General features: G+C 40.7%; 1 protein-coding gene across 6 annotated transcripts; it reads right to left on the bottom strand.

Annotated features, from left to right (window-relative positions):
- Nucleotides 1–1713: 1713 nt before the first annotated feature.
- Nucleotides 1714–63485, bottom strand: Zfr (zinc finger RNA binding protein). Of its 6 annotated transcripts, XM_085676620.2 has the most exons (21): nucleotides 63327–63485; nucleotides 62938–63037; nucleotides 46915–46938; nucleotides 45497–45779; nucleotides 44479–44623; nucleotides 42147–42365; nucleotides 36018–36265; nucleotides 32748–32939; nucleotides 31987–32275; nucleotides 29389–29585; nucleotides 27832–27951; nucleotides 26156–26301; nucleotides 24723–24885; nucleotides 23441–23646; nucleotides 22101–22251; nucleotides 17975–18116; nucleotides 13424–13521; nucleotides 12477–12572; nucleotides 4173–4284; nucleotides 3955–4052; nucleotides 1714–3224 (listed from the first exon to the last, which is right to left on the bottom strand). In XM_085676620.2, the coding sequence occupies exons 1-21, from the start codon at nucleotides 63361–63363 to the stop codon at nucleotides 3045–3047; spliced, it is 3246 nt and encodes a 1081-aa protein (XP_085532746.2). In that variant the 5' UTR covers nucleotides 63364–63485; the 3' UTR covers nucleotides 1714–3044. The 6 variants fall into 6 exon arrangements, with proteins under 6 accessions (XP_085532746.2, XP_085532748.2, XP_085532747.2 ...); XM_085676622.2 differs by lacking the exon at nucleotides 32748–32939; XM_085676621.2 differs by lacking the exon at nucleotides 46915–46938.
- Between the last annotated feature and the right edge of the window lie 58411 nt (nucleotides 63486–121896).

Here is a 121896-nt window from a genome sequence, read left to right as displayed (position 1 = left end):
CAAAGGTCCTGAGTTCAATTCCCAGCAATCACACGCTGGCTCACAACTGCCTATAGTGAGATCTGGTGCCCTCTTCTGGTGTGCATTCAGAACATTATATACATAATACATTTTTAAAAAGACTTATATATACAGTGTTCTGCCTGCATGTATGTCTGCAGGCCAGAAGAGGGCACCAGATCTCACTACAGAAAGTTGAGAGCATTTGGTTGCTGGGAATTGAACTCAGGACCTCTGGAAGAGCAGTCAGTGATCTTAAACTCTGAGCCATCTCTCCAGCCCCAGAGATTTTTGTTTGTTTAGTTTTTTGTTTAGTTTCTGTCTTGACAGACAGCTCTTGCTGTCCTGCCTGCAACTTGCTTTGCAGATCAGGATGGCCTCTAACTCAAAGATCCACCTGCCTCTGCCTCATTGCTGGGATTAAAGGCATGAGCCACGAACCACCTGGATGGAGAGATTTTTCTTTTTTTAGTTTTAATTTTTTTGGGCAGGGGAGGTTACAAGGGTGGAGAGCAGACGTGAAAGGGCTGGGAAATGAGTGGTTTGGGGTGTACAATCTGAAATTCCCGAAGAATCGATAAAAATTAATTTTTCTTAAAAATATTCATTTAAAGGAAAAGAGCTCAGAGTATATCTGGGGTGACCTGGTAAAAAAAAAGTTGCCTAAGTGTCTGCCCAAATTCAGCTGAAATAAGGTTCTAGAGAGTCACTGACACTAGGCAATATTTAGCTGAGTCTGAGTCCCTACTCCTGAGTGGGCTGTGCCTGAAGCAGTGAAGGTGAAAAACAAGTTGCAGTGGAGACTCTAGGGTTCGTGATGCCAAAATGTGGGAAGGTCACTGAGAAAAGCTGTCTGCACTTAAGGGGGATGGACAAGAGAAGCCATGTGGACTATGAATGACAAGATGCTAAGACAGGACTGCCCAGTCTGCTGGAGCTCTCTTCACGACATATATGACGACTTGGACAGAGTCAGGAATAGAACGCTGTACCTGCCCCCTCCCCCAACCCAGATATGTGTTTGAACATTTGGTTCCTAACTAGTGGCACTGTTGTGGGAGGTTATGAAACTCTTAAGAGGCTAGGGTCTAGGGTGAAAAGTCTTGTCCTATCTGTGTTTCTTGTCTGACCAGTATGTGGAGTTACAGCTTCACCTTTCCTATAATGAACCCACCTGCTGCCATACCTTCCCAACCAAATTTGTCACTCTCTCAAACTTTGAGGTAAAACACTTCTTAAAAAAAAAAAAAAAAAAGTCTGGACACTCAAAAGCCCATAGCAAAAATATAAACATAAACACATGCTGAAGTCACAGAGATAGTATTAGACAGCTCTACAAGAACACCCAGAATCTTCTATTCTATTGTCTGGGGGAAGGTTCGAACCTTAGAAAAATGAACCAATATGTTGGTGAAACATAAAAACTTTCAAAATTACATGAGCAGCCAACATACACCTGGTAGGAGTAACACACACACACACATAGTATATAAGAATTTTTTTGTAGCTCTCGAGCCTATCCTGGAACTTGCTCTTGTAGACCAGGCTGGCCTTGAACTCACAGAGATCACCTGCCTCTGTCTCCCGAGTGCTGGGATTAAAGGCGTGTGCCACCTCTGTCAGGCCATGAATATGGTTTTACTGAAGCATAAGTAGTATCAAGCAAAAGTCATCTTCACCAAGCCCACCACATAATACAAGGAAGTCATCATATGAATTTAAGCTTTTATTTCCGTATCTCACTGTAGTGCTGTGACAACACAACAACACCTGTGGACCAGAGCATACGCACATCAACAGTAAGATGCAACTTCGCGTTACACCACTGCTGGGGGATTAGCATTTTATATGAGACATAAGCATGTAAGATGGCCACACCAAATAATTTTCTTTTTTTTTCATTAGATAATCTTATTTTTTAAATCAGTAATACTTTATCAATCTCACTGTTAATAGACCTATAAATGATCAGGATGATAGGATGTGTGGGATCATTCAACTGTGTTACACTGTAAGAGCTGTTAAGAGTAATTGCACACACATTAATAAGGAACTGTCACCATAATTAAGGGCTAGTTATTGTTAGTTGCACAATGATAAAGTTCTTTTGGAAACAATAACCCACTTATATGTGAAAAATGCCCTTTCCACTTGTACAGAAGAAAAAGTACTCAGAAAGTTATTTTTGGCCTTGCTATGTCAAAAAGTCAACTGTACAAAGACCTACGTGTTAAACCTAAAATTATAATTTTAAAAGTCTATCAAAAACAAAAATGTCATGCATTTTATTATTAATTATGCAGAGGCTTTAAATCTGTTGCAAGACCATATAGTATATATTAGCTTTTATACTGCTAATGCACAACTAACAGCAAACTTGATTAGATTAACGAATTTGTCTTAATTACACCTTTATATATCACACTAGATAGACAAATGCCACAAGATCTGCAGAAACACCCAGTTCTGAGCACTCAAATGGCAGGATAGGTTCTTATATTGTAATCCTTCACATACAGAATAACGAAAGGAAAAAGAATCCTGCAGCTTCACGTTACAAAAAAACGTACTGCTGTAAAATATTAAGAGGTAAAGGATGCTGTAAAATATTAAGAGGTAAAGGATATCTATAACACAAAGTAACTTACAACTAGTGTCAAAGCAAACTTCTAAGTAAAAATATCAAAATACATGGAGCAACTGAAGCACAAATCCTGTATTAAATACAGTAGAGATTTAATAGCACAATGCATTAGTTAATAAAAGACACAAAAATACAGGGACCAAGGGCAACCAGTAAATAAAAATCAAAATATGGGGGGGGGGTGGAACCACTATTTTTGCCCTAGTTGAATTTGTTTTTCGGTGTCTTTCCATCCATATAATACCTAACACTGTACATTGTTTTTTAATGCCATAGAAAAACACGGTTCTTCCACGGAACTTTATATTCTTGATAAACTTTTTAAAGTAGACATTATTATGAATGGAAAACAGCCAATAAACCGGCACCTATTTTAACACTGAAGATTTACAGAAACTTTTTAAAAGTTATCATAATCCTTTTTGTCTTTTTTCCCTTCAGCTTCAAATCCGTCTACTCCATCACTATCCCTTCGTCGTTTCCTGTTGTTGTGGATGTTAAAACGCTGATTCATTTGTGGTAATGGATCCATTCCTAGAACTTTGTGTATCTGACGGAATGCAAGGAGTCTCAATGCAAACTGCAAATAGAGTTAGAATATAGAATTAATTTTAAAACTCTAAATAATTAAGCTAAAAACGCCAATCCTTAAATAAATTTAGTCTATTCATAAAGGGGTGGTGGTGGAGATGGGTCAGTGATTAAAGCACTTTTGCTCTGGCAGGGGATCCAGGCTCAATTCAATACCACATGGTGGTTCACAATCATCTGGAATTCATTATGATGACAAAGTTGGCATAAAATACAGGGAAGTCTGACTCTACAGTCCATAGTAATCCTCGATATGGAACAGTGCTAGGAAAGGCAAAACTTTGATAATATCTAAAAGCATAGTTCACTCCTGCATAACCAGAGACTTCTTGATAAAACTGATAAAAACCTAATAACGAAGTGTTTAATGTTGAATTCTTTTCCTGGTATATATAAGATACACAGACAAAATTATACAATAATCAGATTCATTCATATATTAAAAATCTTATCAGTGAAATCTAGTTTAAGGTAAATCCTTTTTTATTTTTTAGAGACAGGGTTTCACTGTATAGTCCTGGTATGCCTTGGTCTACTGGGAGTTGGGATTGTATGAGTCTGCCCTATCACCTTAGGTAAGGTACATCCTTTAATATTCTCTTTAAGACTCACTTACTAATTACATATTATAATAACTATTATATAATTATTTCATGTAAAGAAACATTTATAAAAAACCCTAAACCTTAAGAACAGTAATCCAACAAGAATTCAATTACCTGTGCACTGGATGTAATGTCTTCACGCTGTTGGTCAGTCATTGTTGCCAAAGTGTCAAAGGGATCCTTTTCACAAGGATCCAGAAGTCCAGGGCTGCCTATAATGATCATTTTGTGAAGAAATAAAAGCATTCTTAGCATTATCTACTTGGGAAAATGGGCCTCTTATTCAATAAAGAAATAAACTTAATTTTACTTAATAAGAATACTAAACTTACCTTTGAGAATAATCCCTGAAGAAATGCACTCAAATACTCTTCTCAGGGCATCTCCAGGGCTTTGAGGACTGGAAGCACTACTAATTGCTTTCTCTACCAGCAACTCCATAGCCTAAGATTAAAAACATAAAAGACATTCAACAGTATAAAGACCACTTTCAAACACCATCAGAATTATAGACACTTGACATTCTCAAGGGTCATTAAAGATTTTGAAGATTAGGGAAGTTATGATAAGGTAATGAGCAAGAGATGGCTCAATGTGTAAAAGGCACTTGTGATGACCCTGATACAACCTTCATGGTAGAGAACTTTTCAAGGGGCCCTGACAGACAGACACACCCCTGATGAAACCTTAAAGGTATAAAGAACTGACGTCTCCAAGTTGTTCCAACACACACATAAATGTAAAATAATAATATAAAAATATTCAAAATAGCGGCAGGAGAGATGGCTCAGCGGTTAAGAAGCAGTTGCCTGCTTAACTCAGTTGTCCTGAGTTCAATTCCCAGCAACCATATGGTGGCTCACAACCATCTGTAATGAGGTCGGGTGGCCCTCTTCTGGCCTGCAGGCATACATGCAGACAGAATATTATATACATAATAAATAAATAAATATTTAAAAAGTATTCAAAATAAAAGCCTCCCGCACCATCTGTTCGAAGGTTGAAGTGGCATTATTTGGGCAACAGAGTGCAACCTCAATTAAAAAAAAACAAAACAAAAAAAACCTAGCTGGGCCCTAGGGGCAGAGTCAGGAGAATCTCTGTAAATTCAATCTTACTTTCCCCCCAAGGCTAACCTAGAAGTCGCCATATAGCTCATGCAATCTTTGATCTCACCAGTTCTTTGTCTCAGTCTCCTGTGTACTGGACTACAGGTATGAACCTTCACTTCTGACCTACTCCTAATTCTGAAACACGTCTCACTTAGCAGTCCTGAGATCCATCTTCCTACTTAAGCTTACTTGAATGCTGAGATTACACAGGCCTGAGTTTGCCCCATCTGGTCTTGTTTTTTCTTTACAAACAATGGGTATTATCTCAACTTTCATTTAATGCATCACTGGAATTTAATTACCCATAAGGGAACCAGAAAAAAAAATACTTTCACTGTATTCTACATTTAAGAGACTCAAAAATCTTAAACCAATGACTGAAAGACAAAGGTAGAGGAATAGGCATTAAAAGTAGCCAATCTGGAATGGGGTGGGGGAGAAGACAGGTTATTTAGAGACGTGTACATAAAAATTTAGCAGTGTTAGTTGGGCAGTGGTGGTGCACGCTTTAATCACAACACTTGGGAGGCAGAGTCAAGTGGATCAGTGTGAGGCTAGTGGTCTACACAGAGCGAGTTCCAGGACAGGTTCCAAAGCTACACAGAGAAACACTGTCTTGACTGCCCCACCCCAAGCAGTATAATTTATTTGATTCATTCTTCCAAACTTACAGTTCAGTGGCCTTTGGTATACTTATGAAGTTATTCAATCATTTCCACTGTCCAATTCCAGATTTTTTTAATCACCTCGTATCTACCAGTAAACACCTCTTCCTCCCTGCCCTTTCCTCCAATCTACTTTCAAATTCTACAGATTTGCCTACTCCTGACACTTCATACAAAGTGAACCACATGAAGGCCATCTTCTCCTTTCTAGTACAAAGCATTTGGTTCAACTGGTGTAGCTTTTGAAAGCAAATTTACTTTTTATTTATTTTTACTCATGTGTATGCTGGTTGTCTGCCACATGTATAGAGGTACCTACTAAAGCCAAGAGAGGGCATCAGATCTCCAAGGAGCTGGAGTTAAGAGACATTTGTAAACTGCTAGAGGTGGATGCTAGAAACTGAATTAAGGTCCTCTGGAAAGACAGTCAGTGCTTTTAACTCTTGAGCCATCTCTCCAGTGCCTGTTCTTTTATTTAAATTGTAAGTAGAAATTGCAGGGTCTATCAAATGACTGAGCATGCTATGACATTACTGTCAAACCCGATGATCTGAGTTTGATCCCCAAAGTCAGGGCCCAAGGAGAGAACAGACTACTGCAAACTGTTCTCTGACCCACAGAGGCACACACACACACATTGCTCAAAATACACAAACAAAATACACGAATGCAAAAAAATAGGAGGTCCAAAAACAATTCTATGAAACCAAATTAGCTTGAAACTACAACAAAACCCTAAAATGGTTCAGAAGCTGAAAAACTTATGCTCAGTTATATAATAAAAAGTCAGAAAGACAAGGACTGAGAAATGGCTCAGTGGTTAAGAGTACTTGTTGCTTTTGCAGAAGACCCAGGTTTGATTCCTAGTACCCACATGGTGGCTCACAACTGTCTAACTCCAGTCCAGGAGCTCTGAAACCCTACTTTGACCTTCTCAGACACCAGGGCACACATATGATACACACATATGTAGGCAAAACATTCACACACATAAAATGATAAATCTTACAAAATAAAGATAAAAGCCAGAAGTAAAACAATGTCAGACCAATCTAAAGGTGAGGGCACAAAGCCAAATCTCAAGATCTTTTGCTCTCCCAAAATTAAACAAACAAATAATAAAAAAAAGTTACAATGCATGTTACTGCCTCCAAGTAAAAATGTAATAGCTTGCATCAAACAAGAAAGGACAGCAGGAGATGACTCCCAAGAAACAGTGACTATGCTCAAGCAGGTCTTCCTGCACTCTCCATGGGAAACTTGGAGATGAGATTAGCAAGTGAGTGAACACCTCACTAATAACCTCTAAATTGAGGGAAGAATGGATCGTGCCACAAGACATTTTCCTAAAAGTAAAAGATCTCTTTTGACCTTTCTGGAGATAGAAGCAGAGAATTTTTAATCCTGGAGTCCTGGTGAAAACCAGCCTTTAGAGCACAGAGCATGAATATGTACACTTTAACAACATCTAATGACTAACAATAAGCACATTTTAAATGGTAGATTAAAACGGTCTTTCAAATTGTACTTCTTTCTACAAGCAGTCCTTAAAGAGTAACTCACAAGAGGATGAATAAGGAGAGATATTTTAAAAAGGTTCAACATTTGACTAAATAAACTGTGGGACATATGGACTGTGGAATTAAGCCCCAATAAAGAATGCTAGTCTATCATTTCCAACAACATGGACAGAACTAACAGTCATCACATCATGTGAAAACAAGCCATTCACAAATACTCTATGATCCCACAAACAGAATAGTAGCAAAGCCTGGCAAGTGTAGTAATATTTCATTTGTATTTTAATAAATAAAGCTTCCCTGAAGATCAGAGAGTAAACAGCTACACTGATCAGCCTTACAGACCAGGAAGTGGTGACACACACCTTTAATCCCAGCAGCCACACAGTTTGTCATAGAAACTGGGTGATAGTGGTGCACGCCTTGCCTTTAGTCCCAGCACTAGAGAGGAACACAAGACAGGAGGAGACAGCTCTCACACAGTCTCATTCTGAGAGTCCTGGAGGCAGGATCACCATTTTGGACTGACGTAGAGGTAAGAGCCAGTGGCTGGCTGTTTTGCTTTTCGGACCTTCAGGTTGAACCCCAGTATCAGTCTCTAGGTTTTTATTAATCGTGTTACAGGAAGTATGTGGAGGTGATGGTGGTAAGACAGCTAATGGCCATAATCTATGCTCTGTGGCACAACAGGGTTGACAATGCTTAACAAAAATTAGTCATAAACTTCTTTTTGGAGGTTGCGTTAGGTACTGAGGTTCAAACCCAGAAACGTGTATTCCTGACAAGTGCTTTAACATGAACTACATCTCTAAGTTGTAACTTTTATTTCAAAGTAGCTGCTAGAAGACTTTGAATGTTTCCAGCATTAAAAAAACTGATAAATATTTGAAGTGATAAACATGTCAACAATACGAAAAACCATTACACAATAATTGTATTGAAATGAACCACTGTACCTAATAAAAATGCAATTGTCAACTAAATATATCAAAAATAGATGGGAACAACTTTGCAGGACATCTTATACTCATGTAAAGAATAGTATGAAAAGCCTGTTTTGTACAGACTTTACATGGGGCAATTATGCATTAAATTAGTTTGTTAATAACAAATGTACCCCCTCTGGTACAAATGTTGACATGGAGATGTGTACGCAGGGCAAAAATTTGCATGGGAACTCTTTTTAATTATTATTTCTGTGAACGAGCCTGCTGTTAGTAAAATCTAATCAACATTAAAAAAAAAAACCTGTCTGGATTGAATTTAGTATCTAAGCATGAAAAAGTAATTTAAAGTTTCAGATTCTAAAAACATTCAATGACTGCATGAAGCCAATAAAATGAAGTCAAAGTTCAGATAAACAGGAAGATTCTGGGATACTATACCAAACTAATATCCTAAGCATTATGGAATTGTGATGGTTTGAATAGGAATGGCCCCATGGACTCATAATTTGAATACTTGGTCCCCAGATGGTAAAACTGGGAAAGGTTAGGAGCTGTGGCCTTGTTAAAGAGGTGAATCACTGAGAGTAGGCTGTGAGGTTTCAAAAGCTTATGTCATTCCCAGTTAGCTCTGCCTCTTGCTTATGGATCAGAATTCCTTAGTACTTCTCTAGTACCACGTCTATCTGCCACCATGCTCCCAATCATGAAAGTACAGACTGAGTTCCAAGTAAACTCTTGGATCAGTTGTCTTGGTCATGGTGTCTTTTCGAGGCAACAGAAAAGAAACCAGAGTTGGTACAGAGTGGGCTATTATTGTTCTGTAAAAGCCCAATTATCGGTTTTTGGAGTAATATGGAAGACTTTAGACTAGGAAAGTAGTTGAATGCTATAAGCAGAACTTAACAGGAGAAGTCTGGAAAGCAATAGTGCTGAGGGTCATATGGATAGGACTATGGAGGCCCAGTTCAAGAGGTCTTTGAGGCCGGGCAATAATAGCATCGGCTTAGAGACCATTCATGTGATGGTTTGGCAAAGAATGTGGCTGTTTTTGCCCTTTCCGTAAGCATCAGCCTAAGACTAAACTGAAGAGTTTAGGACTAATTTCAATGTCAGAGAAGATTTCAAGATTGGCTAATGCTGACTCTATCATGTAGTTATTAGTTACCACTCTTATATAGGTCTACAATTTAAAGAGCACCAGAAAATGTTATGTTGGAGCCTTAAAGAGAGACAAGGAATTAAGTGAGCAAGGCTCTCAGAGCCACCCCCCACCCAGCTAATCCTGCAATTTGTAAAAAGAAATGGCTCAAGGCAGTGGTTCCCAACCTTCCTAATGCTTCAAACCTATAAAATTATTTTTGGTACTTCATAATTGTAATTTTGCTACTGTTATGAATCATAATCTAAATATTTGATAGGCAGGACATCTGATGTGACTCTGTGAAAGGTTTTTTTTGACCCCGAGAACCACTGCCTTTCGGAATTACCTGTTCCAAAAAACAAAAGAAAGCTTATGCAAATGTAATTCAGGGAGAAGACCAGGTTCCATTCCAAGCAGGCAGAAGAATTTGGCAGCATTGCCACATGGTTCTAGTTTCAGAATCATAAAGGATAACAGTACAGGGTTATGTGCTGTGGAACAGAATTTAACTATGTAAACATGTGTTGCTGTTTCACCTCGCCTGCCTAGGCACTTGATTGGTCTAATAAGAAATCAAACAGCCAATGGCTGGGCAGAAGAGGGATAAACCTGGGAGTGGGGGGAGAGGAGAGGAGCTACCAGAGAGAAAAGGGCAGCCAGCTGGGGGTCAGTTGGTCAGCTAGAAGAAAGAAGGAAAGCAGGACTGACAGTACATAGATGTGGTAAATGAGCCTCAGAGCAGCAAAAAGATTAATAAAAACGGATTAATTTAAGTTTTAAAAAAGCTAGCTAGAAACAAATCTAAGCTAAGGCCAAGCATTCTAAATAGTGAGTCTCTGTGACATGATTTGGGGGCTGGCAGGACAAGAAAGCAGGCTACAGTTGTGGAATCTTCTTCCTTCATAGCTAATGAAAATCACTGAGGCCAGGTATATGGCAGAGGAATCCCTGCATGAGGGCCCAGAGAGGGCACTGCATAAAGCTGTGGGGCTTCTACCAAGGAAGTACAGACAGGGAGTGAAACCATGCCAAGAGAGTGAAGTCTGTTGCAGTCAGCAAAACTGGAAGAGAGAAGCAACCTAAGCCCTTTAGCATCAGTCACAGAGATATAGGATTTGGAATTTGCATCAGTGAGTCTTGCTTTGGTCCAGATTTCTTCTTTATGCCTCCTTTGGAAAGGTTCTGATATTCTGTGCCACTTATATTAGAAGCATGTAACTTAGCTTTTGGCTCAGTGGTTAAGAGCACGGCCTGTTCTTTCAAGGTTCTGAGTTCAATTCCCAGCAACCATATGTTGGCTCACAACCATCTGTAATGAGATCTGGGGCCCTCTTGAGGAAGAGACCTGATCCTCATCAACTTAGACAATGAAACCCAATATATGGAAAGTTCAACAGAACTACCATATACAGGCTGCCCAAAGGCATAAATTTCATTTTATTTCAACTTGCATTTTGCTTTTACAGGGAGTTACAACTAAGTAAGACTAAGAGTCTCGAGTCTTCAGAAGAGACTTTAAATTTATAAAACTGTTGAGACTTGTGAAAGAATCTTGGAACTTTTGAAATTGGACTAAATTCATTTTGTACTGTGGTATGGCCACAAGTCTATGTTGGCAGGGAGTAGAATGTGGTAGTTGAGTGAGAATGGTCTACATTTGAATACCTGGTTCCCATTTGGTAGAACTCTTTTGTGAAGGGTCAGGAAGTATGATTTTGACAGAAGTGTGTCATTGGGGGTGGGCTTTGAGTTTTCAAAAGCCCATCCTATGTCCAGTTAGTGTTCTTGTTCTTCCCCCTCTCTCTCTCTGCTTGTTGGTTGTTGTCTCAACATGGAGGGGTTCTCACCTACTGTTCTAGCATGATGTCTGCCTCCTCCATCACTATAGCTCTTTATCCTAATTATTTCTCCCATTTACCATTAGAAATGATCACTAAAACTTAGGACATACCCTTCTAGGAATTTTTGCAGTATAGTAAGTATGTAATTTGTAGCTCTAATATATATATTACATACAATTTATAAGGAAAATAATTTGACCCCTACAAGTTTTAAGTCCAAAGTCCAGGCTTTTATTTGTTTGGCTTTTCCAGATAGGGTTACTCTGTGTAGCCTTGGCTGTCCTGGAACTAGCTCTGAAGACCAGGGGGACCTCAAACTCAACAGACATCAACCTGCCTCTGCCTCCTGAGTGCAGGGAGTAAAGGCATGGGTCACAAGGAATGCCCAGTCTAAAGCATGGAATTCTTAAACACAGAGAGAAACAAGAATAAAACAATTAGAAATAAATAAAAGATAACCTTGGCATTTCCCTCCCTTTATTTTCTCAAGATAGGGTTTCTCTGTAACTACCCTAGCTGTCCTTGACCTCACTTTGTAGAACAAGCTGTCCTCAAACTCACAGAGATCCACCTGCCTCTGCTTCCTGAGTGCTGAGATTAAAGGCATAAACTACCACCCCTCGTAACCTTGGCTATTTAACTTTTAATAACCTAACTTTGAAAAATGGGTTAAATTTTATTTCTGAACAAATTTCTATCTGAATTTTTACTATTCAAGAACAGTTAGTCTTAAACAAAGGCATTGGGTCTTTTTATGTTTGTTTAGGACGAGCTCTCATACTTATAGCTCATTACCCCATTTCCTTGAGAAAGGGTCTCTCTGAACCTGGAGCTAAGCTAGTAGGTAGCAACGTTCCTGTCTTGGCCAGCACAATACTAAGGTTACAAGTGTGTGTACGTCATGCCTGATATTTTATGTGAGTTCTGGGGACTTGATATTAGGCCCTCAAGCTTGCATAGTTGAGCTGTCACTCAGTCCATAAATTCTATTTTCTTTATAATTTTGCAAATCATCTTTTTCAAAAAAAAAAAAAAATAAAATAACCATTCACTCACTCACTGACTGATTGTGTGTCTCCCTACTTCTCTATGTGCCATGGTACACATATTAAGACCAAAGGATAATTTTTAGGAGTCAGTTCTCTTCTTGTACCATATGGGTTATAGGGATGGAACTCAAGTTTTCAGGCTTGGTGGCAAAGGCCCTTACTCATTAAGTTAAGTTATCTTACCAGCCCAAGCATAATTTCTTAATTATTAATCCTAAAACAATAAATATTCTCAAATCCCCAGGAATTGTCATTAGAACAGAAAAATATGATATGGAAATGGAAATGCAGGGTCAGAGGACAAAGAGTGAATAAAGAAGACCTTTCTTATCTTCATATGGTGCTGTCATAAGCTACTTACCCAGCTGGGAAAGTCAGACCAAGTTGGAACTCGCTGACAAAGGTCTCGGAGAATACGTATGATAATCACACAGGACTGTAGGCCATTAGCTCTAGCCTTGAGGGCAACACAAAAACCAACTGAATTAATCTTAGAAATACCAGAAACATCCCTTGATGAAAAAAAGTTAAAATACCACTGTTCAATGGAAGCTCAGATTAAAAATAAAAGTAAAAATAATTACATTTAAGTTGGGGTCAATGAGCTGCCATTTACAGCAGTATTTTACGCCAGAGTTAGTATTTAAAAGCTAGTATTTAGGTCAAAGTAAACAGATTATACAAGAATAATATTTCTTGATCCCCTGTGAACCTTGACCTGTGTTCATACAAAACAGTAAACTGAAAAAAAAATTCTGCCTAAATTAGAAATAAAAAGGAAAAATAAAGAGCTAAAAAGTTTGTCTAGGGACTGGAAGGTTAAGGAGATCTGTTTGGTTTCCCGTCTGTGCCTTTGCATGTCTGCAAAGTCACTAAACCAAGCAGTTGCTTCCTCACCTTTCATTCCCTACACTCATTAACTTAGAGAAAGAGGGGAAAATCTTAGAACTATACACAAAGCTTTAAACACATATTCCATTATTTAAAGCAAAGTTAATCTGCAGCCTTATGGAATATAATATATATACAAAAATACGTGATCTTCCTGAAGAAGACAACTTCAAATATAGCCACTAAAAATAAAAAAACCCGGAGTACAAACATCCCCCAAGCCTGCTTATTGTCAAATTAATAGTAACTGCAAAATGCAGATCTTTATACTCAGCTTTCTATGACACCTTATTTTCTGAGATTTAATTTAAAACAGTGTTGCTTAGGCAATCTTTTGAAATGTTTAAGCATAGTTAAACATGTACTGAACTACTCTCTCATAAGGCTACAAGAAAAAAGTAAAATGATGTTCCGAACCTGGAACCACTTAGCGTGGCGTAGAGCAGCCAGAGCGTCAAGGCATTTTTGCCTGTCCAAGACGTCCGGTGGGTCTTTCACCATACCCGAGGTTACATCTAAAATGGATTGAATTGGCAAAATGCAGTGAGGAATGGGTGTTTGACCAGGTGAGCAAGACACTTTCTTAAAGTAGCATCAGTGTCACGTGAGCCATTTGAGAGTTTTTCTAGTTTAATTCATCCAGGGAGTAACTTTCAACAAATTTATATAATACAATATGAAGAACAAAAGGAGAATTAAGATAAACTCTTCGGTGAAACAATTTTCTGGAAATAGAAACCTTACTCACCAAAATGAAATCTAAAGGAAAGATTATTGGACACAGCGCACCAGCACAAAGAAGACAAAGACAAAAGGGAACACAAAAATCCACCTTAAATGGGAATGTACAATAAACTACCATGTTGGTCAAGTATTCTAGGTTATTCTTGGGCTAATTTAAGAAAGAACTTAAAATAAATATGAATATCAATATAACAATTACAAAAAAACAAAACAAACAAAAAATCCCCCAAAAAACCAAAATGAGGTTTAGTTCTATGAGAATTCAATTCTTTATGTTCAACAGGAGAATTTTAGTATGTTGTAAGGAAATATAAAATGCTTTCTAAAATGAAAAGTTTTCATTAAAAGTATTCCAAACAGTAATCAGAGAGAAACAATGAGTAAAGCAGAAAGAGGCTACAGGAACTAGCACAGTAAAATACAATTAAAGTACAGAAAAGAAGCCATGAGCAGAATACTTTGATGGTAAATATGTAGGGTCTTTTTAAATTGGTTAAAATGTGTTACATTAATAAAGCTTGAGAAAATGGGAAACTAAATTAGGACAAGAAATTAACTTTACATTAACAAAGACCAGTTTACATTAATAAATCAGTCACAAAGGTGAAGATCTAAAGGCCAGCTACATGTTTATCTGAAATATCTATAAAATGTGAAGAAGATAATAATTTGCTGGTCAAACATATAACCAAACAGTAACAACTTCAATTTAATTCACAGTTGTTATCAACTTTATAGTCAGGCTGGCCTTAAAACCATGGTTTATCCTCTTCCCTCAGTCTCTGAGAGCCGGGATCAAGAGTATGATCCATTGTGCCTAGTTTATAGTATATCTTTTTTAAATACAGGAAAATTAATCTGTTGACTATAAGCAGTAACTAGAAAGCAACCACGATACATTTAGGAAACAATTTACTGAGTATTTCACATGACTACGAGTGAGGAAAGAAGAAATATTAAATAATAAGTTCTGTAAGTCTGGGTTAAGTGTTTTTTTTTTTTTTTTTGGTCTTAAAAGAATTTAGAAATCAATTTTATTAATTTTTTATTTATGCATTTTTGTGGGTGCCCAGAGAGTCCAGAAGGCATCAGATGCCCCGGGCCAGGGCCAGGAGTCTAGTTGCTTGTGGGTTGTCAGACCCTGAGTGCTAGGAATTGAACTGGGATCCTCTACAAGAACAACAAATGCTCTTACTCAATGAGTCATCTCTCTGGCCCAGTAATTTAGAAGTCTTAGGAGGTAAGTTGTCATTCTTATAAATAGATGAAACATGAAAGTTCTCTAAAAAATGAGATAAGGAAAAAGGACAAAGAAGGGATAGATAACTACCCTGAAAAAGAAAAAAATTCACTTCAACCACTTCTACTCTCCATAACATGAAGACTAGGCGGAAAGACCTCTGTCTACTGCTCTATTTACAGTATGTGAAAGCCAGAATGTAAACAGACGACTATGATCAATGTAAAGTTTCTAAATCTACTGTATTTCAGAACCTTACATAATTCTTCCAATAACTTTTTGTACAAAATTGTAACCTACAATAGAAATTCAGTGATGCCAGAACACTTATTACAAGTTAAAAACAAATAAGAGGCATTAAGTAGGAAATTTTTGTTAAATTTAGAGTGTGGATTTTTGTACCCATTTTTATATTTTAAGTAGATTAACCCCTTAGATATATTGTGCTAAAATTGTATTTGTTCCCTAACAGTCAATGAAACAAAATAAAAACCTGTTAATTTATTAAAAAAAATACAAATTCTTTTCCTACATGAATGTATTTCACAAATTTTAAGGGGTTAATCACCAATTAGAAGACATGCTGTGTCCACACTACTTTATGATTAAAAGTTAATGGGACTATATTAATTTCAATTAACATTTGTTATGTAAAATATAATTCACCCAACTATTTAAAAACTAGTGTGAACACTGCTCAATTCTAGAAGAGACAAAAGACAAACAAAATAGCCACACAAAGGACAAAAAAAATGCCAGACTCTGCATCCAAAATCCCCCTTCATCAAATGGCAGATGTGACACTGAGCTTTTGAAAACCTTGGTCAAAAATCCTTCCGATGTCTTGGCAGCAACCCCTGACAGGAATCAATCCCTTCTGCTAGAAGGCTTTGGACCGGGCCTGACAAGCTACAGGTAGAAAAAAACACACACAATACTTGATTTGCTGCAGAAAAAAATTCTGTAGCAATGGTTAGAGCATTCTGAACATTTCAAGCTTAAAATCAATCAAATGTTTACTGCATGTTAACTGTCAAACACAATACCAGAAAAGACATCTGTCATGTGTTTAACAGTTATTTCGACAATTTAGTTATTTCTTTTATTAAATGATTTTTCATATCAAACAGGACCACTACATATTAAAGAGGCTATTACACTATGTGGAAATATAATAGTTGAATGTCATGATTTACAATGTTCTTCCGGCAAAGCCTTCCTTACACCCTGTACTAACTCCCCAAAGCAAGCTAAAGGCTTTAAATGATTTGAAGACACAGAGCACCGGGAGCTGCAGTGAGAGAGAATACATACCGATAGTCTGCAGCTAGAAAGAAGCAATCTTCATGACAAAGCTAAAAACATGGGTTTACTGCAGTCATCTGCAGCAAAAAACACTCTTAACAATGTTTCTACACTTTTGTATATCCAACTTTCCAGCTCAGTGCCTTGAAGCAAAATCTTTCAATTTCAGGCTGATCATTTTCCTCATGATCATATTTGTAAAATTCAGAACAGTAATTCTATCTCAGTCTGGGTCAGACAAAAATATAATTTTGTTTCCTTTAGAAGGCATGTTAAAGGATTTACTACAGTAAGACTCTATTAACTTATAAAATGGCTTGATAATGAACTGAGGCTTAATACACAGAAACATTCTGAAATAAAGTTAAATGGTTACATAAGCATAATTTTACATTAAATATAGCAACATTATTTTATAAAACATCATATGAGATTTTTAAAAACCTAAGTAAAGGATCATATGCTACATACAACTTGGCCAAATTGTCTCAAGAACTATTTTCTTCAACAACACAGAGAGCTAGACCTTAGAGGGGAATTCATGCTCACAGCAATGATCCTTTACATAAAGTTTACATATTTTTTAGGATGCAAAGCCTAAGGAACAATATTTAAAAATACTAATATAGTATAGATATAAAATATACAAAATCAGACATTCCTCTGAATAAAAATTTGACTAAAATATTCTTTTCTTGGGCTATGAAAAGCCCAGCTTCTTAAAAATAATCATTTTGCCTTATTAATACTTTTTCTCCTCAACCTGTACTAAAAACAGACACTGTAAAATTTAATTCCATTTCCAACAACTTAAGATGGATAAAAACAACATGAAAGGAAACAAAGTAAATTTTATCTGACCCATAAAACAAGAGAACCAACATTACTGCAGACACTGATCATGCTTTTGGCTTAAAAGCTTTGGAAGCTTTGAAAATGTTACAGAACAGTCCCTAAAGCAACATTGCTGGCACCATTAAGAGTTTCATGTTCTACAAATGCAAATTCAGTTAAAAAACAAAAACAAAAACAAAACAAAACAAGACCCTGAACTATACTGTAACTCACTTATTCACATCATTTGTTAAGAGCTCTAGGATGATACGTAGGTCAAGTGCCCAAATCTGTGTGCATCAGCATGTTCTGCATTTATAAAGTACGCAAAACTGAGCAACCTCAGAGAACTAGAAATATTTACTTCAGGACAGGCCAGATCCATCACTATATATATAAAACAATTGTAAGGAAGTGTTGTAGATAGTTTGCCAATTTGTGAAACTTTATTAATCAAGACAAGGCAAGACCAAGACTGTCTTAGCAAAAGTTAAATTGTGGCCCCAAGTGATTAACAAGCATTTAAACTTTTTTTCTATGTATTGACTATGCAATAAACAATTTTTTGAAGTTCTTTTTTCCAGAAATCTGAGGTTTGCAAAAGAAAGAAAAAATATATCAAGAAAACCAATCACAGGATGTTTTCTATAATAGCACATCACTAAGAAGAGCACTCACTTTGTTAGAAATGATCTAAAGCAAAACTAATTGCTGAGTAAGTTAAATCTACCAAATTCATATGTAATGCCAGCATGTTGCCTTCTAGGGCTTAATGCCATCAAAGGATAGGTAAATGGAAAACAAAAAGTTAATACAAAAGTAGAACGTTTAATTGGCTTTCCAACCTCCTTCCCTCATGTTCTCTTCTCGAATAATTGGAGATGTCAAGGTGATAGTAACTTGCATTTTGGGCTCCACACACGAGTTCAAAATTATTGCTGCTTCAGATACAGCACATTTTATGTCATACTTCTCAGGACTTATAACCTATGTAATAAAGATGATAAGAAATCAGTCGAATCTTTTGCATTAAAACAAATATAGCTTTATTGTGGCTTTTATTACATTAACCTTTCTACAAATATTGGATTCTATTCCCTCTAAAGAAACACGACAGACTGATTACCCATACCATTATTAATTTCTTGCCTTTCCTTATTTTCAGAATTCTTTGTGGAAGTAATATTTCCCACTATTTTCAAACTTTTCTATTGATTAATATTTATGTATTTGGCATTTTGCCTGCCTGCATATATGTCTGTGTACCATGTGCATGTCTGGTGCCCACAGAGTAAAGAAGAGGTTCTGATCCTTTGGAACTTTGTCACAGATGGCTGTGAATCAACATGTGGGTGTTCTTAATCAATCATCCCATTACTTTAATAGGAGTTATTTGTACATGTGTATGCATGTCTTTTTTAATCCATGAATTAAAAGAAAAAGCTGCTGCCATCATTTATCTCATATATTTACAGACTTTCAAGGGAAGTAAAATATGTATGACACTTCAAGGAGCCTGATTCAACAACCATCTCCATAATTCATTCTCTGCAACTTGTTAATTTATTGCTTACCTAGAAGCAGCAGTAACAAATCTATTGTAATTTGGTAGACGTGAATTTACTTCCAGTTTATATGAACAAATTAAGTTTCTATATAGACATTACAGGTGGAGCAAATATATCTCAGTTGATAAACCACTTGGTGTGTGAAAGGCTCTGGGTTTGAACCCCAGTACCCGCCCACCCCCCACCACTGAGAACAAGACAGAAACATGAAATTTTTATACATTACTATTCAGGCTCAAATTGTACATTACTTTTTACTTGTGATACCATACTTGACACAAGGTTGCTGGAGAATTAACTTAAAAACCAAAACTAAAAAACCACCACCAACAAAAAAAGACAGCTCAATTTATTATTGTGTGCACACACATGTTTACATGCACCACTGTGCATGAGTGGAGCCAGAGGACGACTTGCAGTAGTTCTTTCCACCCATTGGTCCTGGAGAGTGTGAACTCAGCCATCAGACTTGACAGCAACTCTGAGCAACCTCACCAGCCCCCTAGATTAACTTTTTAAGTACTTAACAATACTATATAAATGTTAGTGACAATGATTAATTTGCTTTATTTTACTTGTTTATGCACACAGTTAAGAGCAAATGATCTGCAAAGTAGTTTGTTTTTCATTAACTGTTAATTATTTAGCACTTTTGAATTGCTTTTATTTTTTTTTTTTAATTTTTGTTTATTCAGGCAGGGTTTCTCCCTCTGGCTGTCCTGAAACTCGCTTCACAGGTCAGGATTGCTTTGAACTCAGAGATCCACCTGCCTCAGACTTCCAAGTGCTGGGATTAAAGGCATGTGCTGCCACCATCCAGCACTTCCTTTTTTAAAAAAAGATTTTATGTGCATGAGTGTTTTGCTTGCATATTATCTTCACCACATGCATGCCTGGTGCTTGTGAGGTTAGAGAGGGTGTCGGATTCCCTGGAACTGGAGTTCTGGCTGGTTTTAAGCAGACAAAGGATACTGGGACTCAAACTCAGGTCCTCTGCAAGAACAATACTCTTAACTACTAAGACATCTCAACAGACCCTCCCTAAAACACCACTTTGTTCTATACTGTGTTTGCATGTGCGTGATGTGAGTGCATATGGCATACACATACCACGACACGAATGAGTCGGAAGACAATGTTAGGAAATTGTCTCTTTTCTTTCCATAGCTTCTGGGAATCAGACTCCAGACATGAGGCTCTGGAGGCAAACATTTTAGCCACTGAGCTATATGGATGGCTAATTTAAAAAAATAAAAAAAGTCTTTTTCTTTCTTTGAAGTATAAATAAGTGCCTATTAGCATATCAAGCTATCACTTAAAATTTTTATGTTTTGTTTTTTTCCCTTCATAAAGCTTACCGGCCACTGCATGCCCTATATCACTGACCCACTCATACCAAAACAGATGTGAGAAGAAATTCAATGCTAATTCTACTGGCTCCTAATATTTGGAAAGATTCATTTTAATTCTGGAAACAATGCTAATATGAAAGAAACCAAACCAAAGCAAAACACTAGGTGCCAATGCTACGTTCAATATGCCTTAAATTCAACAGGACATTTCATTGTTCTTTTGTTTTCTATTGCTCTACTCTGGTCAAGTACAATTCTGAATTAGTACTGTAAAATCCAGGAAAATCTCAATCCCTAAATTTAAAATGTCTAGTAAGATTGTAATGTTTTAGAAGACTGATTACAAATGACTCAAGAAAACATTACTTAAACCGTGGTCATGCTTACTTTTAGAGACAAGGCCTCATGCAGCCCAGGTTGGGCTCAAACTCTATAGGTAGTCAACTACAACCCTGACCCGATGGTCTTCCTGCCTCCCACTCCCCATGTGTTGGATTACAGCATATTCAACTTCTGAAATCTCATCTTTAGAAAAAGTTTTGTTTTTAGAAAACCAAAAAGAGGCTGCTCTATCACTTGTGCTTGTGTGCATGTGCACAGAGGTCTGAGGACAGTCACTCTGTGGAGTGGTCCTCACCTCCACTGTTATGTTATGTGTTATGTGGGTTCTGTTTCCAGGGTTAAAAGTACTTTTACCTTCTCAACTATCTTGCTGCCAAGACAAAGTATTTCCTACCATTATAAATATTTAGAAAACTGAAGATACGGTAATCACCCCTTTATCTATGGTTGCATATACTTATCTGTTCAATTACCATTAGAAAATATTAAATGGGAAGTCACATAAATAAGCAATTCATACATCTTGAACTGTATGCTGATTGGAATACCATGATTAAATCTAAAGCTGTATTGTTCAACTGACCTGCTTTGTGAATCATCCCTTTTCCAATCACTACCTGTTCATTATTTCCTTACTCAATCAGCTGTCATGATACAGCATGTGAGTGACACTGGCATTCAACTACAACTTTAGTACAACTTTAGTAAAAATGTCAAATTTCTCGCGTTGAGGAATGATGAGCTGGTGAATGCTGCTTGGTCGTATAGCACACATTTAACATGTGTGTCTTGAGTTTATAGACAATACTCCCCTAGCGGCAGGGATAGGGACATGCTGAGGCTGTTGCTACTAAGATATATAGTAGAGAATTTGTCATTAGTCTACTATATTTAATTATAAGTATTTGTGTAATTAATTTGCACTTTATCCCAGGAAAAGTAGAAAAAAACACGACATATATATACTGTCTGAGGTTTCAGTCATCCTGGGGGCTTCAGGGGATGTCCAGACATCTCTGCAACAGTACAGAGCAACTACTGTATTAATAATAAAACCAGACAAATTCAAGTAAGATACATTCTTATTATATCAAAAGCATGCATTCAACTAAGAGATTCATAAATTCCAAAAAGTAAATAAGTAGAACTTGCTATATATAAGCTTTTAATTTCTTTACTATTTATTTTTTCTAATTTTAATTTTGTTTTAAAAAATCAGGTCAGTCAAGATAATCAATGGGTTTTAAAAGGCACTTGCTGCCAAGGCTGATGATCTGACTTGAATTCCTGGAACCCACACAGTCGGAGGAGAGAACTGAAGTATACATTGTGTCCTCTGACCATTATCCACACAGACACCATGATGTGTACACACACACTAAATAAAATGGAAAAAAATATATTCTTTGCTATGTCTTCTCAGCAGTCCAATTTTGGAAAAACTGGGCATATGCTGAATTTTTCCATTTAAAATAAATTAGCAAGACGGCATCTAGCCAAATTACAAGCACTGCAAAACCCCTAAAAGATGAAGAAAACATTTCATCAGTTTGCACAAATAAGGGAAAGGAAAAAAGTAGCCAATCTCTTCATTATGAAAGCCAAGACAAAAATTAAAAGGTTGGTTGTGAGGTTTAAATTGAAGCACAGCCCTGCCAAAAACTTCTGATCTGGACAAAGGGTAAATTTAACATTTCCATGATACTTACAGCAAGCTGTTTGGGTAGGTTTTCTGCAATACGACTTAATAATGTCTTTGAAGGTTTTTCTGAGCACAGCAAAACAAGGTTGACATTTCTATCTCCTCGGAGAAGTAATCCTTTTGCCAATACTCCCACTCGCAACACCCCTTTCAGAGCTCTGTAGCAAAATCAACTTACATTAAAATATATTTCTCAACTAGAACTATAATTTCCTTCAAGTATAATATTAAACTAGGTGACCTTTGCACTAGTGAAATTTTCTTCAAACATACAGGAAAATATAAACTATTTTAAACTATCATTTATCATTTAGATAAACAACATACACTAAAAATAAAACAACATTAATAGATGGCTCAGTGATTAAGAGTGATCGTCCGTGAGGAACAGAGTGCAAATCCCAATACCCACAGAGCAAGCTGTATTTGGCAAAACCTGAATCTTTAGTTCCACGGAACTAGATACCTTCTTCTGGTTTCCACATGCACATATATACATATACTCATACAGATACAAATAAAAATATTTTTAAAAATCAAAAACTGTATCAAGGTCTAAGTTGGCAAAGAGACAACTAAAACAAATACTGTCTACCTTACAGAATCCTAAAAGAATAGCACAGACTGGTTTCAAACTTATAATTCTCTTGCTTCTATTTTCTATGTTCTAGGTTTTAAGTGCGGACCCAAACCCAAAGCCCCTTGTGTTTTAATTTTCAAGTCAGAACTGTAAGAGAAACATTAATAAAAAAAATATTCCCAAATGGGAAAAAGAAAAATTAGAAAAATCACAAATATAAAAGGATGTTAAAGCTTTGCTAACTTATGTTTTTGATCAATGTTTTTAAAAGGTACTAAAATATAGACAAAGTGGAGACTAGATGCAACACACACACACAAAAAAAAAACCCAGAAAAGAGAAGCTTAATATAACTGAAAAGTTACAAGGGCTACTTTGAAACAGATTTACTATGTTTTTGTAATAAACATTTAATAAATTTTAAAAAAATCAACAAAAAGCATGGTGGTGGTAGAAATGTATATTAAGCCTTGTAGCTAAAATACAAATATAGTTAATTATGTGTGGACTAACACCAGAAACTCAGTTTCCCTATCTCCAATTTTTACGTATATGCATGTATATGTAAATGTCTGCCATCAGATCTGGAGCTGAAGTTACTATTGGTTGTGAGCTGCCTGATGTGAGTACCAGTAATGGAACACAGCTACTCTACAACTAGAGCAGCAAACATATTAAGCCATCTTGACGCCACTTATCAATCTTATTTATCTTTATAAAAAATACAAAATGCCCAAGTAAAGGAAATAAGTAATTTGTAAACTCACCTGTCTTTACCTCCCTCTTTTTTATCATCTCCCTCTTTGTTCTTGTTCTTCTCGTGTTCAGACAAACTGTCTGACACAAGTTTTAAAGCACGTTCAGTGATAGAAACAATTTTCTGAACTGCTTGTAACTCTTCTTCAGTTGGATAAATGGTTGCATGCTTTGTCATTACATAACGATCATCAGATGAGTCAGGGCGACGTAAGGGCTACAGAGAGAAAAGATTACTTTTCTGAATAAAAGAATTTCTAATTTTTCAATTCAGATACTAAGCTTTACAATAAGAAATGTAAACAAAATGTCCACTTAAAAATCTATTTTTCTTCTCCCATTTTCTTAAAAAAAAAAAAAGATTTATTATATATATAGTGTTCTGTCTACAAGCCAGAAGAAGACACCATATGTCATTACAGATGGTTGTGAGTCACCATGTGGTTGGTGAGAATTGCACTCAGGACCTCTGGAAGAGCAGCCAATGTGCTAAAACTCTGAGCTATCTCTCCAGACCCCTATTTTCCTTTTCAATAAAATGAAAATGCAAGCATCTCTGTCCCAAACAAGCGAAATTGTTATATATAGATACAAATATGTGTGTATATATATTTGTATGTCTGGTACACACACATACACACATACACACCAAGGCTATGAAAAGGCTTCTTAAATTTTGTAGTGCTATACTCAAACTTGGGAAATAGAATACAAAATTCTCTACTACTGACCTAATCTCTCTCCTTGTAAATGCTTTTCAGTGATCTGAAACTCACTTTGCTTTCGGTAGTAGTAATAACTTTGCTCAAACACTGTAATGGCAAATGAGTTACCTCTAATATTAGAAATTCCTTCCAATCTAAGAAAAATAAAGGCAGGAAAGTCAAATACAAAATATTTAACAAAAATTTTGTGGCTGGGTGGTGGCGGCGGCATCTGCCTTTAACTCCAACATTTGGCGGCAGAGACATGCTGATCTCTGTGATTTCGAGACTAGCATGATCTAGAGTGAGTTACAGAACAGTTTGTCTCGAAACTCCCTGCTTCCAAAAGAACCCAAAAAAGGCAGCTCTGCATCTAGAATTTAGAAAGTATTGAACATAAAGAGTACAAAGGAAACATGACTAAGTTCTTATGCATAAAGACATTAGAATTAAGAATCTTTAAGAGAATGACTAGCTATAGTAAAGACAAAACTGATGACCTTATTACTCAAAATCAGCTCACAAAACATCTTCTAATATTGACAGAGGCTTAAATTCTCATACCCATGTAAGCAAAGCAGACACTTACTGCGGGACCCTGTGGCTGGGGAGGCATGCCTGGTCGGACTCCCAAAAGCCCTAATGGGCCTGGAGGACCATGCGGATAGCCTCCGTCAGGCATTCGGCGGCGGTCGTCCCAATGGTGCTGCTCCTCCTCCACTCTTCTCCAGTACATGTCCTCTTCATAACGTCTGGGGCACAAATGATACATTAAAAACAAAAAATAATCAGCTTAAGAACTTCCATCAATAACAACATAAAAACCTATTTTTAAAAAAGCAATGAAGCCAACAAGACTCAGGGAGTTCCATCCCTGGGACCCAAATGAAAGAAGAGAACAGATGCCCTTTGACCTCTGCTCACATAGGGGCACTCATGCTTGTAGTCATCCTGACATTGGCATATATAAGAACACAAACACAAAATGATAAACAAACAATACCCAAAATAAGTTAGTACTAACTATTCCTTCCCCCTTTTCTCCACTTTCCATGGTATTTTTTAATTGAGAGGTAAATGGAGTGAAAGAGACAACAGTAAGATAGGAACAAGACTTCATACCTCAAGAACAAAGCAGAACAGAAAACAGATACCTCAGCTTACTCTAATCATTTAAGGTAATGATTGCTAAATCCAAATAAATACCTATAACCAAAGGAGCCTATCTGATAATAAATTGTGTGTGTATATACATGTGTGTGCATGTGCCATGGTGTCCATGTGCAGTTCAGGAAACAACCTCTTTGTTTTTTTTCCAAGACAGGGCTTCTCTGTAGCTTTGGAGCCTATCCTGAAACTAGCTATTGTAAACCATGCTGGCCTGGAACTCAGAGACCCGCCTGCCTCTGCCTCCCATGTGCTGGGATTAAAGGCATGAACCACCACCAGGGAAGAGGTGTTAATCCAGGCTGCATGATAGAGCAGACATAGTTGCAGACATGACCTTTGTCCTGATTACCTAGGAAACAGAATGCTAATAAATTTCCCCCTCAGTTTACGTTTTCGTATAAAAGCTGTTTGGAGAATGAAAGGGGGAATTTTCAGGTTGTGAACTCAGGATTTCATGAGGGAATCCCTGAGAATCTCTCTCCCGATAAAGCCATTTGAGTTGTGTGTTTACTCCCATGCCTCCCCTCTGGCCCAAAACAATAATTTATGGTCTGGGCTGGCACTGGACCCCAACACTGGTCTTGAACTTTGACTGGCCTTGAAATCACATGCCTTTGCTGGGACTGAAAACGTGAACCACCACAAAATTCTTCATACCAAGGTAACAATCAAATGTAAGTATAGTATACTAAGCATTCTAATGTTTATCTTTCTTGATTTGGATCTTAGTGAACAGTGAAAGTACATCAAATAAATCTGAATATGGAAATTATACACAGAATAGGGTATTTTTTTTGTCCTTAAGGCAGAAGAACCACTTAATGCCATAGAGTTAAAAGTTAAAAACACTACCTCATTTCCATCCTCCAGCGTTCCTCCTCTTCTCGTCTCCGCCAATATTCCTCCTTCTGCATTTGCTTTCTCATTTTCTCTTCTTGAATCTTTCTTGCTCTAATACTGGGCTTCACTTCTACTTGCAAATCTGGATTTACTTTTTTCTGTTAATTCCAAGAAAACATTTTTAAAAAGGAGCAGACCCCTTCAAAAAACTAAATTCACTAAATGCAATTTATTTTTGTATTTATTGTCTGTGTGCATATATGCATCCATATGTGTAACAACGCACGTGTGGAGATCAGAGGATATTGTATGAGTTCTCTCCTCCTACAATGTTGATTCCAGGAATCAAATTCAGGTTATACATGTGCCAAGTTCCTTACCTGCTTTAAAACCATTTTAAAGTACACAATTTCACAGTCTTTCATCAGAGGTTTATAGTTATAAATTTCATGTAGCGAAAGTATATATTGGTTTCTTATTTTCATTTGTGAGAAAGGGCTGCCTTCAAACTAAATTTGTAATGGTACTGTCCTTGGACTTCTGAACTCTTTCATCTGCCTCTATCCAAGTGAAATGTTGAGATTACAACCATGTACTACTACACCCAGTTTATCTAGTGCTGGGGATCCAACTCAGAACTGTGTCAACTTAGCACTCTACCAACTGAGCTATTCCCAGTCCCCCTCGCTCTCTGTGTGTGTGTGTGTGTGTGTGTGTGTGTGTGTGTGTGAGTGAGTGAGAGAGAGAGAGAGAGAGAGAGAGAGAGAGAATGAATCACGTGTATGTAGCCCAGGCTGACCTTGAACTTATAATCTGTCTCAGCTAGGTGCCAGAATACTGTTACAATTTCCTACTGAAGTGTACAATTAGGTTGAATCAGAAAAATCTTTTCACACAAAACTAATGTTCTATATAAATCCCTCTGCTAGCATGTTCATTTATTACTTAATTTAGTTGAAGCCAGACGTGAGTGAACATGGCCTGGGTACATGGGTTCAAGTTATCATGAACGACATATTCCCATCCCAGGTTTAAAAGAAAAACCACACACCTACTCTACCAGTCCTGACTTTTTAGCAACTTTTAGCATGTTACTATGTGAAGGTAGGTTATGATGAATTTTTAGTAAAAAATAAATGAAGAAAATTTCCAGTACTATCTACAAATTAATTTTACCAACATAAAGAAGGTAGGTGAAGTACTCTGTAGACTCAATACGAAACTATTATTATACAACTTTTTGATCCAAGCAATACTTTCATTTTGCTGGATTCTTATTTAGCCAATTACAATAAATATGAAGAACAGGGCTACTATTATTACTTAAGTATAACTAATAAAATAAATATCTGATTCTATCAAATTGAATGTATCATTAGGATACGCTAATTTCAGAATGGAAGGTCTAGTTGTTTTACAAAAGGACAAGTAAGAGCTGGAGAAGACAACTGGCTCAGAGGCTAAGAGCACTGGCTGCTCTTCCAGAAGATCTTGGTTTGATACCCAGCACAAAATATTTCCATCTCTAACTCCAGTTCCAGGAGATCAAATGCCTTTTCTTCTGCCCTCTTTGGGCGAACAGTCAAACACATGACACAATGATATACATGCAAGCAAAATACTCACGTGCAATAAAAATATGTTAACAAAAATCTTGAAAGGACAACAGCTCAGTAATATTTCCTTACTTTATACTGAAGTCGATGTCTTCGCCCTTTTAAGTGCATCTCTTTAGCATTGGGGTCATTAAAGCTGCATTCACATAACTTACAATGGAAGCGAATGACTTTTCCCTCATCGTTTCGTACCTTGGTGTGAAAAAATAGAATCTCTGATCATGTTGGGAGCAAGCAGAATTTGAAGTGGGGTAAAAACAAACGAAAACATCTACAATTTTTCATTTCTGTATTTTCAATTTATTTATATTGTTTTTCAAGATGGAGTCTCAAGAAGCTAAGAATGGCCTTAAACTGTTGATCCCCCTGTCTTCCCAATACTGGTGTGCACCAACACACTGATCTAATGTTCACCCAACCTTCATCCATCAAGACAGAGTTTCACTAATGTAGCCTTGGTTAACCTGGAATTCTTCTATATGGACTAGCATGACCTTAAACTCATAGAGATCTACCAGTCTCTGTCTCCCCTCACAGGCACATGTGAGCAATGTGCCAGTTTTAACACTACTGAAGATAATGACCCTTCACTTCCTCCCATCAATCAGTCAGCAAATGCCAACAAATCTACAAGGAGTGGCACAGCTCCATGAGGCCCTGCACCATCCACGACTGAATGTTTAAAGGCTCCATATTAAGGTGATCCTGTATGGGTCAACCATGCTTCCCAAACTTAGCTAAATGTTTAAATTACTTAGCTTAAATTTACTAGTTACTGACTACCTGCTTCTAGGAAATGAGGATGATTTTTTAAAAAAAAAGCCAATTTTGCTATACAAACTTCTCAAAGCTCAAGACTTTGATGCATACAAAAAGGTCAAGATGCAATTTTTTTTAACTGCAGTGAGAAAAACAGACTGAGATAATACTATTAAGCAGAAATTGTACTATTAAGGCTGGATTTGAATCAAACTGTCTGTCTAAAGATTAGATTTAAATAACCTAAAACATTAAAAATAAAAGTGCCTGAGAACACATTTTAAAAGGTAATCAAATCTTACCTTTATAATATATATAATTAGTCATTTATAATTACTTTTAAGTTATATATCCTAGCTGTATACCTTATTAACAGCCAATATTATTATGCAATCTCTTTTTAAAGAGAAACAGAATAAAGATAAACAGTTACCCAAACATTACTACCTATCACTCACTCAATTTACCTAATTGTCACAACTTTATTGGGTAAACATCCTAATGTTATAAACATACACCAGAGCTTGGAAACTTATACATGCTTTCCAAAGGAGTGAAAGCAAACTGCAGTGTTACACTACACCACTGTATGATCTTTCTGTTAAACGGCAACTATTTATTCAAGCCTCCATGAGTTTCCTTTGCTCCTCTAATTACTGTACTCGCCTTACCTGTAAAACAGGAAGTGTTCTAATGAGTGAGAAACCAAATGAATAATACCCATTAAATCAGCAACCCTAATTTTGTAAGTAACTGAAATCTAAACTACAACTGGCTACAGCTTGATTTTACACATAAAGTGTGCTTATAACAGGGTGACACTTTTTTTTTCCTTTTGCCCAATTTCAGAGCAATGGTTTTCTCAAATACCTCTTCTACATAATCATGTCCCACGGGTTGCACATCACTCTGCAAAGCAGCAAGGGATGCGGGTGTGACTGGTTCTGATACTGCATCTTGCTTTACTTCTGGAATCTGCACAGCAGAAGCAGCAGGAGTACTTTTAACACATTCAGTTCCTTTTAAGTCTTCAGTTTTATTTCCCGTTGATTGCAACTTATTACCACCTAGAAAAGCAAAATATTACAGTAATTTTATTTTTGTATAAATGTGTAAACCTGTTAAGATGAAAACAAAGTTATCTTTACTACTGCTGGCTGAACTTTATGCAGAATAGAATTTTTTAAAAACTATATATTAAATCACTTTTTAAAAAAAAAAAATCTCATTAATGAGCCATCTCACAACATACACCCATATCACACACCCTATCTTGGTTCTCCTAACATTTAGCATCCAAACTGAACAAAAGGAACCCGAAAACAAAGGGATTAAATATGATAAATGCCTGTGTTGAGTTGCCTAAGCCGCGATTAATAAGAAATAGTATTTACCTACTCCCCATAACGGTTTTTCTTACTTGGTCTTTTCTTTGCATATCTCTGAGAAGGGGGTTCTCAAACTGTGGATAAGCCAGATCTGCAATTAACTATGTAGGCGACGTTGGCCTCAACATTCTGGCAGTTCTCTGTCTCTATCTCCCAAGTGCTGGAATTTTAGGCATACGTTACCATAGTGGGTTTTATGTGGGGACAGGGATTGAACCCAGGACTTTGTGCATGCTAGGTTCAGCCCATGTGGCCATAACCATATGTGAAGATCAGAGGAAAAATCTGAAGGAGTCAATTCTCTCCTACCACATGGAAACCAGGGATTGAACTGCAGTCATCATCAGGCTTGGTAAGTACCTTGTACCCACCATGATCTTCCCCGCCAAGATTTGTTTTTATTCTAAATTGTAAGTGTGAATAACTTCAAAAATGAAAAAGGAAAACTACAAATCACTGATTTTGTTTTAATCAATTAAATTTAACATTTTACTCAAGAGAAAAGCATACTGTCAATGATCTACTCTTAAACTGCTTTCAAATATATTTTAAGAACTACCTATAAATAAGACAATTATACAAATATTGGAAACTGTCAAAGAACAACTTCAGTAAAATTTTATTGAAAAGTATAGGATTAGGTAACTGTGATTAAGCTGTTCACAATTTAAAGGAAGAGAATATCCTGAGCTAGTAGGCATTAAGTATTGTAGGCATGAAGTGGAACAGAGCCAAGTCTTTAATTATTCCAGTAAGAAATGACTTCCCCAAGGGCATACCATGTGAAATGAGCTGTGAGAGAAGAATAAAGAGAATAAAACAGCCAAGAAGACAGCAGAGAATATTGTCTAACCAGGAAGCACAGAATGTATAAAAGGATAGAAACATGGACCTAAAGACTGCAGTAAACTGAAGAAAGTAATTTAGTTATCAACTACTCCCCCCAGGTAAAGGCGACATGAAGGTAAGAAGGTAGAAGTCAATTATGAAAGCTTTTATATGAGTCATAAATAGATGACATATAAAGGCCAATCAAGATTTTAAAAGAGATGACAGAGTTTGATATGTTTTCAAAAAGTAACAAGAACACAGAGATTATGATGAAGAGATTAAAGAAATTGAGCTCTAAAGAAGAAATTAAATGTCTAAAAAACAAGTCCTAACAATGAAAGCCTTTCTACCATAGAAACACTGCACAGAAGATAGGGAAATAGCAGCATGCAGTTAGTAAGAAGAAATATTAGTGAAGCTTTTCCTTTAAAAGAAAAAAAAAAGTCAATTTCATGACTATTTTGTAGTATTCTTGTGATGGGACACAATGGGAAGGAAATATCTATTGGATAACCAGCAAGCAACCAAAATGACTCTCAAATACAGGTAGGATTTTAAATTTCCCAGATCTTATAGTTGCATTCACTAGAATGCATAAAATCATCTAGGAATATGCTGCACAGAGATAAGACACAGATCCATAATCTTAGAAATAATCTCATTTAACAAACATATAGGTACAAAATAAAAAAAATTAAAAAAACAATGGGTGGACATACATGTTAGAAACTAAGATGCATCTTATGTTTTACAGTATAGCAGTTGATTATGTCAAGTCTAAGTTAAGGTAGTCAATTTCAATGAAATTGAAAACTGACCACCAAATTTGGCAGGGGATTTTTTTCTTTTCTCTTTTCTTTCTTTCTTTCTTTCTTTCTTTCTTTCTTTCTTTCTTTCTTTCTTTCTTTCTTTCTTTCTTTCTTTCTCTTCTTTTTTTTTTTTAACTGTGTTTGAAACAGTGTTTCTCATATCTTAAGTTGGCCTCCTAGAACTAAACTTAGACTAGCATCAAGTTCCTCAGCCTCCTGTGTGGCTTTAAGTAGTTAGGTACCTGGTGAATCCTTCAATAGGTTTCAGAAAAGGATAGCAGACTGAACTTTTAGGAAGTACAGAAGCAGAGAGAACAGAGGCTGCTCAGTGTTTACAATGTTTGCCTGGCTCAGAGTTCAATACCCAGCAACACAATGGAAAAGAAAAACCACTCTGACAGAGTTAGAAGGGACACAAAGAATCAATCTTTAGTACTTGCCAACAAAGTTTATTTTGGGTGTAGATGTTTTCTTGGCAGCCATATTGGTAGATACCGCTGACACTTTAGTGTTGGATGTGCTATTAAGAGACGAGTTTCCTGGAGTTGAAAGACCTTTCACTGAAGAAGTTGCAATTGATGACGTATTCAGAGTACAATTGCTTGCGCCAATACTTGGAGAGGCAGTTGGTTTTGAAGCAGATACAGCTGTTGAAGAAGTAGCTTGGCTAACAACATTTGGTTCCGTTGAAGGAATAGGTTTACCAAGTTTTGTGTGTAATTTAACCACCTACAAAACAAAAAGCACACCTGTCAGGAAACTCAAATGTGTTCATTTTTAAAAAAATTTGTCTGAGTGAGACTATAATATAAAAATCAAAACTGTAATTTTCTTTCAATTATGGTTTTATAGACAAAACTCATTTTTTTTAACAAAATCTCTGCGAAACAGATATGGGTCCGTAGTTTACTGATGAAAGGATTTGTCTATAAGTAAATCAGTCTGTAGTTAAGCAAGACAAATGCTTTCGTCTCAAATCGTGAAGTTGTTTAATTCAACGTAAAGGTCTCTAGTGTTTCTTTTAAGGAACGACTGTTTGATGTTACCTTGATGTATATTAACATATAAGCAAGGTTTATGATATACTCAAAGGTTTTAAAAATTGAAGTCATCTTTTTCCAAATCCCTGTTGAAAAAGTGAAATAAGTAGAGTAAGACATAAGGCTGTGTGTGTGAGTGGGAGGGGGACCAAAACACCTACTTTCTGATGCTTAGCACCACGAATGTGGGCAGCATATGCATCTGCTCCTGTACAAGACACATCACAGAGCTCGCAACGTAGCTGATTTTGTGTCCCACGAGTTGAGTTGTTGCTGCTGCTGGTATTTTGAGAGGCTTTCAATGCGGCTTCTTTTTTTTTATGTTTCTGTCCTTCTAAGTGCTCTTTATAAGTCTGTTTTGAACAAAAAGTACAAATTTTCTTTCTATAACATTCTATTCAATTTTCAGATCTCTAACACTCATTTAAAAATGGGATTATAAACTGCCTTTAATCTTAGTACTCAGGAGGCAGAACAGAACTGCACTGAGTTTGAGGTCAGTCTGTTCTAGATGGTGAGATCCAGGCCAGCACATTTACATGGTGAGACCCTGTCTCAAAAAAACAAAACAAACAAAAAACAAACCAAACCAAAAAACCCCAAAACCAAAAACCCCAAACAAAAAAAGCCCAGACAGATCCCCAAAGCAACAACAAAAAGAGACTGTGGTAAATGTGTGGTGGTGCAAACCTGTAATCTAAGTACTGAGCAGACCGAAGAAGAGGATCATTGAGTTCAAGGCTGTCCTGAGCTATGTAACAATACACTGTCTCCAAAAAAAAGGGGAGAGGGGATAAGAATTGCTATTTTAAAAGTACTTAAGAACGTAAGAGATTCTGTACATATGATCCATGGTTCTCTGCAGTTTATTTAATAAAAATACTTTGCTATTTGGGTACCAAGGACTGAATTCAGAGACTGAAGTAAGCCAGACATGCATTCTACTATTGAACTACAAATCCAACCTCCTGAGAACAGGATGCATACATGTTAGTGAGTAAGTGTGTTCTCAGGGAGAACACAGGGCAAGCACAACCTAGGTCTCTGTTTTACAAGAGGTGCTTACCACTGAGACCACCCAGGGAGTGTCATGATCTGTCTACTTCTGCTTTCTGAACAATAGTATAAGCTCAGGCCACATCAGGCAATTTTTTTTCTTTTACACATGACTTCTGGGGATCGAACTTATAGCGGCAGGTTTAAAAAGCCAATACTTTGCTAACTGAACTATTTCCTTATTCCTTACCCAATAGGTTGAATTACAAAGCACTTTCATGTACAGTTAAAACATAAGATAAACTGCTTGTAGTTTCAAGAACTTGTATCTTTTAATACTTATGTATAACATTGGGCAAAAAAAAAAAAAAAAAAGGAAAAAGGATAGCAAACATTCCACAAAAGCACTAAAATGAGGAGAAACTGTACCTATGTTATTAGGAGAGAAAAAAAACCACTACTACATAATAAAAATTGCTTATAAAAGGCATATTTAAAAAATTTAATTTTTAAACTCTGAATGCATTTTGACATGTAACCTTCATTAGAATCTATAGGTAAATATATTGCATAAGAACATATACTATGAGTACATACATTTTAATACTCTAATTAGGGGTTAGCAATTCAGAAAACACAAAAAATTAAAAACATTCCAGAATTATATATTAAAAACATAACTAATCCAGTAAAAAGTATATATAAGTCAAGTATAGTGGCTCAATTATAAAGTACAAGGCAAGCATAGTGGCTCACGCCTTTAATCCCAGCACTTGGGAGGCAGAGGCAGGTAGATCTCAGTGAGTCTCAGGATAGTATGGTCTACACAATGAATTTAGGGGGAGGGTGGTACATAGTAAGACCATGTCTTTCAAAAATAAAATAAAATTACCACCCCCAAACAAAGCATACACTGGTGGAATATAGTTAGAAAAAGAGAAATAATATGAAGAGTCAAATTTGATTTACTCTTCCCCAAAATGCTTTCTATATATGACAAGCTGCTGGTGTAAAATTTTTTAAAATCTAAAAATCATTTATGCCTGGTATCCTCAGAAGCAAGAACCATCATATCCCCTGGAACTGTAATTATGGATGAGTAGTTATGTGAGCCAGAACACATGAGCTGGAAACCCAGCCCAGGTCCTCCGTATGATCAAGTGCTCTTAACCACGGAACCATCCCTCTAGCTTACATAATTTTTACACTTACATAAATTTTTATATAAAAACATCTTATTTTTAAGAAGACAGACTTTGCAATGCAGGCCAGGCTGGCCTTGAATTTTTAATCTTCCGACTTCGGCTTTAGAAGTTGTTGGGATTACAGGTGTGTACCCCCTATACTTGACAAAAAATTGGACTCTGTCATAGTCAAAACAAGTAAGGTTTAGGAAAGGATGACTCATTAGCAGACCATGCTTGAATCACAGATTTTTAAGGTATAGATGGCAGGATTATAACAAAAACAAACAAAAAAATAAAGGACTCACATTCTTCATAGGTTGATCTTATTTTTAAGCAAGTAGAGGGAGACAGGGCCTTTAAACCCAGGCTGGCTTCATACAGACTATACAGTCAAGGACGACAATGAACTTCCATTCTTTTGCATCTACTTCTCAGTACTGGGATTACAGGTGTGCAGCAACTACCATGTTTGGTTTATGAAGCTGTGGGGATTTGAGTCTATGGGTCTGTTCATAGGCCAGTATTTTACCAGCTGAGATACATCCCCAGCACCATAATTCAACTTCCTTATACCTTTCTAACTTCCAAGTTCCCAGTCCCCTCATGGACAAAGTTACAAATGTTACAATCTATAAAGCATATACAAAACAATCTCATCAGGAATACAATCTTTAAACTTATAGGTTAATTTGAATACAAAACTTTTAGTTTTATATAAAAAAGCAAAGGAGGCTTCCTTAAAAGGATGGTGTGAGGGGATTAGTTTTCTTCATTTTTCTTACATTTACAATCACTTTTACAGTTTTCTTGATTATCACACCTTGTGTTACAATACTATTTCTAAAGAAATGTTTAGTGAAATACAGCCATCTCTCAGTGTTTGTAGGAAACTATTTACCAAATCCAAGCATTCTCAAGTTCTTTAAATGAAACAGCAAAGTTATTTGCACACAATCTATGTATTTTACTATGTATACACATTAAGATCCCTAGATTATTTATAATACTTGCTGTAAATCCTGAGTAAAGGTTTATTGCATGGTTTAGGAAATAATGAAAAGGAAAAGTACAGGCATTCTACATTGATGCAGTCTTCCACATGCATATTTTTGATCTATGGGTGAATCGTTGAATGTAGAATACACAGTTATGTGAATGTGATTTGTAGGCACAGGAGTTAGAACATCAACCCTACTCAACTATGAAAAATAACCACTGAGACTCATGGTAAATACACAATATAAGTACCTGTGGTCCAGCACAGCTGATCTTACAAACATCACAATAGTGAATCTGGGGTGGTTTGGGAGGCTGTTTTGGTTTCAGTTGTTTATTTTGGAATGGTGTTTTTTTAGTAAAGGTGGTCCCTGTCCAGGCAGCTGTTGCTGCTGCAGCAGCAGCTGCTGCTGCTGCTTGCTTCTGTTGCTGTTGCTGCTGTTGGTAGTAGGAAGACGCAGCTGAATATACGGCTGCTTCATAACCTGAATAAGATGTACCTTACAAATAAAACGAAACAAAGATTATGTTATATGATTATAATAAGGACAAGTTAAATGTCAATTATAAGTTTAAATTCAATAAATGCTGACAAAAGGTAGACTTATACGTGCATATTTACAATATGTATATATCTTATCTCAGGAAATCTCCCCCAACATAAAACTTACCAGTCTTCTACACCATCACTAAAATATTTACTTGACACAGATGTTATGAAGGTGTAAGAAAAGTGTAATATTTAGTCCTTCACTTAAAAGATGCTTACTGTATGCTCATGGAAGGAATGTGTTTGACAAATGTGTGTACAGAAACTACTGCCCCTCTGAACATATTTTACAAAGCAATGGAATTGAAGAATCATAAGTAGGAAAAATTCAAAAGTACTTCATAAGTTAAGATTTAGGGATGGAGAGATGGCTCAGCCCTTAAAGGCTAGGCTCACAACCAAAACTAAAGATTTGAAAAATTAAGAGAATAACAGATAAAAAGAAAAAGATATATATCACCAAGATTTTAAGTTCCAGTAACCAACTTATGGTTTGTACAAATGGTAGAGCAAGAAACAAGCCAGTTTGGGATGCAAGATAATAAAGCTTAGTAAAAGAACAAGTTACAAGACCACGAAACTAAGAACCAACAGGGTTCTTTCTTCTAAAACTTTTATGAAAGCAGCAAGGTATTTTCTGGTTTAATGTACACAGTTGGTCAATTTACACTGTTGGGAATCTATACTGAATAAACATTTTATGCTAATGATTGATTGTCCCATAAACACTGATGATCAGTGACGTGCCGGCTTTACAATTTGTAAAGGGTTTGAAGGTTTTTATTTTCTTGAACTCCGCTGCACTGCCTATTCACCATACCCCAAGTCAGCTCCTTAAGCTCCTTAAAAGAATGTAATAAATAGGTGGGCAAGAAGAGAAGGAAAACCAAGATGGCAGAACAGCACAAAACTGAAGAGAACTAGGACTGGAACGACTGCAGGGCAGCAGACAGCACAAGGACATAAATTCAATCCTCAGCACAGGAAGAGAGAGCATGGGGAACAGGGAGGTGAAGAGAATGTGCATGAATGTTTAACTTTTTGGTCTTAAAAGCTAATCTAATTAATATAATCAAATGACTTCTGACCTACTCACTGCAACACATCTACACACAGAAGAAAAGATGAGTTGGAAGATGAAGCCAAGATGTATGAGTAACAAGAATCATAAGAATCTCAAAACTGACAAAGCTAACAACAATAAATTTTATGATTATAAGATGCTCATGAAATTTCAAGATAAGAAAATGTGATAGAAGAAAATACCCAAAAGAGGGAAAAGGTAGATATACCAGTAATGACTTTACGATAGAGAATTCTTGGTGTGACTGGCTTTAAGAAAAATTCTATATACTTCAATGAACTTTATTAGGCATCCCATTAATATTAGCCTCTATTTAACAAACCAAAACAGAAATTCAAACGAAAATAAACAAAAGACCCCAAACTAACTTCAAATAATATAATCAAAGAACACCAGCCATATGTTTTCAAATTTAGACAGAACCATAGTTTAAATTTCACTGTTAAAAAAAAAAAATTCCCACAATAAGGCTAGCAAGATTGCTCTGAGGATAAAAGTATTTGCTAGACGTGTCTGATAACCTGAGTTCAATTCCTGTAGGACAGGGAGGGAGAGAACCACTCCTAAATGCTTTCCTCTGACTTTCACATGTAGCAAAAGTGTACCTGTGAATACCTATATGGAACCATGTATACACATACACACACACACACACACACACACACACACACACACCAAAAAAACCAAAACAAACCACTACCACAAAAAACAAAAACAAACCCCCCCAAACCAGCCCTGCCCCCCCAAGAACCTACATAACCTGTCTAAAATCAATACAGAGAGCTGGTAATTATGGTGATATATGCATGGAGTCTCATCTACTTAAGAAACTGAGACAGGAATAACATTTGAGCCCTGGAGCTTGGGCCAGTCTGGGCAATATGACTAGAAAATAAATTAAGGAGAAAATATATATATATATTATATATATATATATAAAAAACTAAAAAAACCAGTAAAGCTACTTTTATTATTATTAATTAAAACCATGATTCTCATAAAATTATGTTTTAAAATCAATATTGGAACAGAGGGCTTCACATCTGGCAGACTGATCTTTTATACAGAATCTACAAAATTGAAACTTAGTTGACCATATGTATCTTTTGTGTGTATGTGTATTTAAATTTGGGGGTGCACTACATGGAAGGCTGTGTGCCAGATACAGGAAGTTTTAGAAGATATTCATAAAGTAGTACTCTTATTTTACAGACAAACATGCATACACACAATTAAAAATGTATTTTTAAGTTTATAGCTTGGTGGCAAGCATCTTTACTCATTGAGCCATCTTGCTGGTTCATATATTTTATTTTTGACTCACTACTGTATAATATTCTAGTATGCAAAATAGTGTTATTTATGGATATAGTGTGGCATTTCAGGTATAGGAGGAATATTTTCTAATGTTTAATATAACAGCAAAATAACTATGGTTATTTCAAGAGAGGCAGATAATTTTAAGAGAGCTAGCAGAGATGTATCTGAATATCTGCACACAAAGGAATGGTGTTTGAAGTGTAGGAATGAATATTATCCTGATAATCACCACACACTGTACATGTGTTGAAATACCATACTATGTATGTGTGCAGGTTATGTGTATGTTAGTGCAAGTGCCGAGGAAACCAGAGGTGTTGAATCTTTTGTAGCTAGGATTACAGGTTGTTGGTATCTACCTGACATGGGTGCTAGGAACCCCATTTGGGTCCTCTGTAAGAGTGGTACATACTTTAAACCACTGAGCCATCTCTCTAGCCCTCAAGCTGACAACTTGAATTTGATCCCTGGGAACCACATGGCAGGAGAGAATCAACTCCCACAAGCTATCCTTTTACATTCACACAGGTATACTGTGTGTTTGTCCCTCCTACTATACGTAATAAAAAATATAAAACAGCATAAAAACATTAGAAGTGCTATATACACACACTTCAAAATACACCATTATCCAAAGAATAAAATACAATGAAACAGCAAGTTTCTAAATGACAGTCACATTTATAAGAAACCTAAGGATCCTTACAGAAATGGCTGCTTGCTGAATCTAGGGCAAGAAAATCCTAAGTGCTCAATGACTAATCTGGCAACGTCCAAAAGACTCAGGAATAAAAGGATCCCACTGCTCGAATTCATGAAAATAATGTCTCAAAGAGACATGAGAGTCAATGGATTACAAGATACTATATAATAAAAGGAATCTACAGTGCTGACGTGGAAGGGAACTCCGTAGGATCAACATGTTAAAAACAACAAAAACTTCAACACCACCAAAGAAATTTATTTACTTATACTTTCAAAACATGACAACCTGCAGTTGGTAGTTGGATAACAGGTCCATGGATTACTTAATGAGAAGGAGAAAAGGTATTTTAGTAATGGAGATACCTGATAGGCAATGAACCAATGATGGAATCATGTATTAGAAATAAGCAGGAATTATTTATTCTATGTTCCTAAAGCAATTGAACAGAAAGAACATTCAAAAGTAGTTTTTCTTTACTTAAAAAACTGGCTGAACCTAAATATACATAAAAAGACAAAATACAATACTGCTACATCATGGCAAGTGCACTCATTTTCCCCAAATAAATAAATGTACAAAAAAAAAAAACAAAGAAAATAGAAATCAACACTGGATTTGATGGTGCAAACCTATAATCTCAGCATTTAGATGGACAAGGCAGAAAGATCACAGTGAATATAAAGCCTGCCAAAGCTATATCCAAATTCTATGCTAGCATTAGGAACAGAGAGACCATGTCTTAAAACCAAATCACCCAGACTGTTGAACAATTCAAAATTAAACATTCAAAATGTCCACATTACGAGAAAATAAACATACATTATTTACCTGGAGAAGTATAATCACTAAGATCTTAGTCTGCCAATCTCAATCATTTAATTTTACATTTTACTATAAAAAAAAGTTGGGGGAAAAAAAGACTCCACCAAAGTTAACCAGAAATTTATATTTGATAGTACCCATGTTTGCTTTCCTTACTATTAAAATTGTGGTTCATTGGATACACGTAAAAAAAGCAGTTGATACAAGAAAGTTGTCATCAGCCAGGCCATGGTGGCACATGTCTTTAATACCAGCCCTCAGGAGGCAGAGGCAGTAGTAACTCTGTGAGTTCAAGGCCAACCTGATCTATAGAGTCAGTCCCAGGACAATCAGGGCTACACAGAGAAACCCTGTCTTGAAAAACAACAACAAAGAAAGTTGTCAGTCACAACTGTGACTGGGAAGCTGTGGGGGTCTAGAGCGAAATCTAATCATCTGAGTTTGGTTCCTGGGATTCACATGGTGGAGAGAGCCAACACCTACAAGTTGTCTTCTGATTCACACATACAGTCTTTCTTACACACAAGCATTAATAAATTTTTAAAATAGGTTGACATTAAAGTATATAAAGTATAGTCAAGTAACCTGAGAGATCCTGACATTGTGGCTATGTAAAATAGTATCTTTATTCTTACAAAATATTTTCTGAATAACTTAGGGCAAAGTACCAGATTGCATAATTACATCTTATATACCATATGCAAGAGGGAAACTATGACCAAAGATAATGTAGACATTTAAAAGTATGTTCACTAATATTCCATTGTAACAGTCCTGACTACAATTTTAACTATCAACCAACGAATGCAGCAGAGAAACTTAATCAGGAAGTCCTATTTGAATAGAAATATCAGTATCTGAAATTGAAAAGATTCATTCCCTAAATAGGGAAAATCCTGACTATGTCTTTATTCTTAACAAAAATGATTCTCTACCCTAACTTCTTTTAATCAAGTCTCCATCATTCATCAATTTGGTGAGACTTCTCAGACATGACCCTTTCCTCATTCCAATCTGTTTCCACATGTTGCCAAGCTAAGACAGCAACCACATCAGTATACAAAGGCTTTGTACACATACATATACAGTCTAATCTCACATCATGGGTTGCTCTTCCCAAACTATCTGCTTTCCTGTATTCCTAGAGACTGGATAAGAAATTTGAGAAAAACAAAGTATCTCTTAAAATTAATTATCTAGGCTTCTTTCTGATAATCAGGATACAGCAAAGCAGCAAAAGAACTAAAACTGTCTAAGCCACCTTAAACCCTCCAGAGAAAATGATAGGGTATTAAAGAAAAAAAGCAATACACATATAGCAGTACATAGTCAGGAGTCTACAAAAATCACACAGTTTTAATCCCTGCAAAATTAACTACTCAGTCAGAAATCAAGACATTGTTATTTAAGATAGGTGTGTCATATAACCACAACCTCATGGATGTCTATAAAAAAGCTGCCAACATTTTCAGGGACTATTTATTTCTGACAATAAATATGAAGAAATAGTTCACCAAGAACCAAAAGAAACAATATAGATAATCTGTATAGTAGTCTTCAATGTTAACCTTGAGTTTTAACATTCACTATCAGGAAACAATCCTGCAGAGGACTGTATGTTCTCTCTTCCAACAGAAAGGCTAGGTCAGAAGATTAGCTTTCAAATTCCCTCAAAGGGCAGTATATTCTGCTAAGAGCTTCTACTACCACCATCATCAACAACAATGCGTATAATACGGACCTTTTGTCATATTAGGTACAAATACTTAAACAACCATGAATCAATTTTTTTCTCAATTCCTGTTACTCTAAGTAAAATAATTCCAGAGAAAATCAGGACAGTTTCTAGTCGGGGCTCTGCAATTTGTTTACTATTTAAATACAGCTTGTCAGTCTTACCAGAGTAAGTAACTGCTGTGGTACTGTAAGTAGCACTCTGAGTATAGGACGGTACCACAGTAGCCGCAGCTGCCACTGGTTGTACGGTGGAGGACACAGGATAAATGGAGAAAGTAGTGGTAGCCGGACTTGGTGTGGCTGGTTTTATGGCTGTCACTTGTCGAGCTTGCTGGGCTTGAGTATACTGTGTTGCACCTTGACTATAACCTGCTTTAGGAGCTAAAGCAAGAAAGACACCAGAAAAAGAGAAGAGTAACTACAGTCATTGTAACAATATACTTAAAAAACTAAAAGCAATAGCTATGAGAAGTCCTAGTAATTTCTTCTGAGCAAACGATATACTTCTTATTACTAACATGAATAAAACATGTTTCTTCATTTCTGGCATGACAGTTCATCAGAATTACAACCAGAAAAGCAGTACTATTTATAAATGACAGATCAAAAGTTTTTATATAACTTGTGGATATGTGAATATATAAACCAGTCTACTTGAAAGGATTAATTTTACAAACAGAACAAAGAAAGCTAAATTTGTATTTCAATTCATATTAAAAATTTCAGTGCTTAATCCTGAAACTTACTCGTATACCGTCAATTGCATTTTGCCTATATATTCAGTGAATTTAACTCAAAACCACAAATGTTACTTATTCTTCAAATAGCTCAAAAAAGCTATCCTTAAATGACCACTATTCATGTTTTACTAAACTGTCTTCAACACTCAAATATGAAAAAATCCTATCAAATATATTTCTCATTAATTACTAGTCACTCAATGACTTCATTTCTGAGAAATGCCCAAATACACAAGAGTAAAAACTTACTTGATACTCAGTTAAGATAATTTTAAACTTACCTATACCTGATTCAAACAACACAAATTACGATAGTATTTTATAGAAAAACTCCTAAATAACTAAAAAGTCAGTCAATGTCATTACTTAAAAATCTTCCGACTCTTACATAATTCAGTACTCTTAAGCACAAGACTAGCCTTGGAATAATTATAAAGCTTGTATATTATATATACAAACAGAAAACGAATCATAAAAAGGCCAGACATTGCAACTTATCAACATACATACACATTCTGAGACAGGGCCTTACAGTTACTAGAAAGCCCACTCTGGTCTCAAACTCATGCCTCCCATATGCTAGGATTATAAACACGTAGATACCCACTTTCAAAATAGTTTTCAGGGCAATCACTTTCCCAACTTTTAAGAGATTTACAAAATCAAAACACCAGAGACACTGAAGAAATGTGACCAACAATTTCATGTATAGATGTGTTAAAGGACAGGGATGAAGAGGGAAAAGAAGGCACTTCCTACCCATGATAAAGTCAGTTTGACTTTTTTTAAACCAAGGATTCTAATCCATCTTCAAATATAAGGTATTACTCAATCTTTAGACCTCAGCCTTATTTACTTTTTGAAAGAGGGTCAAGGCTATATAGTCAAGGCTAGCCTCAAATCTGCTATGAAGCTGAAGGATAGTCTTGACCTCCTGATATTCCTACTTCAACCTATTGAATGCTGGGATTACAGACATGCGTGTCACCATGTCTAGAGTCATATGGTGTTACGGGTTGGACCTACGGCATCATGCATAACAGAGCAAACACTCTTTCAAATGAGCTATATTCCTATCTCCATAGCTTTAAAATAAAGCTTCTTAAAAATGCTTTTGTTGTTGTTATTTTGTTTTGGTAAAGTTTAAGTCTATAATAAGTCTATCCTTTAAAGTCTACAAATATGGAGACTTCTACCAGACAAAAAGCTTTCTGCATTTGAACTATTATAGGTACTGCATTTCACATTATGGATATTCAGTGGATGTAGCTGGCTCAGTACTCTGGGCATAGTAGTAGACTGAAAAAGGGTAGTGGGGGAGTTTAATAATTAGTTTTACAAACTGGGGAAGTGAAACTCATTAACAGTGACTGGTAACAGAACCACCTGTCATTACAGATGAAAATATGGGCCCATAAAAGTACCAAATGGTTACTAAGACAGTCAGAATTATAAAATAAGTCAAGTCTGGTATATAGCATGTAGACAAGTTAGTGTCACGGCTTCTTTTGTACAGTTGACTTCAGCAAGAGAGGAACCCTATGCTGTAAACCACAAACAGCATACATATCCAGAACAAAAGGACACCAACTTTTCTCCTAATTATCTCTTTGTGACTCAATGGCATTACAGTAGTAGAAAACAAGGACACTGATAGAATCATTGTAGATGGACTCTGCAGTTTGTTTTCATTAGAATACCCCAAAAATCACTATTTTTATCATTTATAATAAAGCTGTTTACATAAAGCCCACCTGTCTGATAGTAGGTTTCAGCCACAGAAGGCTGAGGCTGGGCAGCGGCAGCTACAGCAGCAGCAGTTGCTGTTGGCTGTTGGTAGTACTGCTTACTATCATAAGCTACAGCAGGGGCTGTGGATCTTACATATGAATATGAGTCCTAAAAGAAGAAATGAAAAACAAAAACAAAAGCCTTGATTTAGGTGGCAGGAAAAAAATCCTTACTGTGTAAATATACAAAGGAAAAGAAAACATAGTTAGTTATAGGCCTAGACTATGTTTCAATACAATATAATCAATAAATGATTAGTTTATAATAAGGAAACAGAACATTAACAATAAACATAAATATAATCAATAGTAAAAAATAAGACAATCGAGTTTCAATACAAATAACTAATTTTGAACTTTTAAAAATAAACTCAAATGTACTTCAAGTAGTGTTTGACTTCAATAATTTCAAAACATTTAAATATTACTTAATTAAATAACCCATTTTACCCCCCCAAAAACCTGACTGTAATTTTGCCTCTAAAGATGAATGCTAAAGTATTAGAGACAGAATTTCCATGTGACTAGGTCATATAGCATAAAAGTGTAGGCAAAAGGAACAGCAACTTTAATAAGTTTCAAGAAGAAAACATGTAATATTTATTCAATGGGGCTTACAACCATGAGTTTCAAACTTCCATGTCCCAAATGGACAAGTAATGCCCACTTGTATAAACAAAGGGCATTTTTCCTATGTAATTTCTTTTTCTCCATAAATTTAGGGTAAGATGAAAGCATTTAAACAATGATTTGTGTAAACTTAAAAAAAATTAAACAAACATATGTATGTGTAGTAAGGTAAAACTAACAAAGGAGAATATAAAATCCACTGCAAAGATACTTAATGCTTGGATCATACCCTAGGAAATCATTCATGTCTCTCAACCACTTGGAAGTACATTTACAAGCACTGGCTTAAGCCTTCCATTATATGTGAACCCATTAAATGTGTATGTTAAAGCTACTGAAGCTAGTTTCTTACCTGGTAGTTTTGTGTAGTAGCTGGGGGTGGTGGTGGTGGTGCTTCCTGCTGCCTTTGGGTGTAACCATAGTCTGTTGCTGTGTGTGCCGTGGGGTAGCCTCCATAAGCAGCAGCTGTTGCAGCAGCTGCAACAGCTACTGGAGCAGGCCTGGCAACTGCAACTGTGGCGGCTGCTGGAGCGTAAGCAGCAGTAACTGTGTGAGCAGCTACTGGAGCCTGATGGACAGTGTAGCTAGCAACTGTAGTTGGATGAGAATAGGCTACACCCGAAGCTGGCTGCTGGCTATATTGTGAAGTAGAAGAATAAATATAATAATTTAATTTTAAAACCTAGCAGATAGTCATTTAAAAATCACTTATCAAAAGTTATGATTTAGATTTAATTTTTAAAATCAAGGAATAGTCTTAAAATTACCAACTAAAAGCATATTTTTCAAGTAATAGAATTACTGACTACTGAAGGGCAAGTATTTATTTGAACTCAATACGTTCTACTCAATATTATTATTAGTTACTATTTTTAAAATAAATTTCCAATCCTTAATTATAAATACTCTATATATTTACATATATTATGCATCAGACCACAAATCACATGGCAAAGCAAGAAAACAGAGACATAAAACAGGAAAAAATTTGCACCAAATTAGGAATTTAAAAACCCTTTATATATAGTTTATTTTACACAATTTAAAATCTCAATGAAAAGACCTTATACAACTTATGGGGGAATATATGATAAAATTTCCAGCTTACAAGAAGCATTTCATTAAATAAGTTCTTTTAGAAATTTAGTTATTTTGTGTTGTTGTAAAAGGCCCTAAGGCAGATGGCTCTGCTGTCATTCCCATTTAAGCCTCAAAAGGCAAAAGCATTTTCCAAAAATAGTAATCAAATGAATTCCACCTAAAAATTCTTATAGAAATATTACTTTAACTTCTAAAATGAGAATCTGTGCTACATAAACTCAAGTCATACAGATGTGATCATAAGACAGTATAGTTTAGTTTTCATTAAAGGCTCACTTGCTAAGGCTGTCCTACCAAGGTAACACATGCCTTCTCCAAAGCAGAGACACCCAATAGCTCAAATGTTTGGCTGACAACAAGGCTTAGTAAGAGCCAACAGTTAAGAATAGTTGGGGGTGTGCGAACTGCTGACAGCACTAATAAATTGCGAGTGACTTATGGGTTATAAAGTACAGTGTATTCTATACTGGTGTACATAATAGCATAGGAAGGTTGTATAGAACTAATATTTTGGGCCACCATATTTAACCTGCACTACAGAAAATACTGATCAACTAAAATTTGACCAAAGGGAATCAATAATGAAACTTACAGATAAGGATTTTATTTCATATAAAAATGGAAGATTCTAGGAAAGGTGATAGCTGTCTTCTAAAAGAAGACACTTACTCCATGCTGCTCCAGAGAACAGAACTAGAACCAACAGATGGAAGTTACAGGGTGCCAGATTTCAGTCCAATATGAAAAAGAAAACAAAAAACAAAAAACAGAAACAAAAAACTTAGAGTCCAAAGAAACTATTAATTTCTATTTGGCTGAAGTTTCCATATTTTAATATAAAACTAGCCAACACTTTCTGCATAAATGACAATTAAGGAACAAGAAAGGTAAGTTCACATTTTTATAATGGGAAATCTGTCTAAATAACATCATTTATTATGGATTACGTAACACTTAAAAATCTTTATTCATTTATTATTTACTACTTTGCAGTGCTGGGAATTGAAATTAGGGTTTCACATGCTAAGTAAAGGTTCTACTAATAAACTATGTTCCTAGCCTCAATTTGACATTCTCTAAAAAATAAAAATTGTATGCGGGGGGGGGGGAGAGGGAAGGAGCAAGAGAGATGTACAGATATGGAGGTCAGAGGAAATTCTGTGCAGTTGGTTCTTTCTACCTTTAGAACTTGGTAATATATAATCCAGGTTACCGGCACTTTTATCCTCTCGAGGGCCCACAATTGGACATTCTTTAGAGAACAGATTCCCATAAATTGTGCTTTGAAGTTCACATATGCTATAGCATGTGCTGCACACCCCACCCAACACACAGAAATAAAGTTTTAAGTAGCCAAGCAGTGGTGACTCACACCTTTAATCCCAGCACTTGAGAGGCAGAGGCAGACGGGTCTCTGTGAGTTCAAGGTCAGCCTGGTCTACAAGAGCAAGTTCCAGGACAGCTACACAGAGAAACTCTGTCTCGAAAAACAAAAACAAAAACAAAACACAAACAGTAAGTTTTAAGTGTGTGTGTGATGGAAATGTAGCTCAGTTAGAACAGTGCTTATTTATCTAATGTTCTGAAAACCCAGGACTCAAGACTCAGAATTTCATAAAACTAGTGTGGAAACATACAACTGTAATTCAAATACTTGGAAACTGGAAACAGGAATCAAATATTCAAGGCCATCCTTGGTTACATGAAATGTAGTCCCAAAAACTAAAATAAAAATACACCAGGTCTATGAAATTGTGTTAAACATTTAACTAGTTAAGATTTGATTTCACATACACAGAGCACATTGTCTAAGGACTTTGGTTATGTTAAAATTCAGATATAGTCTTGGATTCTTATATAATTACTCTTTGACATCTGTAGGAGACTAGTTCCAGGTCAAAATAAAATAAATAAGAAGTAACAAAATCCAATGATGTTCAATTCCTTGCTTAAAAGGGAACAATAGCTCAGTGGTAGAGCTTCTTGCTTGGCACACGCAAAGTCCCACACCAAAGGAATCCTTATCCAAACAAAAATTTCTTATGTTTCTAAACTGGCACAGTATTTGCATAAAATCTTAATACATCATACCCTAAACTGTAAATCTCATGTCCATATTACTTATATTAGTATAATGAAAATAACATGTAAATAACCAGTTAGGAAATAATAGATGAGAAAAGTCTATAATGCTAATTAATACAGGCACAATTATTCATTCTTTATCCGTGATACAGAGCCTGCACATACACAGTCAACTGTAATTGTTTCCATTAATCCTATCATTAATTCCTTTTTCAGTACAGGCCCACATTTCTTGGCCCCCAAAAATGATCTATAGGACAAAAAATAGGTGGAGACAGAGTGGAAACAAATCAACTAGGTAGACAATTTGACTGAAACTGCCTGGTCCAAACCCTTAAAAATGAATAACTAAGGGAGGAAGACCACATGCTCTGGTTTATGCCTACTGTCTCAGGGGAATTATTCATATGATTTCTGTCACTCTTCCAAAGTGTCTCGGTCTGAACAATAAATTACAAAGTCATCATCCTTAAACACCTTATAAAAATGATGCCAGGGCAGTAAGCAAATGTATACATATATACTAATATATACACATTCATTTCCAGGGCTTCCTAACCCAGTTCTGTTTCATACAGCCAGGTTCCTATTATCACCTGAACTGAAACTTCTTTCTGTTGCTGTTTTGAAATAGGCCCTGTATCCCAGACTGGCTTTACATTTACCATGCAGCTGAGAATGACCTTGACGTCCTCAATCTCCTGCTTCAGTCTTTGGAGTTCAGGATTAGAGGTTTTCATCACCACCCCTAGTCCATATGTGATGGGAAATCCAACTGAAGTGCTTCCCATAGGGCAAGCACTCTCATCAACTGACCTATATTCACCAGCCCCTGGAAACATAACTTCTACCAAAAACATTAGGTAGTCCCAATTCCTAGAGTAGCTGAGCTGATTTTCATTCAAAATTAAAGACTATTTTATTACTTAGGAGCCATCCAGATAATTCTTTCAATTTTAAACATGTCCTCCCCTGTAAGATGTTATGATACAGTGACCAAACTAGCTTATACTAATCCAATCAAATCATAGGGGAGAATAAAGTTACTTTCAAAATTCAGGTTAAACGCCAGGGTTAAGCCTAGTATTGAGAGAGGCCCTGTATTTGATCTCTAGCACTGGGGATCTGACTGCAGGAATGACGGTTTAAGTCAATAACAAGTGTAAAATATCAAGTTAAAATCAAGGGGATTTGCCTATTTTATAATAGTAAAATAAAAGGTGTCACCTCCCTGCATAAAATGTAATATTTCAATCTGTAAAGACAAGCACTTTTGAGTAATAATATTTGTGAATAATATAGAATCTAGTCAGCTTTAAATAGAGGGAAACTAAATAGAAAATCACGAAATGTAAGCTGTGTATAGTGGATCATGCTTTTAGTATCAGCCCATAGGAAGGAGTAGCAAGCAGATCTCTCTAAGTTTGAGTCTAGCCTGGTCTACAAAGCAAGTCCTAGGACAGCCAGAGGCCTTGTCTCAACACCCCCCCCCCCCAACATTACTAACAGCATGTGTAAGAAAGTTTAATACAAAAGAGGCTGGAGAAATGTCTCTGCCTCCCAAGTGCTGGGATTAAAGGCATGCACCACAACTGCCTGGTGAAATATTTTTTAAAGATTTATTTATTTTATGTATATGAGCATTCTACCTGCATGTATGTCTTTATGCCAGAAGACAGCATGAGATCCCACTATGGATGGTTATAAGCCATCATATGGTTGTTGGAAACTGAACTCAGGACCTCTGAAAAACCAGTCACAGTTTTAAGATTCTTCAAGAGAATGAGTTGCTGTTATCTTCAGCGGAATTAAAACTGTAGCACACTACCTGAATAAACAGTCTACAATTGAATTTAGGAAAAAAGAAAAGTATGTATGACATCTAAAACTATTGAGTCCACAAGATAAAAGTAATTGCATAAAGTTGATTAGGATAAATTATATACATATACACAAAAATAAATTACCAGTAGTTAGCTGTTGTACAATAGTATTTTAAGATGTGCTATACTTGTTTATACTGTGGAATATTTAATTATTCTTTTATGTTGCATTTGTTTAATCTGTGAAGCTGTATTACTTTGTCTAAAACACCTGACTGATCTAATAAAGAGCTGAACCGTCAATACCAAGGCAGGAGAAAGGATAGGTGGGGCTGAGAGACATTAAGAATAAATTGGAGAAATCTGGGAAGAAAGATCAAGGAGTGAGAGAGGAAGGAGGAAGACTTCAGGGGCCATCAAGCCAGAGTAAGAAGAAAAGTATGCAGAAATAGAAAAAGCTAAAAGCCCAGAGGCAAAAGATAGACGAGATAATTAAAGGAAAACTGGGGAGAAATAAATCAAGCAAAGGCCAGATAAGTAATAAGTCTGTATTTATTCAGGAGCTGGGTGGTGGCTCCCCAAAAGAGCAAAGAGTTAAAAAAAAAAAAACAAAACAGTTAAGTCAAAACAAAATGGACTCCATGGACCCCATTTTTGTTGTGGGCTTTTTGTTTCATTTTGTTATTGTCTTACCCCCCCCTTTATTTTATTTTATTTGTTGTTGTTGTTGCTTGTTTTCAAGACAGGGTTTCTCTGTGTAACCACCCTGGCTGTCCTGGACCTCACTCTGTAGACCAGGTAGGCCTTGAGCTCACAGAGAAGTCACTTGGGAATAAAGGCACGCGCCACCACTGCCCGATTTGTTATTTTATTATTTGATTTATTTTATTATTTGATTAAGGAAAAAGTGGGGAGATGATGTTGGTGGGAGATCTGCGAGGAGTTGGGGAAGGTAAAAAAATATTGCATGAAACAACTTAAATATCCCACATATTCAAGTTGGAACAAATTAAGTTCTAAGTACTACTCAAAGGGATTTATAGATTTAGTGTGATACTTATCAAAATTCCAAAGACTTTTTGCAGAAATTGAGAAATCCATTTTAAAATTCATATGAATCTTAAGGGAACCCCCAAAGTCAAATAACCTTTAAAAGGGGGGGGAAAACAGGAATAAAACACTTTTTAACAATTTTCAAAGTAGCAAAAACAAATGAGGGTTTAGTATTCAACCATAAAAATATCTGGAAAATAACTAGAAATTGTCCCAACATAAGATATCTAGGCTGGGCGGTGGTGGTGCATGCCTTTAATCCCAGCACTCAGGAGGCAGAGGCAGGCGGATCTCTATAAATTCGAGGTCAGCCTGGTCTACAGAGCTACTTCCACTACAGACCCCAAAGCTACAGAGAAACCCTGTCTCAAAAAAACCAAAAAAGGTATCTAAACATGAAGACAAAATACTTTACAAAGTTATTTTTGTCAAATAAGTAAACATGCTGTAGAGAAATGGAAGGAAATTTCAGTGCTACAAGCTGTAAGCAGACTAGGCTATTCTGATTCTCTTGGGTGTACTCCTGGAGTCTGAAACCATACTACTTAAGGTAGCAGGCAGATCATTTTTCAAGGAGGTAAAAACCTGCATACAAAATACAAATCAATGTACTGTTTCCTTTCAGAGAATTTTGCTCAAACAACAAAATCAACCAACACCAAAAAATTGGCAACCCCCCCCCCAAAACCAAAACTCCAAACTAATGGAAACATCTACCTATCAATGAGCAGCATTTAATATCCTCTGCCAGCTGCTAACAAGTGGTCACACAAGCCTACCACACTTTCTGCCATGCTAGTTCTCAGAGATTGGCAAACTCAGAAACAGTTAGAAACTAAAGACTGTTAACTTCTAGCCTCACCAGGGCTCCAAATCTCCAGGGTTGTTGCTGTTTATGTCTGTGTGTTTGTGGCAAACGCTGTACAAATAACATTTTCTGTACTGCAGAGACATGAAATAATTAGAAAGCTCTTGTTTTTTGGACAGGGTCTTATTATGGGCCTGGAACTGATCACTATGTAGACTGGGACAACCTTGAACTCCCAGAGATCTGGTCTCTTCCTCAAAGCACTGGTGTGCCTCATCCCTCTCTTTGAAGGGAGAACTGTAAAAAAACTTTTCCTGTCTTACTCCTAACTCTGGGTAAAGAAAAAAAAAAAACCTTTATAAGACAACCTCTTGGAAATTACTTATGACCAAGATCTAAACAACCAGTAAGCTATCTTAACAGAATCTTGCATTGACTTTGTTTTACGGGCTATAAACTATGCCCCTTTGCAGAGATCCTGCAAATGCAAACAGAAAACCTCAAAAACAAATTATAAAAATCAAAATTACCATAAAAATAAGATATGATGAACAAAAGTTGGTTGAATAATAACTACATTTAAAGGAATAAAGGGAGGCTGGAGAGATGGATCAGAGGTTAAGAGCATTGCCTGCTCTTCCAAAGGTCCCGAGTTTAATTCCCAGCAACCACATGGTGGCTCACAACACCCTCTTCTGGCCTGCAGGCATACACACAGACAGAATATTAAATATTAAAAAAAGAAATAAAGGAGTATCAAATCTAAGATCAAAGAATAAAAAGAGATGGATCAAAAATAATTGAATACGGTCAGGCAAGACAACACAGTGCATAGAGGTACCTCCACCAAGCCTTCAAGCCTGAATTCTAACCCTGGTGGAAGAGAAGAACTGACTCCCATTAAGACCATCGACATCCACACATGCACAAACAATAATTACATGTAACTTTTAAAAAGACATTTTTAAAAAAATTAGATGGTTGGGTATGGTGACATACACTTTTAATCCCAGTACTAAGAAGGCAGAAACAGGGAGATCCCCATGAGAGGTCAGCATGGTCTACGTATGGAGCTTCAGGATAGCCAGGACTACCTAGAGACCTTGTCTCAAAAAGCCACAAGATTAAAATAAAAAAAAATTAAGAAAATCAGATGAAGATGGGTATGGCCCTGCACTCTGCAATCCTCAGTACTCAAGTGGCTAAAGGAGAATAGCCACAAATTCAGGGCCAGGATTGGACACTGTGAGTTCCAAGTTGGTTTGGGGAATTACATTATCAAGATACTGTCTCAAAAACAAAGCAAAACCAAAAAAGGCTGGTGAACTTTTAAAAGAATCAAGCAGAACTTTCCAGAAATGTAGTATATAAAAGCTGCAATTAGAAACTCAGGTTTCGCATAATTGATAGAAACAGTTGGCTAAAAAATTAGCAAAATGGGAGATATCTACAATTACCCAGAATGGACAAAACAAAGTTTTTATTTTGTCTTGTTTTGTTTTTCCTGCGCAATCCTGGCTCTGTAGACCAGGCTGGTCTCAAACTAAGAGATCTGCCTGCTTCTGCTTCCTGACTGCTGGGATTAAAGGCATGAGCCACCACCGCCTGGCCATGATTTTAAAAAATAGTAACAACAACAGCAGCAAAATACTTAACAGGTAAAAAAATCTTAGAGGACAGAACATAAGAATGTTAATTTAATCACTTGGTATTAGAAATGGAGAAAAACAAGAAATATTAAAAAGGGTGTCAGAGAATCCCCACATTTACAAAGATAACAATCTTTGGATTTAGGAGCTCTTAACAATTCCCAAATTGTGAGGGAGTAAAAACAATAGAATTCATGCCAACATACATCAAAGAAAAACAGTAAGCACTGAAGATCAGGAGAAGCTCTCCAACGCAAAGGAAAAATTGTCTAACAAGAGATAAAAACCATTCCAGCATAAGGGTAACATATTAAAGATGTTTGGACCTTGGATAATCTTCCATTGCTGTTGAAAGATAGCATGTGTATAAGGGGAAAACCTTATAAAGGATTAAGAACCGCTAGGCAAATAAAAGCCAATTTAAATAACGGATTGTAGAAGACAATTGCGCCCAACAATAACTATATGGACTGTACAACAGTCCCCCAATCTATATTTGAAGTCCTTATAACCACAATAAATAACCGAAGAGTTCAAAAAAGAAAGTATTAGTTATACCTGAAGTTGATGAATAATACAAAGTGGTTCATAATTGCATGTCAAGAAAACAAGTATTTTATTATTTCTCAAGCATTCACATTTCTTTAGGGAATAAGAATTATTCATTCAGAGATGATAAAAAGCCTGCATCACACAGAGAAGTGGCTCAGTGGATGCAGGCCCTTGTTACTGGAGTCTGACCACCTAAGTTCAATTCCCAGGTCCTACAGGTGAAAGGAGAGGTCAGTCTATTTCTTCCTCTGGTTCTATCAAATGTTTCATGTTTGTAACATCTTTTTTGTTATTTATTCATTCAAGAAATGTTTACATGCTAGGCACCACATCTTCTCTGGTTTTATACATATTCTGTTTTAGCAGTGGACCACCAAACATGAGGATAATAACCAGATTTACACTGCTCACTCATTTCTTTGCTGAACCCCATTTGCAAACACGTAAGGAATAACGATTAACACTGATAAGAATTGTGCTGAGTTACTTTACAAATATTGATTCTTCAAAACATTACAAGTGTCAAAGCCTCCTGGAATACTGAAAGTATTCTGTTTAAGAGAGGGCTACACAAGTTTGCCTATTTTTACACGCTACAAAATTATCATATGTGAAGTTTTCTCTTTTACATATATCATGTTTCAATGGTTTTTAAAAGGTTTATTTGTTTGAGACAAGGATCTACGTAGCTTTGACTGCCCTAAAACTCCCTATGTAGACCAGACTCTGGGATATGCCTACCTCTGCCTCCTGAATGCTTGGATTAAAGACATGCACCATCACTGCTCAACCAAAAAGTATTTTAAAATATTTTTTAAGACTTAAATTTAAAGAAGATTTTAAGAGAATGGGTGTTTCTGTCTGCATCTATGTCTTTGCATCACATTCATGCCTGGTACCTGAGAAGGTCAGAAAAGAACGCTGGATCCCTGAAACTAGAGTTTGGGATAGTTCTAAACCACTACTATGTAGTTCTGCACCAGTTATGTATATATGGGTACCTAGGAAGCCAGAATAGTGTTGGATTCCTTGGAGCTGGACTTATAGGTAGTTGTCAGCCAGCTAATACGGGTCCTGAGAGCTGAACTCTGGTGTCTGAATGTTTTTTAAAGCTAGGAATGCTGTCTCACTCACACCAGTAAGCATTTTGAAGGTTGAGGCAGCAGGCTTATCTAAAGTTGGAAGGTAGCTGGACTACTTAGTGAGTTCCAGGACACCCCCGGCCACAGAATGTAACTGTTTCCAAACACACTAATACTTTTAGAGTCAGATCCTTCAATTTCCTATTTTGGTATTTCATGAAAAGTCAAGAATGGGAGTTGGAGAGATTGCTCAGCCATTAAGAGCACCTGATACTCACTCTTCAAAAGGATCCAGATTTGGCTGGTTCTGCTACACACACACACACATACACACACTCACGTTAATGACCGTACACATACACACACACTAAAAAAAAAGTCAATGACTGCTACCATAGTGAGCCCCACAAGTATAAATTCTTTGAGAGTACAAGCTCTAAAAATCAAGTATCAGTATCACATGAATTATAGCTTTCTTGTTTTTTTAGTTTGTTTTTCAAGACAGGGTTTCTCTTTATAACAGCCCTGGTTGTCCTGGAACTAGCTCTTGTAGACCAGGCTGGCCTCGAAGTCACAGAGATCCGCCTGCCTCTGCCTTCTGAGTATTGGGATTAAAGGGATGCACCACCACAGTCTGGCGAATTATAGCCTTCAAATTTCTTTTAACACACACAATATTAAAAAAACCAACCAAACAAAAAAGCACATATTTATTTTATTACCTTGATTTTTATGTATTAAGAGCTACACTTCACCAGGCTTTATCAAACATTAAATGATGCTACCTTTGAAAAATGACCTTAATCCTGTGCCCTAACAGAGTGGTGCCACAAACAATGGATAAGGACTGTGTTGACCCCTCACCCTTTACTAAGTAGATTAAAAATATATCTAGGTCATTCTAACACTATCAGTTTTTGCGATTTTAAGTAATAATGTAGCTTACTGTGGAAAAAAATAAACCCATACCTTTAAGCATTCTATACTCTCTACATTCTAGCTCAACTATTGATAAGCATAGCACTATCTCTATAAAGTTTTAATCTAATGATCTAGCCATCCTTTTATTTTTCTAAATACTAATTATTTCTTACAAGATGTTCTAACACTTTAAGGATAATCCTTGTTTCACTACAACCATTAAGATTCCTTTATCAACCAGGCGCAAGGTAGCATATTCAGGAGGCAAAGACAGGTGAATCTCTGTTAAATTAGCCTGGTTTACAGAGCAAGCTCCAGGAAAGGCTCCAAAGCTACAAATAAATAAATAAATGAATAATTCCTGTCTTGAAAAACAAAAGCAAAAAACAAACGCACAAAAAGATTTCCTTTATCAAGTTACCGTGAAAAAACTTGAGATTTCAGAAATCTCAAGTCTGGAATTATAATAAGTATATTAGAGTTAATTTAATGGCTTGGATATTTTAAAACTTCATTAATATAATCTCTTTTTAGGACTATACTTTTACTCTTTTTCCTTAACGTGTCTTATAGATTTCATTGTTTTTACTTCTAGTCAATCGGTTTTGGGCTCTATATAAACACAGGCAATGCTGGGGACTTAGTTGTGGGACACTGACTTAAATAAGAGTTATTTGAAATTTAGTAACTTAATTCAACATTGCTACAACAGGAATTCTAATTTGTTTTGATTATTGAGACAGGATCTCCCTTTGTAGAACATGTTTGCTTTGAATTTATTCAGAATAGCTAAAATTCTGGGATCACAAGTATACACCACCATCATATCCAACTCATGAAACTTAATTTTTTAAAGTTAATTTTTGTGTGATTTAGTTACAGAAAATTCAATGGACTCTTACTGGGTTTCATTTCTGTGTTTGTTTTTCTTCCTTCCCTACTGAACTGAAATTGAGACCTACCATTGATACCAACACCTATTTTATAGTTAGCATATGACAGACATAAATTGAGTTCTTTTAAAATGTATGTGCTCCTATAGCATTGGTAGGCAACTTTCTAAGAACCATGCTCTATGCTAGGAAATGTTATATTTAATCTTCACCTTGAGAAAAGGTGGGTAAAGAAAGAAAATCTCAGAGAAGTTAGTGACTTGGCCAACAGACGAAGAAATGGAGCTAAGGTTCAAATTTAAGGCTAACTAGTTTCCAATTCAAATCTTTCTGAGACAGTGTACCACCATAAAGGCAAATCTACCAATCACTTCAACATTCTATTTGAATGTTGTTTTGCCTCACTCTACAATCCACCAACCCTCTTTATAGTAGTACTAGTGATTAAATTCTAGGCCTTAAACATGCCATGCCAAAACAAAAAACTTACCAAGCACCAGGCAGTGGTGGTAAATGTCTTTAATCTCAGCACTCAGGAGGCAGAGGTAGGAGGATCTCTGTGAGTAGCTACAGAGCAACCCTGTCTCAAAAAACCAACCAAGCAAACAAAACTTATCAAGCTATACTTCAGTCCTTTTCAACACATTCCTTGGCTATTAGTAAAATATACAGAAAATACCAGAAGTCTAATAGCAGCTATCCTTTTTTTTTGGGGGGGGGTTCATTATTTCAGATTTTATACATTTAATATATGCACCCTAGAGTCTCTGATTCGGCAATGGGAGAATGCATGGAAGCTGAAAAAAATTAACAACCAGTAAATTTCCATCTTTATGAGTGTTTTCAAACATTTTCACCTGGTCGGTCTTCTCTCTCTTTCCTTTCTCATATTAGTAATTAGTCTTTATACACTACTAGTGTTACTTTTAAGACAGTATTATTAACTCTATGTTCAAATACAAAGTATAAAAGAAAAATAAAAAACCTAAACTCACTGGCAAATCAACCCATTCAAGGTGATCGTTTTTGCCTGCCCAAATTATTGTAGTAATAAGAAGTTATCATTTAGAAACACATATGCAAAAGAAACCTCAAAACCGTTATATGAGATGCCTTCTCTTGATTAGCAGATTCTTAAAATGCTCACCAAGCAAGCATAGAAGGTTAGCACTTGGGAGACTGAAGCAGAAGGTCTGTAAGAGGCTAAGAAGGGGAATGATTATTTTGCACAGTTACACAACCCTTACATTGTCTGGAGTCAATTATTACTGATAAGAATGGTAAAAATGTTGCCAATGATTACTTTAAATAGCCGACTTTATTGAAGGTAGAGTTAACATTCAGATATCAATGATACCTAAAGCTACATCTTGGGAAATATAACTAGTTTAAGTACCAGCTAAAGATTTAAGTTACCCAGAGAACAGACTAAATATGAAATGACAAGAAATGTTCAGTTTTTCTCAAGAGTAAGTGACAAGAAAATGGCTGCTTTCTAAACTAAAAGAAAAGATTATTTTTCTGCTCACTGGAGAACAGAAATTACTCTATAATAATTTTATTACACATTTGTTTATGTTGTAACAACCCCTTTAAAAACTCAAGTACTGCTGGAGTGGTGGTGCACGCCTTTAATCAGTCCCAGCACTCAGGAGGCAGATGCAGGCAGATCCCTGAAAATGAGGTCAGCCTGGCTTACAAATTGAGTTCCAAGACAGCCAGGGCTAACCTGTCTCAAAAAGCAAAACAAAACAACAACAACAAAAAAGAGGGTGAAAGAAAGATTTCTGTTATGAAAACATTAGGACCCCCCCCCCATTAAGAATTATCTGAGAGTTAGCAAGACAGCTCAGCAGGTTAAAGCACTTGTTCCACAAGTCTTATAATTCAAGTCTGGTGCCCAAAATACATGATGAAGAGAATTAACTACTAAAAGTTGAAATCTCATCTTCACAGATGTGCTGGATACACACTTAACTGGGCATGCACATACATACACCCACACAGACAATATTCAATAATAAATAAAAAGCAAATGAAAGAGGCTAGCGGGATAAGGTGGGTGTGACTAATAGAAGGATACTGTAGGTTAAGGCAGGAGGATCAAAAATTTAAGGTTATGTTTCGCTACACAGTTAAGCTCAAGATATGTTGAGACCCTGCCTTAAAAAAAAAATGAAAATAAGAGAATCATTTTGCATTAGCAGCAATGCCTATAATTCCAACACTTGGAAAATGGAAGCAAAACCTAGAGTTCCAGGTTGAGCTTGAGGTCAACATGGTCTACATGGTGTGTACTGTATATATATATATGTGTGTGTGTACATAGATAGATAGGTAGATAGATTTATATTATGTATGTTTAAGAGTGTGACCTTTGTTTTGAGTGTTTCCTCAAACAGTAATCCTCCCTAAGGTTACTGTTTTTTAAGTTTTTGTTTGTTTGCTTGTTCATTTCTCAAGACAGGCTTTCTCTGCGTAGCCCGATCTATTCTGGAACTCATTATATAGAAGAGGCTGGTCTTCAACCCAGAGATCTACCTGCCTCTGCCCTCCAAGTACAGGGATTAAAGGTGTGTTCCACCACACCCCGGCTAACTTTTTTTTTTTAAATTATTTTACGTGCATTGATGTTGTGCCTGCATGTATGCTTGTGTGATGTCAGATCTCCCTGAACTGTAGTTGGAGTTTTGAGCTGCCATGTGGGTACTAGGAATTGAACCTGAGTCCTCTGGAAAAACAGACATTGCTCTTCTACAGAGCCTTCTCTCTAGCCTCCCTTTTAAGTTTAGCATGTTTAACAGTGTACCCTCTCAATACAAAAATTCTCCAACTAAGCTCACTTTCTGTCACGAAGCCATCTTAGTTATTTTCCACAGGAGAAACCGCCTTGTCTTGTGCCTCCGCCCATAAATTAAACATCTTATCAAAAATACATAAACACAAACAAGTTCAAAATTTTTTTTCTAAGAGGAAGCAAATCTTCAAAAGACATGTCATTGTTAGGTTTACCTGCCCTTAAAAAATACACACAACAGGAAAAGAAATAGAAACTGAGACTTTATAGCACAAAGATTGAATAAATGCTTAACACGAGCCAGGCAGTGGTAGTGCACACCTTTAATCCCAGCACTCGTGAGGCAGAGGCAGGCGGATCTCTGTGAGTTCAAAACCAGCCTGGTCTACAAGAGCTAGTTCCAGGACAGGCTCCAAAGCTACAGAGAAACCCTGCCTTGAAAAAAAACAAAAGAAAAAGAAGTGTTTAATATGAATTATCATAAATGAAAACAATCTAAAAGCTATTTGGAACCCATATAATCTCTTTACAACACACCATACTAACTCTTTAGTATATCATTAACAAATATCAAAGCTAAGGCTGGGGATGTAGTTTCCTGGTAGAGTAAACTGCCTAGAGCAAGGAGCATGAAAGACACAAGTTTCATTTCCAGCATGGAGGATAAATCTAAGGTAAATTTAGTCAAATAGATGTACTGTATATAGCCGTGACTAAGAAAGCTAATACCAGAACTGACATTTCAGATGTTCACTCTGAATTACCTATACTCAAAAACAACTGAACAGTCCATTCACATGTAAGACTTTAAAGAGTCCCCAGAGTTTTGAGACTTTTCAAATTAAGAAACATATACATGCAAACTAAAACTAAACTCTTTCACTTTCTAAAGTTCCATCATAACTATTTCTAGCCAGAATTAACATCGCTGGTATTAATTGCATTTACACATCTTCCTCAAAACATTAAGATTACTGAATATGAATTCTTGTTTTTTTAAAATACCAGTAACTTTTACAAATGCCTATGTAAAAGGACAAAGAGTCTTAACAATTAGTTTGGTGATAAATGTATAGTTAACATCAAGACCAGTCTTTTCTCTTCAGACACACATTATCAAACAGTTCAACAAACTGGAATAACATTTTGCTCAAGCTGAGATAATAGTCACACAATATGATTGGATTCAAATTTTTTTACATCTATAATCCTACACTTAAAAAAATCCCTAAAAACCGCAACCAATTCATCAATTTTCGGAATGTCAACAATTAATAATGCAAATACGTCATTCAGTGGATACTAACAGAAAAATACTGTACAAAACGAACAAAACATTTTAATGGTCAAACACAGCATCTTCTAGTACACACAGTACTTGCTCGCTAGTAGTAGGTTTACGGCCACAGATGCCATTAGCTTTCTCATTTTCCAGAAAAATAGTTTTGTCTATGTCCTCTTCAAAAAAAGATTTTTTTTGAAACTTTGCTTGAACTTATAAAACAAATGACATGTTAATGTTTGAAATGTATTTTGCTCTGACAATATAATTTCAGTCCTTTTTCTCAACACAGGCCTCAAGAAAAAGACTTGCAAAATGCCACAAAATATTAAGGCTTTCAACAACCAGAAAAATACCAATGTCAGCAATATAATACACTTACAAATTTTAACACCTCTTCAGGTAAAAAAAATTCAGCGGGGGCATTGTGTCTATGGATTGGAATTGAGTCTTCTTTTTCGGCAATATACAAAATAATCCTTTTGCAGTAAATTGTATCTTAAGATTCCATAAAATCAGGTAACTTTTTTCTCCTTCAGAACTTTCAGCCTCCAAATATTAACCAGTTACCCATTTTACAGATGAGGCAATCGAAAACATGTCCCCCAAATCAAGAAGATATTGTTACTCAAATTTTGTTTTCCAGGGCGCCCCTTTTAAATACACAACTCACCTAAGGTATATGAGGTGAAAAACTACCTGAGTTTAACCAGGATGAACCTAATATCTAAGATACGCAATGTAATACACGCAGAAAGCCAATACTCAAGAGCTGGGCACTTATGGCTTGAACCAAGAGACTGTCTTACTTCGTTCCATGCAAAGTACAATAAATGCATCGTTTTCTCTTTGTTTCTGAGATAAAGATGTACAAAAAAACTGCATCTACTTTAGCAGCGACAGCTATCTGAAGGCAGAGGCTTCATTCCGTGCATTACAATGACTCAGTACAAAGTCATGGCATCTTCTTTTCCCCGACGGGGGAAAAAGACCCGAAAGGAGACTCACTGCTCCACCTGGCACCGTACTCAATGGCGAAAAAGGCTATGCGCTAGAAACTTCGCCCATCTTTCCCAGTCTCGCAGCTAAACAATTCACAGGTGGTTGGCATATTACCATCCTCTCCGTGCAAGAAAACCACAGGGAATGGGGATGGATGCAGTGACGCTAGCAAACGGGCAGTTACTCTGAGGGACTGGCGGGGAAGGAGGGCCGGGGATTCGGGACCTAGGGGAAGGTGCCCACAAAGATACGTTATTTGGGCTCCGGGGGCGTCGCGGCAGAGGCTGCTGCGCCCGAGACTCCGTGCGAGGCCCCTTCGCTCGCTCTCTCCGTTCCCCGAGCCAGAGGAGGATAAGGGGTGGGGGCTGGCAGGGCGGAGGCGGGGGAAGCCGAGGGGCCGGCGGCGGGCAGCTGGGCTCCGCTCCAAGGCCGCGGGAGGCCATTTTACCACCGGGGCCGTCCGAGGCCCCAGCGGTCCTCCACGTCCCCAGCCCTCCCCCACCCTAGCCCCTCTGGGGGCCGCTCCCCGACGCCGGCCGGACCCGGCGGGGTTGGGGGGAGGACGGGGCAGGGGGAGGGCGGGAGCGGGGAGGGTGCGGGGCCCGGCCGCGCCTGCCGCGGGCACAGAGCTCGGGGCGGTGCGGCGGGGGCGGGGGCGGCTGCGGCCCGCGGGGCCCGAGAGCCGGCGGGGTAGGGACCGCGGGGCGCGGAGGGAGAGGCGAGGGAGAGGGCGGGGAGCCGTTACCTATACTGGGCCGCAGCCGCCGCCGCCGCCGCCCCGCTGTGGGTGAATCCAAAGTAGTTGCCGGTCGCCATTTTGGCATCTTCCCCCAGCCGGCTGGGCACTGCGGCGGGCACGGAGAGTCGGGTCCCATGGCGGGAGGGCAGCCGTGAAGGGATCGGGATGACGAGGGAGGGCAGGGGAGAGAGAGAGGGCCGTGAGAAGCCGCCCTGGCCGGCCAGGCCGCGGCCGCACCGCCGTCCACCTCCCTCCCCGCACTCCCTCACTCACTCGCACGCCCGGGTGGCGGCCGCCGCCTCCTCCCCGGAGCTGGCCCCAACCCCCGCGCCTACCCGCCGCCCGGGGCCGAGGAAGGGCAGGGCAGAGGCCTCCACGGGCCACATTAGACTCACCATAGGTGAAAGAAACTACAGGGCATATGGGAATCATGGGCTCGGGCTGCTGCTGCTGAACTCTGAACTCTCACCCGCTGCCTCCCTCTGCCCCACTCCTCCTCAGCGGAGAACAGACCGCCGCCTCCGGCCGCACTGCGCAAGCGCGCTGGTGCGCTGCATCCTGGGAAATGTAGTCCTCACGGCCCGCGCCAACTCACCCCTACCCCTCTACCCCCCCACCCCCACCCCAGCGAACTGGCGCAGGGCCCCGGAGGAGCGGGTTTCTGGGGTGCGGGTGTGGGTCTCCCTCGCGGGACCACGGGCCCGGTCTTCTCCCAAGTGGTGGTGACCCGCAGCCGCTGCGGGGCGGCTGCACGGCGAAGGAGGGGAGCCTCGCCCGGCCGCGGGGGAGTCGGGGAGCGTGACCAGATAGAGTGACGTCTGTTGGCCTTTTCGCCGCCTTACTTTTCCACCCGTTTCCTTTAGTTTTGTGTCTACGTTTGTTCCCTATGCTTCAGCCCTCCTCTCGCGTTTGATTTCCATTAGATTTTTTAGCTGAGCTAATTCCTGTGCCTTGTCTACCTTTGGAAGGGGGAGGGGCGGGGAAGAGGAGAGAAAAAAGCAGATAAGCACCTGCCCAGAACCCTGCCTGTCACAGGAGTCACACATCTTGCCAAGCCCTCCGCCCCACCTCACATACTCCCTCAGTTTTTCAGGGTCCTATAGCCACCCCACCCCCAACAAGGTGTTGGGCGTTGCAGTGGTGCTAGCGAGCAAAACAAAATCACTGTTCACGTGAAATTTTTATTCTGGGAAGGTTTATGAGAGACTAGATCCAAAGCATAGAAAATGTCGTGGGTGGTGATTAGAGCTTTAAGAAAACAAGACAATGGAGATGAGGGGAGCCCTTGTTAGGACAGCACTGGAATGGAGACAAACCCCCGGGTGGATACCTGGAGGAAGGACCGTGGAGGAAAATTCAAGAGCATCAAGGAGGTCATTCTGCCTAGAAGTGAGGGATGGAAGGATCACTTCAAAGGTGTGTCAGATCTGCTGGGTGTGGTGGCACGTACCTATTATCCCAGCATTCAGGAGGCTGAGACAGGAGGATCTCTGAGAATTCTATGCTGGTTTACACTGGAGAAGGAGATATTGTCTCCCAAAGAAAATATTCACCCATCCATCCACCCACTCACTCCTACCGGCGGTGCCAAAAAAGTGCCTCTGGGTAGGGATCAGTACTTTACAAGCAGTACTTTACTGCATGCAACTGTGTCCTCCTTGCCTCTGCTTTACTGTTTTTTATTTATTTTCACCTACCGTTTTCTATCATGGCCCCCTCCCCTCTTTCCTTCTCTACTCTTGGGGACAGAGCTCAGGGCATCCTGCAAAGTACAGGCAGGCACTTGACCTGAGTTACATCTCTCTTTTTCTTTCTTACAGTTCTATTCATTATTTATTCTTGAAGCGGGGTCTTGCTGGCTGGTCCAATGGCCTGGCACTCATTGTACTGTATCTGCTGGCCTCCATTTCCCAGCAATTCTGCATCAGTCACTGGGGCTGGGATTAGGAGTCGGTGCCATCTTACTGTGTGCTCACTCCTCTCCTGGGCTGTCTTCTGTCGCCTTGCCTTTTCCTTGCCTCCACAAGGCATAAGAAGAGCACCACCTTACCTCCTCCTTGCCTTCTCGATGCCCATCCACTAGCCCCTGCTGTTATCTCTTCTCGGAGTGAATCAGAACTCAGCTATGAACTGCAGGGCTCCAGTCTACCTTCCTTTCAAAAGCAGAAACAATGTCTCCATTCTTATTTGTGCCAACCCCCACATCTCCTACAAAAGTACAGCTTCTGAGAACCTGTCTGATTTGTCCTCTCACTCACTTCAAAAGAGAAAATGTAGAGCATTTGGGAAAAATCAGTGCCTTTGTTTTTGAGAACACTGATGCTTCTCAATTGTGTTGCTAGGGAAAAAAATATCTCCTACTCGTAGGGGTATTAGAACTGCTTTTAAAAAGTGACTTGCCTTGAACTTACCAGAACAATTAAGCCTCCAGACAGACTGCAGCTGCTTTCATAAACCTCACTACTCTTAAGCTATTTGCATAAAACTGGAGGAGAAAAGTCAGGTGATAATTGGTGAGCTTCTGTTGAGGCTGGTTTTCTGTTTGGCTGCTCGGCAGGTCTTGAGAGGACAGAGTGTGTTGACACTTTTCAGGGAGAGAGAGCCCTGAACTAGAAAGTAGAAGATGACTTTCTCTGGTGACTGTCCTTAGGGGTTTGGCAGCGGTGACCGGCACAACAGCGCTGCTGCCATCAGAGGCATAGCCCACAGGAAGTACGTTAGCTTACCCTCACCTTGAGCTTGTTCAGGAAAGATATTTTGGAAAGGACTGGGATCAAAAAAGACTTAGGTCTTATTTGGGGAGCAACTAGCGGTGGAATGTCCTGATTAAATGTTATTAACCACTTTGGAATCTCTTAAGACAGGAATAAAGACAGTATCCTCTTCCTATGGGTCAGTGATGTTGTTCGGCAGGTAAAAGTGCTTGCCCGATGACCCCAGACAGGCGCAAATTGTCCTTTGACCTCCACACAATTGCCCATATATGTACATGACATACACTAAATAAATAATACAAAACATTCTTCATAGGGCTGTGGTGGGTGCTAAATGGGGGGATCTAACCTCTTTTTTTTTTTTTTTTTTTTTTTTTTTTTTTTTTTTTTTTTTTAGGACTGGGACCCCCTGAGAAATGGCTCATCAGGGCTATGGTGCTTGCTATGTTGCTATGCAAGCATGGAAGCTCACCTGACCTGCTGAACAGAAGGAGAAAACTGACTCCACAAGGTTGTCCTCTAACCTCTATATATGTCCATGACACATGCACCAACATACACATTATACACACATACACACACACACACACACACACACACACACACACATTAAGTTCAGATGTTCTTTTTAAAATCAACCTTCTAGTAAGTAAATACTCCATGACAAGTACTCTTACAACCAAAGGGCCTATGGCTCCAAACTAGAGGAGTATGTCCCAGAATTCCCAGCCAGGCAACAAGGCAGCAAACAACCCACTAGGCCAATAACAGAAAACAAGACTTAACTGGAACTGGGATGTAACTGAGTTGGTAGAGCGCTTGCCTAAGTTAGCATGCATGAAAACTTTCACCACATAAACTGAGCACAATGGACTCCCCGAAATCTCAGCCCTGGGAAGATAGAAGCAGGAGGATCAGAAGTTCATGGCCATCCTTAGCTACATAGGAAGTCTGAGTATGTGAGGTTCTGTTTCCAAACAAAACATCAGCAGAAAACAAGCAAGTAAGCACGCTGGAGAGATGGCTCAGTCCCTGACACGCCAGCATGAGGACCAGAGTTTGGACCCTCAGCACCTATGTGCACTGGGAAAAGAGAGAGATGGGTGGACATGGGGACAAAGCAGGAAGATCTCGGGCTCTCTGCCAAGCTAGTCAAGCCAAAAAGATGAAAGGTGAGCTATAGTTTCATTAAAAGACCTTGTCTCAAAAAACGAGGGAGGAGAGCAACTGAGAAAGACATCTGACATCCACCTCTGGCTCCTACATGCCAGCACGCACATGCACATATGTGTACATGCACCCATAAGCACACACATACATAAATACACAAAGAAATGCTTGACTCAGGGAAGCTAACCATCATATTACTTAGCATCTTCATTAGAGAATGGCTCAAAATGCATGTCTGGTCAAGGTCTGTGCTTCTCATCCTTCTCAGGACAAAGAAGAACTCTTAAGTAGACTCAAAGACTTAACATGGTCTGTCCATCCTGCCTATGCATCTCCCAACCCCACATCCTCCTCATCCCAACAACCTTGACCTCCTGCTTATCGTGCCCCGCACCCCACCATAGGGCATTTCACATCCTCTTTGCCTAGAATTCTTGCTTCTCTTTGTCTAGTTACTCCTCTTGTGTGGAGGACTAAACTCAGTCAGTCCATCTGCATTCCTCCATGATGTCCCTTCTGTGACCCCTGCAAATGATCAGATGATTTTTATGCTCTCCGAAGACAAGGGAAATCTGCTTAGTTGCCTCGTCACCGCTACAACCTTATCCTTATTGTGTGATGGTTTGATGGATGCGTATTCTCCTATCAAACTATGATCTTTCTGGGGGCAGAGAGCTACTCTTGAGTGCCTGGTGACAGGTCACCAGAAAGTACTTGAAGAATGATCAAAGCGGAAGATGCACGACTTAATCATTCTTTGATGATTCAGAATGCAGTTCTAGATTGCTGTATTTCCCGGGGTTATAATTATGAACCTCAATTAGCATCTGAAGACAAATTAGGAAATGTTAATTGGCAGTTCTGTTAGCCACAAGGTGGTGCTAGTCTGAGAAAGCCTGTCTTCAGCTGAGCCTTTGAGTCAAGGCCTGGAGTCCTGGAAGGCCTTGTTGAATACAAGCTGTCCCAGCTAGAAAGCAGGCCACATTAGCTGCTGCATGGCAAGAAGATATAAAGGTGTGCTGATTGGTGTTTGTCAGTTTGCCACAAGCCTATACATATTTGGAAAGACAGAATCTTAGTTGAAAAAGTGCCTCCCTAAGATTGGCATGTCTGTGGGCATATGTGTAGGTAGGTCTATTGTCTTGCTTAATGACTGATGTGGATGGTCCCAGGTCTTCTGGGTGATACCATCCCTGGACTGGTGGTCCTGGGTGCTTGCTGAGCAAGCCACAAGGAGCAGAGCCAGTAAACAGTGTTTTTCCCATGGCTTCTTTTTTTTTAATTAATTTATTTATTTATTAAAAATTTCCACCTCCTCCCCACCTCCCATTTTCCTCCCCCCTCCCCTCCCCCTCCCTCTCCAGTCCTAAGAGCAGTCAGGGTTCCCTGCCCCACGGGAAGTCCAAGGTCCTTCCCCCTCATCCAGATCTAGGAAGGTGAACATCTAAACAAACCAGACTCCCACAAAGCCAGTCCATGCAGTAGAATCAAAACCCAGTGCCATTGTCCTTGGCTTCTCAGTCAGCCCTCATTGACAGGAACATTCAGAGAGTCTGGTTTGGTCACATACTCCATCAGTCCCAGTCCAGCTGGCCTTGGTGAGCTCCCATTAGATCAGTCCCACCGTCTCAGCAGGTGGACGCACCCCTTGTGGTCCTGACTTCCTTGTTCATGTTCTCCCTCCTTCTGCTCCTCATTTGGACCTTGGGAGCTCAGTCCAGTGCTCCAACGTGGGTCTTTGTCTCTATCTCCACCCATCGCCAGATGAAGGTCTGTCCCTAAAAATATTTTCAATCTCTAGGAATTTGTGTATTTTGGACTTATGAATGGACTTTGAGGATTTCTGCCTCTTTGGTCTAATTCTCTTCACACAGCAAAAATATTTTAAAGTCTCATTGAGCGTTTTTAAGAGAGTCTTGCTCTCTAGCCCAGGATAGAGATTTCTTTTTTCTTTCTTAGTCTGTCAAGGAATGTTTGTTCTGGAACTGTGAATTTGTGCTGCCACACTTGACTGACCCAAAAGTTCTTGGGAGGAACTTCTTGTTTTCATTTCTGCTGAGACATACCTAGGAGGAGAATATTGGTATACCTTGTTGTTGTTGTTGGAGCAGAGCAGGGTTTTATGATGTAGCCCAGGCTGGCCTCAACTGTCTAATCTTGCTACCTCAGATTTTTGAGTGCTGGAATTAGAAGCAACCATGCCCTGATTTTTATTGTTTGTTTGTTGTAGTTTGTGGTGTTTTTGTTTTGTTTTGTTTTGTTTTCAAGACAGGGTTTCTCTGTGAAACATTCCTAGCTATCCTGAAACTCACTCTGTAGACCTGAAACACACAGAGATTCATCTGTCTCTGCCTTCCAAGTGCTGGGATTAAAGGCATGCGCCACCACTGCCCAGCCTAGGGGTTTTTCTTTTGTGTCTAAAATTGGCTTCTGTCCCTGCCAGCTTCTTCCCTAGTTCATCTCTTGCCCAAGGATACCTCAACAGTCTACCAATCTTTTCCTAAGGGTCAGATCAGATCCCCCAAATCCATCTCTATAGAGAGAAAAGGAATCTAAGATTTTTTAGAACAGCAGTATGTGAACAGTTGTGTGCATTATAATACACTGTTTCCACTGATTTAAAAAAAAAAAACAAACCTGGGGCTGGAGAAATGGCTCAGAGGTTAAGAGCATTGACTGTTCTTCCAGAGGACCCGGGTTCAATTCCCAGCACCCACATGGCAGCTCACAACTGTCTGAAAATCCAGTTCCAGGGGTTCTGACACCTTCACACCAATGCACATAAAAATAAAAAAAAAAACCTATGAGATAGGTAGAGACAGAATGTAAAGTAGGCTTACATAGCGACTCCATCTTGCCAGTCCTCTATGATATACTGTGTCCCCGAAACCCATTTCATTACATCTCTAAAGGAACATCTCATTACACGTCTAAAGTAAGAAGGCATGCTTTTGATAGCAGGTTGCCACAGTTACATCTGGTCCCAGTTTTAGTGTCCGTGGCTGTTTCTCATTTATGAACTTCTAGAGCATTCATTGGAGTGTTTTGAAAGAAAATGGTTCCCAAAGTAGTGGCACTATTAAGAGGTATGGCCTTGTTGGAGTAGGCGTAGAGGAAGTGTATCACTGTAGGGGTGGGCTTTGAGGTCTCATATATGCTCAAGCCATGCCCGGTGAGACAGACCACTTCCTGTTGCCTACCTATCAAGATGTAGGACTCCCCAGCACCATGTCTGCCTCCCTGTCTGTCACCGTGTGACATCATGATAGTAATGGACTAAACCTCTGAAAGTTGAAAGCCATCCCATTTAAATGTTTTTCATTTAAAAGAGTTGCAGTGGTCCTGGTGTCTCTTCACAGCATAAAAACCCCTAATTAAAACACTCATCAAACTTGTTATTCCAAGTTTGGTATCTTTGTCTCCTCAGAAAAGAACATAGACTCCATAGGGTCAGCAACTGTGTCTGACTACAACTATGCCTAGCATAAGTAAGCGCTTAAATACTTGACAGCAATGGCTTTCTGACATATGCCTTTAATTCTTGCCCCCCCCACCCCGACTACACCCATTGTGATAATAGACATACAAGAAAATACCAACCTATTTTAGCCTTCCATCTCTCTTGACATTCTAACTCACAGTGTTCACTGCCAAGTCTCAATATCAAACACTCATGTTATAAAGGGGTTTCTTGTGTCAGTAATACATTCTTAAGAATTTGAAGAACTTGTAGAACTCCACACAGTACCAAGGAATAACTATTTAAAGACATGGAAGGGCTGGGCTCCCATGGTGGCACTAGCATGTGCATGGCTTCCATCCCAGTTCTGCTAAAAATACATTAAAGTATAAAAATAAATAAAGCTCAAAGAAGAGTCTCAGCCACATTGTACTCTCACTAAGAGATTGATAATCTCATCAATAACAGATGCTAAAGGGCATGTTGATTTAGAGTCACACTCTAGAGCAATGCTATCCAATGGAATTTTATTCCAATATGAAGTTATTCTCTAACTGACCTTTCATGTGGGATGTGTGTGCATTGCTGGGAATTGAACCATTGTACATGCTAGGCAAGTACTCTACCACTGAGCTCCATCTTAGTCTTGATAAGATAACTATGTGGATTCCTTAACATTCCTGTACTCCCCTACCAGGAGCTCCTTGTAACCAGCTAATGAGGGTTGGTTTGATAGCTCACCAGGTGATGAATCGCTGCCAAGGGAGATGGCCTGTGTTCTATTCCCAAGACCCCAAGATGGAAAGAGAGGGCTGATTCAGGTTGTCTTCTGGCCTCTAGGCATGTATTGTGGCATGCACATGCATGTGCGCACACACATGTTATATATATAATATGAATATATTAAATAACTAGTAAATGAAAGCGACAAACATTTAAGAGATTGTCTATAAGCATATCATCAATGCTAGCACGTAATGTCTCTAAATCATTCTCTGGCTCCTGTATTCCTCGCTTGGGATCTTTTGCATCCGCCTGAATAATTCAGGGTTTATTCCCTGTAATAAACTTATCATATCTTCAGAGTTCCTTCACTATCAACACTGGCATATAACAGTCTGGGGCCTAAAATACATGAAATATGAGTATATTTACCTCCTGTGACCTTTCTGAATGGTTCATAGTATGTCTCCCTTTTTTTCTTTTTGGCTCTATGCCATTCAATATTCCAAAGCCAAATTTAAGTCTATTAACGCAACTCTCTATTATTCTAATTTCTTTGATACATGCGTATACTTTTACGCAAATAGCATAATACCTTTTGGTGCGGGAGAGATGGCTCAGTAGTTAAGAGCAGTTGCTAGTCTTCCAAAGAACCCGAGTTTGGTTCCCAGCCCCCACATCAGGTTCTTCACAATTGCCTGTAACTCCAACTTTCAGGAATCTGATGTCCTCTTTTGGCTGCCTCAGACACTTATACATATGTGGCAGACATTCACACACACACACACACACACACACACAGAGAGAGAGAGATTCTTTAAAAATTGAATTCCCAGTTTAGTCTCCTTTTTCATTTTCTTCCTGTCCATCCCCTAAAACTCTACCTCCTTATGAAGAATATTAGTTAACTGACTTTGTGCCCCCGAGTACTTCCCCCCTTAGCCTCATGTACTATATACCCACAAATGATTATGCATACAGACACATGTACACTGTATGCAAGTATATGAATTGTTAAAACTTTTAACCTTATTTTCTCCAGTTCTTGACCAGCTGGCCAATCGACCAGTTCATGCTCATTTCTAAGTCCAGACCTTGCGGTCTGCCTTTGCGCAGGAAATCAGCAATAAGGCTCACTCCCGTAAACCTGCCTTCGACGCTATATTTCAGGCGCTCATTTTGGCAGCACATGCACCAAAGTTAGAACACTGTGTCTCAGAATGTCCCCGAATGGAACAGCAGGGCAGCAGTAATATACAGTATCAGCTCATGCCAGCATTTCTTGTGATTGGTCACTGATTCAGGTCCTTGATTTCTTCCTTGTTTGCTTTTTTTCATAGGGAACTCTCGGGGTTATATTATACAAAGAGCTAGAAGAAAGTGCAAGGAAAATGGAACTGTTACCATGGGATTCTGAACTTGCTTGCTTCTTTCTCCTTTCTGTACTGGGGATTGAACCTAGGGCCTCCAATGTACTTCTACCACTGAGCTACATCCTCGCTTTCCCTTTTCACTTTGAGACAGGGTCTTCCCAAATGCTTAGCTTGACTTGACCTTGACCTTGGATTCACTCTAGTATAGTGGCAATTCAATTGTATTGTAATAAACAAAGCCTGCCTGAAGATCAGAGAGTAAAACAGCCACACTGGTCAGCCTTACAGACCATGTAAAAATAACACACACCTTTAATTCCAGTAGCCACACTAGTTGCCATAGAAACCGAGCAGTGTATGCCTTTAATCCTAGTGGTGCATGCCTTTAATCCCAGCCCTAAAGAGGATTATAAAACAGGAGGAGGCAGCTTTCAAACACAGTCTCATTTGAAAATCCTGGAGGCAGGGTCACCATTTCAGACTGAGGTCGAAGTAAGAGCCAGTGGCTGGCTGTTTTGCTTTTCGGGTCTTCAGGTTGAACCCCAGTTTTTCTCCCTGAGTTTTTATTAATCGTGCTTCACTCTAGCTCAGGCAGTTCTTGAATTTGTAAGCCTTTTGCTCCAGTCTTCTAAATAGCTGGGGTCACAGGTCTATACCACCAGGCTCAGTGATTCTGGGTCATTGCTTTTAATAGTCTCCTTAGTGCCTTGTGGACTGACCCACCCTGCTATGTACACATGTATGTTTGCATGTCTGCAGGAGATTGTTTTGTTATGCTGCGCATGTTTAATTTTCTGGTTTGAAATATCAGATTACCCTTGATTTGTGGCTGGCCGTCCTCATTGTGAGACCTTGGCGTCTGCTGTGGTCTTGGTATGGTTTAAGTATGCCTCCTAGTGGCTCGTGTGTTGGAAGCTTGGTCCTCAGTGACCAAGCAGTGCTGGGAGATAGGAACTCCAAGAGGAAGGACCTGGTGGTGATACCTAGGTGACTGGATTGGAAGGGATGAAAGTAACTCTCTTAGGCCCTCTCAGTTTCAAGAGCACAAGTGGTACATTGTTCTCTGGCTTTTGGCTTTGAGCTATGACGTCAGTTGTTGTGAAGAACTATGTACTTCCCACAATGTGACACTGCCCCCCGATCATCTGCTGTGACTCCCCACAATGTGACACTGCCCACCATCACCTGCCACGGCTCCCCACAATGTGACACTGCCCTCCATCACCTGCCACGGCTCCCCACAATGTGACACTGCCCTCCATCACCTGCCACGGCTCCCCACAATATGACACTGCCCCCCGATCATCTGCCACGACTCTCCACAATGTGACACTGCCCACCATCACCTGCTACGGCTCCCCACAATGTGACACTGCCCTCCATCACCTGCCACGGCTCCCCACAATGTGACACTGCCCTCCATCACCTGCCACGGCTCCCCACAATGTGACACTGCCCCCCGATCATCTGCCACGACTCTCCACAATGTGACACTGCCCACCATCACCTGCCATGACTCCCTACAATGCCTCCCACCGGCCACAAGGTGACATTGATGTTTACCCTCGAATCTTGAGAGCTACATAAACTACATAAACATACCTGCCTCAGGTTTTTTGTTACAGTGATGAAGAATGAGCTCAATGGAGTTTCATACTCAATGCCTCAGTTTCTCCGGGCCCTAGAAGCTTCTCACGATGACTAGCTGTTGACAAGGATGACCCAGTCTGGTTCTAAAACTTGAAGGGTCCTTGGCTTGGTTTTGCTGCTGGTCTTGATAGAGGACCGAATGATTGTCCGCTGTAGAAAGTTCCAGTACTGCTGTACTCTCAGCTCATAATGCCTGGCATCACAGCAGCTGGAACCAGAGCCTGGAGCCATTGCATTGCCTTTTCATGATCTGATTCATGCTAAAACCCAACCTTCATAGATACGGAACAATATAGCCAAGTGTAGCCTGTGTTGGCTCAAAAACCCTAACATGTCCCGAGGACTGTGCTCTGAGGTAGTGTGGGTAATGGATTTGCGTCTCCAGAAGAGGCATTAACTGATGAAGCAGCCTCAGCACTGGGAAGCTTCGTTCAGGGGAAGCTGGCTCCTCCACTGCAGTCCAAGGAGGGGTCAGATGTGACAGCTCTGCCTGACCTGCCCACATGGCCCCATTCTACTGTGGGTGCTTTTACACCTGTGTCCTAGTTTCAAGACTTATTGAAATTTGGCTTCAGTGAGTGCTGAAATACTCAGCCCTTACCATTATGCTCTGGGTATGCCCCCCTTCCACCGCCACCACCGCTGTGATTGCACTGATGAGGTGTTTGGTTAACATAGCCACTAACGATGTCTGAACGGCTGCTTCTTTCCTTGATCGGGTGATCATTTGGTTTCCCAGTGCCCTATCCTGCCCCTTCACTTCATCTCATGCTCTTAGCAACCATAGGATGAGAACCTGTGATGCCAACCCATGAAGGTTCTCTTCATGCCAGAGAAGAATGAAGCTCATGCGCCCCAGACACACATGAGTAAGCTAATTCCTTCTTCTACTTCTGCTTCTTTGAACACATGGTACTAGGGTATACAACTCTAGTTAAGGTTTTAGAAGAAAACAATGGAACCGACCTAGGCCCTTGGCATGTGTGTGATAGCTGTGTGCAGCTTGGTCTGTTTGTGGGGTCCCTAGCAGCAGGATTAGGACCTGTCCTTGACGCTTGAGCTGACTTTTGGGTACCCAACCCCCAAATGGGGTTGCTTCTCCTAACCTTGATGCAGGGGGAGGAGTTTGGTCCTGCTTCAACTTGATGTGTCATGCTTTGTTGCCTCCCATGGGAGGCCTGTCCCTTTCTCAATGGAGCTAGAAGAGGAGTGGATTGGGGAGGGGTAAGAAGGGAGGCTGGAGAAAGGGAAGGGGAGGAGAGGGGGGAGAGGAAACTGTGGTCAGTATGTAAAATAAATAAAAAAAATAATAAAAAATAAAGAGAATAAGAAGGTGGGAAAAAATAAAGAGAGAGAGAGAGAGAGAACAATAAAACAGAATAGTTTGACCCAAAGTGTTAAGGAATACAACAGGCTCTAAAATCTAAGGAGGAGGCTGTGAGAAGGCCCCTGAGTAGAAGCTGGCCTGGGAGGAAGACCAAGCTAGGCAGTTAAACCTATGGGTCTGATTTGTACTGTGGGGAGAAGCCCTACAGAGTAGCCCCTTTCCTTCTTGTATTCTAGGCCTTTCCTTGGATCATTTGTGTTAGCTATCCAAGCTATGATTATAGCAAAAGCCTAATCATGCACTTTACCCAAGGAAGGCTGTTGTGGGATCTCTGACGCTCCCGAGACTTGTCAATGAAGTTAAACCTTGAATCAGGGGACAGAACCAGTGACTAGTTGACCAGAATAGCCATACAGAAGCCAGGAATTTGGATAGAGAAAACACACAGGAAGGAAAGGCTGAGGTGCAGGAGACAGAGAGCAAGCAGGATGCACAGGAGGAAAGGTAACAGCCATGAGCCACGTGAGAGCATAGATTAATATAAATGGGTTAAGTTAAGTTATAAAAGCTAGTTAGGAACAAGCCTAAGCTAAGGCCGAGCTTTCATAATTAATAATAAGTCTCCACATCATTATTTGCGAGCTGGTGGTCCAACGAGAAAGTACTGCTAATGGAGGCTTTAGTCGGCTTTGTGTCTGTCACCCACAGCCACCTCCAGGTACTCCTTTGTCCTGTGTCTGTAGAGAAGAAGCTCCATATATTGCCTCACCATTGAGTCAAGTTCTCCACCAAGATGCTTTGAAAAGCTCTTCCTGTCTGTGACTATCCAAAGAAGGCTAAACAATAATACCAAGTACCAGCAGACACCGGCATTTCTGTCCAAGGGCCACATGATGGCGTTTAGCTTGTTTCTTTATTTTTGTTTTGGTTTTATGGGGTTTTGAGGAAGAGTTTCTTTGTATAGCCTTGAGTGTCCTAGAACTAGCTCTGTAGGTCAGATTGGCCTTCAGTCATTGAGATCCATCTACCTCTGCCTCCTGGGTGCTGGAATAAAAGGTGTGCACCCCGACTGCCCGGCAGGTGGATCTTAGTTTTTAAGTTCACATTTTCTTTATTTCTTTTGTATACCTGTGCATATACACACATGTGCCACAGTATACTTGTGGAGGTCAAAGGACACATGTAGGCGTTGGTTCTTTCCCGAACCATGTAGGTTCTAGGGATTGAACACAGATTGCCAAATGTGGCAAGAAGTGCCTTTACCAGTTGCCATTTCACCAGCCTCCTGATAATGTTTTTTCTTTCTTTAAAATAATTTTGATGAGTTATCATGAAATCATCTTTATTGCTTAGAAACTTCCTTTTAAAATTACTGCATTTATTTATTGTGTGTGCATGTGTCTGTGTGCATGTTCACATATATGTGTATGCCACACACATGGAGACCAGAAAAAAACTTAAGAGAGTCAGTTCTCTCCTTCCACCATTTGGGCCCTGGGAATCAAATTCAGGTCATCAGGCTTGGCAGCAAGCACTCTTACCTGCCGAGCCATCTTGCCAGCCTCGAACTTCTCACCTCTATCAAGTAACACCACATTTGGCTCCTGAACAACTGAAAAAATTTCCACGTTAGAGAGTCTAAGTCCAGTGTTTCCCAAACTTCCTGATGATGAGGATCACCTAGGTATTCTTCTATCAGAGCAGGTTCCTGAATCCCAATGGAGTCTCACTAAACCAGAATTTCGGGACTTTGCAATGGGAAGCATAGGTTATGCAATAGATTGCAAGATTGTGTCTTCCCCCACCCCCAGAAGTCTTACTGACAAAGAAGCTGGGAACCTCAGTGCTTTACTTTTGAACTTCTGTTCTTTCTAAAACTCACATGTTGGGATCTTAATACCCAATTTCACCTAACGAGAGCTCTCGGGGCTAATGGGTTGAAGCCACTGATATAATTCAGATTTAAAATGTGCCCCCAAATTAAAGGCATGGGTGCTCTGCTTGGTACCATCTGGATGTGCTGGAAGCCCAAGAGGATATGCTTAGTGGGACATCTTAGGACATTGGGCAGATGTCCTTAAAGGGGTCTGTGGGTTATGATTGGCTTCCTGGTTTCTCTGAAATCTGCAGTTTTCTCAGCTGTGTTCTCCCAGCACACTCGACTGTTCTTGCTGCAGTCACATGTCTACTTACTGTGAATTACCAAGTCTACAGAACAGATGATGACACGCAGAGAAACGGAGCAACCGACTGAAGATTCCTGTGTGTGCGTCCGCAGGCACAGGCTGCTTTCAGAAGGGACCAGAGGACAGTGGATGTGAGAGCAAAAGAGACGACTTTTTCCATTACTTGCTCTTGTTGTGATGGCTATAAAAAGTTTTCACTACATAATGACTTCACCTTCCAATTTCAAACTTAGTTCTGATACACTTATTTGCATATATCTTGGAAATACAGTCATCTGTACCCTGGCTTTCCTCACTCCCACCTACCTTGGGTCTGTTTCCTAGCTGCCAAGCAGCCTCCTCATTTCTCTTTCCTCTGCCTTCCTCCACTCCTACTCCAGTGGCCATAGCTGGGTTGGAGGCCAAGAGGCCCTGAACAATCCCTTCTTCTGCCTGAAGGAATCTGGAGTGAGCTATCTATTTCCCAGGATTGAGTGGAGAGACATAGAACTGTCTGCTCTTTTTGGGTGAGAGTTTCTGAAGTCTGTCTTGTAGGATTTGCCAATCCATCAGCCCCTAAGCAGTGCCCTGTCTTGTGTATCCAACCACCTTCTTAGCAGCGCTGGACTCCGAATGTATTCAGAAGGGATATGAATGCTACATGGCCACACTAGCATTCTGCTGGTTTTGTGTAGCAAAATTTCTCAATCCTATAGGTGACATTCTCTGTGATATGGGACCAGAAGAAAACCTTGAAATGGAGAAATAAGGGCGTGTGGGGCAAGTAGAACTGTCAGGAATCTGGTAGAGAAGTCAATCATTCCCTTCAGTTTTGGAAAACTATTTCAAGAAATCCATTTACTAAAGTTCAATGATACATACATATGGCCCAGAATTTCTGCTCTCACACATTACAGAAATATGTTTTTATATCTGCTAATGGATATGTGCAAGAATGTTCATAGAAACAGCCATTCAGATTAGTTCCCAGTAGGACACTACTAGTCAAATGTTCAAGTGAACTCTATTCATTAAACTGACTATTGATGGCAAGAGTGAAGGATCTACTGCCCCGGGCAGACTCTTGTAGATGTAACTAGGCCTCTGAACACAGAGAAGTACAGGTTCTATAGTGTTGCTGCCATTGACTTTGCAAGGTAAATAATATCGGTCTCTGTTGTAAGTCTGACTAGTTGGTGCCAAGTGATTGGGAAAGGACTGATTAGAATTCGATAAAGGGATAGAGGACATAAAATTTTAATTTATGAATATATAAATTGGTTAAATATCGATGCTCTGAAAAGTCATAAATTAATTAATTAAATTAATTCATGACTTGTATAGTCTTGAATGCATCTTTACTTTAACATGAAATACTTTGTAAAAGCAAAATAATTAATATTAATTGCTCTCTAGAACAATGGTTCTTTACCAAGCTCAAAAGTTTTGTTTTCTTTTGTTTGTTGTTGTTGTTGTTGTTGTTGTTGTTTTGCTTTTTTGGGACAGAGGTTTATATGAACCAGACTGACCTGAATTGACTATGTAGCCAAGGATGACTTTGAACTCTTGATTCCCTGGCCTCTATTCCCAAGAGCTGGGATTATAGGCATGTGACGTGTGTCTAGTTATGTATAATGCTGGGGACCAACCCCAGGGATTCATGCATGCTGGGCAAACATTTTACCAACTAAGTCACATAGCCAGCCCTGTTTTTTACTTTTGAGACAGGGTCTCATGTAGTTTAGACTGTCCTTGACCTTCCTCTATAGCCTAGGATGGCTTTGAACTCCCGATCCTCCTGCCTCTGATTTCCAAGTCCTGGAATTACAGATGTGGACCCACTGGATCTAGCTCTATGTCTTCTTTTGTAACAAATATATTAAAATATCCCATTCTCTTCTGAATTATAGTTATAGATGATCTTACACAGTGTATGTGTAACAGATATTAGGATATATTAATTATACATAAGAGTGGGTTTCACGATGAAACTGTCATGCACGTGTATAATATATTTTGATTATACTCACCTCCATTACCCTCTCTGTTCCTCCTCACATTCTTCCTGATCCCCTTTGTCTCAAGTATAATCTTAAGCTTTTCTTTTTATCTTCCTCTCCTCCCTCCCTTCTCCTCTCCCTCCCTTCCCTCTTTCCTTCAAGTCTTAATATATAGATTTGCCCAGCTGATCCGAATCTCGAATCCTCCTGATCTTCCCTCCCCTGCCTCCCAGAACTGGAATTATAGATGTGCTTACCATGGCCAGCTTAACTCATTCCTTCATTTGTTTTGTGTGTATGCATGTGTGTATGCATGTACAGACATACGTGTACCATGGTGCGCATGCAGGGGTCAGGACAACTCTTTGGAGTTGGTTTCTTCTCCTGCCATGGGTTCTGGGGATTGAGCTCAGGTCATCAGGCTTGCTGAACAAGCACTTTTTACTCACTGAGCCAGCTCACTGGCTCCTAAATTTGCCTTTTTTTTTTTAAATAAAGATTTGGCCAATACTTGGAAGGCAGAGGCATGAGTATTAGAAAGTGGAAAGCCAGTCTGGGTTCCACAGCTAGGCTATGTTGGATTTGAGTGTCAAATATCTTGCTCATGTGTTTGAACACCTGGTCTCCAGTGGTATGTTTTGGGAGGTTGTGCCTGTTTGGGGAAGTGGAGCCTAGCTAGAAGAAATGAATTACTGAGGATGAGGGAGGTTTGAGGTTTATAGTGCAGCCCAGTTTCCCATCAGATCTCCCTGCTTTCTGTTCTACTGAAATACAAGGAGTCCCAGCCCCACGCTCCTGCAGCCATGGAGCCATCTGCTGCTGTCTTCCCTGACACCATGAGCCCAAATCAACCCTTATCGCTTAAGTTACATTGTGTCAGACATTAGCCATAGTCACAAGAAAAGCAATGAGTGTACCTACTTTCACAAAGATTCTAAATAAATAAAATTAAAAATGTAATTTTATTATTAAAGATCAATATGCTGCCTTAGTTGAACAATTTTAAAAAAAAGGATGAGGGGGGAAAACTTTCTAATAAAGTCACACATCTCCCTGTATATTAGTGTTTGCTGGCAAATTCTCTGGAAGGTATGCCAGAGTTTGTGCCTTCTGTAAACATCTCCAGGGATGCAATAGTTGCAAACGTTCACTGAACTGGCCCTGTACTGGCTAATTAGGCCAGGATGATGCAATTTTCTGAAATGGTGAGATGGTCTGTTAAAGTACCAGGTAGAGCTCAGCCCGAACAACTCTTGTTCCACTCATCACAATGTTGTTCTCTAGGGGTCATGTTCAAACCATCGGAAGTGCTCAGTGTTTATATGTTGAAGTCTGCTGGAATTCTAGGCGTGTTCAGTTCTCACAACCTGCAAGGTAGGGATTGCTGTCAATATATCTGTGCTTCGTGTGCCGTAGCTTCATGCAAGGTGCTGCTTGTCCCTCCTGGTTTTGTTGATGAAACCAAGCAGAAAATCCAAATAACATTCCCAGGCTCACATTGTTCGTAAGATACAGATCTGGACAAGGAATCCAGGTCCCTGAACCCAAAGCTGAAGCTTTTGTCCCTTTTGGCACTGTGCCTCCAGCACAGGAGAATACTCTTTTTTTTTTTTTAAAAAAAAATTGTGATTCATTAATATATATCTATGTCATCTTAAGGTTGATTGACCAATAATGACTATCACAGCGGCTCAAACCAGAGACTCTACAGAACGTTAGGTATGTATTTATAGTAACTTAATATGGTAGGTGGTTCAAGAAAGGTTTCACAGTTATAAAAAAAATCATAAAGCTAAAAATTTCAGGAGAATATTCTTATGTGGAGAGGTTTTATGCATAGCATAGAGAACTGTATTCCTCTCTTATCTAAGTTCCTTTTGGCATACAGCGTCCCTGGGACAGGTCTGGAGACTGCCTGTGTCAGCAAGGGTGTGGAAACTCCACCTCCTACCCCAAACCTCACCTTTCACATCACTTAATCTTTAAAATTAAATTTTTATATATTTTGTGTGTAAATATGTGTGCTGGTGTGAATGTGAATGACCCCCCCCCCATAGGTTCATATATTTGAATGTTTGGTCCCCAGCTAATGGAACTGTTTGGGAAGGATTAGGAGGTGTGGCCTTGCTAGAAGAGGTGTGTCACTGTGGGTGGACTTTGAGGTTTGAAAAGCCCATGCCAGGCTCAGTCTTGCCCTCCTTTTCAGTTTCTTGCATCCATCTTTCAGTTAGGATGTGAACTCTAGCTACTTACTGTTCTGACACCATGCTTGCTCGCCTGCCTACCTGCCACCATGCTTCCCACCACGATGATCATGGACTAACTCTCTGAAATTGTCAGCAATCCCACAATTAAGTGCTTTATTTTGTACATTATCTTGGTCATAGTGTTTTGTCACAACAAGAGGAAAGTAACTAAGACAATGTGTGTATATATATATATATATATATATATATATATATATGGTCACATGTGTGCCTTACCATGTATGTAGGGCCAAGACTTTCAGGAGTCAGTTCTGTCCTTCCACCGTGTGGGTCATGGACATATTGTCAGGCTTGGTGGCAGGAGCCATTACTCGCTGAGCTGTTTCATCAGCCCGGCATCACTTTATCTGCATCCTTTGGAATTGATTTTATATGAGACCTATAACCAAGTTTTCATTTGAGTTCCATGAGCCTCTCAAGAAAATAACTGAACTCAGGGATTGGGCTGTGGGACCTGTTTTTAGTTGGTTGGTAAAGCAGTTCAAGAGGCATCTAAAGTGGGATGGAGCACAGCCTTGGGACTGAGCCTGCAACCTGTGCGATCTGGCACTGTCTCCAGGTCAGTCGCATCAGAAGTGAATTCAATTAGAGGACTCTCGGCAGGAGCCCTCTGCCTCCTCACTGCACACTTGGCCACTGACGATAAGCCCTGTCACCTGAGGTCACAGAAGTCTTCTGGGTTGACTGCTATGCCATGAAAGCCATGGATCAACAGACACTGGATTTTACTAACATCGAAACTACACATGATAGTCTGTATTTATTTATTTAATGAGGATATGTGCCTGGATGAGTGTGTACCATGTATGTATAGGTGCCCACACAGGCCAGAAGAGGGTTTCAGGTCCACTGGAACTGGCGTTAAAGGTGCCTGATGTGGGTGCTGGGAACAAAACCTGAGTCCTCTGAAAGAGCAGCAAGAGTTTTCACCACTGACCACTTCAGCCACTCCCCTTTTAAAGAGAGAAATTGCAAGTGTTATTAAAAAGTAGGGGTCAGAAGTAGCTCACTTAGTAGCTCAGCATGTATAAATCTTGGGTTTGATTGCCAGCACCATGTAAACCCGGCATTGAGGTGCAGCCCCACCGTGGTGGTGTAATCCCATCACTTGGGTAGTGGAGGCAGGAGGGTCTGAAGTTCAAAGTCATCCTCGGCTGCAAGGTGAGTTAGAGGCCATCCTGAGACACATGAAACTCCATCCTAGAAAAAAAAAAGAGGAGAGAAAAGAAAGAAGTGGAGAAAGGAGATTTAGCTAGGCATAGTGGCTCATTCTTGTACTTTAGCACTTACATGGTTGAAGGCTTAGCTGGGAGGCTCACATATTGGAGGTCAGCCTGGGCTTGAAGGGAGAGACCTGTCTAATAAAAAATGTAGTCTAATTAGGTGGTGGTGGCACATGCCTTTAATCCCAGCGCTTGGGAGACACAAGCAGGCAGATCCCTGAGTTCAAGACCAGTCTGGTCTACAGAGTGAGTTCCAGGATAGCCAGGCTATGTAGAGAAACCTTGTTTTGAAAAACCAACCAACCAACCAAGCAACCAGCCAGCCAGCCAGCCAGCCAGCCAACCAACCAACCAACCAGTCTGATACACCTAATGCAATTAGATTCCTGGTGGTCATTCCTACCCTAGCAACAGTGAAAGACTTGTTTTAAAGCTTAAGTCCTCGCTAGAAAGAGAGCTGAAAATTTCATATGCTATGAAGTCATCGTCCTCATTTCCCTCCTCCCACTCAGCATAATCAGCATCCATGGCCACGAAACTTGTGTGAAATCTGGCACAACATGAAGTAAACTGTCAGCTCCCTCTGGATCATTGGCTGCAGCCCAGCCGTGATCTGGCTGGTTATGGAGTCAGAGCTTCAGCCTCAGCTGAGACTCTCCCTGCTCCAAACACAAGCCCCAAGCCAGGACTGTGCATGCATCGGGAAGGCCACTAAGACCCTTGAGGCCTCCGCCTTCATGGTTAGGGGCTCGTAATTCACAGGAATTTATTATGTTCTTTATAAAGAGTTGGGAGAGAATCTGGAATCTGGATCTGGGGTTTCATGTACTTGGGAAGCCAAGCCATGGAGGTCGTGGTGAGTTGGAGGCTAGTTTGAGACCCTGTCTCAAAAAATTCAACAACAACAACAACAGCACCAGCACCAGAAGAAAGGAGTTCAGCATTTCCTAGCCCAAAGCAATGATAAAAGTTCAAGGAAGAGGAAATAATTTTTACCCTTATTTGAGCACTGTGTAATATATTTATGTATCATATATCACATCCCTCATATGCATAATTATTATGTGTCAACTATATACTGAAAAATGAACAAGGTGCACAGTAATACCTCTGTTGTGCTTTCTCAAAGATAGCATTCTCTGTGTCAGCGCTGTACTAAACCGCAAGCTAGCTGGGGATTGAAACTATACATGGGCAGATTCTTTTTTCTAAAGTATATTTATTGTGTATGTGTTGTGTGCACATGCCACAGTGCAGATATGGAGGTCAGAGGACAACCTGAGGGAGTTGGTTTCCTCCCTTCTATAGCAGTCTTCCCTAGACCACCAGTCCCCAATTAATGACAAGGAAGACTTATTATTAATTGTGAGAGCTTGACCTTTAGCATAGGCTTATTTCCAACTAGCTCTTATAACTCAAACTAACCTGATTTTATTAATCTATGTTTGCCATGTGGTTCTTTACCTTCCTCCACAATGTATATCTGACTTCCTCAGTGTCTCGCTGGTGTCTCTCATGCGCCTCAGATTCTTCTCCAGAACCCCTCTCTCCCTAGAAGTCCTGCCTATTCTCTCCTGTCTAGCGATTGGCCATTCAGCTCTTTGTTAAACCAACCAGAAGGTGCCTATCATACAGTGTGATCAAACATCCCACAATATTCTTCACTGACTTAGGGATTAAGCTTGGACTCTCAAAGGTATCTTTTCTCTGTTCTGTATAGAAGAACCCTGTGTCTTTTAACGATTTAGCTTGTTTTTAAAATTTTACTTAAAATGATGTATTTACGTCTTTATTACCTGTTTTCTTCTCCTCTTCTTCCTTGCATACGCGGCACGATAGTTCAGGCTTTGTCTCTTTGCCTTTTGTGTCTCTAGTGTGCAGTACCGTAGTTGAATAAGGGTGTGTTGCACGCACAAATGACTACTGCAAGGCTAGACTGTCAGGCTCACATTCTCTAGAGCACTGCTTCTCACCCGTCCAAAGGCTGTGACCCTGTAACATAGTTCTTCATGTGGTGGTGATCCCAACTACAAAATTATTTCATGCCATTTAATAACTGTAATTGTGCTACGGTTATAAATCATAATATAAATATCTGTGTTTTCCAGTGTTCTTAGGGGACTCCTTGACCCCACAGGGGTTGTGAGCATATGTTGAGAGCGAGCATACGTTGAGAGCAGCTCCTCTAGAGCATGGAAGATTGTAATGGAAGTGCTATTTCCTGGCCTCTTGGCCTGGGTAGAGCCCACTGGGGATAGACTTAAGCTTCAGAGATTCTTCTGGCAAGAGAACCTTATGCTTAGTGCACAAAAATTGTCAGCTGGTCCCCAAGGATATGAGTTACATTCAGCTAAAGGATAATACTTTGCTTTAACCTTCCCAACTGTATTCTAGAAGGAATCATCCCAGAAAGGGTTATTATACTTATCATGTAAGTGCTGTTTTGGGTTAGTGTGGAGAATTAGTTAGGAGGTTAGGGAATGTAGCCCTGTGGAGAGCCTCAAGTGATCTTTAGACCTAGCTGTCTGGTTTCGGTCCTCAGGAAGGATAGTCTTGTACTGAAATTATCAAAACAACAATTATTATTATTATATTTATTATTTGTAATTTATTACTACTACTAATTTTTACTATAAATGCACCAAACTGAGAGCTCTACGTAAGAGTAGAGAGATTCCACTTTGCGGTCTCACGGTGTTTACTTTGCCTCTGACTGCAGAGATGAAGGAGCTGTGGCAGGGAGGATGGAGGTAGCCCCAACAGGCAGGTGTGTACCTCTGCAACAGCAGCCACAGCGCTCACCTGGTGAGGAGCGACGGTCAGAATGACATGGGAGCATCACGACAAACACAGAGACGAGTCCAAGGAGGGCGCTGGAACTGTCATGTTCCTCCAAAATGAATCTATGTACAAAAACACACCAAAACTCAGTGGTTCACAACATGAATACCACACATGTGCATCCCACTTGCAAATGCTGAAATCCGGTGTGGTGGTTCTGTTTCAGGCTGTGGGTCCAATTCAAGGCTGCTGCACAGATTTCCCTCGTCAACACTGTCAGCCAAAACCATGCCAACATGTCGAGAAAAAAAAAAACCCTGCATTTCTTAATATTCCACTGACAAACGCATTATATAATCAAGCACAGTATCGATGGATCATGAGAATGTCTCTGCCTACCCTAGCAAGAGATCTCAAAAAGTCACATGGCCAAGGCTGTGATACTTAATGCGATTGCAAGGAGGGGGTAAGGAAAGGAGAACAGTAATCCAATCTGCCTCAGGATGGCTGTTCAGAGGCACAAGTGAGTTACCATGGAGACACCCTGAATGAGAACAAGGGACTAAACTGCGAGGGCTGGGAGCTCAAGACTATTCCTTTATTACTGTCACTTTGAAAAATATGTTTGATTTTTACCCTCCTGGCTAAAATCTGAACCTCCTTGATTTTTACCTCCAGGCTAAATTTAAGTTTTAGGAAGCTGAAATGGCAAAAAGCAAGGTGGAGTAGTCTGAGCACACAGAGCTTGTAGCCTGTAGCTTTACGCCAAAGAGCCACAGGCTAATGTGGTGTAATTAGATAACCAGGGCTGTGGTGAGCAAAGAAAGCATGTTCATGCTTCAGGTTTTTGTACGATTACAGAAAAATATATTGTTTTTTGCTCTGGTTGATGTAGTAGCATTTCATTTGTATTTTGATAAATAAAGCTTGCCTGAAGATCAGAGAGTAAAACAGCCACACTGGTCAGCCTTACAGATCAGGCGGTGGTAACACACACCTTTAATCCCAGTGGTGCACACCTTTGATCCCAGAACTAGAGAGGAATATAAAACTGAAGGAGGCGGCTCCCAGTCAGAGTCTCATTCTGAGGAGGCAAGATCATCATTTTCATATTGAGGTAGAGGTAAGAGCCAGTGGCTGGCTGCTTTGCTTTTCGTGTCTTCAGGTTGAACCCCAATTTCTTTCTCTGAGTTTTTATTAATTGTGCTTCAGGTTGGGGTAAAAGTTTAAGTGTGTCTCTCAAGGTTCGTGTGTACAAAGGTTGGTCTCAGTGCAGCAATGCCAAGAGACAGTAAGATCTGTTGGAGGTAGAGCACGCGAAGCAGTCATTGCCCTCCCCAAACTAGTGTCATTTTCTAGGACCCAGTTTTAGTGAGAATGAACTGTTATACAAGAGCAAGCCTGGACCTCTCCTAACTCTATGACTCCTGATTTCGTCACGAAGTCACCCACCATGATGTTCATACAGACACGTGATTATGGTACCACCGCCATGCTGATGACCAGTCAGCCTTTGTCGGGGTCTGGTGCTAGCCTGAACCATAAATTATTTCTCTGGACCAGACCCCAACATAAACTGTCTCTCTTGACCGGCGTGGAGGCGCGGGAATAAAGACACAACTCACATGGCTTTATCGGGAGGGAGATTCTCAGAGATCCCCCATGAAATCCTGAGTTCACATCCTGAAGAATTCTTCCTCTTTATCCTCCAAACAGCCTTATACCAAAACATAAACTGAGGGGGAAATTCTTTAGGTTTCTGTTTCCTAGGTAACCAGGTGAATGACTTTTAGTCACGTCCACATTTACCTGTGTTTGATGTCATGTCTTCCTACACTGTATGCTAGCTCAGTCATGTAGGCTGGAACTAGCGTCTCCCTTCAGTCGTCCTCCAAATTACAGAGAAGGAGCAAAGCAACATCCTGACCCTTTGTTAGGTTAGAGACAGCCTGTCTGGAAGGCTACAGGGTACGTGACCACTTCAGGTGTGGTCTATGGTTTGAGAGCCTGGCAACCATATCATATAGAAATATGGGCCTACGAGCCTTCTGGACTGTGAGTTAAAAAAACCAAAATCCTTTCTTTCTGCATTGCTCATCTCCAGGTGCTTTTGTAAAAGAGAACTGAGGAATTCATTCTTCCTTGCTCTTCATTTATGAGTCTGATTCTGCAGAAATTGACTTTCATATCTAATGAATTATTTCAACACTTCACCCAATGTTGTGGAGAAATGAAGTTTGGACATAATTGATATTTGTAGATATTAAGAATGTGCTCCTTCACTGGGCTGAGCTCCCAAAGTCCAGCTGAAGAGTGGGAGGAGTGAGAATATGAGCAAAGAGGTCAAGACTATGATGGGGAAACCCACTGACACAGCTTACCTGAGTTAATGGGAGCTCACCAACTCTGGGCTGACAGTGAGGGAACCAGAATAGGACCAAACCAGGCCCTCTGAATGTGGATGACAGTTGTATGGCTGGGGTAGACTGTGGGACCACTGGTAGTGAGACAAGGATTTATCTCTAATGCTTTTACTGGGTTTTTGGAACCCATTCTCTTTGGAAGGATACCTTGCTCAGCCTAGATATAGTGGGAACGGCTTTGGTCCTACCTCAAAGTAATGTGTTAGATTTTGTCGACTCCCCATGGAAAACCTTACCCTCTCTGAAGGGTAGATGGGGGTAAAGTGGGAGGGGAAGATGGAGGAAGAAAGGGGGTGGGAACTGGGATTGGTATGTAAAATCAGAAATAGGTTTTTTTTAAAATGAATAAATAAAAAAATAAATAAAAGAAAGAATGTGCTCCTTCAAGTATCAAAACTGTTTATTTTAACCTTTTAAAAAATCAAAACAAAAAAGAGTTTTGTTTTTATGATCTCACTGCTGATAGTTGTAGCACGATTAATTAAAAACCCAGAGACAGAGATTGGGGTTCAACCTGAAGGTCAGAAAAGTAAAACAGCCAGTCACTGGCTCTTACCTCTACCACAGTTCGAAATAGCAATCCCACCTCCAGGAATCTCAGAATGAGACTGTGTGTAGGATCCATTTGTCCATTGGTGCTGATCTGACCTTTAAGGGCCCAAGTATCCTTTTGCATTCTAAATTAACATTTTCAAAAGCCAGAGAGTCAATGAGTACTCATCTAACTTCTGGATCTGCTACCCCTATTTGTACAGATTTAGTTAATCTTTGCAAAAAGTCACTAAATGGTTCTCTTGGGCCTCGTATAGCCTTAATATATGATTTAATTCTTTTTCCTCATTCTTGAATCTTGTCCCAAGCATTCAAGGATGTTGTATGTCATAGGGATAATATGTGTCCATTATATATAACTTGACTATCTGGATCAGCAGATAGTAACCCTGGAGACAGCGAAGGACAGATATCAGGGCTCTGTTGAGGTCCATTAAAGGTTAAGAGAATGGAATCTGAGGGCTAGAGAGATGGCTCAACGGTTAAAAGCATTACCTGCTCTTGCAGAAGATCCAGGTTCATTTCTCAGCACCCACATGGCAACTCACAACCATCTATAACTCCAGTTCCTGGGGGTGGGCCCAATGCCCTCTTCTACATGTTGCACAAACATGAATGTAGACAAAACCCCCATACATATGAGAGAGGGGTGGAGAGCGGGAGAGGGAGAGGGAAGGAGAGAGAGAGAATGAAAATGGAATTTACCTCTGATGGTGGGTGGAGGATGGTATTCTGATCCGCTGCGAAGATTAGAATCCTACATAGTATCTTCTACCCCCTTAAGAGTCAATCCAGTTGGGCCCGTCAGTCATCCATTCGAGACCACTCTTTAAGAAAACTGGTCCACCTAAAGCCATGGTAAGGAGATGGGAAGAATAATTATCCCTCTAATGAGATAATAAACAGCCTTCCAGAAACCTCTCTCCTGTGTGGCTTGTGGAGCTCCTATCATGTACCTCTTCAGCCTGCCCACTCTTCCGAGTTGCTCAGAAAAGTGTAGCATTCCCTTTTCCTTCTATTTCTCCCCCCCCCCCCCAGATACTAAGCAAAATCTGGGCTTGCTTTCCTGGACATTCTGGGCTTTGCCACTCTTTTTCTCGGGCTGAAACGCCCCTCTCCCGCACGTATGCAGCTGTTTGTCTGCCAAGAGGCAGCTTGCTGGCCTCCATACTGAACCAGTCGGCTTTCTTAAAGGCCTGTCTTTCTCTTTTCCTCTTCTCCCTCTCCCTCCTTTGGGGAACTGCCGAGATTTACATGTTGCCTGTCCTGCTCTTCTCTCAAACCAACAAAACTGTCCTCATTCCAAGCCTGTTTCCAAATTCTTTATTAGCAGACTAAGAACCCAAGGAAGGAACGCCTGTTTCCCTGGTAACCTCACGTGTGGCCTTGGATGTGTTATCCTCCAGTCCCAGCTCCTCCCTATTGACTAGGTTTATGGGCCTGCGCTGTTGGACCTGAATCTGGGTTAGATTTTAAAGAAACTCACGATAGAGTGATAGAGTGTTATTATTTTAGGAAGGAAGATAAGTCTGACAGCATAGATAACATTAACCTGGGTGAAAGGATCCAGACGCAAAGGACAGGTATATGCATCTACTTACCTGAAATATCTAGAACAGCTCACTTCATCTTGGCAGGAAAGTAGGCTGGGGTGGGCAAAGTCTAGGGGGAAGAGAAGAGTTTTGGTTTAACAGATTGGACCTTTAATCCTGGAAGATGAAAGACATTCTAGAGATGGCAGGGAAGTTGTCTAGTCCAAAGGATCTTTCTGGATGTCTCTGTGAGGTGTGGGTTTTTTTTTCTTTGTATTTGGATTGGTAAACTGAGGAAAGCAGACGGTCTTCATTAGAATAAGGGGAATTATCCCATCATCCTACCTCTGAGATAGCTAAAGAGAAGAAAAAGGCAGAGAGAAGGTGGATGTGCCCTCTCCGCCTGGGAACACATTTCTCCCATGCTGGACATCATCAGTACATTGTTTCTCAGGCTTCCAGACTTCAGACTTACATCATCATCCCTCATTCTCCGTCTTATGACTGAGAGGAAATAGTCAGGCAGAAAATTAAGGGGTGACGGAGAGAAAGGAGCCCTTTACTGCAGAGTCTGGTTAAAGTCTCTCCAGCTGAGAGTCAGAAATTCCAGCGCAATTAACAAAACTTGTGAAGCTAGCCTTCATGGGGGCAATATCCATTTTGGAGCTATTCCAAATGAGAAGGTTAACTAACGTAGCAATGGACCATACTTAAGGCCTAACTGTATGTGATCTTTGAGTGTGATTTTGCTTTCTCCTGGACGTAAACCTGCAATTTTCTGGGAACTTTACAGTGAGACTAAAAATTTTGTTTATGGAAAAACCATGTTTTGACTCCCTTGGAAAGCCCTTGTGGTCTATGGTTTTACCTTGTCAGCTGTAGTTATATCTACTACACCTCAGGAACCTTCTGTGATCTCATATGTGTCCCTTAGTAGCCCTTCAAGTTGTGAATTCAGAGGTCACCATATGTGTGGCTGTTGCTCTCTCTGGAGCAGCCCACACCCACACTGGCTTAAGTGTTTTCCTAAGCATCTTTCTTCCTACTGACTTGTCCTAAAATTCTTTCCTGTAGACAATCTGGCTTCCTTTAATGGAAGTCTCAGAGAACTCCCCAGGCTGCTACCACCAACGGTGTGAAGCTGTGTCTCCGTCATGGGCCCTGCTGTCACTCATGGCTCCTGCTTCTGCCTTGCCCAACCCTACCTCACAACGTTTCTTATTCTTTCTTTTTTTCCTTTTCTTTTTTCTTTTTGTCTTTTTGAGACAGGGTTTCTCTGTATAACAGTCCTGGCTGTCCTGAAACTCACTCTGTAGACCCGGCTGGCCTCGAACTCAGAGATCCACCTGCCTCCGCCTCTCGAGTGCTGGAATTAAAGGCGTGCATCACCACTGTCTGGCTAACACAACATTTCTAAGTATACAATGTGTATTAATATAGAGGATGTATGATTACCAGAGATCAAGACTATGGTAAACAAGAGAGGAAGGATAGACAGGGAAGGTCTTTGTTTCTAGTCTTCTTAGGAAGCGGCTCACTCAACCAGAGAGGAAGGATAGGCAGGGAAGGCCTTTGTTTCTGGTCTTATTAGGAAGCAGCTCACTCAGCCAGCATGGGGGTTCACACTTGCATTCCTAGCATTTGAATTCCAGGCCAGCCTAGTTACACAGTAAAAATTTCAAAAAATAAGAAGCAAGCAAGGTTGTCATTCCATGCTGATTACCTGAAAATCACAACCTCATCAAGAGATGAATTAGAGTCATACATTAAAATACATGGAAGAAAACTGTCTCCTCCTTTGGGGGCTAATATTTGATTCAACCCTGTTTCTTTGCAATCACTGAATTTTATTTTTGGTTCATTTATCAGCCACCCAACTGGTATCAAACTTTTTGTTTGGTTAATTTTGGCAGGGTATCATGGTAGCCCAGGATGGCCTGGACCTCATCTTGCAGCCCAGGATGGCCTCAGACTTGTGGCAATCCTGAGTCCCCCATGTGCTGAGATTATAAGGTGTGGCTCTCATACCTGGTTCAAACGTTTTCCCTTATGTTTTATTGTTCCTTTACTTAGTATGTATGGTGCATATGAGTGCCCGCCCACAGAGTCCACAGGAGGACACTGGATTTCCTGCTTTGCCACTCTCTGCCTTATTCCCAAGACAGAGTCTCTCCCTGTACTGGCTGGCCAGCAGGCTCTCCAGATCTGCCGTCTCCAGCTCCCAGCACTGTAATCAAAGACAGTGCAGCCACGCCACGCCCACCACCACGTGGGGTGCTGGGGTCGTAAACTCGGGTCTTTATGTTTGCACAACTAGTGCTCTTACTCATTTCTGTTTTTTTTTTCTCTTCTCAAGTGTGAATGTGTGTGCATCGCACGTGCACACAGATGTGTTGGTAGATGCACCTGTGCATGCGTGGAGGCCAGAACAATAGAAGTGCCCTCTTTATCACTCTGCCTCATTCCTGTGGGGTGGGTGGGGCCTCTCACTGAGCCAAGAGCTCTCACTGTTCTGCTAGGCTGGCAGTCAGCGAAGCCCATGGATCCTGCTGTCCTCACCTGCCTCAGTCCAGGGGTTACAGGTGTGTGTGTGGGGGGGGACCACATCTGCCATTTATGTGCATGCTGGAATCTGTACTGTGGTCCTCAGGATTGCACAGCATGTTCAGTGATTAAACCATTGAGCTACCTCTCTAGCCTTCAAACTTCTAAATCTCACGTTCTCCGTGTGTTCCTGGCCACCTCGTGCTCTCTCCTTTGATATAGCCACTATACTGTCGCACATAGCCCAAGCCAGCTTCAAACTTGCTGTGTAGCAGAGATGTCCTTGAACTCCTGATCTTCCTGCCTCTTCCTCGAAGGTTCTGGGATCACAGGTGTGCACACCGCACCTGTGCAGAGGACATTTTCAGCCCTCTCCTCTTCTTGCTGGAGGAAGACTGTTGAGGCCTTTGCAGGGCTGAGATGCAGCAGAGGCACCCAGGAAAACTGTCCCGACTGTTTCTCACCAGCATTCATTAGGAATCAATTGCTCCTGGGTCCTGGAAAACTACCCGCTTCCCTTGGTCCTCACACTTACTCCAGCTGGAATGATGCTCAGCACACGGAGCTAATACAGTGCCTGCGCCGTCTGCTCGTCCTTAAATCCTGGGCCTGCTTCACTGTCTCATATTTTCCGCATCCTGTATTTGATTTTCAGGTCTTGAGGGACTTTCTTCTGTCTTTTCCTGGAACAGTTGGGTTTCCTCTGGAACTCCACCACTCCTGTAGTTTCCAATTCCTTCATGAAGGCTTTGAGTTTAGCCAGCTTCTTAATCAGGTCATTCCTCTCTAATCTACGCTGCTCACTGTCTGCTTTTCCCCACCGCATACCCTTCCCCTGCAGGTCCAGATGTTTTCTTTTTCAACACTGAGGATGAAAACCCAGGGCATTACACACGCTAGGCAAGCACTTTCCCACCAAGCCACGTTCCAGCTAGCATTTGTTTTTGTAACAAAATCCTCTGCTATTTGTTTTGTCCCAGAGATCAAGACATAAAATGAATGGGTTCCAAGTTTTCCAAAAGCATTTTGAATAAACAACATCAGCAATAATTGAACATTTTGTGACAGCTGTTGTATTAGTTCATTTTCTGTTGAGGTATCAAAATAGCAGAGGTTGGGTACTTTTTTATTTATTTATTTATTTATTTATTTATTTATTTATTTATTATTTTTCCTGAAGAACCGAGGTTGGGTACTTTTATAAAGAAAAAGGACTTATTTGCCATAGTTCTGGGGCTTTAAGAACATACGGCGGGCGTTGATTTGGTCCTGGTTTGGCCTCAGGATAGATGTTGTCACAGCTGCAGTGAGGTATGTAGAAGAAACCAGAGAGAGAGCTGGAGGGAGGGAGGGAGGGAAGGAGGAGGGAAGAATAAAGAGAGAGAGAGAGAGAGAGAGAGAGAGAGAGAGAGAGGAGAATGCCAGAGGGAAGGGGAGCTAAGAGACCATCCTTGCTCAGCTAATCAATAACCCATTTTGTGAGAGCTGTCCAAGATACCAAGAGAACAGATTAGTCCTTCCCAGAGCTGATGCCCCATTTCTTCCCAATAGGCTTCAGCACTTACAGGTTCTACCATCTCTCAGCATCGCTCTGTGAAAGTGGGGAACAGCCACAGAATGAACACATCCGAGCCATAGCTAAGCCGTAGAGTGTATTCTCTACTGAAAATGCTTGGCAGGGTCCAGCAAGATGGCCCAGTTAATGGGCCAACGTACCTGCTGCTGCCTCTGACAACCAGAGTTCAGGGTCCCCAGGACCACATGGCGGAAGGAGAGAACTGACACTTGGAAGTTGTTTTCTGAATTCCACATGCGAGCCATGGTGTGTGTGTGTAAATACATGTAACAACAGTTTTTTTTTAAAAGTACTTGGCTGGGCTGGGGATGCAGCTCAGTTGATATAATACATTCACGAGGCCTTGCGTCTGTTCCCAAGCACTGAATAAGAGTGGGACTGATAGTGTATGCCTATAATCTATAATCTTAGATTCAGGAGTCAGAGGCAAGAGAATCAGAAGTTCAAGGTTATCTTTGGCTACATAATGTGTCTGTTGCAAGCATGTGAAAACTTGTCTCAAAAAAAGTAACAAGAAAACACTTGACAAATATTAGGCTTGTTTTATTGTGATTTATCTTTAGTTTTCTCCTTTCCTAATTGCCCCTTATATCTTTGGGGGTATAGGGTCCCAATAGGTCTAGGAAAGTTCTTGGTCTTGTTGATAAAAGAATTTACAAATGGATACAAGTCAGGCATGGTGTCTTTAAATCCAGCATTCAGGTGTCAGAGGCAAGAGGCTATCTATGAGTTTGAGGCTAGCCTGGTCTACATAGAAAGCTCCAAGACAGTCAGGGCTATATAGAGAGACCATGTCTCAAAAAGCCAATCCCTCCAAAATAATGATACAGAAGAGAACTTGAAGACAGTTTATTGGAGTTAGAAAAGATCAGACAAATGAGAGGTTTTGGAAACTGAAGGGAGGAGGCAAATGAAAAGAGGACAAGTTAAGCATTTAACAGAATACAAACACAAGGACACACTTTAGAGGAAGGAGATCACACAGATCACACTCGCTGAGTAGATAAATAGAAAGGTAGGAAGCAGCTAGAGGACTCAGTGGGTAGTGGCACCTGCCACCAAGCCTGGTGACCCGAGTCCAATCCCTACAGCTCTCTTGGTGAAAGGAGAGTTAGGTCTCAAACCCAGGACAAATGGTAACAGAGGTGTCTATTTAAAATATCACACTGGACCTGGCCATCAGTCCCTGCCTGTTACAGGCTGTGACCGGCATACCCCGTCCCCTACCCTGAATTCTCTAGTCTAGGGCTGGGCTGTCCTTACCCCAGCTGTTCTTGTCTGTATCACCCAGGCATTTTGATTACACCTGTCCTTTTTATCCTTCATTCTTTACCCTCTGGGTCTGTTGGTCTCCTGGTCTCCTGGCTCTTCCCTCCCCCCTTCCCTCAATGGTCCAGCTCAGGGTCATGTCCACTCTGGACTCTCCCAGTTATGTCTGCCTCCCCCTCTTTCGACATACCCCGGAGCAGCCATGTCCTCCTTTTTATTTTTATGCATTCAAAACCCAAACCTAACAGGTTTTCCTCTGATCACTCCCCAAGTGCTGTAGCATGTGTGTACAAGCACATACACATATATTATAAATAAAAATCTCAAAAGAGCAGTAACATTTTGAGTCAGTTATGAGTAGCTTGGAAATTTTGCCTCGCAGCATTCGAAAAATGTCTCCTCTAGAATTTTTTAATCTCCTTATCTACCAGGGTATTAGTAACCACAGATTAGGTCATTTGTCTTAGAGGATGTGGACGCATTGCTATGTTTTTATTAACATAGTTTCTACCCCTGCCAATTCCTCCTATGCCCCATCACACTCCCTCTCAAATTCTTATTATTCACACACACACACACACACACACACACACACGTGTATAAATGCCACCTGAGGAGTCCACTTAGCGTTACCTTTATGTATTTAGGGCTGACTGCTTGGGATTGGATTCCATCAGGAGGTTTGTCCCTGGAGAAGATGGCCATCAGTTGCCAGTAAGAGCTAAGGCATCTTACCTTCCAAATTGTCTCGATTCAGTCTGAGGAGGCGTCTGGCTGCAGCTATCCCAGAGAAAAGTTCTCTGTGAACGTTGAATAGAAGAGACCTGAAATATAGAAACAGAAAAATCTTCCAAGTCTTCCGTTGTAAATTGTAGTTTACCTCCGGACCACCAGGGGGAGCATGGGTTTTGGTCAAAGACTTGGGCTGTGCAGGAGCCTGGTTCAGATGATTGCTGCCAGGTGTGTGTGTGCAGGGATGCTGGGCGAAGAGGTTGTGCCACCTCTTTCTACAGGTCAGAGGAATTAACCCTTCAGTTAGTAGAGTGGAACGTGTCTTGTCTGACTTTGGATGCTGCCCGTGGCCATTGTTCTAAACTGGATTTACGAAGAGAAGGCGTTAAGCAAATGTGCTTATTCTTGGTTATTGGTGGTTTTGTTTGACCATTTGAGCAGGTTTCTGTTGCTTTCTTCTGTGTTTATTTTCTTTTTTTTTTTTGACTTTTTTTTTGTACAAAATAAAGTTTATTAAAATACAAAAATCTCCATTTCCGCCCCTCCTCCCAACACCCTCCCACTCCCCCCCACTCTCTCCCCTCCTCCCTCTCCATCCCCAATAACAGTCAGGGTCTCCCACCCTCTGGGTAGTTCAAGCTCCTCCCCCCTCCCTCCAGGTCCAGGAAGGTGAGCATCCAAACAGACTGGATCCCAAAAATCCAGTATATGCAGAGGAAACAAGTCCCAGTGTCATTGTCAATGGCTTTTCAGGAAGACTCCGGGCCAGCCACATTCAGAGAATCCCGCCTCATTCAGAGAATCTGGCTGGATCACATGCTCGCTCAGTCCCAGACAACAGGCCTTGGTGAACTCTCATTAGATCAGTCCCCTTGTATCAGTGGGTGATCGCACCCCTCGCGGGAGTGATTTCCTTTTTCATGTTCTTCCTCCTTCTGCTCCTCGTTTGGACCTTTGGGGACTCAGTCCAGTGCTCCAATGTGAGTCTCCGTCTGTATCGCCATCCCTCGTCGAATGAAGGTTCCCTCTGATCTTGCCTTCCTTGCTCACGTTTTCTTTCCTTCTGCTTCTCGTTTGGACCTAGGGAGTTAAGTCCAGTGTTCCAATGTGGGTCTCTGTCTCCATCTCCATCCATCACCAGATGAAGGATCTATGGTGATAAGCAAAATATTCATCAGTATGGTTATGGGCCAAGGCCAGTTCAGGCACCCTCTCCTCTGTCCAGAGAATAATCTGAGGATCTCTCCTTAGACCTGGGATCCCATTTATAATCAAGTCTCTAGTAAACCCTAAACTGACTCCCTTAGTTGAGATATATTCTTCCCTGATCCCGTATCTATCCTTCCTCCCTCCCCCCTCCCATTCCCCCCCCCAGCATTCCCCATTCCTCCCCTGCTCCCTTCTCCCTAACCCTCTCCCCTTCCAGCAACCCTCCCCCCCTCCAAGCACCCGAAGTTACCTGGGACTCTTGTCTATTTCCAAACTCCAGGAGGAAAACTACCTGAATTTTCTACAGGTTCACCCTCCTATCCAGCTTCTCTAGGATCACGAATAATAGGCTCAAAGACCTTTAATTATGGCTAGAATCCGCTTGTGAGTGAATACATACCATATTCCTCTTTTTGGGTCTGGCTTTGTGTTTACTTTCAAGCCTGCAAAAAGTGAGTAGGGGATGAGTCCCCATTCATTCTCGATTTTGTCTTCAAGGACTACCTCACCAAGGCCAGATCCCTTTGCACACAGAAAGAGAAAACAAATGACACTGAAATTACTAGAAGTGACTTCCATCTTGTATTTGTTGCTTTTGTTTGTTCTGGTTTAAGGTTGTGAGCAGATGGCCTGGTTACAGCAGGAACAAATGCAGTCAGACTGAGTAGGAAAAGAACTGGGGAGCTGAGGAGCCAAGAGGGGAGGCTGAGCTTACAGCCCCCCATCCCTCTGGGGCACCATTTCTCCAAATACAGTCTCCCTGCTACCCGCACTGAGCCACCTGGAGGAAAAGAGCCTGTAAAAATGCAGGTTCTGGACCGCATCCCAGTGTGAACATCTGGAACACAAGTCTCATTCCACTAGTATTTTGAACTGAGTCCCCCGAACGATTTCTTATGGATAAACATTACCTGTGAAATGGGAGGTAAGCCTCCTGGGGTAAGTGGGAGGGGAGACGTGAGACCCAGAGGTGAGATTTTTGTTTCAGGCTTCAAGCACCTTTGCTCTGATGTGTGATAGGTCACACATCCTAGGGAAGCCGTCCTGTGCAAAGCAAAGGGACCAGTGTCCGGACCTGAGGGACCAGGTCGGAGAGTTTGTGAGGTTATAGGAACTAGAGTCTTAATGCCATGAGGAGCCATTGGAAGGATAAGCAGGGCCTCTGGAAGGGACTGTGAGCGCTCCCGGCTCTGTGCCATTGAGAGGCTCCCAGAACCCCTAATGCAACATTGAGCGATGTTGCTTGAAGCTGCAGCACATCTGTGGGAATCTCCCTTGCTCCAGAATGTCTTTCATATTGCAGGCAAATATTTCATAATTTTCCCTCCTGAGCTTCGCTGGTGTCAGATTCTGTCTTGCTTTTTACCTTCTTTTCAATCGCAGATCCCCTGGGGGGAAATAAAGCTCCCATTGAGAGCTGAGGGAATTTGCTTATTATTCCTTATTACAAAATTATGATTTCTTACTCTAAGAAATACTTTCATAACTTGAGAGGAAGAGGTAATTTTAGGTTTTAGTTTTTGGTTTGAAACTGGGCCTTACTGTATAGGCTTGGCTGGCCTGAACCTGCTACGGAGGCCTGGTTGGCTTTGAACTCACCTGCCTCTGACTCCTGAGTGTTGGGATTCCAGGTATGCAGCAGCACACCTGGCAGGAAGAGGTAATTTTAGAACTTGGAATGCTAGAGCAGGTGAGAGAAGGGGACTAGAACGTTGATTCCAGGGATACTTGAAGAAGGGCAGAGTTGGAGCGCTGCTTCTGGTCTCAAAGGCTCTAAGACCTGGTAGAATACTGGCCTGCAGAAATAAAAAGCAGTGAGTGCTATGAAAGGAATGAATCTTAGTTTCCAAACTTCAGAACAGAAGACAATAAACTTTGTTTTTGTATGCGTCCTGATTTCTCTTTTGTGTCTCTGTTCCCACCTAGACTAGGTGTGGGACAATGAACCTCCCTATCCCCCGCCCAGGTTTAGTGGCTTAGGGGCCTGTGTTATCACTGGATAGAGGGTTCGGTGGGCAACTGAAGGGATGTCCAGATTCTTGCATCCTAAGCCATGAAACCAGGCAGGGGTGTGTAAATAGTAATAACGAGAGAGGGAGTTTATCAAGAAAGAACATACTTGGATAGGCGTTGTGGTACAGGACCCCTGAGGGAGAGGAAGGTAGATTTCTGCAGTTTTTGGCTGGCCTGATCTGCATAGCAAGTTCCAGGCCAGCTGGGGCTGTAGAGTGATACCCTGTCTCAAAAACGAAACAAACAAACAAAGAAGAAGAAGAGGAGGAGGAGGAGGAGGAGGAGGAGGAGGAGGAGGAGGAGAGGAGGAGGAGGAGGAGGAGGAGGAGGAGGAAGAGGAGGAGGAGAAGAAGAAGAAGAAGAAGAAGAAGAAGAAGAAGAAGAAGAGGAGGAGGAGGAGGAGGAGGAGGAGGAGGAGGAGGAGGAGGAGGAAGAAGAAGAAGAAGAGGAGGAGAAGGAGGGGGGAGGAGGAAGAAAGGAAGGAAGGAAGAAAGAAAGGAAGGAAGAAAAAGAGGGCTCCAAGAGAAGCAGGCAAGAGAGCTTGGAGGAAAAGTTAGCAGCATGTAGGCAACTGGTATGCAAAGGATTGCGATTGCTCTCGGATGTTTGCGTAGCATAGGCATTTTCTGTCCAAGCTCTATTACCTGTGGGCATGATGCTAAGCAGGGTGGCAGTGTTCAATTCTCCTTTCTGCCCACTGGTTTCTTTCAGATGCTAATGCACAGCTATGTGCCTCACTTGCCTCTCTATTCTCCGACCTCACTTGCTTGGATTCTACTTGCGATTGTCTCTCAGGGATCCAGCTTGAAGAGATTACTCTCCACGCTTGCTTCCAAGGTTATTGTGGCAGAGAAAAGAAAATATGAATAATTGCATGTAGGTTTTGTTTTAGGGTCCTCTAGAGAAACAGAACCAATAGACAGTAGGTGTGTGTGTGTGTGTGTGTGTGTGTGTGTGAGAGAGAGAGAGAGAGAGAGAGAGAGAGAGAGCGAGCATGTATGTATTTATGTATTTAGAAAAAAGAGAAATATAGAGAAAGTCATAACCAAAAATTTCTTTGGCCCACTCACATGTGGGGGTTGACAGATATGAAATCTACAGCGTAGGCAGGCAGGAGACTGGAGACCAGGGAAGAGCTGACATCACAGCTTGAGTCTGAAGGCAGTCCCAAGGCAGAATTTCTTTCTTAGGGGGCGAAGTGCTTCTCCCTTCTGTTCTTCAAGGAATCAGAACATTTCAGAGGGGAATGTCTTATTCAAAGTCTACTGATGTAAATATCAAACACGTCTGAAGTGAATTCAATTCGCAAAAGCATCTACATTATTGTTTGACCAGAAACTGAATACTATAGCCTAATCAAAATAAGACATGAAACTGATCATCATAGGCTCTTATGTCTACTCTAGACAAGATACACCTCACTTTTGTTTAAAGGTTATTGGCCATAATATCTTATATTGACACATGGACACATGTAGCTTCAAGGGGCCACAAAAATGCAAAACTTGCCATTTCCCATAAAGAAAACAACCAGGATATTTGGTAATAGCCCCAAATAGCTGTCACATCACATCTCACTAGGGTGGTGGGAAGATGTTTTAAGTGAATTCAGAGTCCTCTTCTCCTGGGTTCCTTTGTCAAGATCAGAGGAGGGCATCTGGACCTCATTTGCCATCTATCCAGGTTGGCACCACCACAGAGACATCTATGCAGCCCCCCACATCCCAGTTTGTAGGACTTCCCGAGAACCAGAAGTTCTCGCAATCCCATCAGGACCTCCCTGGGGCAAGTAGGATTACTCTGCTTTTCCTGAGCACATGACCTCTTGGAGGCCAGGGTGGGAAGGACTGTCAGTTGCTCTTCAGGGTCTGTTCTCTTCTTCTATAGAGCTAGAACTCCAATTTAACATCTGCATACATGTCCAGAGTAATTTGATTACAAAATGTAACGATTCCACATTCTGTGCAGAAGCCTGCCTTGCTTCCTCCTACTGTCTCTCCCTTCTTTCTTTGATGTGGGTGTCTCCTCTGTGTGCTGTGATTACCAATAGGTAATAGATTACCTTGGCCTGTTGATAGGGCAGAACTTAGGTAGGTGGGGAGGACTGGACTGGGAGAAAGAGGGGCGGAGTCAGAGGACGCCATCCATCCACCACTGGAGATAGATGTGCTGAAACTTTGCTGGTAGGCCATGACCTCGTGGTGATATACAGATTAATAAAATGGGTTAAATTAATATGCAAGAGTTAGCCAATAAGAAGACAGCTAATGAGCCAAGCAGTGATTTAATTAATACAGTTTCTGTGTGATTATTTCGTTTCTGGGCAGCCAGGACAAACAAAGTTCCTTGCAACACTTCTTTGGTAGAGCCATAAGAGTAGAGTCTGGCCATTGTTGTAGACTCACCAGACATATACCATAACCATCTCACAAGAAGGGGTGGAGTCTCTTCTCCTTTACTTCCAAATCTCTGCTGTCTGGGACAGGATAACTTGACTAGAGAATAAGCAGCCACTTTGGAGGATGAGAAGACTTTGAAAATGGAGGTCATGCCTAGCAGAGCAGTGGTTGGAGTACCACATTCACTGATAGGAATTATAATTCTCCTTAGCTCTGACAAGCTCACTGTTGGGACTCTATAATAGAGGACAGATTAGCCAGAGAAATACAAGCAAATATGTCTATGTATAAGGTTCCTATGACACCAAAGAAAGCTAAATGAAAGGTGAATAAAGGCAGTCACTTCAACCTCTGACTTGTCCCACATCTTAACAATAAAAAGGAAATTCTTAGCAAAGTGACAAGACAAAGAAAAGCCATTCTAGACTTGTAAAGGTGGAGAATTGTTAGGATAAACACATGGAGGAGAAAGTAATGGGTTCCGATTAGTTTTCTTATGACTCTGATGCCCCCACAGGCTAATGAGGTCAACGGTCATTGAAAATGTCCATCTTGCTAGACATGGTGGTACACACCTTTAATCTCAGCACTCTGGAGGCAGAGGCAAGAAAATCTCTATGAGTTTGAAGTCAACCTGGTCTACATAGAAAGTCCCAGGCTAGCAAAGGCTACATATTGAGACCCTGTCTCAAAAAAAGAAAGAAATAAAAAAAGAAGACTCTATCCTGGTTCAGAAAGAAGACCTTTCCTACACCTACTGTCTCCAGCTCTATCTTCCTGTGTAGAACGAGGTGGGGTTTCTTTTTTATAACTCTTGGTTACCACCAGTTAGGTGAATGACACTTAACTTCCTATTCTTTTAACAAACATTCCTGGTTCTTCCATCACTTGCAGAACACAAGCAAATGAAGCGCTGTAGGCTCTCCACCCAGCTCTCAAATAAATACACAGAGATTTATTCTTACTTATAAATGCCCAGCCTTAGTTTGACTTGTTTCTAGCCAGGTTCTCTTACCTTAAATTATTCTATCTACCTTTTGCTTCTGGGCTTTTACCTTTCTGTATTCCGTATGTCTTTCTTTACTTCTTACTTGGTTCCTGGCTCTGTGACTGGGCGGCTGCCCCCTGGCATCCTCTTCCACTTCTCACTTCCTTGCTCCTTCCTCTTCTCTCTCTCCTCTTATTTATTCTTTCTGTCTGCCAGTCCACCTTTTTCTCTCTCCTGCCTAGCTATTGGCCATTCAGCTCTTTATCAGTCCAATCAGGTGTTTTAAACAGGCAACGTAACACAACTACAGAGTTAAACAAGCGCAGCACATCTTTGCATCATTAAATAAATATTTCACAGCAAAAAAGAATGTAATACGCTGGGCGATGGTGGCACATGCCTTTAATCTCAGCACTTGGGAGGCAGAGGTAAGCGGATCTCTGTGAGTTCAAGGCCAGCAAAGGCATTCACTCTCCAGAACTTCCTGATTGCTCCATCTACAGGACACAGAGGAGTCTGCTGGGACCAAGGAAACACTTTCAGGGGGCCTGTACTGTCCATTGTAGGTCACGGACAATGACATGTGGGTCCGGCACTTAGGTCCAATTTGGCTTCTCTCTAATCATATCGCCACTGTGAATAATCTGAAAAGGTAGGGAAGGGGGAGGCTATTAAGAAATTGGGGGCTAGGGAGATGGCTCTGCATTTAAGAGCATGTGTTGCTCTTGCAGAGAACTCAGCTTCTGTTCCCAGCACCCACGTGTATTGTAGGAGACCCCTCGTCTCTGTTGTATGAGGCTGCTCATTTGTTTCTGGCACTTAGACTAGAAATAATCACACAGAAACTATATTATTTAGATCACTGCCTGACTTATTAGCTCTAGCTTCTTATTGGCTAACTTTTGCACCTTAATTTAACCCATTTCTATTAATCTGTGTATTATCATGTGGCTGTGGCTTACTGGCAAGGTTCTGTCTGGTGTCTGTCTCCGGCTACATGGCATCTCCCTGACTCTGCCTTCTCTCAGTTTAGTTCCACTCTGCCAAGCCATTGGCCAAAAACAGATTTTTTATTCATTAACCAATAAAAGCAACACATATACAGAAGGACCTCCCCACACCATTTACCCTTCCACATAACCTCCCCCTTTTTTGCTATATGCAATTTTACTATGTTAAAGTTAAAACCTTTCTTTTTATTTAAACAGAAAAGGGGAAATGGTGTGGGAAGTTCTTCTGTATATGTGTTGCTTTTATTGGTTAATGAATAAAGAAACTTTTTTCAGCCAATGACTTAATAGAGTGTAGCCAGGCTGGAAAAATATAGAGATAGATAGATAGAGAGAGAGAGTTGGAGGAGTCAAAGAGATGCCATGGAGCCGCCAGAGGAGAAAGACATAAACTGCCAGCCAGAATCTTGCTGGTAAGCTACGAATCTCGTGGTAAAATATAAAACCGTAGAAATGGGTTAATTCTAGCTGTAAGAGCTAGCTAGCAAAATGATTAAGCCATTGGCCAGAGAGTATTGCAAATAATTATAGTTTTTGTGTGATTATTTTGGGTCAGGGTGGCTGGGAAACAAACAAGTGACCGCCATACAACACACGTGGTGGTTCACAACCATCGATAGATCTTTGGAACTCAGAGGGCACAGGACATACACAGGGTGCATAGGCATACATGCAAGCAAGATACTCATACCACAAAAGTAAAACTAAGCAATTTTTTTTTTAAAAAGAAAGATGTTAGCTTAACTTGAAGTGAAACATGAACTAAGTATTTGGAACTTCTGTTTTCGGAGTTTCACACAATAGTGTTTTGACCAGGTTATGACTAAGCTACATAATTTACACAACTCAACCCAAAACGAAGACGATTGGGTCTTAGGCAGAGACAAGACTTTCAGTTCGAGGCCAGCTTGGTCTACAAGAGATAGTTCCAGGACTGGCTCCAAAGCTACAGTGAAACCCTGTCTCAGAAAAAAAAAAAACCAAAAATAAATAAATAAACAAGACTTTCAACAGCAAGGAATGAGGTTGTTCTGAACATGTGTCCTGTGCAAACATACAGCTCATGTTCTCCGCAGCTGGCTAGCCCCTGCTCTGGGAAGGAGTGGCTGGCTCATGTCCCACTGCTTGGAGGCTTGGGACAAGGCGTAAACATGGTGGTGGAAGGGCATGACACAGGAAAACTGTTCCCTTGTGGCGGTCTGGAAGGTGGGATGGGGCAAGCGACCCAGTTTCTCTAACTGGGCCCCGCTCGCTAAGATCCTGTTCAGCTATGAACTGACATTTGTTACTTGTTGCTCTGACTAAATGCTTGACAAAATCAAGTTAGAGAAGGCAGGGTTTATTATTTCGGATCACAGTTTGATGGGAAGGCACAGCGGCTGGGGTCCAAGGCGTCCGGTCACACCGTGTCCACAGCGAGGAAGCAGAGGGAGGTGAACACCAAGTTCCAGCTCACCACCTCTTTCTGCTAACTCTGGGAAGCAGGGATGACGCTGCCCACATCTGCGTGTTGCCTGCTCCCTGTGATGGTCTCAATGGACAGTTGGCTAAGATCTAGAATGCCCTGGGAGACGGTGTTGGGCATGCCTTCGGGAACTACCTTGATTAGGTTAACTGAGATGGCTAGACCTGCCCACTATGGGTGGAACCATCGGCTGGCTTGGGATCTGCAGTGCAGGGAAAAGTAGAAAAAGTATCGGCGTTCATTGCTCTCTGCTTCTTGGCAGTAGACGCAATGTGACCAGTTGTTTCAAGTGCCCAGTGTTGTGACTTCCCCACAATGATGCACTTGGTGCCAAGGGAAGCCCTCTTTCCCAAGTTGTTTCTCTTAGAATAGTTATCACAGCAACAGAAAGCAAATGAGAGACCTTTTTTTCTGGACACATCCCCCTCTCCATGGTCAGAGGTGTATTTCCTGGTGATGTCATGACTAGGAGGGCGTTTCAACTTTAAATTGATCCCAGTGAGGTCCTGCTTGGGTGAGGGGACATCTTCCAAGGTGAAGGATTCTGTTTTTTTCTGGAACAGCTGTTGCTCCATACATGTTGGCGTGGCTGCTGCTAACTTGTATGACATGATTGTATTAATCAGAAAGGGGTACTTGAGCCCCAGCGTAGCTCAGTGATAGTGTTTGCCTGGCATACAAGCACCTGAATTTGATCAGCAACACTGGAAAAGGAAACGTAGAAAATTATACTTAATGCTGCTCAAAGCACTTTAAATCCATCTGTTAAAAAGAGCGTCATTTGCATACTAATGTATTAGAACAAGACACCATCTGCTGGAAGTTGTAATAAATAAATCTAAGATGTCTGCAATGTGATTAGCAAACCCTGTGAGCTAAGCTTCAGTAGTGTGCGGTGCCCGTAGGCAGGTAATTGTTAGAAGATGCTACCCTGCGGTTTTCCTAGTCCAAGGTTGGTTTCCTGGTTCCCTCAGAAGTGCCTCATGTCACAAACAGGTTTTAACAAATCCTTAGTACTTAGTGCTGTCGTCTGCATCTGGAATGTCCCCATTGATCACCAGCGTGGCAGCATTGGAACGTGGCAGGAACTTTGAGAGGTAGGGTCTGTTGTTGGCAGATGTTTAGGTCTTTGGTATTTCTGTACCGTGGTCTCTGCCTCATTCTCTCCCTCCTCATTCTATTAGAATGACTCTTAGGCTATTAGGTGACTTTGAGGTGCACTGTGCCGAGTTTTCCTGCTGTGATACGGTGCTTTGATGCAGACTGGTTCAGACCAGAGCAGACCGGCTTAGACCTGTCTCAACTGGGCCAGACCGGTTTAGACCGGCTCAGACTGGACCATACCAGTTTAGACCTGTTTAGACCGGTTTAGACCAGGCCAGACCAGCCTGGACCGGTTCAGACTGGTTTAGACCTTTTCATACCGGTTTAGACCGGTTCAGACTGGACTGGATCAGTTCATACTGGGTTAGACTGGTTCAGACCCATTAAGACCAGCTCAGACTGGACCAGAAGGCTTGGACCGGTCTGGACCGGTTAAGACTGGTTCGGACCGGTTTAGACTGGTCCAGAGCAGTTAAGACCAGTCCGGACCGGTTTAGACCTGTTCAGACCAAGCCAGACTGGATCAGACTGGTTTGGACTGGTTCAGACTGGACCAGATCAGTTTAGACCTGTTCAGACTGGATTAGACTGGACCAGATTGGTTTGGACCGTTTCAGACCAGATCAGACTGGCTTAGACCAGTCTCAACTGGTCCAGACTGGTTTGGACTGATTCAGACCGGCTCAGACCAGTTCTGACCTTTTCACACCGGCTTAGGCCGGTTCAGACTGGGCTGGATCTGTTCAGACTGGTTAAGACTGGTTCAGACTGGTTAAGACTGACTCAGACCGGAACAGACAGATTTGGGCTGGCTCAGACCGGTTAAGACCAGTCCAGACTGGTTCAGACCGGTTTAGACCAGTTTAGACTGGGCCAGACTTGACCAGACTGATTTGGGCCGGTTCAGACCGGTTAAGACCGGTCCAGACTGGTTTAGACCGGTTCAGAACAGTCCAGACCGGTTTAGACCAGTCTCAACTGGTCTTAACCAGTTTGAACCGGCCGGAACTGGCTAGGACCGGCCTGAACCGGTCAGAACCCGCCTTGAACCGGTTTGGACCAGCTGGAACCTGCTTGACCTGCCTGGACCGGTCTAAACTGGTCGGAGCCGGTTCAAACTGGTCTGGACCGGTCTGACCTGGCTTGAATCTGTCTGTACTGGTAGGAGCCGTTTTGAACCGGTTGAAGCCGACTTGAACCGGTCTGGACTGGTCAGAACCGGCCTGAGCCGCTTGGAACCGGCTTGAATGGGTCAGAGCCTGCTCAAACCAGTAGGAACTGGCTTGAACCAGTCTGGACCGGCCTGACCCGGCTTGAACTGGTCTGGACTGGTCATAACTGGTTTGAGCCAGTTGAAACCGGTTTGAACCAGTCGGAACCAGCTTGAACCGACTCAAATCGACTAGAACTGGTCCGGGCCAGTTGGAGCCAACTTGAACCAGTCAGAGCTGGCTTGAACCGGTTTGGACCGGTCAGAACCAGCTTGAACTGGTCTGGACCTGTTGGAGCCCGCTTGAACCAGCCGGAACTGGCTCTTACTGATCTGGACCTGTCAGAACCGGTCTGAACCAGCTTGAATCGACAATTTCAGACCGGTTAAGACTGGCTCAGAGTCGACCAGACAGGTTTGGGCCGGTTCAGACCAATTAAGACCAGTCCAGACTGGTTCAGACACCGGTTTAGACTGGTTCAGACTGGACCAGACCGGTTTAGACCTGTTCAGACTGGCTCAGACTGGACCAGACCAGTTTGGACCAGTTCAGACCTGTTAAGACCATTCCGGTTAAGACCAGTCCATAACGGTTCAGACCAGTTTAGACTGGTTCAGACTGAATTCCTGGTACCACATGGCATAAGGAGCCAGCCAATTCTTAGAAGTTATTGACTAACCTTCACATGTACTCAGTGAAGTGCACATAGCTCCCTCCCTGAGGTAAATAAATAAATATAATAAAAAATTATATTTAGTCTTACCTCTGATCAAGACACTTACACATTGTTTACATTTTGAGGTCATTGTCCTCATTTGCTGCACATTTGTTTACAGATTATTTAATATTCTGGCATGAAATTTTAGTCTTTAAGTTATACAAGTATTATATATTATAAGTCAATAGTTGTTCATATTTGTTATACATATAGTCAGATTAATTAGGTTCTTTAGATACATGGAGATTGTATTCTGCCTAGATAGGTAATCTTCAACCACTTCAAGGATCTGTGGAACATGGCATTTAAATAACTTAGGGTTCTGTTAACATGAGACATAATTGCTCCTGACAGCACCAATCTATTCCCGAGAGAATGTTGAGCACTAAAAACCCTCCTCTTGGAGTGTGTTTTCTTCTTGGCACAATTGGCCTTTGGACAAGGAACTGCCTATGCCTCAACCACTGACAGAATACATGGTATCTGGACTGAATAAGCAGGACGCAAGGAAAAGAACTGCCAAACCTTGCCAAGACAGGGTAAGACAGTTCTAAAAATTCCCTGCCTTTAAAAATGGTCTGTCAAGTATGTTGGCCTTTGCCAAAGTTGGTTGCTTTAATGTTGCAAATGAGACTTTGGGTGATTGCTCAGGTAGTCAATTGTCTCTGTCATATACTGCTCCCTTTGGAAGCCGCTTGATTGCACTTCCTGCCTACTCAAGTCATATTATCTCCCTTCTCAGGCCTTCAATGGGGTTAAAGATTAGGTAGTCATAGTTACCTTCCTCTTATGATTTAGCCAAGCTTATTTCTGATGCAAGACTTAAACTCTTTGAAATAGAATGTTTAGGGGGCTGGAGAGATGGCTCAGCAGTTAAGAACACTGACTGCTCTTCCAGAAGTCCTGAGTTCAATTTCCAGCAACCACGTGGTGGCTCACAGTCACCTATAATGAGATCTGGTGCCCTCTTCTGGCCTACAGGCAGGATACTGTATAAATAAATAAATGAATAAATAAATAAATAAATAAAATCTTTAAAAGCAAGAAATAGAACGTTTATTAAAACATTTATCGTGTGTTCCTTCCTTAATATTGTTTATGTTGTTTGTAATTTTATACTTGATATCTGTTCCTATTGTATATAGTTTTGTATTGGATTTAGATTGTTCTTGTTTAGATAAAAGGGGGAGGTGATAAGGAAACTTGGTTAACCAATTGTCTTCAAGAGGTGGGACCAAGTTAGGGTATGGCTTTCTGGGACCTAGAGGAAAATGGACATATGGCCCAGGAGCACTGTCTCTGTGTTTCCCTCGTGGCACAAGTCCAGCCTCCTGAGCTTAGACTTCTCCTTCCTGTTTCATGAGTTTTTTCCCCTTATAATAAATAAAAATATAATTGCTTATCTTTTAGCTAGCCTGGTTATTTCCCAAATCAAGCTAACCTCTACAAAGAAACAGTGTTAGCGGTGTCAGCTTCCAACCCTGGCGCTTGGGAGACTGAAGCAGGAAGGTCTTCCTGGGTTACATAATGACATCTTGTCTCAAAATCAAACCCAAATACAACTACATGTACATGTGTGTGCGTGTAATACACAGAGCAAGTAATGGGATAGGAGGACAGAGAGAGAGAGAGAGAGAGAGAGAGAGAGAGAGAGAGAGAGAGAGAGAGCGAGCTTGTGCTTACAGAGAGAGTCCCTTGGAAAGGATGGATATAAGTTGCACATAGGAGAGTTACAAGTTCAACAGACAGAAAGGACAACCTGTATTTGCTTGAAAAACAGACACAATAGAGATCTGGAAATCAGCAAAAGCTTCTTCTATGCAGATTTACAACCTACCAGCTTAATGACTTTAAAAATAAATGCCTCTGAAATCGCTCTGGTTTACCCCTGTGTTGGAAAGGAAATAGCTGTCTGATCCAGCCTGCGAATGGCATTCTGATGAAGTGCAGGCATGGGGCCTGGAAGACGTTCCTAAGAGGGTCCTGGGAGAGCCGGAGACTTAGGCCTCTTCTCTGGCTTCCCGTCTTCCTTCCAGGCTTCCCAACTTTGTGTGCAGGACTTCAGTTTTGACCAGTTTAAGACAGATTGTTTTTCCCTTTGCTGGTTTTCTCTTTACTTTCCCACTCTCTCCGCAACTCCCTCTCCACTTCGCACCAAATATTTGTGATATTAGGAGTTGTAACCTCTTGATCTTGCATGCCAGGCAAGCACCGTACCCCTGAACCTTCTCCCTGACCTCTTTTCCTTTCCTAACTGCCATCTAATAATTTTATCAATTCTCAAACTTGCAGCCAAAGCCAAGTGGGGGAAGGGACCAAAGCCTTGATTTCGATGTTAAAAATTATGTCCTTCTAAGGTATGCTTTGCTAGTCCCTTGAAGACGGGGAAAGGGAGCGTCCTAAAAAACAGCAGGGAAAACTGGCCTCCTCAGTCTACACTTCTGGCATTTACTCCTCAGCCTTGCTTGTGGGTTTCCCTTCCCTGAACTCTCAACCATTCCCTCAGCCTGGACTGTGTACTTGCTGCTTCATCCAGGATTTTCCTGGATGGACCCAGGGCCTTGAGCCAGGAAAGTGCTGGCGAGAGAAGGCTGGCCCTGGGGGAGTGGTCCAGGGAGGGATCCAAATCACTGACACAGCTCAGCTTGAAAAAATCACTAAGAAGCCTGTCTGCTCCATTTGTGTTATTTGGATCCATTTTGAATTCAACCCTGGGAGGAAGAAGGATAAAAGAGAAAGAGGAAAGAAAAAAAAAAAGAAGAAAGAAATCTTTCCTCCTACAAATAAAATACTGCAGATATTACCCGAAGATTACAAAAGACAGTAAAAGAAGCCAAGAAATGGTGGGAGTGTGTGTGTGTGGGGGGCGGAGGTCGGGGGGTGGTGGAGCAGAATAGAGGTAGTGTGTGGAGCTGATTGTTGAGGCAGATGCTGATGGAGACTAAATTACACACACACACACACACACACACACACACACACACACACACACACACACACAGACAACCTGTGTTGTCTCCTCCCGACAAGCCCTGAGAACTGGGACCTACATCTAGCCATTTTCTCCCTTCAGAGGGACATTATTTTTCTCCTTGTTTTGGAACATGATACCCAGTTCTGCAGTATGTGGGTGTCTGTAAAAAACAAAATGAAGTGTTACTCAGGGGTGCAAAACCTGGCACACAGCCTGAAGGATCTGTGAATTTTGCCTCCCAGGCAGCTATCTGCCTCTACCCCCATAGCAACACTCTGGTTTGCGGGGGGGGGGGGGGGGTGTGTTTGTTTATTCTCCGTCCATGTGATTCTGGTAAGAGGGGCTCCCACCCCTGGCAGACCTAATGCCCCTCCTCTAAGTTGAGTGTACCAGTCAACTGAAGCAATGGCTGACGCTGGAAGGTTCCTGTGGTGAAAGACAGGCTGTGGGTACCAGACATCCTGCAGTATTAGTGTGGAGCCTCCCCTGGCTGTCCCATGAGACCTTGCCTGAGTGTGAAGCCAAAGAAGAGACCCCACTGGGTGAGGGTGAGAAGGTCCCTGAGGACGCAGATCATCTGGATTCAGCGGTACCCCATGCATGGCACGTTAGTCCTATGTGACTGCTTCCATGCCTTTGTTTTTAAACCACCCTACAACTACACCTCTACCACTTCTTTCCAGTGTGCCCTACCTAATAAAGGTGGCTTTAGAAAGCCCAAGATGTTTATCCAAGTCCCTGAACTGGGCAGAACAAATGAGAGCTGCCGCTAGCAGTCATTGCCCCAGCAGGCAGCCCGGGGACCCGGGGACTTCTATTTCCAGATCATGTTTGACTCCCAGAGTACAGCTGCCTCTGAGAGAAAGAGAGAGAGAGAGAGAGAGAGAGAGAGAGAGAGAGAGAGAGAGCGCCCCAGGCAGGAGCTGGCAGCAAGAACTCAGTTTAATAATCACCATGTTCAGTTCTGGGCTATTGTATAGCTGTGCTCTCCGAGGACACCCCTGAACAAAAACGAATGCACGTTAAGGTCGAACCAGCATTCAAGAAGCCAGGGCCTTCTCTTGTTCCTGCATGCAAAGGGATAATTGTTTTCAGACTCCCTGGAAGAGACAGCTCTTGGCCCATGTGAAAATGTTCTCTGAATGGAGAGCAGCAGGAAGCCGCTGTTCAGGGAATGGACAATTAGAAAGGAGAGGCGGCTTTAATATTTATCCTCTGGCCAACAAGAATTGAGTGAGTGCTTCTATTGTGACAGGGATGGAAACCGGGATAAAAGGCAAACATTCATGTCCCCAAGAAGCGTGTTGCTGGGTTAGGGGTGGGCGAGAAAATCCAAGGGTATACAGTGCAGGTGGTGTACATACGTGGAAATTCACTGACAGAAGAATGCCCTCTACCAACGGCATTCCCCTCTCCTTAGCTTCTGGAATGTGCCTCATTCAAGGAGGCCCAACGCCTAGGTAGGGTCAGGATGAACCACGATTTTAAGCCAGTGATATCCAAGTTTGGTTTGGGTGGAGGATTCCGTCCCCAGAGTTTTTGATTCAGTCACTCTAAGTAAGGGGTACGGATTTGTATTTCTAGTAGGTTTCAGAGTGATGTGGATGTTTCTGGCCTGAGGATGCTCCTTAAAGCATCCTCATCCTTCCAACACCTAGTCCAGTCAGTCCTCAGTAGTCTGTGGGCTTGTTTAATTGGGGGTTGCTATCTGGGTCAAGTGTTTACAGATCCTTGACATCAAAATCAAAGACCTGAAGAAGCTCACCCAGACTGCAAAGTAGCAAGGAAAAGTAAAGTGTTAGTATAGACGGAATCCACTGCCTAAGAGAGCAGAGGGCTCCCTGAGATTAGAGTCCTCAATCCGTGGGGAGGAGGGCGGGGGGGGGGGCAGACTCAGTGGGTAAAAACTCTTGATGATTAGGTTTGACAACATGAGTTTGGATCCCACTGTAGAAAGCTGAGAAAGCCAACACGTCTCAAATGGTGTTCATTGGCCTCCACAGGTGAGCCCCTGTACTGAACATGCGGAGATTTGTTTTTGTTTTTTTCTTGTCATTATTTCCTTAACAATATAGTAGCAATTTACATTGTACTAGGTATTTTAAGTTATCCAGAGATAATTGGCAGTAGACAGTAGGATGTGGGTAGATTATCTGATGAAACTCTGGGGCTTGGGAACCCCCTCCGCCCAGACTCAGAGGGATCACTGTGTGGTTTAGAGAAAGAACACGCCCACGTTCTGGGTGATGAAAAGAACGAGGGTCACTGGACAGCTCCAGCAAGACTTTTCCCTGTAGGTGAAATGTCAGGAGGGAAGGCCTTCCCTTTTACCCCGTCCGGAATGGACGTTAGGCGAGGAGGTGCTGTTTAGACCTGGCCTTCTGGCACATTATGTGCCCATGTGGATCTGCCAAGAGACCTTTAAGAATCCCGACCTGTTGGGGTCAGGCTTTGCATTGCCCTAAGTTACCCCATGTTGTATAAAACTGGTTTTCAGGGTGTGCTTTGCCAGGAGAGACTCCATTTTACAAACCGCACTTGACTCCTTCTGGGTACAGATGCCGAAGCAGACTCTGCCCGCGGTTGGCATATAAACAACACTATCTGCCTGGCATGATGGAGAAGACAGAATGGATCCCACTCTGTACGTCATCAAGGTAAACTGAGATAAAAGGAGTCGAGTATATGCTGAAATCATACCTAGGAAACCAGGTCCACTAACTTATTGGACACACCAGACTGAGAAAGGGTCAAACTCCCCCACCTGGATACCTTAGAGAAGTAGACATTTAACACACCGCCGGCTTGGTAGCCCTACCAAAACCTGTCATCTGACCACCTGGTGTGCACATCAAGGAAGCAACAGAGATTTCCCAACTGTCCCAGGGTCGGTCTTAGCTTACTTAGCTCAGCCGCCATTGCTGATCCTGTCTACTCACATTGCTGTCCGTCTGTCTGCCCGTTCGAACATCTGAACCTGCTTTCAATCTGTCTGCGTATCTGAACCCCAGCGGGCCCTTGGCTTTTGTAGCTTCCGAAGTCTGGCAGATTGCTCCAGCAGCTCAGCTTGAGCTCCTCTCGACTCTGACCCTCCAGCAGACCTCCAGTTAGGCAGTCCTCTGACCCCCAGAAAAGACTCTTTCCCCCTCCCTGACTCCTGCCTCTCAGGCTCTAGAGCAGTGGTCCTCAACCTTACTAACACTGCAACCCTTTAATACTGTTTCTCATGTTGTGGTGACCCCCTAACCATAAAATTACTTTTGGTGCTAATTCACAACTGTGATTGTGCTACTGTTATGAATTGTAAATATCCGATATGCATGATATCTGATATGTGACTCAAGGTGGTTTAACCTTGAAGGGGTCAAGACCCACAGGTTGAGAATCACTACTCTAAATGAACCCTTTTTCACCCCTTATAGAAGTTCTTTAACTACACACACACACACACACACATACACACACATACACACACACACACCTTTCTTTCTTTCTTTCTTTCTCTCTCTCTCTCTATATATATTTGCATATATATGTATATATTTATATATGACTGATAAATATCCATATATTATTACATGGTGTGTAATGAGTGATCTGAAAGTTAATATTAGCAGTTAAAGTTGGATTAAAAGAACATATGCTTGCCTAGGCCAACTATCACCAAAGTTAAGATTACTTGGCAAATTGATGCCAAGAAGCCAATTTAGCCTGTGAGCACTTTGTTATTCAATAAATTCTGACATTATGGAAAGACACCAATATGCGCGTCTGTTTCTGACATGGTCTGCTCATGGCGCTGACTCAATTCCCTGACATTGATGAGGAGCTAAGCAAACTTTAAGAGCCAACATCTTTAGATTCTTTGTTTCTACTTTACTCCCCCAGTGTTGGCTGTTGGAGACTGAATTGCAACTTCATGCAGGCTTGTTATATAAAACCAATACTGTCACATGAAAACCCTGGCCCCTTGTTCTGGGGATTCAACCCAGGGCCTCACACATACTAGGCAAGTGATCTACCACTGAACTACATGTCCAGTTCCAGATATAAATATTGTTATTAGAACTGAAAGTATTCCCAACATAGTCAGAAGGTGACAGACCTGAGCCTGTGTGGCTGGAGTAATGAGAGGCTTCCAGTGGGAAGTGACTCGTTCTTTGCTTCCTGGCTCTTCAAAGAACAGCTCTCACGTTTGTTTGGGTCAAATGACAAATGAAGACCCGTTGTAGACTTATTAGTCATTTTAAGTTAGCTGAATGGGAAAGGTTGAATTTATGAACACCAAGGATTTCCTCCATTTATAAATAACTGTGGGAACAGAGAAGGAGAAAACTATTCATTCTCCCTGTGGTGATGTCTAGGAAAAGGTTTGGAAGGAGGTGACGTCCGGGCCAGGTCAGCAGTGGTGATGGTTGAGGAGAGGGCGTAGGATGCTTGGTGCTCATGGGCTCATTTATTCTGGGGGCTTATCTGACCTGGAGAATGATTCTTCTAGGGGAAGTGGCATGGGCAGCAGCCCAAAGGCATGGTAGTTTGATGTCTTGTGGTATGTGTTAGAGTTTGGTATGCTGACCCAGTGATGGTGTGGGTTCAACTGACCCAAGACGTGAAGAATATTGGGCAGAATCAGATTCTGTCACACTGGAAAGCAAATTTAAGGATGTCAACTAAATCAACCCAAAAGTTTGAATATCCAGGCTGAGCTTGGTGACACACACATGTGATCACAGTGCTCAGGAGGCTGAGGTGGGAGGATCAGGGAGTTTAAGATCAGACTTGATTACATAGACGGTGAGGCGAAGGTAGGTGACAGGAGCTCCTGTCTTATCGTTTATCCCAATTAAAGAAGAGAAGAAGAAAAACTTTGAATACTTCAATCCGTAAAGACTGCCTTCTTGACTTGGGGTGGACACGGTGTCTGTTTCCCCTTCTCTGTTCTGGGGTTCTGTCTGGGTTGAACCTGTACAGGTCTTGTACACGTGGTCACAGTTTCTCTGAGTTCATCTGAGCATCAGTCCTACTGTGTCTGCAAGGTACTGTTTCCTTGTGGTCCACCGCCTCTGGCACTTACAGTCTTTCTGCCTCTTCTTCCACATATGACTCTGAGTCTTGAGGGGAAGGGTTTGACAATGACATCTCATTTAGGGCTGAGTGCTTCACGGTCTTTCACTTCCAACATGTTCAGCTGTGGATCTCTGTGTTAATTAGCATCTACTGCAAGAAGAGGCTTCTCTGGTGGGGCCTGAGTGAGGCACAACATGTTCTATGGGTATAGAGTATGATGTTAGAAGTTGTTTTATTGCTATTTCTATGTTTTGGTATTTTCTTTTGCCTTTTTGATGTTTTGTTTATTTTGATTTTTTTTTCAGAAAGAGAAATATGAAGTTGGTTGGGTAGGGGAGGTTTTTGGAGGAGTTGGGAGAGGGAAGGATGAAAATATATTGTATTTATATAAATTAAATTAAAAAATATAATTTACAAATTATATAGATTAAATATAAATTAAAGAAAAAACTTTTGAAATGTAATCTGAAATATCCTGTCTCAAGAAGGCATACAGACATGGGAGTAAGGAACTATTCATGCCAAGAAACGAGACAGAGGCTCATGACAGGGGGAAGAAAGAGGGTTTAGGGAGGGATGGGGGATGGTAAGGTAATAGAATATGTATTGTGTAACTGGAGGTTTCTGTTCCACCCACCAGTTCCTGAATAGCCATGCAGAGGCTTAATATTACTTATAAATGCTTGACTGATGGCTCAGGCTTATTATTAGCTAGCTCTTATATTTAAATTAACCCATATTTTTGGTCTCTGCTTTGCCATGTGATTTGTGACTTGTTACTTCATTTTTTTCATGTCTTGCTTCCTTGGCACCTGACTGGCATTTCCAAGACTCTGCCTTTCTTCTCCTGTATTGCTGCTTGGATTTTCTGCCTGGTTCTACCCTGCCTTACCATAGACCAAAAAAGCTTTATTTATCAATCAATGAGAGCAACCCATATTCTCAGACATCCCACAGAATATTGTATAAAAACGAGAGGGCAATACTAGGATCAGAAGGGTTTAGATGGGGACCAGGAACAAGGAGATGTAAGAGAGGAGAAAGTGGACACAGGTCTTAAAAAAATAAATAAAGAAAGAACAAAGTGAAATGGATTTTAAGTAACAAAATGTTCATTAAAATGTTTGACTTCAGGCCAGAGAGTTGGGTCATTGGTTATAGCATGCAGTGCTCTTACAAAGAATCCAGATTCAGTTCCCAGCATCCATGTAGGGCAGGACACGACTGCCTGTAATCCCAGTTCCAGGGGGATCCTAGGCCCTCTTCTGGCCTTTGTAGGAACTGCACTCATGCACATAGTTACACACAGAGACACAGAGTGCACATAGAGACACATAATTAAAACTAAAACTAAAATCTTTTTTTTAAAAAAATGCTTGAGTTTTCATATTAACAGAACTTTAAGAAACAAGTTTAGTGTAGGGTCACAGAATAGCCAACTCTTTAAAAAAATGTTTCCCCTTTTCAATTAGGTATCTGTGAGAAGTTGGATTTTCTTCACCTAATTCACACAAAACCATAAATGCAGCAAATTTGGTGAAGAGCCACATGAAAATCCCTCCTTCTCACAGTAAGACTGATATAAGAGTCTCTAAGAGAGGAAATAATGCTACTCCCATTACGTTTTATTTTGAATAAAGTATCTGTTCACTAAGATGTCACTTATGTTAAGATGTGAAAAGTCATGGATCTTTCAATTTCTTTTAAAAGGGAACTAAGAAATATTTGTAAAGTTATTCAATGTTAATTTTTAATATGGTATCATTAAGTTTACTTTGCACACAGAGAGAAGCCCATTGACAATGATCTTTAAGCATCAAAGGGGTCCTGAGGTCAAAAAGTCGAGAAATTGTGGTGCCATGAATGAGAATTCTACCAGCAAATCTATGCCCATCTTGGCCATAGAAGTAAAAGTAAGCAGCCAAACGCACCACAGGGTGACTAAAGCCAGCCAAAGCTGAAGGTTTGGTGAAGAGAGGCCTCATTTGCAGTACCATGGAGTCACAGTTTCTTCAGTTCCCAGGGTTGAGATTGGAAAGACACCAGATGGTGGGCACTGGTGTATTCGGAGACCTCCTTTTAGCCTTTAAGAAATATGGGGATCATTTTTCTGGTAACTGTACTGGAGTGTGGGCAAAAGGAGAGAGATATACCTTTCGGAAAGTAAGACGTACCGGTCCTGAATTACCAGAGGATCCCTAGAGTGGTTTGGTGGGTCTAATGACCACCAGGTGAAAAGTAGAATTTAACCTGGCCCTGTATAAAACAGGCCCAACACCTAACACAGAGCTGATATCAGTAGCCTCAGCTGTTGACAAACCCCAACAGACACACTGGCTGTCTGACCTTGGTGGCACGTACCTGCGATCCTTCACTTGGTTGGGTGAAGCTAGTAGCTGGGTTACACCACACGACTTTGGCTCAAAATCAAACTAATGCAAAGAATTGAATATAATTTCTCTAGAGAAACAACACAACTAGCTTGTAAGTACCTGAACAGTTATTCAACATCACCACCTATCAGAAAAAAGTAACCATATATGGTACTAGTCCATGCCCAGAAGGATTTAAAAAATACAAATGACTGTCAATGGTGAAAGGTGGCCAGGATGTGGAAAAATAAAATCCTCCTACATTGCTGAAAGAAACGAACATGTAAATGAGACAGGCACTGGCAAACACAGATTGGCAGCTCCTCAGAAAGCTTACCACAGCATCACTGCTGCATGATTTTGAGGTATATATCCCGTCGGACTGAAAACATGTGTCCAAACAAAGACTCTCATGTGAATGTTCCTGACAGAATAGTTGACGTGTGGATGCAATCAGCGCTGTCCATTAGCTGAAGGGCCAACAAAATGCAGTGTCTCCAAACAGCCACGGAAGGGATTGAAGTCCTGCTTCATGCTAGGATGGGAGCAAACCTGGCAAACGTTAGGATGAATGAAAGAAGCCAGGTGCAAAACTCCCTCATCAGCTTGGTACTGGATGGAGGTCCTGCCACCGAGCGGAGATGGGAGACAGAAAGAGGAAGACTCAGCCTGTTGTATATCGTCGGGCTCCATTTGTATTAAATTTCCGGAATAAAACATCCCAGGAGTGCAAGTAGATTGATGAGTGGGTGCCAGGGGAGGTGGAGAGTGAACGGGGAGTGGTTGCTTACTAACGGATTCAGGGTTTCTTTTGAGGGTGAAGAAAATGTTTAGCAAGGGGATACTTGTTCAAGTGAGTATGAACATACTAAAGCCCACTGACAAGTGGGTTTACAATTTGGGGGGATTTTTTTTATTTTTAATCTTATCTGTATGAGTATTTATCTGAATGTATGTCTGTGCACCCTGCGCACCATGTGTGTGCAGAGACCAGAAGAGGGCGTCAGATTCTCTAGGACTGGAGTTACAGATGGCTGTGAGCTGCCATGTGGGTGCTCGGAATCGAACCTTGGTCTTCAGGAAGAAGCTTTTAATCTTTCCTCAGTCCCCTGATGTGTACATTTTAGAAGGTGAACTTTATGACGCATGCATTATGTTTCATGTGCTGCTTAATGATTCAGGTAATCATGGATCACATATTTCAGTGGTGGTCCCTTCAGATGATGTAACCTCGGGAAAACTCCAGAGAATGACTGTTGAGTAATGGAAAGACAGAGGTGAAAGGCGGTGGAGATGTGAAGTTTTTCTGGCAGAGGGAGAGAAAAGGCATGCTAAGATGGATCTGTTTCGACAGCAGATTAGCCGTGGGAAGCAAAAAGATCTTCTTTAACCGTGACTCTAACTTTTCTGCTTTGGGGGATGCGTTGCCTGGTTTTTTTTGTTTTTGTTTTTGTTTTTTTTTTTTTGATAAGCGGATGAGATGCTCAAAGGAAGGAGTAGATTGTGTTGGGAAAGAAGATAGAGTTTTGTCCTTGGATATGGGAATGTAGCTCTGTTGGTAGAGTGCCTGTCTAGCACGCACAAAGGTCTGGGGTCAGTCTCCAGTGCTGCATAAGACTGGGTATGCTGGCGCCTACCTGCAATTCCAGTATTCTAGAGGCAGGAGGATCAGAAGTTCAATGTTATCCTAACCTACATACCGAGTTTGAGAACATCCTATGTCAGAGACCCTGGTTCAAAAAAAAGAGAAAGGAATAGTTTCTTTTTGTATCTGCCGAGTTTAACACCCCCACCCCAGAAGTGATCTGAGAGAGTCTCTGCTGGGAGGTTGCCTCCATCACATTGGCCTGTGGGCATATCTGTGGGGTATTTTCTTGATTTTTGATTGAATAGGGTGGGTAGCTCACCAAGGGCAGTGCCATCCCTGGGCAGGTGGTCCTGGGCTGTGTGAGAAATCAAGTTCAGTAAGAAGCTGCCTCTCCACAGCCTCTGCTTCAGTTCCTGCCCCAGGTCTGTCTTGAGACCCCTCAGTGATGGATTGTGACCTGAAAGGGCAAGCCAGCTCTTCATTTCCTTCCCTTTCCAAGCTGCTTTTGGTCAGAATGCTCTTTTAACATAGCAACTGAAGAAGAAACTAGGACAGAGCCCCATCTCAAAATAGAAGGGAAAGTCCGCTGTAATGGCTCAGTCCTTTAATTAAGCCCTCCGGAGGCAGAAGCGGGTGGATATCTGTGAGTTGGAGGCCAACCTGGTCTATATAGAAAGTTTTAGGCAAGCCAGGGCTACATTTTGAGACATTGTCTAAAACAACTACAATAATCAATCTAACAAGCAAACAATACCACCCTCTCCCCCCAAAACAAAAACGAAAGCAAAAACAACCCTCCCAAAGAAGGTAGAGACATAATTAAGGCAGACATCCCAAAGTTAATTTCTGTTCTTCATGTATGCTTACATCTGCACTACACACACACACACACACACACGCACACACACACACACACACACACACACGCACACACACACACGCACACACACACACACACACTCATTGAGAGTGAATGGGGCATTAGGTGGGCAGAAGGGTGGAGACAGGATCAATATTTAACCATTAGCAGGAGGTAACAAGGCAATTATAAAGGAGGACGCAGAACATCTAAGGCAGTGGTTCTCAACCCTTTAACACCGTGTTGTAGTGACCCCCAACCATAAAATCATTTTCATTGCTACTTCATATCTGTAATTTTCCTACAGTTATGAATCATAATGTAAATATCTGTGTTTTCTGATGGTCTTATGCAACCCAGTGGAAGGGTTGTTGAACCCCAAAAGGGTCATGACCCATAGGTTGAGAACCACTTATCTAAGGAGAAAGAGAGGGCAGTAACACCATTGCTAGAATAGAGGCTGTCTGGCCCACAGGCTTGCCTTTCACCAGCACAAAGAAATGTATT

Source organism: Myodes glareolus, chromosome 15, assembly GCF_982192425.1.
Source record: "Myodes glareolus chromosome 15, mMyoGla1.1, whole genome shotgun sequence".
Lineage (NCBI taxonomy): Eukaryota > Metazoa > Chordata > Mammalia > Rodentia > Cricetidae > Myodes > Myodes glareolus.
Note: the sequence above shows the minus strand (reverse complement) of the source record. Positions and strands in the feature narration are given on the sequence as shown.

What these genes read in the sequence shown, in the direction of transcription:
- Zfr (XM_085676620.2), bottom strand. Translation starts at nt 63,363, where the DNA reads ATGATTCCCATATGCCCTGTAGTTTCTTTCACCTATG. An exon ending in GTTCTCTGGAGCAGCATGGA is followed by an intron (nt 45,780 to 46,914) that starts GTAAGTGTCTTC and finishes TTCACAATATAG; the next exon opens with CCAGCAGCCAGCTTCGGGTG. An exon ending in ACCCAAAATAAACTTTGTTG is followed by an intron (nt 29,586 to 31,986) that starts GCAAGTACTAAA and finishes TTGCTTTTCTAG; the next exon opens with GTGGTAATAAGTTGCAATCA.